This window comes from Protopterus annectens, chromosome 15.part0 (assembly GCF_019279795.1).
Source record: "Protopterus annectens isolate FY-2018-M chromosome 15.part0, PAN1.0, whole genome shotgun sequence".
Taxonomy (NCBI): Eukaryota; Metazoa; Chordata; order Ceratodontiformes; family Protopteridae; genus Protopterus; species Protopterus annectens.
In genome coordinates, this window is record NC_056749.1 from 836,431,565 (window position 1) to 836,575,743 (window position 144,179).

Here is a 144,179-nt window from a genome sequence, read left to right on the forward strand (position 1 = left end):
AAGGAAATGCTTTTAGTAATTAAATGAGCTAAGTAGAGTAATTTTTTACTGTCAGCTGAAACGCAATAGTTGAAGGAAAAATAATTGTTGATGAACATATACAGGTCTCTAATGACAGGGCCCGTTTTGAGGATGATGTCATTCATGTGGAAGGTACAGGGGTGTTGCTTTCCAAAGAGTGCAATATTACTTTTTTATTGCATTAAGCCTATGTCCATGGTCTCGATTGCATAAATTTGTAGGGATAAGGCTGTTTTGCTCCATATGTGTGTAATTTGGAGAGTTGACAGCTGTGAGTTTGCAGACATCAGCAGACTTAATTAGCCCAAGATCCTTATCATCATCTTTGACACCGGTGAAGTATATTTTGCAGAGTAGTGGACCGAGGATATAGCCCCTGGGGACACCACAGCTGACCAGCCTTTTTGAGGGCTGTCTGCCACCAGACCTGATTGTATGGGTTTCATCTCTTAGCCTGTTTTCTGTCTAGTGAGTTACATAAGGGTTTATATTTAGCTCAGTCAGTGTCATTAATTCCCTGGTGTGGGATTGTGCCAAAAGCCTCAGCTAAGTCCAGGTGGGTACTGCATATCCATTTGCCTTTGTCCAATGCTTTTGTGACTTCAAAAAAGTCAACCAGATCTTCCCTTCACAAAGCCAAACTTTTATTTTGAGGGATTGTAACCTACCAATATTTGTATTTACCAATTACACAAAGATTCATTCCATCACTTTACAAATGATTCTGGTAAGGCTAATAAATCTAAAACACCCAGAATGAGTGGTTGGGTCAATCTTCTGGTGTGGGGGGGGGCAATAATAGGTATTCTGCTCATTTCAGATATATAACCAGTGGAGAGGCTGAAATGAAAATGATTTATGAGGAAATTTGTAAGGCAGAGTTTCATGCTAACAAAGAAACATGATGATATGTTTTTGGACCCACAGAGCTACTGTTTTGGTTTTGAAGATTTTTCTTTTGTACTTGTTCAGTGGTTATCACAGGTGGAAATGCTAACTGAATTTAGAAGGTAGGAATTGTGGAAAAAATAAAGGAGAGGAATTAGAGCTTAATATTTCTATTAGTACATTTACGATAAGGTCAGAGTGGCGGTACCATTCGATATCAACTCACTGCTGCACTAGGTATAGCTTTTGAGGTTCTTGGCATAGTTAAAGGAGACTTACACTTATCTATGAATTTGGTGGCAATATCTGATTTTTAGTTAGCTTTGCACATCTTCAATATTTTGCTTTAGGTCCTTAGTTACCTAGTTGCTAGTTTGCTGGATTAAATGTGTATCTTTTAACATGTATCTGTATCAACTTCTTTCTGTATATTGTTGATTTTGTACTGCTGTGTATCTCTAACAACTTTTTTTTTGTATTTTATTTGTATATGATTATCTGTAACAGCTTCTTTTTTGAATATTATTTGTATATGATTATCTGTAACAACTTATTTTTTTGTATATTACTTGTATATGATTATCTGTAACAACTTATTTTTTATATATTATTGATCTTGCATTGTTGGAGCTTTTCTCCCCAGGCCTCTGCTGAAAACAGGTTCTCCTGACCCAGATGGACCATCCCAGTAAACAAATGTAAAAAAAAATAATACAATAAATAAATGTTGAGGTCACTTTTACAGTGAAGGGATTTGGGTTTATTTCTTAGTGCTAAGCAGTTTTTTTGTTGTTGTTATTGAAAATGTTGTTTATTCATAGTCCCAGAAAAAGGATTTGTTTGTGAACATGGCATTTTATTTGTAATGAATGGTGCAGATGCACAAACAGTAAAGTTTGGCTGGGAATATAAATAAGTTTTGTTAGTATCAGGTTTAGCTATGTGATCCTAATGGAGTGGGGGGGAGTCAAAAACTAGCACTAGGAAGTTAGCTTTGGAGAAGCCTAAGAAGGCAGTGGAATTTGAGAGCATCTCAGGCATGGACTTTATAGAGAATACTATGATACAGAGTTCACATTTGTCCAAAGAGGAATGGCTACAGTTGTGGTGCATAATGGTGCCATATAAGAATGAGATTGAGTTGGCTTGAGCACCTAGTAGTGAAGGGCACCAATTGGTCAGAAGACATGGCATTGATGATGCCCAGAAAACAATGAGTATATTTTTTGTGGTATATGTAAGCCATTTTCTGGATAGCTGAAATGACACAGGGTAATCGTATTAGGTCTGATGCTTAGGGATTCTAACCTGATGAGAGAAGTCTCATGGGATGTAATTGTTATGGAGGTGGGCTTTCTTCTTGGCCATGATATGGAAGGTTGACTTACTTGTAGATGCCAGGATATGGAGGGTTCTAATTTGCTAGTTTGCTGGATTAAATGTGAAAAAAAGTTTTTTTAATAAAAACAGAAACAATTGTAAAAGAAACAAAGCTACCCCCAATAGAGGTTCTTAATGGAATAATATCAAGATAAAGAATGAGTGTTGTCATTACATAGAAAGTGCATTTCTGAAGTAACAGAGATGATTTTGTTTTCAAGAAACAGAAGCCTCAAGAACAGCAACTTTTTGCTTTGGTTCCTAGCACTGAGCAACACCACATTAATGTAAGCTTGATTTGAATCTTTTAGGTTGGTAGGTCCTGAAGTCTGACTTTACCTTAAAAGGCACAATATGGGGATGATTGGGATGCACAATTGTATTACTGAACTTACCATTATAGCAGGTGCTCAAACAATCAATGCTGCAGTAGCCTTAACTATATGGGTTGTATTCTGCACAGCAAACAATACCCAGCCAGCTTCGAAAGCTTTTAATGGAACCTTCCACATGCCTGAGTCTGTTGTAAACTTGAGATGAGTTGACCAAAAGACAGGTAGTGCCACCAAGCCCTTCAGAGTTTTCATGCTAAGAGAAGATAAAGCCCTGAAGGACAATGCTAGAAGTATATCAATAAAAAGTCCATAAAGTGGCACAAAAACATACAAATGTAAGGGGGATGGAGAGAGCAGTGATCATTCAAACATCTACTTTTATGATAAATTTACTTACGCAGTTGTACTATGTTCTTCATTTGATCACTACTGCAATAATCTTAGCTATATGGCTAGACCATCATAACTTAAACTATCTGGGAAGAGGAAGAAAGATGGCCCAGGAGCCACTGCAAAATGGTCCTAGCAAAGCTTGTCCTATACTTGGAAAATGTGTCTAGTATACAGTGCTTTCTGAAAGAGTACACTAATGATGAAATTGATGTTGCTAGAATACTTCTAGCATTTTATCTTTCCTAAAAAGCCACATATGAAGCCTTGACCCTCCCTGGAATTATTTTTGTTGTGGTGGTTATAGCAACGAGTAATGAGACACCATTTTAAAATAATCTGTTTTTACATGGATAGTACCTTCTTCTTAGCTTCACAAGATATGAACAACTGATCAGACGTTCTGAAAGATTTTGCTCTGTCAAGATACTACCCAAGTTGTCTGTGGTCATCCAAGGTATGGACTATCCTTTATTTCTCATTTTTAGATTCTAGAAAGAAGTTAATGAGATGGATAGGTTGGCTTAAAGTAAACTCTGATGTAACTTTAGGTATAAATATGAGATTGGTTCTTAAGAAAACTCTATTTTTGTAGAAAATGAGATAAAACTGACCCACCATAAGATCCTGCAACTCAAGATACTCTTTGCAGAGGTCAAAGCAATAAGTAAGACTGTTTTCCATGTCAAGAACCTCAAGTCAGCCTGATGAGCTGGTTCGAACAGAGCAAGAGTTAGACCTTCTAGCACAAAATAAAGAGTGCAAGTTGGAGCCACCTGTTTTCTCAGTGGCTTGTTATGCAGCACCCATTTCAAAACATTTTCTCCTTGCTAAATGAATAGGTTTTACAGAACAAAAACAATGCTTTTCCTCATAAAAAATGAAAGTATTTTTTTTCTCAAATTAACGTATATACCAGCAAAGGGACAGTGTTAGTCGACTATCAATCCTCAAAGGCCACAGAGGAGTGGTCTGTTCAGCAGCAGGAAAGCTGTGAAGGGCTTGTCACCCAAACTTAACTAATTGTCACCTCAGTTCATGGACACTAATGGTTTGGGTGCAGTAAAGGTGCTCTGAAAGCTTTACAAGCAGGCCAGCCCTGGTACACTGTCCAAGATACAACCCATGTAGCTAAGGCTACTGCAGCAGTGAACAAATGATAAAAATCTAGCTCCGTTCTACAGTACTACTTCCAGAATGTTTGGAACCAACAAACTATTCACTAAGTTTTGAACACAGGAAAAGTACAAACAGAATTTTAAAATCTGTATTGAAATAAAGATCTTTGAAGCATTATATAGTTTTCTGTAGTCTTTTACTCAAACACTCATCTTCCTTTTCAGAACGCTTTACTCTGTGTATTTCACAGATTAAGGTTGACAGTGGCTTCTAAGTAACAGCCAACTTGTGACACTTTTCACTGCTTTTACTGGTTGTTCATCAGAGTTTTTAATAGTCATCAGTCTGACTAAATCTTCATAAAATGGTTTAAATGAAATTACTTGCTTTTAATGTTTGCTATTTTTATTAATTTTATGGTTAAGAAAGCAAAGAAAAAAAGATCACCCTTACTTGGCTAAGAAGTATGTAAAAGCTTAAAAAATGGAAAATCACAAAATACACTTTTTATAGAAAAAAAAACCCACATATTATGTAGATAACCAGTAGAAGGCTGTCCTTTTTAACCTTCCTTTACTGGTTTTTATCATCTACAAAACATTTTCTTTATCAGTGTTTTCTGGTTCATTTTAAAGCCCAACAGTTAACTCATTTTAGTTTCTTAAGGCTTTTATTTTTACTAACCTGTGGATGGTTTTATATGTGTTTGTTTACATGTTGTTTTCTAAATGACTGTTGATATATTAAATCAAGTGATTTTGTTTATATATTAAATCAAGTGATTTCTGCAGGCATTTGAACTGTGCCATGGGGAAAGCATTATCATAAAGATTGTTATGTATGTGAGATAAACGAGTTAAATTTATAATTGAAGCTTTTGTTGTTTTTCCTAAAAATGTGTATAGTGTTTTTTTTTTAATTTGTGTTTCATTTTGATGTTGTCAGCCTGCAACTCATTTTATTTTTTCTATTTTATTTTACTTTATTTTATTTTATCGTCTACTTCAGGTTTGAATGCTTTGCTTTAATTAATAATTCAACCATACACAAAACAGCCAACAAAAAATGAAATTAAGCAGACAAATGGAAAGTTGCACTGTTTTGCAACCTGATAAAAGTTTTTACCCAGACCTAGGCTCTCTTCTTTTAAACTTCTTTATACTATTCACATGTTCTTTTTCATACTGTTTATCTTTTTTGAAATGTTTTAACATTTGTAAAAGTTGCATTTTCTTTGATTTATTCTTTAAAATGTTGCCTTTTTCTACAAAAGTCTGTTATGTCATTCTACCAAAGCTTAAAGTTTACATATGCAATGTGCTTCCCTCAATGTGCCATTGTTCAAGGTATTCCCTTTGCATGAGCCTACAGTGTTAGAAACTATTGTATGTACTATTGTATGTGTTATGCGTTTAATTGCTTTTTGTAGGGTATGTATCTTGTGGTGTAGGTCATGGCTGAAAATGGTCCTTAGACTGACCTATCAACCTAATTAAAAAACAGATGAATGAATGAATTAATTAATTATTTAAATATATAAAGAGGTCAGTTTACGTTTTACCCAGATAGTTAGGTCTGAAGGTAAAGAAACATGAAAATTATCTGCTTGGTAGGCAAATTATGCTCGTTGCAGATTCTATACATATTGCTAAAATTTTTCAGTCCCCCTCCAAAAAATAAATAAATAAAAAGAAGAGGGAACTTAACTGAATGGGTGGCATAGTATTCTTAGATAATGAAATAATTATCCTAAAAAATGCAACTAAGTCAGAAACATTTGCTGAGAAACTTTTAGACCATTAGCCACAGGCAAGTCATAAGTAACACAGATACAGGACAATATGCACAACTAACTACTCCACGGCCATTTCAAATGTCAGTTTTATAAATATAAAATGAACTGTCCACACTTCTTGAATGCTGCTTGAAATCTACACAAAGACAATAAATGTGAGCACATACAAAGTGGGCCCCTATAGTGCCTTTTTTAGGCAAAGTTCAAAGGACAAAACCACCACTGTAACAGGGACAAGCATGCAAAATCTGAAGGTAATGCTACTCAATGCTAGAAGTCTAAACCTCAAAATGCACTCTCTCGAGGCACTCCTAAAAATGGAGAACATCAACATCTGTGCAGTAACTAAGACCTGGTTCAAGGTTCCAGAGAGCATCCCTGCAATACCAGGCTACAACTCTTACCACACTTTTCGGCCACCAAAGCAGGACCGAAACACTAAAGGTGGAGGAGTGTCAATATTCACCAAAGATATTCACACCACCAGGCTAGTTGCCCAACACAATGCATCTGAAATTCTCCAGGTGCAGTTAATACTAGGCAAGACTGCAATCCAAATTGTAGCTTGCTACAGATCCCCCACCATACCCCAAGATTCTCACTACACCTTTCTAAACATACTGGAAAATATTAAGATAGAACCAAACACCCTAATACTAGGTGATTTTAACTACCCTGCCATTAAATGGGAAAGCTACTCATGTACCAACACCTTTGCCCAACGGTTCTTGGAACTCATAAATTCCAATGCCCTGGATCAACTAATCCATAGTCCCACCAGGGCCTCCAATATCCTAGACCTAGTCATTACCAACATGGGAAATCGATGCTCCACACCTATGGTCACCCCCTCGTTAGTCAGGTCTGACCATAAGCTAATCACCCTTAACATCCACATCCCACCCCCACCCCCCAGTAAGGAAACCTCCATAAAGAACTTCTCCAAAGCCAACTTCATGCTACTCAAGTCAGAAGTGACAAACTTCATGACACCCATGCAGACAGGAACTGAAAGTTCAACTGCTGAATCCTACACTAAGGCACTGTACCAGCACATCCACTCATGCATGAATCGTGCCATCCCAAACAGAACCAAGATGTTCTCATCCAAAAAAAGGAAGCCAATCTGGTGGTCCACTGCCATAAACAAACTTTACAACAAAAGGAAGAAACTGCTGCAGAAAAGAGGAAAATCCCAGGATGCAAAAAACTTCCTTACCAGCCTCAGTAAGAAACTGAGATCCCTCATAAAATCCTCCAAAGCTAGTTACGAAAATAAAATTGCCAAAGATTCCAAAGACAACCACAAGGCATTCTATAACTATGTCAAGAATCTAAATGGCAATGCTCAGATCTGCTCTGAGCTAAAACAGAATGGCATTAAATATACTGATATCCTGGCAGATCGATTCAGTGCCAACTTCACTCCCCCCCCTCACCCCCTAAATGGCCCATCTCAATACCGGAAGATTGCCAAATTCCGGTAATAATGGCCACACAGGTAAAAAACGCACTCTCGAAAGCTAAGAATACAGCATTCATGGGACCAGATGACATCCCGGGCTGTGTACTACATGAACTACAATATGAATTGGCACCTCACCTAAGTGTCATGTTTAATCATAGCCTCACCTCAGGTTTCGTGCCCACTGAGTGGCGCAGAGCTAAAGTTATCCCACTCCACAAGGGGGGATCCACCTTGGATCCTGGAAATTGCTGTCCCATCAGTCTGACAAGCCTTATCTGCAAGGCCATGGAGCATATTATCATGGAACTTATAAACAAAGACATTGGCAACCTTCAAACACTGGACCCACCCAGTTTGGGTTCGTGAAGGGCCGATCTTGTCTCCTGAACCTGATTGACTTCTTTGAATCAGTCTCCAGAGCCATGGACAAGAGTAAGGTAGTCCACACAACCTATCTAGACCTTGCCAAGGCCTTTGACACCATCCCCCACTCTGGAATCATAGATAAACTTACTAAGCTGGGTATTAATCCCTATGTCACCCAATGGGGTGCTAACTGACTTACTGATAGTACCCACACTGTAAAAGTAGCCGACTCCAAATCCATCTCCAGACAAGTGACAAGTGGAGTACCTCAGGGTTCAGTCCTGGGACCGCTCTTGTTTGGCATCTACTTCTCTGAAGTACAGGCCAACACTAAGGGACTCTGGATAACAAAGTTCGCAGATGACTGCAAACTGGGAGCCATTATTGAATCCCCAAATGATGTGGATACTCTACAAAAGGGCCTTACAGAAACAGATGCTTGGTGCCAGAGCCATGGACTCAAACTCAATGCCAAGAAATGTATAGTTATCCCCTTTGTGAAAAAACATGTATCCATGAATTACCATATAGGTGGCAGTACACTAAACACCAAAAGTGTGATAAGAGACTTAGGGACACAGGTGGACAGTGGTCTCACCTTTGATAACCACATCGCCACAACAGTCAGGAAATACTTCTATGTGGCACACCTCATCACTAAGGGCTTTTCATCCAGAAAAAAGGAGGTCATTGTCCCACTGTACTCATCCCTCATTAGACCCATTATAGAATACAACGCCTCGTTTGGTATGTACTTCTCAAGACATATGCAACAACTGGAAAGGCCACAGAAATACCTCACTAAAAGAAAAACAGGCCTAAAGCAGATGCCCTACACTGACTGCCTTAAAAAACTCCAGCTATACTCTGTCACATATCATCTACTCAGAGGAGATCTCTGCTTAACATACAAGGCCATGTCAAACCCAGCGCTGTTGGACATGCTACACTTAAAGAAATCCCAGTCCCTCAGGGCCACACGCTCCAGGGATCTAAACCTTGTCATCACAATAAACAAAACATGCTAGAGGGATAGTTCCTGACCCAGAGACTCCCCAGACTCTGAAATAGATTGCCCATACATGTCAAGCAGAGTGCCTCTTTGGGCCTCTTCAAAAGGAACCTTGACGATTGGATGGGAGAAAGGAAATTCACCCCGGGGATCATGTCAGTCGCCCTGCTAGACAGGGGTCTGGGGAAGTAAATAGTGTGGGAAGAAATAGCCAGGGAATTGTTATGGCTAGGCTTATAGAGGCCCTGGCTGATAGCCTAGTACCATCCTATGAACCATTGAACCATACTGTTCTAAAAAACAAAACTGAAAAATATATAGTAGTTATCAGACATGCAAATCAGTTAAAAAGCACTCAGCAGCCACATGGTCTAGATCCAACCTTTAGAAAAATAAACTGGGAAATGCGCATTGTACAACAAAGCAAAAGACAAACATTAAAGTGGTATAACGTAATATAAATCCTTTATTTTATCTTGTGAACATCACAGACTCCAGTGCTTCACCAGTCCTTCTAAGTAATGTCATTCCTAGTCAGCATCGCATTTTATATAATCTTTTTTTTTCAGCTAAACGATTAACTAGTCAGTTTTCTTAAAGAAGCAAGGATTCTCAGGTATATGAGCTTGTTGATACTAATTGTAATGAACATTACTAGCCTCAAATCATATATAGATTTAGAAAATATAAATAATATATAACGTGTAAGTAACTCACAGAGACACACTAATTATCCAAGAGATACATTACGATTTCATATAAACAACCTCGGTAATTAAATGGAAAGCACAAAGCATTTAAATATACTTAATGAACACAAGCTGTTATATCTTGTGCAATTTAGTGATAAAAGAATCTCATTTATCTTTCTTTATAATATCTCCATACCCTACTTCAGCATATTAATAATGCACAAACTGCCATATGCTCTGTAACAAATTATGAAAAGGAACTGAACATTTAAGCCAAGAGGTGTCACTGTTTTATAAGAACAATATTGCCTTCTCTTGCATAAATATTCCTCAGTACACCTGATACATGGAAGATGCTTCTGCAGAGAACAAACACTTGAAATATGCTAATAAACCCATATGAACTTCTACAAAATATGTAGCAATACTGCTCTTAAAATCCCTGCTGTAGTCATACCTGCTATGCTCTTCTATGCATATTCTTATAGCCCTGAAGGTCTTACTGATGCAAAATAATTAACACTCTATACGAAGTATGGAATACACAACCCTCTTCACAGTATGGAATACACAACCCTCTTCACAGTATGGAATACACAACCCTCTTCACAGTATGGAATACACAACCCTCTTCACAGTATGGATTACACAACCCTCTTCAGGTTACAGGTAGCAAGTAACTATATATCAGTTTTACCATTTATGGTCCAGTTTATCTTGTCACTGACAAATGCAAAAGTAAATGCACAAATGTAAATGTACAAATATTTCAGCTATCACATTGTAGGAATCATTCTGTATATATTTTTGTATAAGCCTTTTACTGTAATCATGAGAACTGCTATTAAAGTTGTAAAATAAGATTTCAATTACTATATAGAAAGTCAAAAAATATGTTGGAAGGTCCTTCCTTGATATTAGGTCTGTCAATGTAATGTCTTTTGGCTTTTCCCGGTTAGTGGAACTCCGGTCCGCTAATGATTGGCAGTAAGTTTTTATGGTGCCAATAATATGACCCAAAGTGGTTTACCAAAATCAGCTCTGTCTTTGGATACAAAGTAATATTGCACGGTAAAACAATCAGCAGATTGCGCGGTAAAACAATCAGCAATCTTATTTTCTTCCTTTCTGTGTTGCATGCCAATATCATGCGATTCATGTCTATTGTTTTTGAACTAAACATGGCACTTTGTATAACCCTCCTAACACATTTCCTGGTATACCATCCTTTTAATAAGTCAGATGTTACATTTTCAACTTCTTTTAAATACTTGATATTTCCTCACTGTCTGTGTCTCTCTCCATACACATGCAGATATCCACTTATTCATCCATCCATCCACCCATCCATCCATACACCCACAACCCCTTTTCCCGTTTTTGCACATGGGGTCAGGGGGTCACTTCAGCAATGACAATCATCTAAAGCCAATGTTCACACTACTGGACAGCTAAGAGATTTATATATTTATCTATCTATCTATCTATCTATCTATCTATCTATCTATCTATCTATCTATATGTGTGTGCATATATAATATATTTTAACAATTGTTCTCTTGAAAAAGCTGATCAACTGATTTGAGATTGTAAAAAAATCTGTCTGCTTGTTTCTTCATTTTTTACTTACGACCATAATAGTATGACTTAAAAACTGATTTTTAATTTTATTTCTAAAAAAATTATCTTCTTGAAACATTTAAAGCCCAAGAAGACTGTGATTATAATTGTTGTTTAGCTCTTCAACTAAAAAAGCAAGAACAATGTAACAACATTTGTTCCTCAGCTCTTCACCAAATTCTAGAAACAGGATCATGGGGTTACTACACACAATTATGAGGTCATCTATTATTGTGCATATAATTTTGTGCAGTTTCTGTAGAAATCTGCTAGGCATATCATATTCTTTTCAAAATCTTGTCTAATTATATACTGGCATACATAGGGCCAGAACATCCCCATAACCACAGTCCTCCTTTCTAATTATTTTCAAACAAAATAATGTTCCGGTTTAAGCAGAATTTCAAATATTGTAGCACAATGGAAAACCTGCCAACTTACTAGCTATGAGTCTCAAACCATAAACATGATCTGGTCCGTACTTATGTGCCATAAACATGATCTAGTCCATACTTATGTCTGACGATTTAACATCTACTGTTGCCATGACCATTGTGCATCTTGTGTAGAATATCCTTACAATCCATAATGTAAGAATCTCATCTCTGTAAATATTTATCTAACAGATTTCCTATAAAACATGTTGCTGCCAGGTATAAAACTATGACCAAAATTATTAAGAACATCAGGAATATGTAAATACTATTGAATAATGGAATGACTTGATATACAGCAGAAAGATGCTTTGCCTATTTCTGTGGATGCAGCCTCTGCTGACAACTTTTTCTACTAATTATTGTTATTTCTGAACTGATCTGTATGGTCCATTTTAATATTTGATAATGTTTAGTATTGTTTAAAAAATTAAAAAATGTGTTTCTACATTGTGTTTCTGATATTATCAAAGTCCATTATTGCCCCAGTATTCCTCTACAAAACGTGAACGTTTTTCACTGGCTCCCATTTTTTTAATTTAGTTAAATTATATTTTATTTCAACAATTTTCTTAAACTAGAGCTGATCTCCTGAATAACTACTTTTTTTTCCAAACATTGTAATCATATCACATTATACAACTGGACAAAAATCACACTGATATTTCAATATAATGAAAATAGACAACAGTGACATATTAGTATTGACTCCTTTTAAAAAGTTTTTACAATGTACTCATGTACATGAAGCATTATATGTTAGTATTGACTCCTTCTTTTAAAAAGTTTTTACAATGTACTCATGTATATGAATATGTTAGTATTGACTCCTTCTTTTAAAACGTTTTTACAATGTACTCATGTACATGAAGCATTATATGTTAGTATTGACTCCTTTTAAAAAGTTTTTACAATGTACTCATGTACATGAAGTATTATCAATACCACACATCTCAGAAAATTCTGCAATAATTCATTTTAAGAAGTTCTTTCAGTGTTATGTAATGAATAATCAGACATGTTAGTACTTAAAAGATGAACTAGGAAGGTTCACCTGATGACCACAATAATTCCACTGAAGTTGTCACCAATGTCACATGTTTTGGCAGCTAGCATCTGAAGGTGAATCCTAAGACATGGGCAATCAGATCACCTAGGACATATGCATTACTGAACATTACCATAGCCATAGCAAGATGACCGGTATTTCTTATACATAAAACAATAACAGCCCAGGTCATTAAACACAATAATTTCTAGAGGAAAATGGCCAATTCTGTTTACAATCAAAGAAAAAAATGTCAGACCAGATCTTTTACTGAGGAGAAATGAGTGAATGAAATTATTTCTTTGAGATGAGCTAACAGAATGTTAAGGCTGCCAACGTTCAGTCAAGTTAGTTTCACTGTTTCAAGACTAGTTGGGCCACTGAAATGCTATTCCAACTGCATGAGAAGGCCTGCTTTCATGCTATATAGTACACACACACACACACACACACACACACACACACACACACACACACACGTGTGTGTGTGTGTGTGTGTGTGTGTGTGTGTGTGTGTATATATATATATATATGTGTATGTATATATATATATATATATATATATATATATATATATATATATATGTATGTATATATGTATATATAGATAGATAGATATATATATATATACACATGGGAATTGCACCTGTATTTTCCATAAAGGAAGAACATTAATCATGCATATGTGCTTTATTAAAACTTGACATTGTCTGGGGATCAGTGATGTTGGATCAAAAGCTATAAGACCAATATCAGGCAGAAAATGACCATTGTCAATGAAGTAGTATGAACTGCATGATATAAGGTAGATCCTGTGGCTTATGCTTAAACAGGTCACTTTCCACACGTCTAATTGTATAGGGACAAGACTGAAGCATTTGCACTAACTGTATGCATTCGCTGAGTGAGCCAGTCAAGCAAATGAAGACGTGGGTACATTAAATTGTGTAACTGCAATGTGTGGCTGGGCAAAGACCTGTTTCAGCAGAGATCCGGGGGTTTACAAACTAGTATATTAATGAGAGTGATATATTTCAAGTGGGGGATAACTCAGTAGTACTAGGGACAATGATATATTAATTATATCATTATATATTATATAATATATTATTACATAATACATTATATAATATATTAATGCACATACTATATAGCACGGTCTGGCACAAAACCAAACTCATGAACAATTCTTTATGAACCAAGCAAAATGATAACTTCCTCAAAAGTGGACATCTTCTTAAAAGTGATACTTATTGGAAGAGAGAGTATCAACAACACCATATTTCAGATTTCCACTCCCTGCTAAATTATATAACCAGCTGCGAGGATCACACGCAATGAAGCAGAGCGAAGGAGGGCTTATGTCAATTATCACAAAAACTGAAGGCACTTTCAAGGTATACTGTGTGGCAAAGTCAGACAGAAAAAATAGAAGCTTCACTACATAGTGCCCAGAAATATCTGATGCAAGTTCTTGTGACTCCTAAAAATATCTTCATCTCTTTTCACCACATTAGCATTTCACGGTATCAAAACGATTATATTTACAGAACATATTGATTAACACAGTGTTCAGTTTGAAGGTAACATAATAAAATGCAATATCACATGTAATACTAAGCAGAGAGACATGCTGAAAATATACCTCACATTGTAGCTTGCTGATGTCAATGAATATTACAGTTAATAGAACCAAAAGTCATGAAGACAAGAATGTGTGCATTTGTAAGGTAGGTTACAAATGTTAAGAGGCTACCCCGAGGCCCTAATAATGGAAGTTGAAAAAGAGGTGGTGCATGGTAGACAACAAAAATACCACCCAATTTTAGGGATGGATGAACAAATGAAGGAAGTGAGACTATTAGAAGAATTTGATGGTTTAAATAATTTTGTGATGGACTATAATGGTGAAGCAAAATATATTTTTAACCTTATCAAAACAGAATGGCAGAAGTTTGGGGAGCTGTCTGATTTGAATAGCCTTTTTGAAAACCCATTGAAATGTACTTATAGGAAGGGTAAGAATCTGAAAAATTATTTTGAGACAAAGGGCAGAGGGAAAATGAGTAAAAAGAGCAGAATTGGAACATTTAAATGTGGAAGCTGCCCACAATGCCCCTATATATATGCCCGTGATGCAGTCCATATTCAGAGTAGGGACTTCCTGGTTAGGAGCACTGATTACGCAAATTGCCATACAAGTGGTATCATATATTTAAGCATTTGTAAAAAATGCCAAGCTTTTTATGTTGGTAAATCTGAACGTAAATTGAAAAATCGGATTTATGAGCATTATTATGACATTAAAAGAGGTTGTATGAATAATGCTCTGTTTCGACATAAAATGAAATGCTTGGAAGCAGAGTTTTATTTTTATGTATTAGAAGTAGTTAAGAAGGACATTCGGGGCGGAAATTGGGAAGATACCATTGAATATAAAGAATTGCTATGGCAACTTCAGCTGGAATCGTATAATGAACCAGGTCTCAATAATATAGTTTCCCTAGCCCCAGTATTGAAACTGAGGGCAGCTAAGCTTTGAGCAGTATGTCCCTTCTCAAATCAAATGATAAAGCTACGAAAAAGCTCTTAGTTGATTTTTAGTTTTGTTATTAAGTAGTTCTCTATTTTTGAGTGGCAAAATTTAATTATGTTATTAAGAAACAAAATTATAAGTAAGCAGTTTATGAGGAATTAAGCTAGACAAAATCAATTTGAACTTTTAAAATGTCATAGTAGTGGAAATGTGCAATAGTTCGAAATGAACACTAGAGGGTGTAGGAGGTTAACCCAATTCAGATAGATGAAGGCAGTTATTTAAAAGTATTTAAAAGTTTTTAATAATTATTTTTAACCTTTTAAGATTTTTTAAGTATGTGTTTTAACAATCATTATTGTAGTTCATTGGGAAATGTTTTATTAAACCTTAAAGGTAAAATAAGTAGAGTTATTTAATATAAATTGATCTGTTAGTATTTGCTGTGATAGTAACAAGGAGTTTTCAAAGTTTGGTATCTTGCAAGTCTAGTAAGGCTGAACCTGAATGAAATAGGTGTGGTTAATTAACTGTTTAATTAAATCAATTGAAAGTGTATTTAAATAGAATGTAGTTTTGTATGAGTTGTAGTGCATCTGAAGAAGTGTCCTAAACGAAAACGCAGGTGTGGAGACATAGCGTTTGTGCTTTCAACAGTCTTGGATTTTGTGTGCTGAACAGCTTCTGTATCTATTCTTTGTGTTTGTGTTTTCAACAGTTTGGACTTTGTGTGCTGAATAGCTTCTGGATTTTTTTCTGTGCCAGCCGGAACTGTGGTAATAAAATTCTACATTTTATTCAACAAGGTTGGTGTAGCCTTTCTCCTCTGGTGCTTATTTATCCAGTGCATTTGTAAGGTACCTGTGTGGGAATAGGTCAGGGAATACCCATCACCATTGTTAATTATATCCTTAAGAATGGAACTGAAAAGGAAATAAATTAAATTAAAAAAGCAGGGAGAGTTGTATAAAAACTAATGATAATGGACCACAAGACAAAAATGAACCATTTGGAGTAGATATTGTAAATGAAAGATACAGATCAGAACTTGAACTTAATTAATAAAACCATTCTAATAATAAAATATGAAATATATTACAGTAGTCAAGAATGGTATAAAACAAACTTCTGAGAAAGGATGTTATTTTTGAAAATAAACTAGGAAATGATATGTCTATGACTGTAGTTGCAATATGTGTGCTCTTTGTTGTTATATAATAAAATATATGGAATGAATGAAGGGCAGACACAGCTTAATGAAGCGTCATTATGCAATGGTGTTATGGCATGAAGGGTGGTGGAAAATTAAAGTTAAATGAAGCAGCAGTCTCCAACGTTACTTCTAAATAGTAATTAATGTTCTATAAAATGAAGTAAAACATTTACCAGCTTACCTTAATATTAAATGATACTGTGATTATGAAGCATATTAGATTGGGAATTGTTTGTGTCTTTCGGCTTTTTCCCGGTTAGGGGTCGCCACAGCGGAATTCCGGTCCGCTAATGATTGGCAGTAGAGTTTTACGTGCTGGCTTGCCGGGCCTAACACACAACCTTCAACGAAGGAATGCCCATTCATATGCATGTCGCCACACAGAAGACACTCTAACTGAGGATCGAACAGGCAACGTCTAACTGTGAGGTGACAATGCTACCGCAGCACCACCACCACACTTAGATTGGGAATATACTTTCATTATTCCCTATTTTAATGAAATGTAACACCAAGGACTCTAAGGCTTATGGGCCCTTCAAGCTTTTATGGTTAAATACTGCTTTAAAAGAACATGTCATTTTAGAGGCATTGCCGAATAATCTAGAAAAGGGTATGATACTTCATTGTCATGCAGGATGATTTAAAGGAAATGAGGCTCAAACATTATTCATCATCTGAAAAATATTCCTAGACGTGATTGAGAATTAAATGCCTCTGCTATAATTATGGATTAAAGAAGAATGTTATTTAACACTTATAAGAAAGATAGGTATCATATGATTTTTTTCTATGTGTTTACTGAATTTAACAAGAAGAGAGAGAATAACTAATTATTTGTTGTATATATTGTTTGAATTTTTGTGCAGAGATGATAGAATAAACGTGAACTAAGATAATAGGAAGAATCTTCTTCTTCTGGCTTTTCCTGGTTAGGGGTCACCATAGCGGAACTCCAGTCCGCTAATGATTGGCAGTAGATTTTTACAGTGCCGAGGTGCCAGCTCGATGCCCAACCTTCAACTAAAGCACTCCCATTCTACGCATGTCTTTCGAACACCACTCAACCATGGGGAGGACATGCAGACTCCACACAGAAGGCACTCCAGCCGAGAATCGAACGGGAGAACCTCTTGCTGTGAGGCAACAACGCTACCATTGCACCACCACGGCTTAAGATAATAGGAAGAATAATTTATTTAAATCAAAATTAGTAACTAAATAATATTAGATCTTAACATTAAGGTTTATTTAATACACTAGATTGTGAATTTCCAGAATTTTAAATGCCATATAGTTCTGTTTTCCTCCCACAATCCAAAAATATGTCGAAGGTGGAATGGACACTCTAAATTGGCCATAGGTGTGAGTGTGCATGTGAGTGTGTGGTGTGGAAGAACAGCTAATAAAGGGCTATCCACCCAGTGGTGGGAAACTTGGCTCTAGAGAGTATCGCTGTCAAACTGACACCCCAAACTCCATGTGTAAAAAAATGGGAAAAGGGGTTGTGGATGGATGGATGCATGGATGGGTGGATGGAAGATGGATGGATGGATGGATGGGTGGATGGATGGATGCATGGATGGGTGGATGGAAGATGGATAGATGGATGGATGGATGGGTGGATGGATGGATAATAACTTGAACTTATCTGTATGCAAGTCTACTGCAGATATAATCAGTCAGTGCTGACTTTCATTCAGGGTAAACAATGGATCACTGGACCTTTTGGCAAGAAAGGCAGCACCTTCACCAGCAAATAGTAAGCAATTCCACTTAGTACATGTACATAAAGTATAAATCCATGCCAGTCTGCTAGGGAGATTACAATTCTTGTAATAAATATAAATATTTTTTCTTGTGCTGAAAGCATTGCTTATATGAACTAATAATGAGCCTTGTGTATGCAGTCAGGGACAGCATTATTAAACAACACAAACTGCTTAACACCAACAAGGTCATGTCACACAATAACTGACTTACTTCAGCAGTGATGGGCCAGAAAACATTCAACACTGGCTATTCAAAATTATATGCTTCCCTTTGTGGAGCAGTGCCAGGTCATTTCTGACACTGACCCAAGTTCCTGCTTTTAATTTCCACTAATTTGTGTGAGCAGAAGATGTAAGGAAAAATTGCTAAAGAAATATTTTCCATTAGAGGACTACAGTGATCTGATAAGGACATAAGGGTTTGCAGTGGATCTGTGAGTAAAGCAGTGGATCTGTGAGGGAGGTGTTCAGTTGTGCGCATACATAATTCATTATTTTTTTTGTTGCCAAAGGATTATAATTACTTATACAAGATGTACATGTATTTACTTGACAGTTGCTATTTCTTCAGTCTACTGGAAGAAGTGTTAATGTCTATCAGTAGCCTTGCATATTCCATATAGTACTAAGGATTGAAACTCTACAAAGCAGGTGTGTGACATTATTACTTTGTGCAACACAGACTAATTCTGTCTTTTCACTCAGTAATTCTAGTTTAGCTATCATCTAACCTATCTTTAGAATGCCACACTAAACATTTCATGTATAAATCACCAGGAGCTGCTATATTAAACTCCACCCAACCCATGAACACTACACCCAGTCCTCCACCCTCAACAGTCCACTGTCACCCCATCTGTGGCACATCTGGTGCCAATGTCCCCTATCTGTAGCCCATCTGGTGCCAGTATCCCCCATCTGTGACCCATCTGGTGCCAATGTCACCCATCTGTGGCCCATCTGATACCATTATCTCCATCTGTGGCCTGTCTGGTGCCAATGTAGCAATTGTCTTATGCTTTCTGACTGTTTATTTATTCTACCAATTGATAGTGCAACCTGCATGCCATACTTCTCAACTGTCCAGACTTTCACAGAATGTCCAGATTTTTGTCTCCTATTTTTGGTCTGTTCCTCATAAAATTTGTGTTTTTGTGGCAAATCATTTAGGCTTGACGTCACTAAATAGTTACATACATTTGAGTTTCAGACTTCATAGCCTTCAAAAAATATATGCCAATTGCCAACACAAATCATTTTATTTTAGCAATTCTGTAATTTACCAGAGCACCATGTAGCACACTTCCCAGAGGTACTGGATGCCATAGACTGCACTCATGTGCACATCAAAGCACCCACCTGGTGAGGAGGGTAGAGTCTACATTAACCACAAGGGTATCACTCCATCAACTGCCAGGTCATATGCAATGCCCAGAGCATTATCATTAATGTGTGTGCTGGCAGCCCTGGCATTTTTCATGACTCCCACATCTGGCATGCCTTAGAGTTGCCAACTGTTCAGAATTTTTCTGGACAGTCCAGAATTAAGGGACAATGTCACTGACATTGAAGAATGCAATATAATATTGTACGATAATCCCCTCGAAGGGGGGGTAATGCACACTTCTATTCTGCACACATTTTGCTTTCACGTACATGTCCAGAATTTTCTACATGACAAGTTGGCAACCCTTCTTACAGCTGTACCAGGCATTTGCCAGGGGGAACATCCCGTACAGCCATTTAGTGGGGGATGCTGGTTATGCACTGGAACCATGGATGATGACACCCATTGGAAATGCTCACACACCCACTGAAGAATGCATAATGAGGTACACACACAAGCTAAGAACATCGTAAAGCATGGGTTTGGGCTACTCAAGTCACAGTTCTGCTGCCTTGACATATCTGGTGCAGCCCTGCAGTACTCTCCAGCCACATGTGCACACATGTTCATAGTATCTGCCATGCTACACAATATGATCCTGTGGAAACAGCTGCGGCAGGAACATCACAGGGAATGGAGACACGGGCCCCCACCATTGTCAAACTCCCCACAGGCACAGGTTGACTTGGAGGAGGAACCCCCTGCGCCTGTCCTTGTAGGCAGATGTAGGTATGCCCTGTATGCCCTGACCTTGGCAAAGAGGCAACGCATAGCAAATACACTGACACCCTATGGGCCCAGGGACTGACACCTCACTCCGAGTCACATACACACAGCAAAATGGATGCCACTCACATCACACTACTTATACCTTACTATGTATAGGCCATGTACTGCCTGCATCTGACAGAGTCAGCCCTGAAGCACTGTCCACTCAACTGCTGCTGGCACAAGGTAAGTCACTCTTATTAACAATAAATGAATGGAGTAGTAGACTGTGGTAGCATATGTATGGTATTGCTGCATGTATGCCTGAGAATGTAGTGGGTTACCAGGATAGCAGCAGACAATGGACAGCTATGTGGGACAACAGGAACTCTCTTCCAAACACTGGCTAACCCACAATATGAAATAGGCCCTAAGCCTGCAAAATCTACTGCACTATGTGAGGAACTTACAAACAGTGGGGTCAAAGGACAAATGCATGGACATCAATGTTGGAGTCCAATACATAGCTCTAAACATCTTACAGCAAGAAGTCCATATAAAGCCATAAAGAAATGTGGAGCACAGGCCCAAAAACAGGGATGAGTCTTAAATATTGCTCTTACAGGCATAGAAAGTTGATAGAATAACAGCTGTTGCAGTAGCATGAATTCTCTGAGGGGCAAGAAGTCCAAAACTCAAATGCCTGTCATTACTTTCCAACTTCAGTCTTTAATGATTTCACTATTATTTGTCACACAACCACAATTTTATGAAAAATGGACCCAAGATATGAGCCAAACATCTGCACAGTCTGTAAAGATGTGTACAGTTGAGAGGTATGGCTGTCTCCCCTCAACACACCTGTGTTCAGATAGAACTGCAGTAACATTTATGTCTGTAAGGTGATAGCAGCAGGCCACACAGTAACATTTATGTCTGTAAGGTGATAGCAGCAGGCCACGCATTCCCAGGGCTGTCACAATCAACTTAATAACTTGTTCCATTTCTACAATATGCAGGGGTCAATGTGCTATGTATGTTTGTGGTTAATAGTGTCAGCAGGTAGACAGCAGTGACTGGTGGCTATTGTGGCTTAGTGGTCTAAATGCAGTACTGTAGTTGTCACAGTCCATGATAGAAGACTAGCTGTTGCAACTATTTTGCATGTCAGCTACACCAATAGTAGGAGTTGTTCACACAGGGCAGAACTCAATATTTGTTACTGCAGGAAAGCTGGACAAAGGAGGGACAGGGGGTCACACATATGGACAGTACACAGGTCTGAGTCACCTACATAGTGCCTAGCAAAACAGCAGGTTGTGACACGTCAGTTGAGTGCCAGGATATAACAGCTGCCATGTCACTGTGTCAGTACTGACTACAAATCAGTGGGCACCATCTATACCCCTGGAATGGCAGAGTGTCACAGAATGTCCACATGTATGCCTCATATATTTGTTCTGCTTGTCATAATGTTGCATTTGCCTGCTAAACTATTGACAAACCAATAAAAGTTGATGTGAAAACATCAATGAAAGACAGTTGAGATGCAGATATCATACCCATAAGTAAATTCAAGCTAATACAATACTATTCTACCAACTGTGTACATTTGGAAGAGCAATATTAAAAGCCTGTCCACATGTCTGGGCCTGTGTCTGACTGTTATATATGGGCCTGCCCAGATATCCGTCTGTAAGAGTTTGAGAGCTATGGCCAACCTGTAGCTGTATAATAACAGTGAAACACAAACTGTCTGAGGATCACAGCAGATGCATGGGGCACAATGCTGGCCAACCTGCTAAACAGCTACAATCAGAGATGAGATGTCCATAACCCTTTGTGTGATGTTCATAGGTTCATAGGTTCATACTAGGCTATCTGCCCTAGGGCATTTATAAGCCTAGCCAGAGTGTGTTTGGCTTTCGCCACCCATTTTAAATTAATTTTGCTATGCCCTTTTTTGAGGTTAGTATACTGTGCCTCTGTCTAACAGTGACACAGAAGTGATACCCGGGGTAAACCTACGATCTCCCATCCACTCATCAAGATTCCTCTTGAAGAGAGTCAATGAGGGACTCTGCCTAACCTGGACTGGGATTTTATTCCAGAGTGAAGGGAGCCTCTGGGTTATGAATCTGTCCCTTCAGCATGTCCTATTTATTTCAGTGCTGAGGTTCAAGTCTCTCGAGCTCGTGGCTTGATGGGATTTGGATTTTCTGAGGTGCAGCATGTCCATTAATTCCGGGTTGGACATTGCTTTATACGTCAGGCACAGATTGCCTCTGAGCAGGCGGTATGCCACTGAGTAGAGCTGGAATTTCTTTAACCAGGCAGCATATGGCATCTGTTTGAGCCCTTTGATCCTCTTGGTGAGGTACTTTTGGGGTCTTTCCAGTTGCTGCAGGTGTCTGGTAAGGTACATCCCAAAAGGGGCATTGTACTCAATTATGGGCCTGATGAGGGATGGGTAAAGAGGCACAATGACCTCCCCTGATCTAGATGTGAATCCCTTCATGATTAGGTGGGCTATATAAAATGTTTTTTCTAACCACTTTGGCCATGTGGTTGTCAAATGAGAGATCGCTATCAACTTCTGTCCCCAGGTCCCTAATTACTTCTTCTGTACTTAATGGATTAAAACCTATGTGGTAATTTGTGGGCACTTTGTTTTTGCCAAAGGGGATGACTATACACTTTTTGGCATTTAGCTTGAGGCCATGGCTCTGGCACCAGTTGTCTGTTTCTATGAGGCCCTTTTGGAGGATGCTTGTGTTGGCTGGAGAGTCGATTATGGCACCCAGTTTGCAGTCATCTGCGAACTTGGTCAGCCACAGTCCTTCCATGTTGGCCTGTACCTCCGAGAAATATATACCGAACAAGAGAGGTCCCAGGACTGAGCCTTGTGGGACGCCACTTGTAACTGGTTTGGAGTCTGACATGGCTCCAGCAATTCTAACCATGTGGGTTCTGTCCTTGAGCCAGTTTGCAACCCATCTAGTGACATAGGGGTTTATATTTAAGCTGGTGAGCTTATCTATAATGCCCGAGTGGGGTATTGTATCGAAGGCTTTTGCGAGGTCCAGGTAGGCTGTGTGGACCACCTTCCCCTCGTCAATGGCCTTGGTGATGGTTTCAAAGAAATTGACCAGGTTTAAGAGGCAGGATCTGCCCTTAACAATGCCGAACTGGGTAGGATCCAGTGTCTGTAGGTCCCCAATATCTTTATTTATGAGGTCCATGATGATCCTTTCCATAGCTTTGCAGACCAAGCTAGTCAGGCTTATGGGGCGATAGTTTCCAGGATACGTTGAGGCACCACCTTTGTGGAGAGGGACCACTGTTGCTGTACGCCACTCTTTGGGTACATATCCTGTAGTAAGACTGAGATTGTACAGTAGTTTTATGTTTGGGTTTAGCTCTTCTTGGAGTTCATGTAGGATGCAGCCTGGGACACCGTCTGGTCCCATTGATGCTGTGTTTTTGCTTTGGAGAGGGCGGCTCTTACCTGAGTATCTGAGATGTCAGGGGGGCAGTACTCTGCTGGGATAGATATTTGCCCTTTTGGTGGGGAGGGGGGGAGAAGTTTGAGCTGAACCTGTCAGCTAGGATGTTGGCAACGTCTGTGGGTTCGGTGTATTTTTTGTCATTTTGGACTAATTCTGAGCATATCTGGGAATTCCCACCCAGGTTTCTAACATAACTAAAGAAAGCCTTGTGATTATCCTTAGTGTCCTGTGCAATTTTTCTCTTGAAGCTGGCCTTAGACGACTTTATGAGTGCCCGTAGTTTTTTGCTAATACTGATCAGAGATGCCTTCCCTTTTTGGGATTTTGCTCTATCATGTAGTAGCTTCCTCCTTCTATTGTATAGTTTGTTTATGGCTGGGGTCCACCAGACAGGACGTCTGCCTTTGGAGGATTGGGTCTTGGTTTTATTTGGGATTGCATGATCTATGCATTCCTGAAGGTGTTCATAGAATGCGTTTATAAAGGATTCTGCGGTCTGGGCTGTATTTTCCACAGGCCCGGGGTCTTTGAAGGATTCCACCTCGGTTTTGAGGAGTGTGAAATTTGCTTTAGAGAAATTTTTCACTGTGGTTTTCTGGGCAGGGGTGGGGTCGGGATGTGAATATCCAGTGAGATTAGTTTATGGTCTGATCTTACCAGTGAGGGATACACTTCTGGTCTGGAGCATAGAGTCCTCATGTTGGTGATGATCAGGTCCAGTATATTTTCCCCTCTTGTGGGAGTGGTAACAAGTTGTTCCATAGCATTTGAGTTTATAAATTCTAGGAACCTTTGGGCTAGGGTGTTGGAGCTAGAGTAATGCTCCCAGTCTATGTTTGGGTAGTTGAAGTCACCCAATATAATGGTGTTTGGAGAGACCTTCATATTTTCTCAGGAAGGCCGAGTGGGGTTCCTGGGTTTGGGAGGGTGGTCTGTAGCAGGCTATAAACTGGAAGGCAGTTTTACCCACTGTTAGTTGCACATGGATAGTCTCTGATGCTTCATGCTGTGCCACCAACCTGGAGGTGTGGGTATCTTTGATGAATATTGATACCCCCCCCTCCTTTTGTGTTACGACTTCTACCCCAGTCACACCATAACTATAAATACATAACAGCAGCAACTGTGGACAAAGGCTGTGACTGGACTACAGAAGAACAAAGAGACACATATAAGGGGAAGGGGAACAACTGGCCAGACAAATATAGAATGTGCACACCAGAGCAATTTGTGATGTAATATAGTTCCCTGCAGTGTATGGGGTCAGTAAACAAATGTCTGTAAGTGGTCCCTCAAATTACTCTATACTGATCTGCCACTCACATACCAGGAAATCACAGTGCTATGTAGAATATACCACTCATATTATGGAATACACAATGCACTCTGTACCCACACCAGGATATGACTCAGTTAATAAGGACAACACAAAGCCAGGAGATTCCTCTCACAGTATATCACTGAGGTGCTGGACTGTTTACACAGGTTCATCAGCCAACCGGCTATAGCACACAAAATCCTGGACTGGAGTACAGCTAGCTCTGGAATGGAGTCAAACTCTTACTACTGAAGGTCATACTGGGCATGCTCCAACATTTAGAGAATTACAGTCCATATCAAAATCCACATCTGACTATGCAACTCTGTTGTCCAGATATGTCCTTGCATAAACCTTAACTGTCTCTCCCCACCCCCATCAGACAGGATTACCTGCAGTTATCTGGAGGTAGCACATATGTGATATATCTGCATCTGTTTAGTGTGATAGACATACATATCTATATATATATATATATATATATATATATATATAGGTAACATATACAAATATATCAATTATAGACAGGCAGAGACAGGGGGAGGGAGAAACAGAGAGAGAGAGAGAGAGAGAGAGAGACAGGCAGGCAAAGAGAGAGAGAGGGAGAGGCATATAGAGAGAGGGACACCCTAAAAGGCATAGAGTGATGTCCTGATGCAGACATTTGCACACCAATTGTAGCCACTGGCACGTGTCAGTATGAGGTAGGCATTGTAATCTCACATCACCTGCCTTGTGTGTGTGTGTGTGTGTGTGTGTGTGTGTGTGTGTGTGTGTGTGTGTGTGTGTGTGTGTGTGTGAGTTTATGTGTGTGTGTGTGCGTGTGTGTGTCCAGGTTAAAGCATTTTGAGGTATTTCCACCCAGGAAAACCTCCCACTACCCTATTTTGGAAGGCTTGCTGATGTCATTCACCTTAGAAGTGCCTTTGGACACTCTTCAGCTATATAAGCTCTGTGGTGCATATGATAAGTACATAGCACTATAGTACTTACAGCTAGAGTGGTAAGGGTTCTAATTTCAGCACTGGCGACTATGTTTTATGTGTTTCTAGATGAAAGCATTTTGAGGCTTATTCCACTTGGTAAACTCCTACTGCCCTACTTTACAAGGCCTGCTGATGTCATTCACCTTAGAAGTACCTTTGGACACTCTTCAACCCTATAAATTCAGGTAGGAGTTCTAATCTCAATACTGGTGTGTGTGTGTGTGTGTGTGTGTGTGTGTGTGTGTGTGTGTGTGTGTGTGTGTGTGTGTGTGTGTGTGTGTGTGTGTGTGTGTGTGTGTGTGTGTGTGTGTGTGTGTGTGTGTGTGTGTGTGTGTGTGTGTGTGTGTGTGTGTGTGTGTGCGCATGCGTGTGTGTCCAGGTTAAAGCGTTTTGAGGTATTTCCACCCAGGAAAACCTCCCACTACCCTACTTTGCAAGGCTTGCTGATGTCATTCACCTTAGAAGTGCCTTTGGACACTCTTCAGCTATATAAGCTCTGTGGTGCATGTGATAAGTACATAGCACTATAGTACTTACAGCTAGAGTGGTAGGGGTTCTAATTTCAGCACTGGCAACTATGTTTTATGTGTTTCTAGATGAAAGCATTTTGAGTCTTATTCCACTTGGTAAACTCCCATTGCCCTACTTTACAAGGCCTGCTGATGTCATTCACCTTAGAAGTACCTTTGGACACTCTTCAACCCTATAAACTCAGGTAGGAGTTCTAATCTTCAACCCTATAAACTCAGGTAGGAGTTCTAATCTCAATACTGGTGTGTGTGTGTGTGTGTGTGTGTGTGTGTGTGTGTGTGTGTGTGTGTGTGTGTGTGTGTGTGTGTGTGAGTGTGTGTGTGTGTGTGCGTGTGTGTGTGTATGTGTGTGAGCATTCTCAGGCCTGTTCCACCCTGGTGACACCCCCATTGCATTACTTTACAGGGCCTGTTCATGTCATCCACCTTAGATCCACTGTTGGACACATTATAAGGCATATAAGCTCTGTGGCTCATGTGACAAGTGGACAGCCTATAGTGCAAACAACTAGGTAAGTAGGGGTTTGAATCTCAATACAGCCAACTATACTACTGTTTGTGTGTAACACGTGTCCCCTTGTGTGTTGGTTATAACATTTTAAGGCCTGTTGACCCCCTCCCCATGGCATTACTTTAAAGTGCCTGTTGATGTTATCCAGCTTAGATGCACCATGTTAAACTCTGAAGGCCATACCAGTCATCTGTACAGATGTATGCAAAATGTCCAGATGTTTGCAACACATATGTGGTCCATGTCTCATATCGATGGGGTTTTATGACATATCATTGGCAAATACATGATAGTTGCCATAGTGACAATCGTCAGCTTCAGATGTCATACCCATCTGAAACTTCATGCTGTTGCAAAATCTGTAACACTATCACTTGTCTAAGTTTGTAAGAGCAATAAGTGAGAACAGTCCCTATTTTGGGTGGTTTATCCCACCTTTCATGAAGGCATTCCCAAGATTAATTAGTGTAAGAGGTTGTGAGTTATGTCCTTGGCATATAATATCCATGACGCATGCAATATGTACATAGCAGTATAGTACATAAAAGTAGATAGGTAGGTGTTTTACTCTGACTATTGCCAACTGTGTAAGTGTATGTGTTTCTGTATGCATATCTCCAGTGTGTATGAAATGGTTATACCATTTTGTTTGCCTGTTCCACCCTGTTATCTCCCCCATTGCCAAACTAGTCAGGGCCTCTACATATGTCATCCATCTTAGAAGCACAGTTACACATTTTCTAACACAAAGGCTCTGTGGTGCATGCGATAGTCATGTCAGTCTGTATTGTACATAACAAGATAGGTAGGTGTTCTAATTGGAAAAGTGTCAACTCTGTGTGCATGTGTGTTTCAATGCATGTCACCATGCAGCAGTGTGTGTGTGTGTGTGTGTGTGTGTGTGTGTGTGTGTGTGTGTGTGTGTGTGTGTGTGTGTGTGTGTGTGTGTGTGTGTGTGTGTGTGTGTGTGTGTGTGTGTGTGTGTGTGTGTGTGTGTTTGAGATGGCTCTACCATGTTAAGGGCCTGTTAACCCCCCCATTGGCAAGCCTAACAGACTCTGCAATTGTCACCCACCTGAATAGTAGTGTCAGGCACTGCAACACTATAGTAGCTCTGTGGTACTTGTGTTATGTCTATAGCAGTATTGTATGTAAAACTAGGCAGGTAGAGGTTTTACTATCAGCAAGGGCAGGTCATGAGTGTGTGTGTGTGTATGTATATCTCCTTGCAGCAGTTTAACTGTGGTATGGCCACCAGTATACCTCACAACCCCTCACAGAAAGACATCTGGTTAAAGCCATATGGAAAAGTGGGGCAAAGTCCAAACATTGAGCACAATCTTCACATATTGCTGTGGCACGCATGGAAAGTAGATACCAGAACAGGTTGTGCATTTGAATGCACTTTCCAAAGGGTATGCATTGTAACATGACAATATCTGTCATTAATCTGTAATGTTAGTCTGTCATGATTTTCAACAATTTGCCAGAAAACCACAATGTTATGACAAATGGAAAAATAATATGTGGCAAACATGAAGACATTCTGCAGACATATGCAGAGGTTAGAGGTAGGTCACCATCTGTACCACCCTGCAGGTTGCAGTCCATGTTTGGAAAAGTTTGACCTGTGATGACAACTGAAACAATACAGAGGTCCCAAGAGTGTAGGACAACAAACATTTCATAAAGTTGTCTACTAATTACATAGAGCAGTTATTGCACATCAGAAGCACCTAAATGTTATAACAAATAGCATAAGGTAAGGTAATGTCACACAAAGAAGGTGTCATATTAGCAAACCAAAGGAAGTCCTGTGTGTTGCACTTGTAGTGGGTATGGTATGTTCTGCCAGCTGTCAAGTTACTACAAGACGTGTCCCACAGTCCACATTTGATAAGGTGGCAACCACAATCTATGTCACCTATGTGTGTACAATATGTAGACATGTGAAGGCCCTGTGACTACCTGCTGCCCCCGTGACCCAATTGTATATAGGCATGAATGCTAACTGCCAGCATCCACATAGGTAGGTACAGTCTAAGGCTGTGTCAACTGTAAGTATTGTGCAGTCTGTCATTAAGCCACAGACTGTTGTTAACGCACTGCAATGGGCCATACAGTGGGTATGGAATGGTGCCAAGGTTCTGGCCTCAAGCTGAATGCAGACAACAGTGTCAGCATGCCATACTGCATGGACATGGCCCCAGTATTTTCCTCATCAGCACCAACCCCATAAACACACAGGCTGCGATGACAGACCTGGGTACTCAGGATGCCAACAATGTTGCATCTAGTCAACAGGTAGTGGCAGTGGTCAGACAATGCTTGTATGTGGTTCACCACAAAGGTAAAGGGACCACATCCAGACAAATGGTGGGCATTGCCTCTGGATAGTCCTCAACCAGTACAACAATACATTAGCAGCATGGCCAGTCTACTATGCACCTATGCAGACATCTGCAGAAACTGTAAAGGCTATGTTAACACCCACAAAGGTCAGCCATGGACCTCAACACCTGTTTCATGCAGACAACCTGTAATCAGTATTGCCCCACTGGTTATCGGTCAGGTTGTCCACAGGTGTCTGTGGCATGCCTAGATGGCAATGATGTGCTCAGCCCTTCAACAGCTGCCTCATATACAAGAGTATAACTCTGTGCACATTACTGGCACAACAGGCCTGAATTGCATAGGAGATAACAAAAACACATGCTGGAGAGTCAGGTTTGGCTCCCAGTCCCAGAGGCTGCCCTGTGTCAGAACTACACTCCTCAAACATGTCAAACACAGTACCATGCATACCCTCATCAACTGCTTCAAGGTAGAGTGGGCGGGAAAAAAGCCTGCCCCTGGGGTTCAACCCATGTCCAGCAATGTCAGGAGCAACAGGTGCTGATCAATGATTTTGTTGGGGTAATGGCTAGGCTTGTGAGGGACCCAGGGCTAGTACTCTAGTAACCTCCTCTGTATCTATAAACCTGTGATCCTACGGAACACCCAGGTGACATATATGAAGGCTAGCTGGCTGTGTCAAGGGGTATGCATGCAAGGTTATGCTGTCTGCCCCCATTGTCCCTCACACACTCTTGCATGCATACACACCTAGGTAAACATGCACATATACAGCCATATCTTGGTGATGAAATTGTCTCTGTGTTTTCACTCTGCCATACTCAGCTTTGGCAGTGGCAGCAGCTCCTCAGGACATTCACACACAGACAGCTGGAACTGAAACAGAATAAGGTCTGTGAGACAACAGTCAGTCAGCAATACTTACAGCAATAAAGCATCATGGCACAAAGGTACATACGCTTTGATGTGTACCCATGACAATTGTCAGCAGACAGCACTTTACATGGCATAACAGTAGTGCACTACACACTGGCATTACCTGTACTATATTCACCCTCTGCATCAGACACATATTAGCCTGTCCTTGCATCAATGGTATGGATAACAGAGATGTGGCACAGGTATCATCACATGCAGAGGGTGTGGTGTGGGGTTGCCAAAGGCCTAGGCTGGGCCATACAGTTGACATCATGTGCATGTGTGTCTGGAGGGGTGGTGTTCAGCTGGGCCATAGAGAGGAGCTGTGTTTGTCAGGTGGTGACCTGCATGTGATAGTGATGTGTGAGTGTGTGTATGCACATATTGAAGCCATATGCTAGCCCTACAAGAGGGTATGTTGGCTAGCTGTGGACCGTACATGGCAGGATGTACAGTTCACCATCTCTGGCCATGGACACAGGAACTGGTTCTGCCAGGAGTGTCACTGGCACCACCATGCTTAAGGCCAGATACGGTACTCCTTCCTGATGGTGACTGCTATCTGCTGGGTCCGTGTCCCACAGGGGATCAGCCAGGACCACATGCCCATGGCTTGCTATGTTGTGATGTGGACAGCACCCTCCCTTTGGTAGTGCTGGTGGTACTGCCACTACGGGAGTGTGAATGTGCACAGCCACGTGGGCTCTCAGATGATGTTGTTGCTGACCTAAGTCCACATGTCTGATGCCCTATTCCCACCACATGTTCAAGCACAGATGTTGCACAGTTAAGGAGTGACAATGTCTCATGACACTGTCTATCCACGACATCAGCGAAATGACGTATGGTGTCACCAATGCCATGGAGAGTGTCACACATGCCAGGAAGTGTGACATCCATGACCATAAGCGGCCTTCTGGTGTACCATTCACAATGTGCCTGTGCCTCCATGATGGACCGAAACATGCATCAGGTGACACATGCTGTGACACATCTGACAGGGGCTGGATGGGCAGCAGTCCTCCTTTGAGCACCCCTGTCAATCTGCCTGTCTTGGGACCTCACCAGCTCTCTGGTTATGGCTAGTGTCTACAGTCACAGATGCCATAGTCACCACACTACCCTGTTTGATGCCACCACCCTCTGACTGTCCAATATCTGTGGCTGCTGGGGACTGGGTATGTGTAGGCATACTGACCGTGTGCGGGGACATTGTCGGTGGAAGAGGGATGTCAACCAATGGTACAGATTTAGCACCCCACAACCCCATCTGTGCCTCACTATGGCCACCATCATCATCAGAGTCCGATGAGAAGCTGACATTAGGCTGTGAAAGTGAGAGACCCCAACCTCCATGTTCACCTGTGAGGGGTATACAACATACGTAAATTACTTCCTGCACTATATTGTTTGCTGATACACACACACACACACACACACACACACACACACACACACACACACACACACACACACACAGGTGAGGTGCCACAAAGACATTATACAGACCATACTTTCTGACTGATGGCATACACAACACACAATCAGACCACAACAGACACTCTGGACAGGCCTTCAACAACATGCAGTACAGCTACGTTGAGTTAATACTGCTACTACTATACACCTGTGAGATACGTGAGAAGTGGGAGTATGTGATGGTCCTTCACCTAACACACAGTGCACCAGTGTACACAATACTAATGAACCCCTGCATAGCACAGTGGCTACACCTACACAAATGTACATGCCAATATGTTACAGTACCTGTGAATAGGCTCCTGTGATGACCAATGTGATGCACTGCAGGGAATCCCAACACAAGTGAACATGCACATATTGCAATATGACTAAACTTAGTTGTGTGCATGGATAATTAGCTGCCCTTAACATGCCTAGGGTATTGGTGAGCCACAACATGACTGTTCCACACTCACCGGCTATAGGTTGATGTTCCCTAGCCACACGAGAGGTACCTATGTAGTCGTGGGGTAGAGGTACTGTCAGCACACACACATGTGACATTGGTACAGGATAATATGTGCATTTATGAACACGTACACTACAAGCTGTGATACTACCCAAATTGCTGACATTCACAATATGTTTGTACATGTGTGCATTACAAAACCCCACCCACAAATGCAAACTGACATGACATATGCATACAGACATGCAAAGGCTGCCACTATAAATGCTGCAGTATTAACGTGATGCCCACTGGGGCCTTACCTGGATGCTCTTTGGCTGTGGATTCTGTGCCACCCACCTCCACAACATATGTAGTCATGGCTCCCGGGAGGTGGTGGCTGAACCAAGGTTTGCAAGGAACTCCTCAGTGGCTGAGAGTGGTGCTTGAGTAGCAGGCCCTCCACCTGCACCAGCACGGTCCCTGGCCAAAGCTGCAGCCCTTAGCCATGCATTGTGTATGAGGTCTACGGCACAGTGTCAGACCTGTTTGTAGCTCCTGTCCCAGTGGCCCACATTATTGACTGTTGCTACCAGTTCTGCCCACAGAGTAGTGCGTTCTTGCAGGTTTTGGCAGCTCCATCCCAACAGTACTAGGCCATGGAGTCTGAGGGCATCAATGACTGCAGTGGTCTCAGCTTCTGAGAATGGTAGGTTCCATCTTCTGCACATCCCACCTGAAAGACATGAACAGGGTAACATATCACAGGACTGCATACATTGGTCACCATTATGTACAGACCCTGCACATCCACTTCTGACAGCACTATCCACCGCTAACACCCACATCATACCCCTGCCATCTATCAGCACATTATGTGTGTGGGTATCGACAACATATTGGCATTACAGCATGCGTTGCCCACTGATCCTGATGTTTGATGTTCCCCCAATGAGGACCATTAATGTGCATAAGTCTCTGTTTGTCATTCACATCACACAGTGCATGCAGCAGCTGAAGACATTACAGAAGTTCCCCACCAGGGACTATCAGGCCATCAAACATCTACCATACACCTATAGGCTATAAGACCAACCCTCTACCTGGTTTCATACATACTCCTCAGGAGTGACCTCACTGTGGCATGCAAGGCAATCACGGACTCCACATTGCTCGGACTGCTTCACTAGTGCAAGTCATGCTCCACTGTGTTAATACACACACACACACACACACACACACACACACACACACACACACACACCCTCAACCTGATGAGTAACCTGGACTAGCCTTGTTGGCAGCTCGCATGTGTGTCCCACACAATCACCCTGTGGTGGAATGAGCATCCTGTCCACATCAGGCAGGGTAGCTACCTATACCTTTGCAGGTGTAACCTAGTCAACTGGATGGTTAATAGCACATACACCCTTAGGATACCACCTGTGCCCCTGTTGGAAGGGGACATCAGCTGCTGCCTTGCATACACATGGGCTAACATGTGGCCTAGGCATATGGCTGCTCATGGCCCATATGGTACCAGGAATACCAGAAATGGCCTGACTGCTGTGACAGACTGTGTTGTTATGTGTCCACACACATATCACTGCCATCAACTGCTGGGTATCCCCTATGGGCAACATTACAGTACCATGTCATTAAGCCTACATTCGACAAATAGGTGAGTGCTACTACAGGTGCATGTGGACATTCCAGGAACATCTGAAGTACACAATAACAGAGAGCAGTGCATATGTGGTGTAAGGTGACTTCCTCACAGGAGTCTGACATCTGCAGTACCCAGATGTTTGCAGAATGTGTACATGTGTCTGATAGATGTTGACCCCCCTGCCAGATAAATGTGTATTTCTGCACACCAGTTGGGCAATATGTGATGGTTGTCCACAGAGTTTTGGGATTGTGTCTGTGACATGCCAGACCAGGGGACCTCTAATGTTACATGAATATGTGTTATTGTATCCATTCCCTTACATTGTATGCTTTTTTAAATTTCTCCAAGACATTTGGGTTTCTAACACCCATGACTGGAATGGACCCCATTCCTAATTCAAGGTATGATTAAAGTTCATGAAATTAGTATTGTTTCAATCTTTGATGTCAGCCAGTAGTTCTCTTCGCAGCACCTGCAATGTGCCCAGTAATGACTCCTTCTGCAGTTCATATGAAGTTACATGTACTGGTAACATATCTAAATATGACTATAAATTCTTTTTTATAAGACCAATTGCTCCTATTATTATTGGGACTATCTGGGTATCTTTCTTCCATATTGCTCTTGTTTCTGCCTGCAGATCCTGATACTTTATGACTTTGTGTCTCTCTGTATGCAAGGCACTGTAGTCACTGGGTGTGGCAATTTCAATGATCAATGCTACTCTTGTCTTCTTTTCTTGGACCTCTATATCTGGTTTTCTAGCATCTATCTTCTGAACTGTTGGTAATGGATGATTCACAAGTGATATAGATTTACTCATTTTCTATGATGCTTTTTGGCTCATGTTTTCAGTGTTTTTCGGCCACTTCAATACCATAATATTTGTACAATCCCCAGTGCAACAGTCTTGCCACATTATTATGCCTTTCAGTATACAGTCCTTCTGCCATTAGTATGTTGCAACCAGCAATGAGGTGTGTAACTGTTTCCAATTCATACATTTGCCTGTTTCTCCTACATGTTCAATGGACTTTATAAACCAACATGTACACAGCCCAATATCTTGGGACGCCAATATTAACCTTTCATCTCTTTTTGAATTTGCCTCTCCTTAATCATTTTTGTGTTCATTTCTGATCAACATGAGGTACTTCCAAAAGTTTTATATACTTGCAAAGATATTTATACTTTTTCCACATTGCTTGCCTTCTCATCTGATCCTTCACCTTATATCCTTTATTTTGTTTTTTGGCACATTCAGTTGATTTCTGATTTTTATCTACTTCTGGTTTGATTTCCATTCCTGCTTGACACTGATAAGCTTCTGCTAGATTAAGCACAGAAGTCATCTTAGATTTATTCTCTTCATGTTTCAAAACTTTCACTATATTTGGGTCTTGTGAGGTCAGCAGATATGTGTGGAGTCCCATATTTGCAGATCTGTACGCATAATCAATTTCAAGGAGACCCATCCCTCCTTCAGAATGGGGAATATATAATCTTGGTATGCACTGATTTTTATAAATCATTTGGTGAGCATGAAGCATCCTTCTTGTTTTCCTATCTAATCTATCCAACATGTTTTGGGGCCAGTCAATCACTCCAAAATTGTAAGTTAGGAAAGGAAGAGCAAGTTGGTTTATAGCATGGATTTTGTTCCTAGATGTCAGTGGTGTTTTCAGGATTAATTTAAGTCTTCTGAAGTATTCCTTACTAAGTTTTATTTGCATTTGTTCTTGTTTTATTGTTGATCCTTCGTCATTTCCCAAATATTTATACACTCCTTGCTCAGGTTCTTTTATATCACATTCTTGTCCCAAACTGATGTTTTCCTGGTGTTACAGTTTTCCTGCTTTAAAGGTTGCTTTTGCACATTTATCAAGACCAAATGACATTCTTATATCATCTGAAAAAGTTCTGACAACTTGCAGTTGTGCTTTCAGTTCCTCATCTGATGAGCTATACAGTTTTAAATCATCGACAAAGAGAAAGTGAGAAGTCTTTACACGTTGTTGTTTTCTAGGAGCCAGATTATAGCCATGGCCTGTGCTGTTGAGTAAATAGCTTAATGAATTAAGGGCAGGGCTGAATAGTAACAGTGACATAGAGTCACCATGGAATACCCCCTTTGAATCTTTATCCCTGGGATAACAATTTATACTTTATCATGGCTTAATTGCAAAGTGGTCTGCCACTGTTTCATGGTCACTGTAATGTAATCAGTCAGTATGGGGTATATCTTATACATTTTTAAGCACTCTTTTATCCATGAATGAGGGATGCTATCATAGGTTCATAGGTGTGTACTAAGCTAATGGCCCTGGAGCCTTTACAAGCCTAGCCCATAGAAGGGACCTAGCATTGTGCTGCCCGACGTTAGTTCCCAGTGTTGGGATTTCTTTAGATGTAGCATTTCTAACAGAGCTGGGTCAGACATGGCTTTGCAAGTCAAGCAGAGATCGCCTCTTAGTAGACGATATGAGACAGAGTATAGCTGGATTTTTTTTGAGTCTGTCTATGTAGGATATGTGTTTAAGGCCTAGGATCCTCTTCGTTTGGTACTTTTGTGGTCTTTCCAGCAAAATGTTGTGTTACCACCATGCATTTCACTACATTCTCCAAATTCTTTTTTGTAGTCAATCCATGCCATACTTAGATTCTTACCCTTTTTACAGTTCTCCACTATGACTTTATTTAACAACAAATGATCCTTTGTTCCATATGACTTTGTTTTATTGCCCTTTTGTTCTTTTGTATTGAATTTTCTTCTAAATGACTACAAACTCTGTTGGCATCAATTCCCGTGTATAGTTTATACATAGTTGGAAGACAATTATAGGTCTATAATTTTTAGGGTAGCTTGCAGGTTCACTTTTAAGTGAGAGCATTGATTTTCCTGTTGTTAGCCAGTTTGGTGTCTGCTCTGGGTGTGCATATAAATAGTTCTTACTCATGGCTAAATCTTCATGCACAGATGTTAATATTTTTAACCAGAAGTTAGGTACTGCATCTGGGACTGGGGTTTTCCAATTAGAGGATTTTTTTTAACTTTGTTTCAATCTCTCTAGCTGTTACATCATCTCATTTCATATCATGTACCTTTAAACTTCTTATTCTTTCTTTTACTTCTTCTATCCATTTTGCATCTCTGTTATGTTCCACGGGATCTTCATAGATGCTTCTCCAAAGTGTATCTATTTCTTCTTTTTTTGGTGGTCTTTCAATTCCTTTTGTCTTATTTCCCACTTCTCTATAAAACCTTTTTGGGTCCTCAATAAATTGCTTATTTTGCACTTTTCCTTTATATTTATCTTTATATCTTCTAAGTTTTTCCACATGTGCTGAAATTTTTAGTTTGTTATTTGTGATAGTGCATGATAGATCCTGGTCTGTTCTAATATTGGGCATTGCTTTTATCACATCTATCTTTCTTAGTATTTTTGTTGATCTGTTCCCTCTTCTATAGTCTTCTAACAGTGACACTTCTTGTCTTTAATTGCTTTATAGTTTTCTCTATTCGATATTTCCATGATGGTATTCCATTTCTCCCTTTCCTTTCCCTCACTATCCTATGTTCTTGTTGTAGAACTTTATCAGTTATTAATTTAGCTGGACAGTAATATATCCTGTTTACTTCTGTTATATCTCATGAATCTCTATGAACAGTCCTAATTACTGTGTTCATTTGTTTTATCAAACTTCTGACTTTTTGGGTTTTATTAACCTTCTGCAGTCTATTTCTTTCATTGATCTTGGTATATTTGTCCATGTCTATTAAATCAAGCAACTCTTCTTTTAGCTCATTTTTTCCCAAACTGAGGGCAAATTTCTTGTTTTCCATTTCCTGTGGGAATTATATAGAAGGTCCTATAGCATTTTCCTGTGACATATTCTCATCAATTTCATCCTGTGCCCTCCATTGCTCTATCATATGGGAACTCACTGGCCTATCACTCCTCAACATTGACTGCATCACAGTTTCCTGTTCCTTCCCCTGCTGTCTACCTTCAAGTGAACATTTATACTGGTTGTTTTTCTTTCCCATGTCCATATTTCTTCTTCAGATGTTTCCTTATCTTCCTGTTTCTCCCTGCTTTGGGGGCTTATTGCTCAGTATGTACACACTGCTGCTGAGCCAGAGCCAGCATCCCCTCACTACTAGTACCAATAATCTGCTGTCCTGCTGCAGGGGCTCACCAGGTATGCTAGCCATAGGTGTCAGGCACTCAGATACAGGTGTGCAGTACACACTCACCTAGTCAGAGTATGTCAGGAATGATCAGAGAGACCTGGACAATCTGTGAAATAATCCTCTATGACATCGGCAGATTGAGAGGGGCTCAATAACAGTACATGATGTGATTTGCCAGCTGTATCCACCAATACGTACAGTCATTGTGATGCCCCTGCACTGGCCCAGAAATCAAGGGGCCTCAATCCTCACCACTAGCACAAATGAGGGCCGTACACAATGGGAGGATGACAAGTACACACACAGTAAAGTACAATTACCCTTCAGAGCACACAGAGATAACAGTCAGTCTGGGGATGGTTTCTTCCTCTCTCTCCAGATCACCTATAAGACTCCCCACTGGCACAGCTATACGGTTAACATCTCAGCAGAAGGGTCAAGCCAAAACCTCTATCACCCTCTCTGTCTGACCAGTGATTCAGGTCCCTGCCCAAGTAGTTGACACACATACTTTGAGATTTGATTTATAAATCAAACACACACACACACCACACACACACACACACACACACACACACACACACACACACACACACACACACACACACACACACACACACTGATGGGAAAGGCTGGCACAAGTTTACTAGCTATAGCCCCTTCTTTACAGACTAAAAGGTAGTTATGACTGCCACAATCGAGATCTTTATCAGCTACTGTAAGGCCGTTACCAAAGGGTGACATATGCTACTGTGCGATGTGCCTATTATCCAAATGGTTAGTGTGACCAAGACCAAGGCTATTGGAGTGAGCTATACAGTGTCACCAAATACATATGCAAGTACTTTAAGAGCTTACTTATCTCTAAACAGACCAGCCACAATTACAAGGTTCAACTATATTTAATAATATTTAATAATAACTAATTAAGGAACAAGACTATACTCAGTCAATACAGTAATTACAGAGTTCAGAATCACAGGAAATATTTTAAGACAACATTGCAGTATAGTCCCAAATAAATACAGAGAACATCTAATGTAATCTTTACTATATTCCCATCTATATGTAAACAAAATTACTTCTTTCTAGTTCTTTACTACTAGCAAGGCAAATCCAGATGAGTGGATGTTGTCAGATACAAAGACAAATACAAAATGCAAAGGTCTTTCTCTAAGACAGATCTGAAATTAATAATCAACATTACTGCTGAGTTAGCTCAGATTACATCACTCTTTGTCATCTGCCTGCAGTTCCCAGGCTAACAGCAACTAACATACATTTTAACATCTCTGCATCAGAAGTACATACCTCTCAGATGTTTGTCTAGAACTGGAATTCATAACACAGTTAAACACTTTTACATTTTCAACCTCGTAATTACTTAAGTTTTAAGACAATACAAAAACCTCTAGCTGTAGACATTTATGTCTGCTTGCTGCACTGAAACTGATATAACACATTTGTAAGTACAGCTTATTTTCTTGAAGTTTTGTAAGTTATCTCTGCATTTTGAAGGCTTCCAGCTTCTACTATTAATACATACATTTGCACAGGTAATAGTTTATATACATTTCTGTTCTTTTCCAGTATGGTACACTGTGGTTGCATTCTTGAAGCTCAGTAATACCGCTCAACCTCTTAGAGCAAGACATCTGGACAAAGGCACAAATAAAGGGTGACAAAGGCCCAAAAATAATGACACTTTTTAAATATTGCTCTTACAAACTTAGAAAGTTGATAGAATAACAGGTTTTGCATTCACATGATTTTTCTGAAGGATATGATTTCTGACATTCAAATGTGTGCTATTATTTTATGACTTCAGTCTTTAGTGATTTGCCAGTGATTTGCCATAAAAGAAAAAATATATGAGAAACTGTCTAAAAATATGAGGCAAAAATGTGGACATTCTTCAGAAATCTGGACAGTTGAGAGGTATGAGCTCAGTACATAACATACAGTTCAACACACACTTCTGCACCAGTAGTTTAATATCCACATAACATACAGCTCTCTTACATTTGTAAGACAAGCATATGAATCATATTAATTTTCACAAATGACATATGATTATTTACAAAATTCCAGTTAGCTGGTCTGGCAGTTATCACAGTCAGTATTGTATAACAGACAATCCAGTAGTAGTCATATGTGAGCTGACTTGCTGGGGTGACTCAGGGGTCAGAGCTGTGATCTATGTCACTGCAGACAGAGCCATCAAGGATAGCAGTAGGTGCTGGACAGCAGATTAACAGCAACATGTCAGTCCAGAAAGTGTTGTTGAGACCTACTGTTTCAATTCCTATTTCCCTTGACTGCATTCCCCATCTGCATTCCATTACATGCTTAATTGTATGACATAACTGGTATAGTGCTGAACTCCTTTTTCAGAATAAATCCACTTGTAGTGTTTTAAAGAATTGTGGTTTGTCTTCATGAAGAAAGTGTCAGACCTGTTTACCATAGGCAGCAGCTTACCTTTTGTAGGTAATGCTCATGAACAGATGATGGCCTGTGCACCAGTCTGTGGCTCCCACTTGATAATTGTATCCAGAACAGCTGGCTTGCCTTTCAATTAGCCAATGGCATGGCAACACAGTGCCATAATTAAGGCCTTTATGTGGGCCTTGCCCCTTTTCCTGGCCTGTGAGGAGGACATTATTGAGGTGTAGGAGCTACAGCATCACAGAGGGTAGATGGAATAGTGTCCACTGTTTGGAATGATGTGTTATGTCCACAGTTTTGCATGCTATGTCTGACCATCATTAACAGACTTTCATATTCTGTAGCAGTGTACTGTATAAATGTGTGTTGGGCTGAGTAAGGAGACAGGCAGATGTGAGTGTCATACATCCTTTTCTATCTGACTGTGCATGCTGCTAAAGTTGATGCTGGTCTATCGGCTGTGTATGTTTGTAGGGGGAGACTGTGACACATGTCTCTTAAAGCCTCAACACCCCCCCACAACCCTTATGTTTGTCTGTTGTGTGGATGCCCTGCTCTAGGTGTTTGGGAGCAATGTTAGGTCTGTAGCAGTAGCTGGACATACTACTGCATGTATAGCAGGTCACAGCTGCTGCATTCTGGCCAGGAGTCAGACTAGGGATTGTGAAGACATTGGGGGAGAGCAAGGTGTTACTGTCAGTGAGGGTGCACTGTCAGCTGTTATGTCACAGCATGACCTGGTTGAGGGTACCCATAACAGTCCAGGTGAGGCATGTGCCTGTGGTGCATATGTTATGTAATAGTGCCATCCAGAGAGTGGTAGGCAACATTTAGTACACATATTCATAACTGTTATGTGTCCCACCCTGCAGGCCTTTAACGTGCTTTTGTGGGTGGCAGTGACTATGGTAGGAGCAACCAGTTTTGCTGGACATAGCAGGGCTCAGTTTTTCCTATATTGTATTGACATGCATATATTTGTTGTGGCACAGACTGGGCTGTAGGCCAGGACTGTGGGTGTCTAGATGTGGCAGATGCTAGAAATGTAACAGACAGAGCTACTGAGTCATTATTGTGGCAGGTGTATTTGTAAGACATATGTGCATACAAACAGTATGAAACACAGGAGTAGCATGGACATGTGTTCTGATGGGTATGACGTGTAACACTGAGCTGTCTGTCATGATTTTGTAACCCCAATCTGCTCTGCCTTGCCAGTATGTTGGCACACAGTGTAGGTTTTATGATGACCATGCCATAAATAGAGGGCATAACTGTGGATATTCAGCAACAGTCTGTGCACCTGTCAGCTCTACCTGATATTGTAGACCTCCTGTACATCCAGCAGCATTTATTTGTCTGTGTACTGATTCTTTGTCTGCATCAGAGGCCCAAGTACACTGTGATATGGGCCACTATATATAGGAGTAGTGTGTGACTGGCAATCAGGATATGTTTGTAAAAACAGTTGCTATATTCCAGAAGTCAGTTGGCTTACTGGTATGTTGCTCTGACTGTAGTTCAAATGATTCTGGGTTCAAAATTTGGCAGTGATGTCTTTTTTCCCTAAAGTTACATCCCTGTAGTGCATGCTATATTAACAAATGCATCAGTAATTCCCCAGAGCTGATTTGGGGCAGTGATATGTTGCTGTGACTTTAGTTTAGAAGGTCCTGGGTCCAATACTTGGCAACTTTCTCTTTTTTTTCCTAATGTTACATGACTGCACTGCATGATATATTTAAAACAGTAGTACTAACTCCTTACAGCTGATTTGGCTTAGTGGTGCATTGCGCTGAAGTTAGTGCACAGGGTTATGGGTTAAAGACTTGACAGTATCTTTTTTCCCTAATGTTACATGACTATAATGCATGATATATTTACAAAAGCATTACCAATTTCCACAGCAGATTTGATGTAGTAGTGCATTGCTCTGACTCTAGTGCATAGGTTTCTGGGTTCAAGACTTGCCAGGACTGGTAATTTTGGTAATGGCAGAACAGTGGCGGAATGAGATACAGTGATTAAAGTGGTTTTAAGCAGTTTTAAGCAGGTTTGTGTGGTTTTAAGTGATGCGCCGCAATGCCAAGAGGTGTTTAGGTCTGCTTAGCTTCACTTAGCAGTGCTTATTCCTGCTTAAACCTGCGCTAGTTTCAAAAAAAGAAAAGAAAAGAAGGGTGATAGGAAAGTGGTGAAATGGGGGCAAGCAGGTGGAAAAACATCATGAAAGGCAGCTAGGGACATGCAGGATAGATGTAGGAAAGGACCATAGCTCTCCATTTCTTGTGCAGCGACAGCTGTGAATGATGTGGAAAATTTGGAATTTAGAGCCTCACACCCCATAGGGAGGGGTGTGGGAAACATACATTTGTTGAGTAATTCAAGGGTAAACTGATTGACATCAGTGTACGTGGGGGCAAAATGGAGAGCTATGTATGGGACAAGATTTTTTTTGTGGGGACAGATGTCCCCCTTTTTGTTTAAGGTGAGAGTAGGATGTTGGGGAAGGGATGTAGGTATGTTTGGACAGGTACGGTGGGTAGGAGAGGTTGCTTATGCAGACAGACAAGGCAGACAAGACAGCAGACAGGGGAGTTGTATGACACACGAGGGAGGTAAACACCTTAGACGGGGAGGTTGGTTGGGAATCAGAGGAGCACGTGCCCCCAGATGGTAACAGTGGGACTGAGGTCTCCGCCCATGGGCAGTCCACCATTGCCCCTTCATGGCCCCAAAGGTGGCTGTGCTGGGGGTTGGATGACAGAGCCAGCCTGCCCCTCAAGGTGCACCAGTCTGCCCTCGATCTGGCACAAGAGGTCATCCAAGTCCTGCTGAATGACCCTGTGCACCATACCTCTGAACTTGTGTTGGGTAACAGGGTCCTCTCCATGCTCACACCTGTGGGGGGACAGGCCCCATCCCCTGAGGTGGTTCCACCTCAGTGTTGTGCAGGACCAGCGGAGGAGGCAGCTTGATGTCAGGTCCCAGACTTGCTGGGACCCAGTGCAGTGGCCAGATGAGGCAGGACAGGCGGATCCACTGAGATCTGCCTACCCATATGTGCTATGGTGTTGATGTTTGTCAAAGTTTATTGATTAGTCATGAACAAAACATTTCAACATTCGTTATAACAGCATGCATGGGTGTTCCAATTAATGCAGAACAATAGAAATGGATAAACTGCATAGCAAACAGAACACATGCATAAATGGAATATCAGTTATTATTATAACAGCATGCCAGTAACAGTTATGGCAACAGGCCACCAACAATGGAATATGAACAAGGTATGTTAGTATGCAACCTTTGAAATATATGAACAATAATAGAACACAAGTCCCAACATTAGCTTTTGAGAACAACATACCCGTAGTATATGAATAATAACTATTGATGCAGATAAGAGGTGGGGGGAGAGAAAAACAGTCCATTACCAACTTGTCTTGTTAAATGCCACTGTCTTTCTAGTTGCCTGCCTCTTATGTTAATCTGACCATATATCTCATTTCCTCTCTACTTTCACTGGCTTGTGAGAGTAATCACAAAATCATAATTTTTGAAATCCCTCCCCTTCAACTATTTAAATTCATTGGCCATCCTACTGTATTCCATAGTACCAGAATACAAAAGTGACCACCCCTTTCAACCCATCTTGCTGTTTTAAAAATAGTAACTCTCCACTAAACCTTAACTTTTTAAACAGGTAAAACTTAAGTTACCTACTTTCACATCTAACTTCTCTAGTGCACACTGCAGTGTGCATTTTTTTTCATCTTACCTTTAAGCATCCCTGTGACTAGCACTTTCTCTAATACCTGCTGGAAAGCACTAGGAAGCCTTAAACTGATACAAACACTCAACTCTCCTTCTTAATAAGGAGAAATTAATAGTAGGCACTAAACAGCCTATAATTGCAAAGTACCTTGCTAAGGTAGGGGAAAACAGCTCCTGTACTTTACAAAAAAAAAAGGCACCAAACCAGGCATGTCCAAGGGTCAGCTTCCGGTGATTTCTCCTTGTCCACCTGGTGAATCTGGGCATACTAGGGCACTGCAGCAATTGCCTCATGTACACAGACAACCCTCTCCTCCTACCACCCAACACTACAACCTGTGAGAGATGCACTTACATAGCCAAAATGGAAGCAAAGCTCTCTCCACCTAAGATTGTGCTAGACAGTCAAGAAGAGAAGGTTAACAACCACACTACACCTCAAGCAACACATAGCCTTTCTAAACCCACACCACCAACACCCACATATAGCAACACTAAATCCACATATGCAGAGGCCCTTAACTGTAACCTGCCCAAGCAACAAGGACATCTGAAGCTGAAATGCAAACAAACACCAATCACAACCAAAGTGTCACATAGTTCACAACACCAGTGTGCTACCCAGCAACAGCCCCTAAGGCAAGACAATGTACCTAACACTTTAGTCATAGGTGACTCTATAGTCCGGCACACTGAAGTCCCTCTCACCAGGTTGAACAAGGAGAAAATTACAGTCAGCTGCCTGTCGGGTGCTAGGATCCGCCACATAATGCATGCACTCAAGTCACTCCACAACAAGTACAAATATGACTCTGTCATTGTCCATGTTGAAGTGAATAACTTGAGACATACCTCCATGAACTACATGAAAAAAGAGACATGGAAGAGCTCTCGGATCATGTGGCCCAGGCAGGTATGACCCTAGCCCTGAGTAGCATCCTGCCTTAGACCAAAATGATACCACAATATCAGGACAAAATGATTGACTTCAACATTTGGCTACATTTCTGGTGTCATTCAAAGGGGATCCAGTATCTGTCTGCCTGGGATGACATGATTGACAGACCATGATGCTTTGCCAGAGATGGTCTGCACCTGTCGCACCTGGGATTTAGGTTACTGGCTAAGGCTCTTGCCACCCCTATAGTGTCTTTTTTAGGCAAAGTTCAAAGGACAAAACCACCACCGTAACAGGTACAAGCATGCAAAATCTGAAGGTAATACTACTCAATGCTAGAAGTCTAAACCTCAAAAAGCACTCTTGAGAGACACTCCTAAAAATGGAGAACATTGATATCTGTGTAGTAACTGAGACCTGGTTCAAGGCTCCAGAGAGCACTCCTGCAATACCAGGCTACAGCTCTTACCACACTTTTCGGCCACCAAACCAGGACTGAAACACTAAAGGTGGAGGAGTGTCAATATTCACCAAGAATATTCACACCACCAGGCTAGTTGCCCAACACAATGCGTCTGAAATTCTCCAGGTGCAACTAACACTAGGTAAGACTGCAATCCAAATTGTAGCTTGCTACAGATCTCCCACCATACCCCAAGATTCTCACTACACCTTTCTAAACATACTGGAAAATATTAAGATAGAACCAAGCACCTTAATACTGGGTGATTTTAACTACCCTGCCATTAACTGGGAAAACTACTCCTGTACCAACACCTTTGCCCAACGGTTCTTGGAATTCATAAATTCCAACGCCCTGGATCAACTAATCCATAGTCCCACCAGGGGCTCCAATATCCTAGACCTGGTCATTACCAACATGGGAAATCAATTCTCCACACCTATGGTCACCCCCTCGTTAGTCAGGTCTGACCATAAGCTAATCACCCTTAACATCCACATCCCACACCCACCCCCCAGTAAGGAAACCTCCATAAAAAACTTCTCCAAAGCCAACTTCATGCTACTCAAGTCAGAAGTGACAAACCTCATGACACCCATGCAGACTGGAACTGAAAGTTCAACTGCTGAATTCTACACTAAGGCACTGTACGAGCAGATCCACTCATGCATGAATTGTGCCATCCCAAATAAAAACAAGATGCTCCCATCCAAAAAAAGGAAGCCAATCTGGTGGTCCCCTGCCATAAACAAACTTTACAACAAAAGGAAGAAACTGTTGCAGAAAAGGAAAAAATATAGCTGAAATGCAAAGGTTAACACAAGACAATGCTGCAGGAAAACACTATAATACATTACACATTACTATTCAAGGTTCATAGTGCAGAACATATATTAATTTTCATTGTATCTTATTTTACAGCTCCACATCTACAGTTTGGCATAACAGCTGGTTATCAGACAAACCTCAGTGAATTCATGCTCTCATAGCCATATTTGCTGTGCAGCACCTGTACACTTGTATTTTTTTCAACAACAGACCAGATTAAACACAACAGTTTGTGGGAAAAAGCTTTATTTAGTGTGACATGACACAGTGGTTTATTACATTGAAAATTCTAAATTCAGTTGTACTGCATTTCCTGTAGATGATGAATGAATGTTATGTATTACTTTCACAGTAGTAATCACAGTGTACTTTATTAACAGATTCATTCCTACACAGTATTACTACAGTATTGGCTTTCTTTCATCAATAGTAGCTTGTTTGTTGCCTTCATATGTATTACACAGTACCTGGCATTAGTCACTTATATCACTTATATCAATGTGCGTCTAACAACACATTTATTCAGTACACTCAGAACACTCTATACCTAAAGGCAGTAAACAATATATATATATATATATATATATACATATATATATATATTATATTATATATATTGCAAGTTATATCTGTACTCACCACACTGTCAGCGCAGCCTCAGCAGTCATCCTGCATGGGCCTCAATGTTACGAGCCCTCTCCTCTGCAGCTGTGGGAGGAAAACACATCATTATGCATACCTGTCTATCAGATATTCATACTGCAATTTGATAAATCACCAGTTGATATACTTACAAACTTCTGGGGCATTCTGGGCCTGAGCACCTTGGATTGATTGGGCCTAGAGCACCCCATTCCTCCATCTCAGGTCATCATAATGATGAAGGACCTGCTCACCAGTGAGGGGATGCCAGTAGCATTGGTGAGTTCAGGTGCCAGATGGTCCCAGGCCTCAGACGTGTATTCTGAGCCCTGGTACTGGCCCTGCAGCAGTCTGTCATCATGGTTCTTAATGAGGATCCCAGCCATGACCATGGACTCTAACATGCCCAAGTTCTGCACCTGAAAGTGCGATCCCTCTCCTGCATCTGCCATAGTTCCTACAGGGATCAAACTCTAACAGGTTCTGCCTGTATGGTTTAAATAAGGCCATATTCCTGCCCTTTGCCATCATTGGACCATTTTCAAAAATGCTAAGCACAGCTCAGCAGTGCGCAAATCCACTAAGCTGAGTTGAGCAGTGCTTAATGTGGCAAATGCTTAGCAGTGCTTAGCAGTGCACAAATCCACTCAACTGAGCTGAGGAGTGCTTAGAATGGGACTGCTTAGCAATGCTCAAACCAGCTAAGCAGAGCTAAGTTCTGCTAAGTTTTGCTCAGACAGGTCCTATTTAAGCATTACTTAACTTGGCTTAGCAGTGCATAGCAAAACTGAGCTAAGGGCAAACAAACTGTTCATTTAAAAAAATAAGAATTGGATATTAATTACTCACTATTGATGCATTATTATTAAGTGTATGTATTTTACTTTACATGACCTCCCCCCTATGTGCTTTCATTACATTACTTTGGGGTGTGACTGTACTGTATTGGACACCTGTTTAAATGGTGGTTTTCACCTCATATCTCAACTGACACTGGGATTTTGGACCAACTACATTATCCTGGTTAATAAATATCACTAACTACAAAAATAAAAATTAATATAAAATGCTTTCCTATGTAAAAGCTGAATGCCCTGGCTTGGTATTCGTACCATGCACCTACTGCACACAATGCCATGACACTAACCACTCAGCTAACTTGGCTGTGAAGATTTCAGATATATATTTCTAAATAGCTTCTTAATATGTTTAAGCACTGCTGTGAAAAGCACTGAGCTGAGCAAACCTGCTCAGCTATGATTAAACTTTAAAGAAAAAGAAAACAATTAACCATTAATTAAAAATTAAACAATATACTTTAATATATTAAATAAGTGTTTGAGAACACTTTTTTTATTATTTTAGTGCCATGCAGCAATTTCACATTGCTGGGGGTGTGTTATAGATACTGTAACACACCCCCTACATGACATTCACTTCACATTCATCACGTAGGTGTTCAAGGACACTTTCTTCATTGTTTGAGTGCCTTACGGCACTTTCACAATGCAGGGGCTGTGTTACAGATACTGTACACACCCCCTACATGACATTCACTTCACATTCTTCATGTAAGTGTCTGAGGACACTTTCTTAATTTTTTAGTGCAATATTGTAATACACCCCCATGTGATATTCACGTGACATTATTCATTTAAGTGTCTGAGGGCACTTTCTTTATTGAGAGCACAGGGGGCATGTTACAGATCTGTGAGCACTGTAACACACCCCCTAGCACTGATTCAGTATCTGTGTACAAGGCTCCCCCTCAGTAGTGTACCTTCATTAATATGCAAGGTGCGCTGGTGAGAGGGAGATGCAGATACAGACACCATTCAATCCATGTAGGAATAACACTATTCCTACATGGAGTTTATTAAATCCGGGGGAATATCTTTTAAAGTGCACATTTTGTGTATTTTCAATATCATTTAATAAAAGATCATTTTCTGCTTCTGAAAGAGATACATCAACAGAAGTAGAAATGTCTCTATTGTCTTTATTTTAATAGCAAAACTCTCAAAATGCAGTTATTTAAGAAGCCTTATCTAACAAGTGTATTTTTGTTGTAAACTTTTGATTTCTTCCTTTTCAAAGTTTTATCAGTATATAGTTTAATTTCTTTGTCTGCTCTGAATTTATGTAATCTGGGGGAAAAACATGACTCTGTATATGTTTTTCATATTTCAGAATGTCACCTTTCATACTTAGCTGACACTGTTCCTGAATAATCAGTCTTATCAAGTCCATAGAAGCCCTAAAATAACATCTTTTTGTTAAAAAATTATCTTTATCTAAACTAAAAGTTAGTCCTTTTAACTCATGAAGACCACAAGGTACTCCAATACTTTGCAACTTGGCTGACATGAAAGGATGTTGCCAATGATGCTGTTTCTCTTTACTTAAAGATTTTCCAAATGAAAGAATCAGTACAAATGTTCCAGTTTACTTCTGTACTAGAGGCACCATTATAAAATGCATTGATAACAGTACTGCTACTTTCAGGTCTGAGCTGGTCAGCAGCTTCTTACAGAAGCTGTGTTCTGGGCCTCCATTTTGAATGCAGTCTTCACTGACCCATCACTGTCTTGGTGTCTCAACCACTACATCTGAAAATACGGGCACATACAAATCCAGCTGCTGAAACATAATCTAGCCATTCAATGAAGTACGAAAGCAAAACTTATCAACAGGAAACACACTCAGCTGCCTGAGGTAAATCAGGTGCCGATAATTGAAGAGCAAAGTTCCAAATCACAAACTCAGCACACTGAAAGCTGCATTAAAGTAAATAATGCAAGTTGTGTCCCTGTGATTTTTGAATAGAAGCAATATCCTCCTCTGAAAATGAGCTCCTACCTGGCCCAAATTTCTCAGTAATCAACTGTTAAATTATGTACTTGCATAAACATATACATATGTAAAAGACTAAATCCCAAAATACTGAAAATTCAAAATACTGAAGGATGGAATTTGCCCCTTCTCCACTGTTGTGTGATCTTGTAGTTGGTATATATAATTAGCAGGGGATGTGGGGGGGGTGCAATAAAAATGTTTTCAGTATTTTGAGTTTTCAGTATTTTGGGATTCAGTCTTTTGGTTTGTCAGTGTTCTGAAGTAGACATATATATATATATATATATATATATATATATATATATATATATATATATATATATATATACATATATATACAAATATAGATATAGATATATACATGTATATTTATATATTTATGCACGCACACACACACACACACACACACACACACACACACACACACACACACACACACACACACACACACACACACACACACACACACACACACACACACACACACACACACACACGGTCATTTACTGGGAGATGTAGGTTATACACTGGCACCATGGCTGATAAGGCCCATCAGAAAGGCACACACACCCAATGAAGAATGCCATAATGAGGCACGTGCTCAAACCAGAAATATCATAGAGTGTGTGTTTGGGCTGCTGAAGTTGCAGTTCCAGTGCATAAATACATCTGGGGGAGCCCTGCATTACAATCCACGTACATGTACTGAAATATTCACCTTCTCTGCCATGCTACAAAACATCATCTTGAGAAAGCATCTTCAGCAGGAACAACAAGTGGAAGGGGCACACATCCCACCACCAATGCCAAGGTCACCAGAGCCACTCACAGGTGAGGAGTCAGACGGGGAAGCAACAGCTGCTGTAGGTGTAGGCAGATGTAGGCATACTCATTATGCCCTCACATTGGCTAAGAGGCAATGCATAGCACACTCACTCACCACCTATGGGGTAAAACTTTCCTCCTACGCAGATACATATAGTAACATTGATGCCAGGAAACTCACAACCTTTACCTTCCCATGTAATGGCTGTGTACTGCTTGCATCAGACAGAGTCAGCCCTGAACTAAATCTGTTTCAGCTGCTGGATTTATAAGGTGAGTGTTGAACCTGGAGTGTTAAAACAGAATTGTGTAATAATATGAATGAATGGCATATACTTACATACTTTTACTTGGTAATGTAAGTAATTAAAAGATGGGGGATTTGTATAGCAATGACTTTAGCATGTGACAACAGAGACTTATATGAATACATGTCCTCTATCAAATATTAGGCGTCAGACATCAGAGATTCATACATTCATACCTTATAAAAGTACTGATGGTCACCGAATGTCCTTAATTTGGCCTCATACATTTGGACTGGAAAATCATTAAAGAGAGGAGTTACAAAATAATGAGACACATTTTGGTTTCAGACTTTACAACCCTCAGAAGATTAATAAAAATATTGATGCAAAAAAGTTTTGATTCTATCAACTGTCTAACTTTCTAAGACCAAAATATGTCAAAAGTACAATTAGCAAAACAACATCACAAACTCAGCTATATTAAGCACTAAGTCAGCTATGCACCCTGAGCATCAGACGCAAACCTTATGTATCCCTGAATCCAAAAGATAGAAAACAGGGATATGGCATAGGTATCATTACTTGCACAGGGTGTTGTATGTGTGTTTGTGTGTTGGGGGGGGGGGGCAGGTAGCCTAGGCTGACACAAAATGTAAGTGAGTGCATGTGAGTAAGAAAGAGAAGCGGGCAGATATTTGGATAAAGTAAAAAATGGCCAGTGAGACAGAATTAACTTTAATCTTCATGGATGAACCATGTAACTGTTGTGTGTGTGTGTCTGTATGGGCCGTGCAAGTGAAATTGGTGTGTGAGTGTCTGCAGAAATACAACCATGCTCTCTGCTAGCTCTACATCTTGGTATGTCAGACAAGTGTGAGCTATGCATAGTTGAGGTGGAAGTTCACATTGTTTTACCTGACCATGAGAACTGGCTCTGCCAGGAGTTGCACTGGGATGCCCATGCCCATGGTCAGATGCACTGCTGCTACTTGAATGTGACTGATGTCTGCTGGATGAGCTCCCTCATGAGGAGCCCAGGACCATGACCCCATGGCCTGCCATGTCTGGGTGTGGACAGCGCACCCACTGATGGAGCAGTAGAAGTACTGCCCTCTATGGGACCATGATCGGGCACAGCCATGTTGGCTAACATCAGATTATGTGACTGACCTATGCACATATAGTTGCTGTCCCTCTACCAGCAGGCATTCCATCAGAGACATTGCCCATTCCAATATGTCATTCATCCAATCCCTTGAATCGGTGACACAGTGGAGGCAGTCACGCATGTCAGCCTGTGCTACATCTACGACTCTAAGCATTTGTCTGGAGGACCTATTAGAATGTGCCTTCACTTCCATGATGGCCATAAACAAATGTCGAGTAGCATGGGAAGACACAACTGCATCAGTTAGAGGATGGACAGCAGGCCTACTCTGAGCACCCTCAACAACCCTCCTGCATGGCACCTCGCCCACATTTTGGCTACATAGTCAACAGGAACTGAAGCCACAGTAACCACACTGCCTTGATCAAGTGCCTCACCCTGCACCTGCCCAATATCTGAGGGCTCACTGGAATGGGTTGGCATAGGGGTACTGGCTGCATCCAATGGAATTACAGGGGAAAGCTGAATGTTAACCTCAGTATCAGATTCAACTTCTGCACCCCGACTGTGCTACTGTTTAGTCGCCACCATCATCAGTCTGCTGATACTCTGACATCAGGTTGTAGGAGTCCCACACTTCCATTGTTAGGATCTCCTGTGATGATAAGCAACAAATACAGGAAGTAATTATTACTTACAGCACTATAGTCCAATATATGCTAAAAAATTAACAGTGGTTCCACTATTACAGACAGTACAGCAATAAACACAACAATCCTGACACCAACATCACAAACTAAATATTTATTTGAATTGCTCATCGCTACTGATATAAAATGTTTGTCTTACCATGTGCAGATGATTGTAAGCTCTCCATGCTGGATGGTCCTGGAAGAGGTTAAGCAAAATGTAAGGACACCATCATCAGAATGAACAGTAACACGGGTTAAAACTTTTTGCCCTTTATATGTACATTAACAATACTTTTAGCAAGAGCTTCTACAATTATTCCTCTCCCAAATACATTTAATGTTAAAAAGAACTTAAGTATTGCTGTCAGTATTTTACCATACAATACGTTTTTAACCATTGAGATAGGTAAGCCTGCCTGGAAGCTCCTCCTGGGACATACTTGTCCTCCATGAAACAGCAGCACCAACACCAATTACATGCTGTTGTGCACTTTCCAGTAAGTTGTCTGGATCCCTGACAGTGGACAGGAACTCTTCATTTAGTGTCAGTGGTGGCTGTGTAGCAGCCCCCTGGTAGCCATCCATTCGTGGGCCACTGCAGCTGCTCCTCTCCAGGCTGAAGAAATCATGTCAGTGGCCCTATTTTACACCTGATCATATGTCCTACTTTGGCCACTTACTGCATTCACATTGGTAACTATCTTCTGCTATATTTGCATTCTGCCAGGCATACCCCCCCCCCCCCCACCCAGGCAGAAGGGCCTCATGTTGCCTAAATGCTTCTATAATTACTTAATTCTCAGAGTCACTGAAGGGGATTTGTGGGGAATGGGATGCCTGGGTACCATAGTCTTAGGTGAGATAAAACACAAAAGAAGGATAGTACACGTATGTATCTCATAAATAAAAGTCCTGTTTAGGTATAACATATAAAGGGTAGCATTTCACTATTACCCACTGAAGAAACATAAAGCAGGTAAGATATTCAAATATAAAAAAAAAGAATTGTGTGGTTGTAACATTACAATCACACACAAAGTAAGGTTAGCTATCAAACTAGGAGAGTAGAAATAGCAAAATCTTGTTTGTGCCAAAACAGAAATGCAACTTTGCTTCCCCACCCAAAAACAACAGGCAAATTACCCATTTTATTAAGAAACCATCAGTGAAATGCTAGAAGTGCTATCAAATAAACTATCTCTGAAACATGATTACAGATTTGACACAGAACATTCCATTTAAAGCAAATGCCAGTCATGTCTACCTGTGGCTAGCACTCCCATAGAGGTGTGTATGGTCCATCCTAGAATGCTAACACCCCTGTGTCATTGATAATATAGGACATTCACATCTTACAGAAAAAAACAAGAGTGTACAGAAAAAAACAATTGTAACATTAACACTTGTGATGACAGTTAATAAGGCTGTGCATCTGAGAAAGTAAAATACCCTGTCAAACATGCCTATGCCATCAGTACACTTCTAAGAAATGCATACAGATAAAATTAGCATTTGCTAATGCATATCTATCTATCTATAGCTATATCTATCTATCTATCTATCTATCTATCTATGGATCTACTTTTCAATACTGAACTCTCGGAAAATCAAAAACCACAATAAAGAAATCAGAAAGCTGAAACCTAAAAATACTGAAAGTGCAAAACACCGAAGCCTAAAATACCAAACTCAAATGCGCAAACTGCACATACAAGCCACTACACCAATTGGTACTATACAAAACAAAAAAACAACACTATATACAAAAACCCTTTACAACATTAAATAACTTCCCCCAGCAAACTGGACTAACTAAAGCTAATCTAAGTGGGTGCCTATGCCACCCACACCCCCTAAAATGGGAAGCTGTGTCCCCACACCCCTCTAACTCTATATACCAACTCCAGGATCATACTGCAGTGGAGAAGAGGGCATATACCTTTTTCTTACCTTATTGTATGGCACACACATCTACTAATGCCAGTAGTGTATGAAACATCCACCATATTTTCTCACATACTTCCTAAACAAATTTAAAGTGACATACCACATTTATAAACATGAACTAAGGCTTTCCTAAGTCATTATCGTATTACAATATTGGCACTTTAAATTTCAGTCTTCTAACACTCAGTGTTCTGAATTTCAATAGTTTGACCTTCGATCTTTTGCACTTTCAGTATTTTCAGTTTTCAGCTTTCCAGTCTTGGTATTGTGGTCTTTGATCTTCTGAGAGTTTAGTATATGAAGGTAGACTTATATCTATATATATATATATATATATATATATATATATATATATATATATACATATATATATATTTATCAATGTAGATATCTTCTTCTTCTTTTGGCTGCTCCCATTTGGGGTCACCACAGCAGATTATCTGTTTCCATTTCTTCCTGTCCTCTGCATCTTGCTCTGTCACACCAACCACCTGCATGTCCTCTCTCACCACATCCATAAACCTTATCTTAGGCCTTCTTCTTTTCCTGTTACCTGGCAGCTTCATCCTTAGCATCTTTTTCCCAATATACTCTGCATCGCTCCTCAGCATATGTCCAAACCAATGTAATCATGCCTCTCTGGCTTTGTCTCCAAACCTTCTAACCTGGGCTGACCCACTAATATACTTATTCCTAATTCTGCCCACCCTCGTCACACCCAGTGCAAATCTTAACATCTTTAACTCTGCCATGTCCAGCTCTGACTCCTGCCTTTTTGTCAGTGCCACTGTCTACAACGCATATAACATAGCTGGTCTCACTATCCTCTTGTAGACATTCCCTTTCACTCTTGCTGGTACTCGTCTGCCACAAATCACTCCTGACACTCTTCTCCACCCACTCCATCCTGTTTGTACTCTCTTCTTCACCTCTCTTCCACACTCACCATTACTCTGAACTGCTGATCCCAAGTATTTAAACTCATCCACCTTCGCCACCTCTACTCCCTGCATCCTCACCATTCCTCTAGCCTCCCTCTCATTCACACACATATATTCTGTCTTAGTCCTGCTGACCTTCATTCCTCCTCTCTAGATCATATCTCCACCTCTCCAGGGTCTCCTCCACCTGTTCCCTACTCTCACTACTGACCGCAATGCCATCTTCAAACATCAATGTATATCTATATATATATATATATATATATATATATATATATATATATATATATATAAACAGATTGTTCTTGCTAACGTTTCAGTATATGCAGTATATATCTAATAAATGCAAGCATACCTTATTAAGATTAGTAGTCTTCTGTGTGGATAAATCTCAAAATAATATCTTCTTCTGTGTTATCCACATAAACAAGTCTCATCACCTTCAGGTTCCCTAGCTACATGGTTCCCTTTTTATAGTGCAGATTCAGGGCTGTGAGCACAGTGAAGTTAAAAATGAGGTGTGAACTCATTATAATTGCTTAATCCCAAACTATTGGCTCCATTTAGCAGATGTAAAGATAGTGCAGGCACTCAGTCAGTGTTTGTTGCTAATGGATTGCAGCTGTAAATGATTAGTGGTTGGGAAAAGAAAAACACAACAGCAATTCAGACTCCTTTACCTCCAGTGGGTGTGTCAGCCAGGTTACACTTACAAAGTGTAGAGAAATGTATCAGGGTTTTAAATGTAAGTAAGCAGTACACATTTCACAGCTTCTGTTTAGTAACATTCAACCCCCTTCATTTCTTTACAACTGTATATTATTGCCATTTAGTATGTTCACACATTTTCAGGACAATGATACAGAATGTCTTACAGACTGCATGCCTCAGATTACTGGTCTGATAAGACAAGAATGAGCAATAAACACAGAGAGATCCAGACCTGTGTAAAAGTGTGGAGAAACACAATTAATGTACTTATCTCATTTGTGTGACACTTGACAGTGTGCAAACATGGACTAGTGGCCCACGCAGGAAGAAGACAGAACACCTGCAGACAGAGCTTAGACAGTGTAAAGGTAAAAAAGAATACATTATTGCAGTTTTGGCTTTCATTGCGCAACACTGCTAAGCAAAGTTGTGTGGTGATTAGGAAGCTTCCCCAATACCTGCAGCCATCAAACACATGCAGACAGGATGCAGACAGTAAGTGATTTAAACTGGAATCATTCTTTTAATTCTGTTGGGCACCTCACAAACATGCTAAGTGGCATTGAGCAGTGGTTAACACACAGAGCTTATGAATGAACAGGGAATGATGCAGCTGTCATTTAACTATTCTTGTGGCAGCAGGCATAAGTGCAGGGCTGTAATACAGATGGTCCTGGGTTCTAATACAGGAAGTGCAACATATTTTTACTGTTGTGACAGTCCAGTTTATATTAATGAACAGGGAAATATGCAAGTGTTATTTCAGCATTCTTGTGGCAACAGGTATAAATGTAGGGCTGTCATACACATGGTCCTGGGTTCTAATACAGAAAATTGCAGATGTTTTTACAGCTGCTCCATTTCACAATATATTCAGTCTCACTTATAACACTTTAGACATAATCATAAATAGTTGAGCTGATATGAATTATATGTATGAGGAGAGGGATAAGACACCCTTACTGTGTTTTGAAGGTTCAGATGTATGACTGAGGGTATACTGTCTTCTGTGTTTCTGTAAGTATAATTCTGCTATCTGGACTTGGACACCCTTATATACAAGGACCTTTTCAGGTCACACACATACATGGTTAACACCTCAAACTGTGATCTATATTTATGAATGATTTATAACTATGCCTGAGAAGCACTTATTCTGTGGCAAAGATAAAAGCTACCTCTGTGGAAATGTTTTGTCCATTATGCATAGGTTTGAATCCCATACTGTAAAGATCAATTTTAGCAGTGTATAAAGCCAAACAAGCATGTGTCAAGTCAGGACATTCGTGCCCCCAGTGCATGTCAGCAAAGTTAAATTATGTTGAAATTACAGCAGCAGACACCTGTCAAACTAATGTCAAGTGTCAGATTAACCTTCCAATTTCAAAAATTGCGTTCCTCTCTGTTTGACACTGTTGATCTCTGCTTAATATCATGCAAACATGGTTGGTATTGTTGCTCGGGTTTGTGCACTACCATTAAACAGGATAACAGAAATTGGCAGGAAATGATTATTTGTCATTGCTGTACTTTTGGGATTAGACAAGTCTGGCAATTGAGGGAAAGGTGTCCAGTTTAGGATACAGAGGTGGGGTCTTCAGGAGTCCAGAATGTTTAGCTTCTGCAGGGAGACTATTCTGGCTCCCAGTACAAGTTTGAGGGTTTGGATAGTCTGGCCAAGGCTGTTTCTGGTATGACTGGCAACCCACACACTGGAGAACAGTGTAGGCACCACCTCAATGACCTAATAAGGCACAAGAGTGATATACTCAACCACTGGTTGGATAAGTTTCAGACTAGTGACATCCCAAAGTTGTGTAAGTATGCTAATAAAGATAATTTATCATACATAGAAAGCAAAATATAGGCAAGATTAGTATGCATTATGCTCTGATGTTCTTTTCTTTTCACAGCTAATCCTAAAATTTGGGTGGCCACAGTGGTGCAGCGGTTAGCATTGCCGCCTCACAGCAAGAGGTTATCCGGTTCAATTCTCGGCTGGGGTGCCTTCTGTGTGGTCTGCATGTCCTCCCTGTAGTTGCGTGGGTTTCCTCTGGGTGCTCCGGTTTCCTCTCACATCTCAAAGACATGCAGTAGGTGAATTGGACACTCTAAAATTGGCCCTAGGTGCATCTGTGTGCTTTCTGTGGAAGGTTGGGTGCCAGGCTGGCAACTCAATACCGTAAAACTCCACTGCCAATCATGAGCAGACAGATGATCCGCTGTGGCGACCCCTTACCAGGAAAAAGCCAAAAGAAGAACAAGAAGAAGCTAATCCTAAAATTGACTTGAATAGGCAGGCTCATGCTGATTGTTTGGAGAGACTGAAGGAAGCAAATGATATGTATGCAACACAAAAGAAGTATTATTGCAGCTTTAAAAGTTAAAGACAGATGTTTTTGTCTTCTATACAGTAGAAGTGAGCATGCATATCCTAACTGTAAAAGCAAGTATGCATGCATAAGTCTGTAGCACAAACCAAATTTAGGAGTCAAGTGGAAGATTATAGTCAGGGACTGTGGGTTCAAATACCATGAGTAACAACTGTACAATGCTGCATTTCATGAATATTATATAAAATAAACTATTTACAAGCAGATTAAATGCCCTGCTGTTAACTATAATTTGTATAACTGGACCCAACATATATGCACATTGCAAGGATTACTTTGAGCAATCTCTAATTATAGTTTCTAGTTTTTAGGCCATATATATGTAAATATAATAGTTCAGTTAAAATAGTTGTAGAATTGTGATAATGCATTGTATGCCACATATGATGGCACTAATTTTATATATTTTTTCTCTCACCCCAATCCTTATCTCTTTTTTATTTTCTATTATGTGTCATCAAAATGTCTCCATGTCATTCATTTGTAACAAATCACTAAATGCTTCACAACACAGAGAGGTAGGCCAACCCCAGTGGGTCAGCCTCTCGCAGCTCCAACTGCTCAAGCACCAAAGCCTAGCACATCTGGGGACCTAACCTGGTAATACTGCCTCTGGTGTTCCTGTACTACCTGCACCCTTAGGTAGCACTACCCTCATAGTTGGTGCTGTGGTACCTTCCAGGAGTACTGGCAGTGGTGGGATTCCATCATCCCCCAGGAGTTGCCAGGATTAGCGCATAGGTTTGTGCACAGTACCATTGGTGTACACCTATGCTGGATGGAGAGGCTGTTCACTCCAATGGTCCATAGGAAGAGAAGATGTCAAGCACTTCAGCAGCCAGCGGATTAAGGGGACAGTGATGACAGTCCTGCAGGTGAGGACTAGATTCTCACTGTCCCCATGTTTGATGGGCATGAGCTTGCTTTGCCCTCTCCCTCACCCCAGTCATGGTGACACTTTTGTGTTCTTCAACATCCCTTTGTCTTGTCCTGTTTGTCCTGTTTGTTTGCATTTGCTTCCTCACCTACCCAACTTACCTGACCCAGAAATACCAATGTCCCTTCCCCAGCATTCCTGTCTTACTCGAATAAAAGAAAAATGGGCACCTGTCCCACAAAAAATATCATCCCATACATAGCTCACCATTTTGCACATGTGCCTTCTTGACACACTTGATTTGATCCAATTGGCTATACAACATGATTGCATTGTTGTCACCCCTCTTTGTGGAGCTGGCAGATCCAAATTCAGCTAATATTCTGTACATATTTTCAGTTTACACTGATAAAGAAATTGATAATTATGGTTCTTTCATACATCCCTCCTGCACATTCCTATATTGCTTTCCCCGTGTTCTTTCCCCATTTGCTCCCCATTTCACCACTGTCCTATCCACCCCATTTTAATACCTATAATCGGGTCAAAATTAGAATCACACACAACACACATAAGTACCAAAAAAGCAATGGAGCCATTCACTTTTTGGCCTATATGTTTGAGTGGAGTTTGGCATCACACCCCATTGCCAAGCAACAGTGAATGTCTGCTTCTTGGTGCAGTTACTTTCTCGGAATGCTGCTTAAACATGCTATGCTATGTCAACACACAGTAACACATGGTGAAGGTAGTGTAAAATATAATTTCATTGTATTATCGCTACTTATTTAAAAGTATTATATACGCCTAGATTAGAATCCTATATCATCTGGGCTCAAAAGCAAATGTGTCAATGCATTTACTCTTTCTGACACAGTCAGCAAGTGTGTTTCATACACAAATTACTAACTCTCATAATTTTAGAAATGTGCCTTCATTTGCACACTGGTTTACTATGCAGAAACAGGGAAAGCAGTAGAAATGTTTATCTCACATGTGCAAACACTTTGCCAGCCATTGCACAAACGTGCTGCTTGCTGTTGACTATGCAAAGTAAATAATAGCATGAATTACTTTTGTTTACTGTCCATTTAGTCTTCATGCCACAAAACTACAAGTGGAAACATAAAAAAATAAAAGTCCTATCTAAGAAAATGTTACATATTTGCAATGCAGCCATCTGTTACCTCTCCCATATACTGCAACCCTGGTCGTACAATACTTGCTCACAAATCTATCAACTACTCTACATAAATTAATAACAAACGTTGTGTTATATATCATGCACATTTAGAATGACAATGCACATTCAGATTTTTAAATGTTTGCAGTAATGTGCACACCTGTTTCCATATAGTTTATAAAGCTGTCTCTTAAAGTATGGCTGCGCATTGGAACACAACCGCCACATTCCACACATTGCACGTTCATCTGTCTCGTAGCATGCAGAACTTGAAATATCTTGACTGTTGACCATGCCTAAACATCCATTTCATGCAGACCTCCAAACATCTTCTCTCCAACATCCAGTGCTGATGTCATCCACCAAACGTCTTGCAGCCTTGTAAAAGTCAGACTTGTGCCATGGTGCTTGAGTAAAGTACTAAGTTCTTTAGTCTGTGTACTTAGATAGGTAGGGGTTCTGGTCTCACTGCAGTCTACTTGGAGGCGTGTGTGTGTGTGTGTGTGTGTGTGTGTGTGTGTGTGTGTGTGTGTGTGTGTGTGTGTGTGTGTGTGTGTCTGTCTGTCTAGTCAAAGAACCATATAGAAGTGTGCATCTGACAGCTACCACTTCAATCCTATGGACTGATAATATTTTGACATTTGCACATGCCTACACTTCCATTTCATGCAGTCCTCCCAACATCTTCTCTCCAAATATCCAGTGCTGATGTCATCCACCATAAGTTGTCTTGCAGCCTTGTAAAAGTCAGACCTGTGCTATGGTGCTTGTGCAAAGTACTAAATTCTCTAGTCTGTGTAGTCAACTGGGTGGTGTGTGTTTGTGTGAATGTTTGCATGTGTGTGGCTATCTAGACAGAGGAGCATAAGTGTGAATCTGACAGTTATCATATCAATTCCATGCATTGACAATATTTTGACACTTGTACATGCCTACATGTACATTTCATGCAGTCCTCCCAACATCTTCCCTCCAAATATCCAGTGCTGATGTCATTCACCATAAGTTGTTCTGCAGCCTTGTAAAAGTCAGACTTGTGCCATGGCAAGTGCCTTAATTACAGAGTTCTATAGTCAGTGTACTTAGGTAGGGATTCTGTTCTCACTGCAGTCAAATGGGCTGTGTGTGCTTATGCACTTGCTTGACATTACAGAGATGATTTTCCACCAGCATGTGGGAAACTGCTATTAGCATTTTCTCCTCACCAGACACTGCTTATGTCATCACCTATAAACTGTTGGCTGACACTCTCTAAGTCAGACTTGAGCTGTGGTTCTTGCCTTAAATACAGTGTTCTTTAGATTGTGTACTTAGACAGGTAAGGGTTCTGTTCTAACTGCAGTCAACTTGTGTGTGTGTGTGTGTGTGTGTGTGTGTGTGTGTGTGTGTGTGTGTGTATGAGAGAGAGAGACAGAGAGAGAGAGTGTGTGCGCACTTGCTTGACATTACAGAGAGCATTTTCCACCAGCATGTGGGAGACTGCTATAAGTATTTTCTCCTCACCAGACACTACTGATGTTATCAGCTATCCCTGATTTGCAGATGTGCAGTATTCCCATCAGGGCAGGGTCAGAGACTGGCCTGAAGGCCAGGCACAAATCAACTCATTCTATATGATGCAGAATACAGTGACAGGCCTTTCAGTCTATCCACATATGTCATGGCATGGTTTGCAGGCCTGTATTTTCTTAGTGAGAAATCATGGACCTTTACTATATGGACACTAGTAATAACCTGGCTGTGTGCAACAGACAAGTGTGAGCTGTTAATAATACATCCATGTCTATTACATCTGTTAGATGTGCTGAAAGAGGTAATTGAGGGCATGTATAATAACAACACTATCATCTTGTGAAACTTGACCAGGCTATGGCATTTGACACAAATCCACACTGAGATATTCACTCAACACTGTCAGATGTGTCCATAAACACCTATATCATCAACTGTGTAGACCACTAGATCACATATGTGGCATCTAAATATGTTGAAATGTGTGAAGTGATGTATATCTCTGGTCCAGTGATCAGATATGTACATCAGGGCTATCTGCTAGGCTCTTTCCTGTCCATTATTTAAGTTACAAAGGTAAAGAATGACATACACATACTGTGTCCAAATAGCTGTTTGGAGGATTACAGATTGTGAGCAATCATTGACTCTAAATGTGATATTAATATAATACAGACAGCATCAACACATACACGCCAAAGACTGCAGCCACAGCCAAGACAACACATGATATGAAACAAAAACATGGGGAGATTTGTTACATTATGAAAATAAATGCACAAAGCAAGGATAATGTAGACATCACACCCTATAAGCAGACCAATTGGTATGTGCACTGTGTCCTGGGGTAGATGGTATGTGGAACATCAACCAGTATGTGGCCACAGTGGTGAGTACTCCCTTGTATGTAACACAACAACTGAGTGTGTGCAGGACATCTACATTAAAGGCTATAATACCTCCATGGTTTAGAGTGTTCATCATACCAATAACTGAGTAAAATGCACCCTTCTTCATGTACATTACAGTGAGCTGTCACATATCTTATTGGCCATACCTAGGTATTCTCTCTGGTACATAAACATTACTGTCTGATGGTGCAGAACACCCATCCAGTTGTTATACCTGTTCCGGTGATACACACAGTACATACATAGCTGTTTGACAACATTGATGGCTTGGGTTACATTTATGACAGTGTAGACTGTACCATACATATGTGTGTGAGTGTGTGTGTGTGTGTGTGTGTGTGTGTGTGTGTGTGTGTGTGTGTGTGTGTGTGTGTGTGTGCGTGTGTGCATATATATATATATATATATATATATATATATATATATATATATATATATATATATATATATATACATATATATATGTGTGTGTTTGTGTATATGCCATGCACACCAGTCAACTAGCCTGAATTGATAATAATGTCAAATACAGGTATAGCAGTGCCCCTCCTAACACCTCCAGCAGATGTTACAGTGTCAGGACAGTCTGCTTGATTACCTTCACAGATTGCTGACATGTCATAATAGTTGTACAAGTGTGTTCATGCAGAACAATTTATGATTACTCAGAATCACATATGTTGTGTCAGAAAAATGGGATTACTAGTGGTATTATTCTGATATTGTCCATGATTGTGCAAGTTTCTTTTATTGTTGTCAATGAGCCTGTAACTGTATTCCAATTGTTGGAGAGCACTGCTGACATTACACTCATATTCAGACAAATGAGTCTGCACAGCTTCACAATATGCACCCAACACTAATTGTATATAACATCCCTATAGATGTCCTCTCCATTGTTCATGTCAGGATGCTTATTTCACAAAAACGTCTTTTCCATTGTTATGTCACCTCATCTGACATTCACATAATATACATTTTCACTTTGACGTCCATATTGCACCATGCTATGTGGTTAGTGCTCCTGCTATAACTGTCTTCCATTTATATGCCCTCATCTGCTGTACATTATGTTTCACCTGTGCTTTTACCTGTGTTCATTCCTACAATTCATCTGTGTGTCCCTATTCAATACTCTCACTTCCCCTGATTGTTTATTTTAAATGACAGTCCATGTACCCTTATAGATGATTTACACAACTTTTGTACAGAATGCATGGAATGGGATTTCACAACACTCTGCACTCTATACACTGTCCTGTACTGTATTTGGGCCATACACATTACTGTATAATATACCCTGGTAATCATTGTAGCATTCCGTGCAATCCAGCTAACCTAGTTTGCTCTACAGTAAACAGGTTTTCTATTTATGTTATTTTACATGATTTCCTGGCTGTCAACACTGTTGCCAGCCAGGAAACTGTGCCCATGCTTGTTTACATCTAAATGTGGTGCATGGCATGAATAGGTAATTAGCACTGCTGTTCACCATGCAAACACATGAACTCTGTGTAGGCTTCACTTGAAGCCTACAAGGAGTTTAATGAATTCCATTGATTATCTTACTTTGGCAAACTGCATTATTATTGTGAATTTTAAAACTTGTTCAAGGAGCTAATACTTGACCAGGTTAATGGAAATAGTGTTTGGCATTGTCCCCTCATTTTTTATAACTGTTACAAGAATTTTAATTCTTCTGTCAGTTTTAGTGCTTGGCTTTTCTTACACAACATCCAAGTCAGTGAATTCCTGTAATTTCTACATCACTGTTATATAGATTGAAAAGAAAAAGTAGATTTTTAAACAGAAATAATAGTTCCCTAGATGGTTAAGTGTGAGTGTTATGTGTGAGTATTTGGTATGTCTATATTAGAGCTTTTTGGGGAAATAGACTCTTAGACACTTTAACATAAAGAGCAGAAAGCCATTTCTTCATAAGAAAAGAACACCCAGGTTGGTTATGAGATGTTTGTAGCTGCTGTAAAGACCCAGGCTTTATAAACAATGTGTGCTGTCATCATGAAGAAACAAAGAGCTGTTCAAGAGTTAAAAATATTATTTCAGAATAGTATTTTATGTTTTTCTGCATTCAAACACATACTCTGGGATTCAATAAACAAATGTTCCCATGCAGGAATAGTGCAGCAGCTCCTGTACGGAATATGGTCGCCGAGCGATCCGGTAAACAAGGCTAGGTGAGTGCACTATTTTGGCACGGACACCACTAGATAATGCTAATTACCTCATTTGCTGGTGAAAAACATGCAAATGAGATGAATTAGTGATTCAGTAAACAAACAGGCATCTGTGCCAGAACAGTGTGAGGTGCAGAAATGTATTCGGTTACTAACCAAGTACATTTCTGCAAAAATCAAAATGGAGGCATGACAGCTCAAAGTAAAGCATGTAGTATAAGCATTAGGCATACCAATGGCCAAAAATAAGGCCATTGGCAAGGAAAAGTGTTGCCAAAATATGAAAATCAAAGGTTTTTATTTTGGCTGATTTCAGCCGTTTAAGCATAGGGCAGCGGCTCACAAATGGGATTGTGCCGAAAATATAAAAAAAAAATGTGAAAAAACAATTTTTAAGTGAAATCTGCATTTTTGCCATTATAGAGTATGGTATGCAAAATCAAAACAATAACAGGTAACACTGGTTGCTAAGGAGGAAGGCTCTGGTGTAGTGGTGCAACAAGGGACTAAGACAGTGGGATATGCAAATGAGCAAAGTTTACTGAATCACTAAATGGGAGACCATTCTCTGGCTGCACCTAATCATATAGGAGCTATAAGGCAGTGGTGTAAGCAGAAGAAGCACCTGGCATGATAAGGGTGTGTGTCATGCTTGGTGTAAGCACATTGGAGCTCCACAGCTCCCATCTGAGCTTAGCTAAGCACAGCTAAGCAAGGGGGTGTGTCTGAGCCTGTATAGACGTATTCCATGAAATGAAGAGCGTGTTTGTGTCCAGGGGACAGCCATTTCTGCTTCAAAGTGTTTACTTTAGCTAAATGGTTTGTGCCGCGCACACCGGATCTAAAACAAACAAACACCCCTCCCCGTCGGAAATAGCAGAACTGTTTGCATTTGGGCAGTGGGTTTGAGCAGTGTGCCTCGGGGCTTAAAAGGGGTGGAAATAGGAAGGAAAAAAGGGGAAATAGCAGAATAAAAGCAATCAAGTACAAATATTGTAGCAGGCAGGTGGAATGTATCATAGCCAACCAACCATACAGGCAGCATCTGCAGCGCAACAGTATAAACTGTGAAAACACATTTCAGTCTGTTTTTTTTTCCCACAAACTCTGCACCACTGGTGTACACACTTGCGAGAATTTTAACCAACAAAATGTTAGGGGCTGCTATCACTTTGATACATCAGTATGTGCTAGAGGCTGAGGACATTGAGGAGGATAATGCTGGCAACTGCCCCAGACTGAGGAGGGGGAGGAGGAGAAGAGTGTTCAGACCCAGGGTAACCTACCAGGGGCTACATGATCTGGAGATATTAGAGCACTACAGCGTGGACAGGGCCATACTTCAGCAACTCAATGAGCTGTGCCGGCCTCACCTCAGACCCAGAGCCAACAGAGGGGAACCCATCCCAGTGGATACTATGGTATATGTAGCCTTAAGAATACTAGTTACAGGTACTTTTCAAAGACCTACTGGAGACATCATGGGAGTCTCACAGGCATCTGCATCAAGGGTACTCCACCAGTTCCTGGATGCCATGCTACCACATGCTGGTGAGCAAATTTACTTCCCCAGCACCTGTGAGGAGAGGACGAGCAATATGTGCCTCTTCTACCATGTAGCAGACTACCTGGAGGTACTGGGTGCCATAGACTGCATGCGCATCCACATCAAAGCACCACCCAGTGAACAGGGTAGGGCCTACCTAAACAGCAAGGGCTTTCACTCCATCAACTGCCAGGTAATGTGCAATGCCCAGGGCATTATCATTAATGTGTGTGCTGGCAGCCATGGAAGCTATCATGACTCCCACATCTGGCATTTCTCACAGCTGTATCAGGGATTTGCCAGGGGGAGCATCCCGTATGGGCATTTGGTGGGGGATGCTGGCTATACACTGGAGCCATTGATGATAACACCCATCAGAAATGCACACACACCCACTCAAAAATGCCATAATGAGGCACACCCACAAACCAGGATAATTATAGAGCATGTGTTTGAGATGCTCAAGTCATGATTCAGCTGCCTTGAAATATCTGGTGGAGCCTTGCAGTACTCTCCAACCACATGTGCACACATGTTCATAGTATGCGCCATGCTACACAATATGATCCTGTGGAAACAGCTACAGCAGGAACAGCACGGGGAAAGGCCACACAGCCCCCCACTATTGCCAAGGTCCCCACAGGCATAGAGGGACTCAGAGGAGGAACCCCCTGAGCCAGCCCATGTAGGCAGATGGAGATGTGCCCAGTATTGCCTGGCCTTGGCAAAAAGACACTGTAGGGACCCAGGGATTGACACCTCTTTCTGACTCGTACACACAGTAAAATAGATGACACACACACATCACACTACTTGTAACTTACCATGTATAGGCAGTGTATTGCATGCATCTGACATAGGCAGTCCTCAAGCACTGTCCTCACAACTGCTGCAGGCACAAGGTAAGTCAGTCTTCTTAACAATAATTTAATGGATTAGTATGTTCTTGTAGCATATCTATGGTATCACTGCATGCATGCAAGGGAATGGGGTGGCCTACTGGGATAGCACCAGAAAACTGACAGCTATGTGGGACACCAGGAAATGTTTGCACAATACTGGCTTCCCCAAATTATGCAGTAGTACCCAAGGTGACAAATCCCACTGCAGTATATGTGCGGGGCCAACAAACTGGGGGGGGGGGTCATAGGTCACAGGCATGGATGTCAGTGTGGGGGTCCCATACTCACCCCTTAGCCCCACCCAGCAAGTCAGCTGTAGAAAACCATAAAGAAATGTCTGGCAAAGGCCCACAAATGGTGACAATGAATACCGCCTACACACTTACACAGTGATAACACAGCAGATTTTGCAGTTGCAGTAAGGTTCTGAAGGGTAACACATCTGAAACTCAAATTATGCCATTACAATCTGATCTGTAATCCTTAGTGATATGCCTCTAGTCTCCAAGACAGGCCACAATACTACGCTAAATGGAACCAAAATGTAAAGCAAATATCAGCACAGACTGTGCAAATGTGTACAGTTGACAGGTGTGCCCCCCCCTATTTCCCATAGAAATACAGTAACATGTACGTTTGCAGGGAAATAGCAGCAGAGCATACATTATCAAGGCTTTCCCAATCAACATGATAACTTATTGCATTTCCACAACATGCAAGGGTCAATGAGCTATTTATGTGTGTGGTTAATACTGTCAGGATGTGGCCAGCACTTACTCCCAGCAGTTGTGTCTTAGTGGTCTAGGTACAGTACTGTGGTTGACACGGCCATGTTCCAAGAACTGCAGTGCCAACTATTTTGCATGTCAGTTACACCTATGGTAGGAGTTGTACACACTGTCCAGATGTCAATATCTGTTACTGCTGTAAAGCTGGACAGGTCATGGACAGGGGGCCACACATATGGACAGTACACAGGCCAGAGTAACCTACACAGTGCCTAGCATACCTCTCAACTGTGCAGACCTGTTGCATAATGTCCAGAGGTCTGCATCATATTTTTGGTCTCTTCATCATGGAATAGTGGTTGTCTGGCAAATCACTGGCAAATCATGAAAGACTAAAGTCAGAAAAAAAATTACAGATTGTAGTGCCTCAGACATCATACCTTATAGGAAAATGCATGCTAATACAAAATCTGTTATTGTATCACCTTTCTAGGTTTGTAAGGCCAGTAGTTAAAATGGTCTCAATATTTAGGCCTTTGTCCCCCAGTTACTTATGGCTTTGTCCAGATGTCTGGTCCTCCATAGTTGAGAGGTATGGTGCCTAGTAGTACAGCAGGTACCTGAAGGTCTGTGTACTGCCAGGTCATAAAAGGCTGCCACCCTTCTGTGTCAGCACTGATAAAACATGTCACTGGCCAACAGCCATACCCCTGGAATGGCAGGTTTTCACAGAAGGAGCACAAGTATGCCTTGTATATCTGTTCTGCTTGTCCTAACATTGCATTCACATGCCAACTATTTGCAAAACAAGAAAAGGTCATGTCAAAACATCAATGGCAGACAGTGGAGAAGCAGATATCACACTCATGACAGAAAGCAAGCAAATAGCAAACTGGTCCTCCAACTGTTCTATGTGTGGCAGAACAGTATCAATACCCTGTACCCATGTGTAGGCCTTCATCTGACTGTCATATATGGGTCTGTCCAGATGTCAAAGTCAGTAATAGTCTGACAGCTAGGCCAGCATGTAGCTGCATTATAACATAGTAACATAAAATATCTGAGGACCACAGCAAATGTAGTGGTGCAATGATGGACAACCTGCCAAATAGGTAGGCTCAGAGGTGTGAAGTCCATAACCTTGTGTGTGATGTCATGGCATTTACCCTGCTCACACCAGAATTACAAATACATAACAGCAGCCACTGTGGGGAAAGCCTGTGACAGGAATACAGAAGGATAAAGAGACACACATAAGGGGGAGTGGAACCACTGGCCAGACAAATGGAGAATGTGCATACCAAAACACATTTTGGTGTAAAATATGTGCCCTGCAGTGTGTGGAGGCAGTAAACATCACCTGCAAATACACAACACACACCCCAAGCAAAGGACACCTCAGAGGCAAAAACACACGAAAACTGCTCAAGCATACACACCACAGACCATGCATACTGCACACACAAGGGTCTTGCAAACACTAACCACAGACCATGCATACTGCACACACAAGGGTCTTGCAAACACTAAGGCCTTACCATACACGCAACATATTACTCATGGAAGACTTAACTGTGAGACACACAGATGTGCCACACACCAGGCAGGATAAGGAGAAAGTCACGGTTACTTGTTTGTCAGGTGCCATAATCTGCCATATCACACAGGCACTCAAGTCACCCTACAACAGGTACAGGTATCACTCTGGCCTGGTCCATGGTGGTATGAACGATGTCAGATCTACCTCCCAGACTATAGTAAGACAGACCTGATTCAGTCTGCTGAATATGTGTACCATGCAGGTATGTCCCTAGCTGTAAGCAGCATTCTGCTGTCACTTAGAATGATGGCTCAATACAAACAGAAAGTGATTGTCAGTAACACTTTGCTCACTTGCTTGTGTCATCCCAGGGGGACCCACTGCCTGTCAGCCTGGGAACATATGATCGACAGAAAGCACTGCCGTGCCACAAATGGTCTACATCTCTCTCACCTGACCTACAGACCTCTGGCAAAGGCCCATGCCTCACCCATAGTGCCTTTGTAGGGAATGTCATGGGGTCCATACTACCAACATAACACAGTCAACAAAATGCAAATGAAAGGCCATGCCAAAAAATGCTAGGAGCATACCTCTCAAACCCATAGAGCAAGACATCTGGACAAAGTCATAAATAATGGGGAGATAAAGGCCCAAATATAGGGACACTTTTTAGGTAGTGCTCTTATAATGTTAGAAAGTTGATAAAATAAAATAAAACTAAAAGGGTTTGTATTAGCGGGATTGTCTGAAGGGTATGAAGTCTGAAACTCAAATGTCTTTGTCAGTATTTCCTGATTCCAACCCTGAGTGATTTGGAATAAATGTGCTTGAAAACCACAATTTTATGGGAAACTGACCAGATATATGAGGCATGAATCTGGACATTCTGTGAAAATCTGTAGAGCTGAGAAGTATGTCCAGGAGTCTAAACATGAGAATGTACTCATTGCAGGCAGTCGTAACCCTGGAAGATGGTGACATGTCTGCACTCACAGAAACCTGGCCCACAGCCATGGAGAGAAACACATCCTTACCTGATCACTCATCCTATCACACAGCCAGACCCCAAAATATGGGCAGCAAAGCCAAAGGAGGTGGGGTATAAATATATCTTAGACAGTCACACACCTCCAGGCTGGTCAAACAGTCTGACACACATGAAACACACCGTGTGCAATCAACTGTTGACAAGACCCATATTCAAATCACAGGTAGCTACAGGCCAACATATCTGACTCAGGACACCCACCCCTCATATATGGCCCTCTACAAATCTATCAGGATTCCACCCATCACCCTGATCCTGGCTGACTTATATTACCCAGCCATGGATTTGAAATCCAACCATGCTAGAACAGGAATGCACAGAAATTCCCCCATCTTAGCAATGCTACATCCTTAGGACAACCACTTGATACCCCACAAGATGTGATACCTATGTCAGACTTGGCAGTAACCACCATGATCAAACACTGCAGCACCCCTATGGTATCATCCTCCCTGGCAAGATTCGAAAGAAAAGTGGTCACATGTCATAGCACCATCACCCTGACCCCCCTCTAGCCATGGTAAAAGGAAGATGTTCCACAAGCTGATTACATCCCCCAGTTGGATGGTATAAATAGCTGAATAGCCCCCTACCCCACTAGAGAAACAGGCACCAACTTACAAATGTACACAAAACAACTATGCCCGCATATATAGAGAGATGCATGAAATCAGGAACACCTGACAGGACAACATCACCATCTGCAAGGGAGAGTAAACCTGCCAACGAACATCTGCAATAAAGGAACTATATAACACAAGGATAACATTGCTGAACAGGACCAAGAAGGAGCAGGTGCACAATTGGAACAAACAAAGAAGAGCACCAGTCAAATCCACTAAAGCAAATCTGAGTCCAAATTGCCCACATCTAAGACAAACAATCGTAAGGCCTTCCTCACATATGTCTGCATTCCCAAAGGAAGTTCCCAGATCTGTGCAGAACTGGTGGTCAAGGACACCACATACACAAATGCCATAGATATAGCCAATCCACTGGTGGACAGATGCAGTGGAAATGTCTTACCTTTGCCCCCCATCATGGAAGCAGGACATCCCCAGTAACTGAACACCTAACCCTTAGCACTAGGGAAGAGGGCAGCAATACCCTCTCAAAGTCAAGAAGACAGCCCCATGGGACCTGAAGACAGCCCAGGTTTCAACCTACAGGAACCAAGGCATGAACTAGCAGCATCATTATGACCATACACACCCAAACCATGAGTATTGTCTTTGTCACAGCTGAGTGGCAGACACTGACATCCCTTCACACCAAGGTGGATTGTTCACTGATCCAGGAAATGAAAGAGACATCAGCCTAACTAGCTTGATCTGCAAGGCCATGCAAAGGATTATCATGGAGCTCATTAACAGAGACATATGCAAAATCCAAATACATTACTCTACATAGTCTGCCATTCTCAGGGTCATTATGTCAGTAACTCCGGAGGACATTCCTGAGGCAGACAACAAAGGCATGGATAAGGGATAGATGGTGCACCCTGGCCACCTTGACCTGGCCAAAACCTTACACACTATACCCCATATGTCAACTAGGCAGCAATCCGTATTTTACCAGATGGGTAGCAAATTGATTCATTGATAGAACCCACATATTCATAATAGGGGTAGCTCACTGAAACAGTACACCCGTGCTGTGTGGCATACCCCAGGGATTGGTCCGGGGTCCTCTAGTATATGGGATATACTTCCCTGAGGTGCAGGCCATAAACACTGGCCTATGGCTGACCAAGTAGGCAGATGACTGCAAGCTGGGAACAGACATCAATACCCAAAGGGATTGTTTGTTTGTCTTTTGGCTTTTCCCGGTTAGGGGTCGCCACAGTGGAACTCCAGTCCGCTAATGTTTGGCAGTAGATTTTCATGAACACTCAATGTCCAACCTTCAATGTTTTTCGAATGCCACCCAACCATGGGGAGGACATGCAGACTCCACACAGAAGACACTCTCTGCACTCCAGCCAAGAATCGAACAGGAGAACATCTTGCTGTGAGGCAACAATGCTACTGCTGCACTACTGCAGCTGTACCAATACCCAAAGTGATGTGGATGTCATATAACAGGGCCCCACCAAAACAAATAACTGATGCCAGAAACATTGCCACAAGCTGAATGCCTGCAGATGCATCATCATCCCCTTCAGGGAGACCGATGCCCCCACATAATATCACAGTAACAACAATGTCCTACATACACAATCAGTAGTGAGACATTTGGCCATCCAGGTTGATAGCAACCTGAAGTCTGAGCACCATGTTGCTTTTGTTGTACAGAAAGCTTCAAGTAAGGGTATCTCATCCAGAGACAAAGAGGTCATAAGAACCATGTATGGTCACCTTATTAGGCCAGTCATTTTGTTCAATGCCCCCTTCGGCATGTACCTCACAAAGCACATGCAGCAGCTGAAGAGACCACAGAGGTTCCTCACTGGGAGAATGCAGGACCACAAACACCTACCCTAACACATAGGCTAACAGCACTGTCCCTCTATTCAGTTCCATACAGACTCCACAGAGGTGACCTCTCTCTGGCATACAAAGCAATCTGGACCCTGCCTTGATGGAACTGTTGAACATCTGGAAGTTAAGGCCCACTCAATCTACCTGTAGACACAGCATCAACCTGGTCTGTGATATCAATAGGGCTTGTTGATGTGACAGATATGTGTCCCACACACTCCCCCATCTGTGGAATACACTCCCTGTCCACACCAAGTCAAATGACTCAATACCCCTATTGAAGTGCCCCCTGTATAAGTGCATGGGAAACAGAACATACAGTTCTGTGACCCCGCCTGTGTCCCTACTGGATAGGGGCTCTGTGTGCTGACATGTCTTAACATGGGCTATACTCATGTTTGTGAGGGCTATAAGGGTGTCAGGGCCAATAGGCTACTAACCTCATATAATCCTATCAACCTATACATAGATGTCTGCCAGTGGTTCACCACAGTACTTTGCACTGATCTGCCACTGACATATCTGGAAATCACAGTGCTATATGGAATATACCACACATATAATGGAGATCTGTGCCAGTAGAATGCACTCCGTACCCACACCCAAAACTCTCAACCTCTTACAAAGCGTCCAATGATAGTCTTGTGGTTTAAATATTGCCCTTACAAACATTGTAAGTTGGTAGTATAACAGGTTTTGCATTAGCATGAATTGGCTGAAGGTTATGAGGTCTGAAACACAAATTTTCTGTCATTATTTATGACACATGGACAAAACATAGACAGACATCTGGACAATTTGGAAAAACCTGTACAGTCAAGAGGTATTCCCACACCAGGATATGACCTTTCAGGTAAGAAGAATACCACACAAGCAGGAGATCCCCAGCCAGTATATCACCAAGGTGCTGGACTCTTCATGCAGCTGCATCACTCAATTGGTTGTAGCCACACCTCTCAACTAGCCAAACTGAGCAAGAATGTCTAGCGTTTGGCTTATTATATTGGCCTGTGCATCATCCATCTTGTATTTCTCTGTTAAATCACTGTGATGATCTGAGGATTTCTGTCAGTAGGTAATGACACAATACACTACAGTGTCAAATGCCATATATATCAGAAAATACCTGCTAAAACAAACCCTGCAATCCTAGCAAATCATACATTAATAAGAGCAATAGTTACAGTATCTCCCTATGTTTGGGCCATTGTCTCCCCATTTTGGCAGGCTATCTCCAGATATCTTGCACTAACAGGTTGGGAAGTATGGCTGTAGCACACAAAACCCTGGACTGGAGTACAACTATCTCTGGAATGGAGTCCCACACTCACTATAGAAGGTTATATTGGGCATGTTCCTACACTTAGAGAAGTAAAGCCCATGTCGGAAAACCATATCAGACTTATATATCTGTATTGTGCAAAGCCTTTGCATACACACAGCTATGTACACCTTAACTGTCTCCACACACACCCCCAGCAGACAGGATTACCTACAGCCAGCTGTTGGTGGTCCATATGTGGTATATCTGCATCTTTTGCATGTGATACACACTCACATATATGGGCAACATTTTACAATATGTCAAGCATATACACACACACACACACACACACACACACACACACACACACACACACACACACACACACATGGGGGGGTGGAGCCTAGATGGCAAACAGATAAGCAGCATTTTTAGAGTTCCACAAAACAGTACTAGAAAACAGGGGGACAATGATTTTCATTAACCAGAAATAGAAAAAAAATATTAAGGAACTTAAGAACTATAACTCTACCAAATTCCATGAAACATTATTGAGTTTTTCCTGTCAAAATATTATGGAGAACAACACAGCTATTTGGTAATGGCCAGTTTAAAGAATTCTCACTCAGAAACCACTCTGAAGAAGGAGATACAACTGATGTTTTCCACATTACATGAACTGTCATTGAAAATGGATAGATACACTGACAATTTGGAAAGTCTCAAGGAAAACTGCCAAAAGCAAACAGATGTACTAAAAGAAATATTGCAACAACAACAAAGTAAATTACTTGATATGGAGACATCACTAAATAACATAGATGGAAGACTCAAAGAAGAGGAAAATCAGACAGAATTCTTACTTCACCAAAATAACTGGCTACTTAATAAAGTGGATGATTTACAGAATAGGGAGAGGAGAACTAATATAAGAATATTTGGCTTTCCAAAAAAAACTGAGGGAGAAGACATCATCACCTTTTTGAATTCCTGGCTTCTTGAAGTGCTTGATTTAAAAAAGGGATTATCAAATGAAATAAAAAGAGCTCACAGAGCCATAGGAAAATCTATACCCTCTTCACCTAATGCACCACCAAGATCAATTGTGGTAAAGTTCCTGTCCTTCTTGGATAAAGAGCTCATTTTAAAAACAGCCTGGAGAAAAAGTCCCATAACATATAAACAGGGAGAGATCAGATTTGGCAATGATTATTCTGCAAAAGTGTTAGAAACAAGGAAAACAACTTGGCCATTAGTGAAACTTCTCAAACAAAATAAAATAAAAGTGCAGATGGTATATCCTGCTAGAATCAGAATTTTCTGTTCAAATGACTTGAGAACCTTTAACAATATTGAAGAAGCTTATACCTTCATCAAGAATAATAATATCATCACAATTCCTGAAGAAATGACATGGACTGTTTCCATCAACTTGAAAAGATCTCCAGAAAAAATATTTGGTCTGATGTAAGGAAAAAGAAACGAAGAACTGATTCTAAAACTACACAGTCTTCCAAATCTCTCAAAGAATCAACAAAGATATAAACTTCTGGACTTCACCTCAAAATGTATGTATTTTATCTATTATATTGCCTATTATACTCTGAGACATTTATACTTTTTCTTAAACTTATACTTTATGCAACATACTCATCACAAGTCTAGTGGTTGTGTCTGATAATGTTAAATGGTTTTATAACTTAGAGTGACCTCTAGAAACATAGTTACATTTCATTCATAGGCAGTGAGGAAAACCAGATTCAAATGTTATCTTTCACTTTAGTATAATTTGTTGTATGTAAAGGAAGAACAGAGACAACATATGCACAAATGCTTTTTCTCATCTTCCTTTTTATTAATAGTATATTTAGTTCACCTCATTGTTGCATAATAGGAATTGAAAATTTTTAATCATAGTTTCTGTGGCTTACTGACTTCACTACACTTCAAATTCCCATTTTAAAAGTAACATAGATATCCATATTTTTAAATGTGGAAAAAACAGTTAGAGTCACAATAAACAGAGTTCCGTTACTGGGTTCTGACAAGGCTGTTATTTGAAACATTCTCCTGCACTAGTTAGAGCTTCCTTTGTCTGCTATGAAAGATTTAAGGTGGAAATAGTCAGTTAAGGAATCCCCTGCTTGTCTGTTGTTAAGGTAGCGCTTGTAGTGTGATATCAGTTGCACAAGCATTATATTTTAAGCTCATTTAACATGGTCTTTGTATTATTAAAATCTAAAAACCCTGATTTCTTTTAAATAAATAAAAAGAATAGGTGTGAAATCAGTGATAGAGTAGCTGTTTTTCATGTAGGTAACGCAAAAAAGAAGAATTTATAGTAACATTGAATAACATCCAATTGAAAACATAATAGAAACATTACAGACTACATTGTTACATTTGAAGTAAACACAGTCCTTTCTTACTTCTGAATTATTCCTACTTAGGCTGTAAGATTCACAATGCTTTGGTGATCCAGTAAAATGACATGTCTGATAGTTTTGTAAGCATCTGTTACAACGTTGCAAGTGTAAATAGGAAAATATGTATGTGAGATGCACACATCAGCTGCAGTTGTGGCATACTTCTGTGCACATAAGTAAAATTAAGACAGGTTTTAGACATATACTGAATACTTCATTAACTTGGTAACAGAAATCATCTAATTTCAGAAGCCACAAAGGGATTTATTACTTTGTACTTATAACTCCTGCTTATTTGAATATAATGTGCACACTGCTTTATTAGATAACATAGTAAACCCTGCACTGAGCAGTGTTGTTATTTTCCTCTGCTCACACTGCCTAGACATGTTCAATTGAATTGATCAAGTAGTAACCAAATAAATAGCGAATACAGTAAATTACTGATTACTCTCCTCACCCTTTAGTGCTTTCTAGTCTTTGGTAAGTGGGGTTCAACTTTCAGTAAAGTGGCAAAGATGCTGGTAATTAGCCACAATTCTTACACCAACATGCAAGTAGTTGTTTAACTGCACTACTAAATTGTGTGGGCATGTGTACTTATTTTCTATGATGAACAGTTGATTTATTCCCAGCAAAACTTTAAGCCATGGTTCTATAACTCATAAAATTGGCATCTCAGACAGTCTTGTGAGTGCCTCTTGATGTATTGTGGGAGTTGCCTTGATGACGGAGAAGTACTGGGAAACCTATAGTAAAATCGCACATAAATTAGCATAATAAAGTAGTTTAGATGTCATTCATTTTACCAAGAATTATTTGAATTACACATTTACATACATGGGTTCCTAAAAAACGCAAATCCTAAATGATATTCTGTATGCTACACATCTGGTTAAGGCAGAGATAACATAAACTACCTTTAATCCTTCAGACATTAGTTGTATAGCTGACTATTATGCAGCTGATATTTTTACTGAATACTGACAACTGTTTAAATAATAAGGTTATCAGTTTCTTAGTGAGATGGTTGGTAAAATGAGTTCACCTTGGAATTTCATCTTTATTTCTTTAAAGTAAAGGGTCCATGAGAAAATGTCTTCATGGTCTGATTTTGCTACTGCTTCAGGTAGTAAAATAAGACAGATTTGTAAATTATAATTCTTGATGAGAAATTCAAGTAGAACACTAATTAAATAGAAAGGAGATAGATTTCTTTAGGCACTGTTCAGTTTAATAGGTTTTGTATTTTTTTAGAGTGTCATTACTTTTAACAATTTAATAACAAAGAAGGAAGTCTGCCTACCCTTGCATCTTGCTGCATGACACAGTCTTTGATAAACACTCTATTATAAAGATTCTAAGGAACTGTGGCTGTGCAGAACAGCTTCAGTAATGCTCTGTCATGACTAGCATTTTGTTCACTATTCTGTAATGATATTCTCATAATATGAATTGATATTATAGCTATGCATTAGTATTATGTTTATAAATTGCTCACCCATATGGCCACTTATCAGGGCAAATTGCTTCTGTTTCATCATCAATAAGTGATCACTATGGTCTAATGTTGTCTTTCTTCATTTTTTCTTTTAATTTGTCACAACCACATTCATGTGTGGACATCAAATAAACTGAATCTGGTTATGCTTTCATTTGTCTCTAATTGAAAGCATGTGAGTAATATGTAGAGATTTATGACATGTATTGTTCACTCAAACATATTTACATTATCATCTCTAGTGAACACAACTCTAAGGGTTCATTCTATGGACTACATAGTTTTTGTAGTATGATTCAAGTGTTCTGAATAGACTTGTCCGTATTTATCTTCACTTATTGATACATTTCTAAATCTACTTCACTCAGTTATAATATATTTTTAGTATGTAGGAGAGTGTTTATCTGACATAATCATTAGTATATTGGTCATGTCAGAATATTGGAGACTATTACTATGTATATATACTACTCTCAGGCTAAAGAGAACTAATGTTAAGCAACATTTACTGTGTTATAAATAAGATTTTACTTTATGAATGTTTAAGTAGTGCATGATAGGATGATTATATTCTGAAAAAGAAGTCTAATCTAATCTAAAATTAAATTGTATTACCAAATCAATACTCATTTCCATACATTATGTTAATTCATTATTAATAGTTATATAGGGAAAATAATAACTAATATTGTTAAATCTCCAAGATAAGAGAAAAGGTGTACTGGAGCTCGAAAAGGGTTAGTTTTTTTCTTTCTTTTTTCATGAGGGAAGTTATGGTAGGCAATTTGTTAGATTTCTTCTCATCTAGCAGATTGGAAGTGTATTTCACTTCATGTACATTAGAGGATTTACAAAAATACCTATATACTTGTTGTTATATAAGTAATTTTGGCATTTTTATTTTTTTTTTATTGGCCTGAGCTAAACTCTATTTTAAGTTATTTGACCAAAATTAAAATATTGACTACAATGAGAATTATTAACACAGTAGTTACATATTTTACATTTGGTATGGTATTACAAAATATAATACAAAACAAATATGATGTAAGGTTAAATACTGAGAATGGACTTGATGCTTTTATCCTTAAACACTAACGGTTTAAACAATCCAAGGAAAAGATCTAATCTATTAAGATATATGAAATTAAAGTACAAGTAGTATTTCTTCAAGAGATTCACTTCAAAACAAATAATACCTTTAGCCAGAATCCTAATGAATATATGATCTTATCTCACTCTTCATATAAGAAAAGGACTAGGGTAACTTTAATTTTATGGAAAAAAATGTCACTATGCTTCAAATCATTTACAGATATGAAGATAAAGAAGGACTCCTAGCCATAGTAATAGTAAAATATAACAATAGACTCTGGACATTAGTAAATATATATTGGTTTCCAGGTATTGGGGTTGGGACAATAAGAAAACACATGGATCTAATAACTAGAGTATATAAAGGAAATTTGATTTTGGGAGGTGACTTTAATTGTATATTGGATAAATCAGAGACCACAAGCAAAAGAAATGTATGTGTAAGTTCTATAGGGAAGCTATTTAAGAAATGGGAAGAAAGTTTAAATCTAATTGATACATTTAGCTATAAGGGGAACAATTCATTATTAATTTCACACAAAGACCACAGATTTGGGACACATACAAGAATTGATAAAATCTTCATATCTCAAGAGCTAAATTCAAAAATAATAGAATTTTCCATAATCCCTTGTCCCTTTTCAGACCATAATTCATTAATTCTCAAAATACATACAGATTATAAGAAATTAATTTTTATGTCAAGAATTCCATCTTACATTACAAAATTAAAACAATTTAAATCTTGGTTAGATTCAGAAGTACAATTCTTTTTAGATATAAACTACACTACTGAAACAAATATAATTAATCTTTGGGATACCTTGAAAGCCTATCTAAATGGAAGTATTCTTTCATGGTATAAAAACAAGCTAAAAGAGTGGGAATCAGAATTATGTAACATCCAAAAACAAATTACAGATCTCACTATTAATTCATCTGCGGTGGTGGTGCTGCGGTAGCGTTGTCGCCTCACAGTAAGACATCGTCCTGTTCAATTCTCAGCTAAAGCGTCTTCTGTGTGGAGACATGCGTGAATTGGCGTACCTTCGTTGAAGGTTGTGCTTCAGAGCCGGCAACACGGTACATAAAAATCTACTGCAAATCATTAGCGGACCCGAGTTCCGCTGTGGCGACCCCTAACTGGGAAAAGCCGAAAGATACAACAACAACAACAACTATTAATTCATCTACTTACACACAAAATAATCATAAAAAAGCATTGGAAGACTTAAACAAAAGATATAATGAAATCCTAACTCACAAAACTAATATAGCTATAGAAAGGTTAAAACTTAGTTCCTATGCAGTATCACCCAAACATATGAAGAATTTAGCAATAAGATTAAAAGAATATTCGATTGAAAATAATATTACAAGTATACATGAAGGAAGGAAAAAAACAAAAAGGTTTCGGATATAAATGATATACTATATGCATTTAAACATTATTTCTCTGACCATTATAATGATACTTCACATAGAACTAATACATCAAACTTAGACCTGAAATTAGTAAAGGTAAAAATGATACCAGAAAAGTTAAAGTTAGACATTCAAAAACAAATATCTCTAAAAGAAATTACTCAAAAAAATCAAGGAAAGTAAAAGTAATAAAATACCAGGAATTGATGGAATAATTCATGAATTGTATAAGATATTTCAATCTTCAGTAATGTTATTGTTTCACAAAACTTTGAATGAAATTCTAGCACAAAACACAACTCCAATTTCATGGAGATACTCCTTAACTACACCAGTTATAAAAGAAAACAAAGACCCTTTACAGTGTAAATCTTATAGGTCAATATCTTTACTTAACAATGATTATAAAATCTTCATGTCAATATTAGAATTAAAAAATCATTGACACACATAATAAATGAGAATCAAACAGGATTCATTTATAAAAGACACACACATGACAATATACAAAGAATTCTAACACTCATAGATTTTCTAAACAGAAACAGCCAAGAAGCTGATGATGTTTTACTCACGTTATCTGTCTCAGAGAAATAGTAACTGCAGTGGTGGTGCTGCGGTAGCGTTGTCGCCTCACAGTAAGACATTGTCCTGTTCGATTCTCAGCTAAAGTGTCTTCTGTGTGGAGACATGCGTGAATGGGCGTACCTTTGTTGAAGGTTGTGTGTCAGGGCTGGCAACTCGGTATGTTAAAATCTACTGCCAATCATTAGCGGACCGGAGTTCCGCTGTGGCGACCCCTAACCGGGAAAAGCCAAAAGATACAACAACATCTGTCTCAGAGAAATCAGTACAAAAACTAGATGAAATAGTGGAAAGGTTTTATTATATTTCCAGCCTTAGATTTAACAAGGGAAAATCCAATTATATACATTTGAATAAAGAGAGAATTTACCTTAACTACAAATTGTGTGATAGGAAAATAAGTTCCCATAATAAAATATTTAGGAATAACACTATGTGATAATTTGGAATCTATGTTAGCCACACATTGTACAACATAATTAATAAAATAAAAATGTTAATATTAAGCTGGAATAAAATGTTAAGACAGATTACAAATACTAAACATGACAATACTTCCTAAAATTAATTACATTGCAGAAGATATTCCTATAGTACCTAACAAGAAAATCTTGAAAGAAATAAATAAAATTCTATTAAACTTTCTTTGGTATCCAAAAAGAAATAGAATAGCCTATACACATCTTATTAGATCTTGGGAAATGAGTGGAATTAAACTTACAGATCTTGAATCATACATAAAAGCTTCCATATTAAGAACTATCATTAATTGGATAGATCCTAATTATTCTTCAACATGGAAAACATTGCACAATATTATTTTTCTAAATGAAAATAAAATAATTAAAAATTGTATATTAAGTGAACAAAATAATAGGATGTGGCACATATTGACTGTTAATATTCAATATAATAAAAAACACTTAAATTATATAAATAATATTTCCAATTTATTCAGAAAATTTATATATACTAACACGGATATTAAGATTTGTCTAGACTTGATAATAACCTTTAGCTCTACAAAGAATGTCTTCAATAAAATTCATAATGTTATCTTTACTAGATGGGAGGGGAAAAACTTCACTTGGCAACATTGTATAGAGAATCAAGTAGTATTAGACATTCAACAAATTCAGAATAAATATGACATTCCATCAGCAGATTCGTTGATACTACAAAGCATATTATCATATGTTAAGGATCTTAATAGTAAAATTATTAATTCTCCTTATAAAACTAGTCCAAATGTGATAAGTCTAATATCTGAAGTTATTTACGACAATTATAATTGGACGAATCTAATTTCAAAATTATACAAAATATTGATAGCATATAAAACTAACCCCAATGCAAGATATTGGAATTTCATAGCAAAAGGATGTCACACTAATCTATCAATTGAGAGTAAAACAAGTCTTTTATGTTCTGTTAACTTAACATTTAATTTACACGTATGGGAAATATTTACATTGAAATATACTCACAGGGCATTTATTACACCTGATAAACTAGCCAAATTCAATTCATTTGATAAATCCATTTGTTGGAGATGCTCTTTAAACTGTAAAGCTGATTGGTCTCATATATTTTTGATTGCATTAATATAAAAAAATTCTGGGAAGAAATTACTATTTTTCTCCAAGCTATATTCAGATACCTTTGTTTTAACTAAATCTTTAGTCCTCTTAAATGTTAATGATACTATTGGAATGAATAAAAAAGATCTCTACCTACGTTGGTCCATACTAGCTGTGGCAAGGAAATGTATAACTAGAAAGTGGAAGTCTTCACAAGGCCTTACTCTGGAAGAAATCTTGAGATTGATGAAAGAAACAGCGACATTAGAAATCAAGGTGAAGGAATCGAGAATTTCACCTAAAACATGGACAAACAATCCTTTGAAAAAAATGTTAGCTCTTATTGAGACATTAAAATTGAACCCTAAATAATTAATGTGTAACTTTATACTTTATTAATTGAATATTATAAATTTTTGTTACTAATTTCATATATTTTATTAATTATTTTCCCTCCTTTGTTCAGGTCAATTATACATAGTGTATATAAAAGTTTATAATACTTGTTTATTGATGATTGTATTGTTAAACATTATATTATTTGGAAAATAAAAAAATATTTGAAAAAAGAAAAAAAAGCATACACACACATAGACATGGGGAAGAGAGAGATACAGGGAGACACACACTCACAGAGTGAGTCATACACAGGGATACCTGAATGGCATAGAGTGATGTCCTGCTACAAACAGTTGCATACCAGTTGTAACCAGTCGCACATGCCAGCATGAAGGTAAGATCCATTGTATGATAGTACTGAGGTGGGGTTGTAATATCACATCACCTTCCTGTGTGTGTGTGTGTGTGTGTGTGTGTGTGTGTGTGTGTGTGTGTGTGTGTGTGTGTGTGTGTGTCTGTCTGTAGGTTTCAGTATTAAGAGGCCTTTCCCACCCAGTAAACTTCCCATCGCCCTACTTTACAAGAGCTGCTGATGTCATTCACCTTAGAAGTACCTTTGTACTGACCTCAGTCCTATAAGCTGTATAGCGCATTTGATAAGTGTGTAACACTATAGTACAAATAACTAGATAGATAGCAGTTCTAATCTCAATCCATGTCTGTGTGTGTGTGTGTGTGTGTGTGTGTGTGTGTGTGTGTGTGTGTGTGTGTGTGTGTGTGTGTGTGTGCACATGCATGTATGAATAAGTGTTTTAGGCCTTTCCCACCCACTACACTTCCAATAGCCCTACTTTACAAGATCTGCAGATGTCATACACCTTAGAAGTGCCTTTGGACTGGCAGCCCTGGCAAATGTAAAAGTGTTTGTGTGTGTGTGTTTGTAGTTTAAAGATTTTGAGGCCATTCACACCCAGTACATGTCACATTGGCCTACTTTAGCTGTCCAGCTGATGTCAGTCACCTTAGAAGTAGCTTTGGACTGGCCTCAGCACTATAAGCTCTGTGATGCATGCGATAACTGCAGATTACTATAGTACCAATAACTAGATAGGTAGGGGTTCTAATCTCAGTCCTGACAAATGTAAAAGTGTGTGTGTGTAGGTTAAAGATTTTGAGGCCATTTACACCCAGTAGATTTCACATTGGCCTACTTTAGCTGTCCTGCTGATGTCAGTCACCTTAGCAGTATCTTTGGACTGGCTTCAGCCCTATAAGCTCTATGGCCCATGCAATAACTGCAGGATACTATAGTACCAATAATTAGATAGGTAGGGGTTCTAATCTCAGTCCTGGCAAATGTAAGTGTGTGTGTATTCATGTTTTTAAGTGTGTATATTTGTAGGTTGTATTTTGAGGCCTTTCTCACCCAGTACACCTCACATTCCCTTACTTTACAAAGGCTGGTGATGTTATTCACCTTAGAAGTACCTCAGGATACTCTTTACCCTATAAACACAGTAGTACATGTAATACCTGTATAACACTGTAGTACTGATAACTAGATAGATAGGGGTTCCAAACTCAATACTGGCAAATGTGTGTGTGTGTGTGTGTGTGTGTGTGTGTGTGTGTGTGTGTGTGTGTGTGTGTGTGTGTGTGTGTGTGTCTGTGTGTGTGTGTGTGTGTGTGTGTGTGTGTGTGTGTGTGTGTGTGTGTGTGTGTGTCTGCAAGAACTGTAACATGTGTGTGTGCTTGTGTGTGTGTGTGTGTTTGGGTGAGAACCATAGCCACTGGGGGATGGGTTTTACAATTTTTAGGCATGTTCCATCCAGGACATGTCCCATTAGCTGCTATCCAGTGCACATCCCATTGACCACCTTACAAGGCCCATTGATGTCATCCACTGTAGAAGTACCTGTAGACACTCATTAGCCATATAAGCTTCGTGGCACATGCAATAACTATGTAACAGTATGGAATACATAACAAGATAGACAGGGGTACTACTCTCAGTTCTGGCAAATGTGTGCATGTCTGTGTGTGTGTGTGTGTGTGTGTGTGTGTGTGTGTGTGTGTGTGTGTGTGTGTGTGTGTGTGTGTGTGTGTGTGTGTGTGTGTGTGTGTGTGTGTGTGTGTGTGTGTATTAGTGTGTGTATAAGTGTGTGTATTCATATTTGTAAGTGAGTATACTCATAGGTGAAAGTGTTTTCAGGCCTTACTCACCCAGTACATCTCCCATTGCCATACTTTACAAGGGCTGGTGATGTTATTCAATTTACAGGTACCCTGGGACACTCTTCACCCTATAAGCTCTGTGGTGCATGTGATAACTGCATAACACCATAGTACCAATAACTAGATAGGTAGGGGTTCTAATCTCAGTCCTGGGAAATGTGAGTGTGTATACATGTGGGTGTTAAGTGTTTGTAAGTGTGTGTATTTGTAGGATACAGTATTTTTGAGGCCTTACCCTCCCAGTAGACTGCACATTGCCATACTTTACAAGGGCTGCTGATGTTATTCACCTTAGAAGTACCTTGGGGCACTCTTCATCCTATAAGCTTCATGGCACATGCGATAACAGCATAACACCATAATAACAATAACTAGGTAGAGAGGGGTTCTAAACCCAATACTGGCAACTGCGATACTTTGTCTGTGTGTGTGTGTGTGTGTGTGTGTGTGTGTGTGTGTGTGTGTGTGTGTGTGTATGAGAAGCATATTCCCTGTGTCTGTTGTGTGCATTGGTTATACCATTTTAAGGCCTGTTGACTTCCTCACCATGGCATCACCTTGCAGAGCCACTTAATGGCATCTTCTGTACATGCAACATGTTAAACTGTACAGACCATATCAGCCATATGTACTTATGTATATGGAATATCCAGATGTTTGCAATCAATATGGTGTCTATGACCCTTAACAATGAGCATTTATGAGACACATTGCCAAAATGTCACAGTCACAGTAGTGACAGACATGGCAGCAGCAGACATCATACCTGTCTGAAACATAATGCTGATAGACAGTCTGTAAATCTATCACTGTATCACATCACCTTGTAGCAGTCTACAGACAAACATCAGGTGAACTCCATATGTGAGGCTGGGGCAAACAGCAAACATTGGTCACACCTGTCACATATTGCTGTGATACACATGGGAAATGGATAGTGGAACAGCTCATGCAATTGGATGCACCTTCTGAAGGGTATGTGTTGTTACATGACAACAGCTGTCATTAGTATACAATGCCAGTCTGCCATGATTTTACCAGATGTAGGCCAGACAACCATGTGTACATGACTGATGTGAATAAATCATGTGTCAGAGATCAGGACAATCTGCACACATATGCAGAGGTCAGAGGTATGGCCACCATCTATACCCATACCTCCCAAGCAGTGGGAGCAAGGACTGACTACAAAGCTATATATAATGGGGTGACAATGGACACGTAATAGGGACAGCGGTCAAATAGTGCTCCTACAAACATATGATGGTGATAGCATAACAGAGTTTGCATTAGCATAGATGGTCTGAATGGTATGAAGTGTGTAACTCATAATGTCTGTCATTATGCTATGACTGCAGCCCCCAATGGTTTGAAAACAATTTGACAGTCAGACACAGTTGTTTGAGGAAATGAACCACTGATATGTGCCATACATCAGGACAGTCTGCATAAACTGTACAGTTGAGAGGTATGTCTGAACCACCCTGCAGGTTGCAGTCCATGTTTGGCAAGGTGTAACCTGTGCTGATAACTGACACAGTTAAAAGAGGTCCCAGAACTGTGAGACAAGACACATGTCATACAGTTCTGTGCTGATTGCATAGAGAAGTGATTGCACATCAGAAACACCTTAATTTCATGAGGAATACTTTAAGCAAAGGTATTGTCACACAAAGAAAGTGTCATACTAGCATACCAGAGGGCATCCTGTGTGTTGCACTTGCTGTGGGCATGCTATGTGCTGCCAACTGTCACATTACCACAACGTATGTCCCACACTCCACAACTGGCAATGTCACACACACATTGCGTGTTGCCTGTGTGTGTGAAATATGTAGACATGAAAAGGCCCTGTGACTACTGTTTTCCCACATGATAGATGGATTTGTTGGGGTTAAGGTCATGGCCAGGCTTGTGAAGCATCTAGTGCCAGTACTCCAGTAACCTCCTCTGCATGTATGAGGTTGTGGTACTACACAACACTGAGGTGACATGTATGAAGGCTAGCTGTGTGTGACAAGGGGTATGTATGCAAGGTCACACTGTCTGCCAAAAGTGTCCTTCACACACTGTTGCATGCATACACACCTGGTAAACATGTACATATACAGCTGTATCTTGGCTATGAAACAGTCAGTGTATTGCCACTCTGCCATACTCCACATTAGTAATGTCTGCAGGGCCATAGCCTGCAGATACACAGACACCTGGAACACAAACAGAATATAGCATGTCAGATTGCATTCAGTCAGTGGTACTAACACCAATAATGCATCATGGCTAATAAGGTACATATACTTTGATATGTACCCAGAACAAATGCAAGCAGATAACACCTAACACAGCATTACAGAGCTACAATGTATCATATTCAACCTGTACATCAGACCCAAATTAGCATGTCCCTGCATCGATGGTATGGGTGACAGGGATGTGGCACAGGTATCATCATATGCAGAGGGTGTGGTGTGGGTTTGCCAGAGGCCTAGGCTGGGCCATACGGTTGATATCATATGTGTCTGTTTGGAGGGGTATTCTATAAATGGGCCATACAGAGGTGTTGTGTGTGTCTGGAGGTGATTATGATAGTGATGTGTGTGTGTATTTGTATGCACACAGTCATGTCATGTGGCCACCCAACACAGGGGTATGTTGGACAGCTGTGGACTGTACATGGCGGGGTGTACAGTTCACAATCTCCGGTCACGGACATGGGAACTGGTCCTGCCAGGGGTCTCACTGGCACCACCAGGCCCAAGGCCAGATGCAGTGCTACTCCCTGATGGTGACTGCTGTCTGCTGGATCCATGTCCTTGATGGGAACAGCCAGGACCACATTCAGCTGGCCTGCTGCTTTGTGGTGTGGACAGCACTCCCCCCTTTGGTAGTGCTGGAGGTACTGCCACTATAGGAGCGTGAAAATGCATGGCCTCACAGACCTTCAGCTGATTGTGGTGATAGCCTACGTCCACATGGCTGCCACCCATCTCCCACCTCATGGTCCAGCACAGACATTCCACGGTTGAGGATTGCCAAGGTCTCATCCCACTGTCTACTCATAACCTCATTATTGTCACGTATGTCCTCAACAAGGTCATGTATTTCACCAAGGACACCAGGAAGATGTGCATCCAAGACCCTGAGTATTTGTCTGGTGTTGTGATCAGTACATGCATGTGCCTCCATGATGGCCCAAAACATGCATCTGATGACACCTGCTGTGGCACTTGTGACAGGGGCTTGATGGGCAGCAGCCCTCCTTCAAACACCCCTGTCCATCCACCTGTGTGGGACCTGGTCTGCAATCTGGCTATGGATAGTGTCTACACTCACACTTGCCATAGTCACCACACTAGACTGTTCCATGCCACCACCCACTGACTGTCCAATATTTGTGGCAACTAGGGATGGGGTATGTGTGGGCACTGTGACTGTGTTAGGGGACCTTGTGGTCAACAGTGGGATGCCAACTGATGGCACACATTCAGCCCCTGACAACCTCACCTGTGCCTCACTATGACCACCATCATCATTAGAGTCCACAGAGACACTGAAATCAGGATCTGAGCGTGATGGACCATGAACCCCCATCACCACCTGTGAGGGGAAGACAACATATGTAAATTAATACCTGCACTGTAAGATTGGCTGGTACATACAGACACACACACACACACACACACACACACACACACACACACACACACACACACACACAGGTGAGGTGGCACAAAGGCATTACACGGACCTCACAATATTCAAATGGTGACATGCATAACACACAGTCAGACCACAACATACACACTCTGGACAGGCCCTCAACATCATGCAGTGCAGCCATTTCACTCCATGTTACTACTAATATACACCTCTGGAAGACGTGAGTAGTGTCAGTAGGTGATGGGCCTTCACCTAGCATACACTGCACCCATGTGCATATTATTGCTGTTCACCTGTATAGCACAGTGGCAACTCCTACAGAACATACCTCACAACCGTACAGATTTTTGCTGAATGTCTAGATGTGTGGCTCATGTTTTTGCTCTGTTCCTCATAAATCCTGTGTTTGTCTGACACATTACTGGGATGATCTGAGGATTGACGTCACTAATTAATGACATACATTTGAGTTTCAGACTTCAAAACCTGCAGTAAATGTATTTTAAAACAAATCCTGTTACGCCAACAACCTTCTAAGCTTACCATGGATATAATAAGTGTACAAACCCCTGTTAACATGCCAGGTTTTTGTAATATATAAAATAAGACCACAATAAATAATTGCAAAACATTACCCACCTTTAATGTGACATATAACGTGTGCAATCCCAATTGATAAACAAATGTGTTAGGTCTAAAATATAATAAATAAAATATGTACAATAGGCTGGTTGCATAAATGCGCACACCCTTAAACTGATACTTTGTTGAAGCTCCTTTTTATTTAATTACAGCATTCAGTCTTTTTGTGAAGGAGTCTATCAGCATGGCACATCTTGACTTGGCAATGTTTGCAAACTTTTCCTTGCAAAGGCCCTCCAACTCTGTCAGATTGCAAAGGCATCTCTTTTGCACAGCCCTCTTCAGGTCACACCATAGATTTTCTATTGGAGTTAGGTCTGGGCCAATCCATAACCTCGATTGTGTTCTGGTGAAACCATTCTTTTGTTGATTTGGATGTATACTTCGGGTCATTGTTGTGTTGAAAGGGGAAAATCCTCTTTATTTTCAGCATTCTGGCAGATGCCTGAAGGTTTTGGGCCAAAAGTGACTGGTATTTGGAACTGTTAATAATTCCCTCTACCTTGACTAAAGCTTCAGTTCCAGCTTATGAACAGTATCCCCAAAGAAGGACACTGCCAACACAATGCTTCACCATGGGGATGGTGTTCTTTTGGTGATGTGAAGTGTTGTTTGTGCACCAAAAAGTTCAACCTTGGTGTCATTACACCATAACACATTTTCCAACATGCTTTTGGGAGACTTGATGTATTGTTTTGCAAATTGTAGCCAGGACTATATGTTTTTCTGTGTGAGAAAATGCTTCCTCTTCCAACCCTACCTCATAGACCAGACATATGGAGAATATGGGAGATTGTTATCACATGTAGTACACAACCAGTACTTACCAGAGATTCCTGCAACTCCTTCAGTGTTACTGTAGGTCTCCTGGCAGCCTCTCTGACCAGTTTTGTCATATCTTTTCATCAGTTTTGGAGGGACATCCAGTTCTTTGCAATGTCACTGTTGCCCATATTTTCTCCACCTTTTGATGACTGTCTTCACTATGTTCCATGGTATATGCAATGCTGTCATAATGTTTTTGTACCCTTCTCCTGACTGATACCTTTCAACAATGAGATCCCTTTGATGCTTTGTAAGCTCTCTGCGAACCATGGCTTTTTCTGTACCAGGCAAATGAGTAAATGTTAGTAAAGCCCTACTAGGACAGATGACTGTTATTTGGTGTTACTCCGAGTCTCTTTAATTGATGGCAGGTGTGTACCCAAGCAGACTGAATGCTGTAATTAAATCAAAGGATGCTTCAACAAAGTATTAGTTTAAGGGTGTGCACACTTATGCATCCAGCTTATTGTAAGTTTTTATTCTTAATATTTGGTCCCTTAACAGATTTGTTTGTTTTCCAATTGAATTGTACAGGTTATAGGTCACATTAGAGGTGGGAAAATGTTTGGAATGATTTATTGTGGTCTCATTTTGTTTATATCACAAACACCTGGCATCTTAACAGGGGTGCATACACTTTTTATATCCACTGTATAAGATTAATATTTACAATATGTCCCTATGTTTGGGCCTTTGTCCCCTCATTTTGTCAGTCTCTGTCCAGATTTCTTGCACTGATAGGTTGTGAGGTATGCTGCAGAAATGTTACATCTCCTGAAAATAGACCCTGGTGGTGACCACTGTGATGTAATGCAGTTAAGTTAACCCCACCACAAGTAAACATGAACATATCAAGAAGTACATCATACCAGCAAACAAAGAAGTAAACAGAGACATTCATAAAACAGCAAAACCTCTTGTGTAGTTCCACAGAGTCAAGTTGAATTCATGCTTCCAAATTGAAAACTTTAAATCCAGATCATTTGAACAGCTGAGTTTATTGACTAAATTACAAAAAAATAAAAAGACTGTTAAGCACTTTCGTCCCTCAACAACAAGCAAGGGGACTTCATCAGAACAGCCATTACACTTCAGAACTTCCTTTTATACTGAATCAACTAACTGGTTGTTACACCCATAACATTTAAATTGACCAGTGCTTTTAACAAGAAACATTGCACACAAATTTAAATGCACACAGTAAAAAAACACTTAAAAGTATGTTACTATAAAATTTTACTAAAAACCTAATAAAAGAAGTATATGCTGTTGAGATATAAAAATAAAATGTTAACACAATGTTGAAATGTATAATATATTGATAAAATATGTTATAAAATATATTATATTATAAAATATACTAAAAACAGCCATAGTAGATGGGTGACATACTTTCTGTTCAAATGATATGGATTTAAAGTTTTGCATTTTGGAAGCATGCACTCAACATGACTCTGTGGAACATGCACATATCACAATATAGCTAGGAGTGACAGTTGTGTGGATGGTAAAATGCATGCCCTTAACATGCCTGAGGTATTGGGTGAACCACAACGGGATAATTCCATAGTCACCAGCTTCAGGCTGCTGTCCCACATCTGACCAAATGGACCTATGTAGTTGTGGGAGAGAGGTATTGTCAGCAGACTCACATGTGGCATTGGCACAAGATAAATGCAGCTTTTCTGCACATTTACAGTACAAGCTCCAATACTACACAATTTGGTGTCCTTCACTATAGATGTGCACTTCTGTACATTACAAAAACCCACCCACAACTTAATTTTGACCTGACATATGCATCTAGATACCCTACTGATGCCAGTATGACTGCTACACTAGTCGATTGATGTCCACTGGGGCCTTACCTGCATTCTCCTTGCCTCTTGTCTGGGTGCCACCCACCTCCATAATGTGGGTGTCTTCACTTTGATGTTGGTGTGTGGTGGGTGCCCCAAAGTTGGCAAGGAGCTCATTGGTGGGTGTAAGTGAGGCCTGCATGGCAGGACCCCCACCTGTGGCTGTGCAGTCCCTGGCCACAGCAGCAGCCCTTCACCAGGCATAGTGGATTAAGTTGGTCACATGATGCCTGACCTGCTCATGCAGGCCGACATTGTTTACCCTGTGGACGAAGTCATCCCACCGGGCGGTCTGCTCCCACAGATGTTGTTGGCTACGGCCAAACGTGACCCCATAGTGCTGGATTATGCTGTCGATGATCAGAGCAGCTTCAGCCTCTGTGTATCCCAGGTGTCTGGCATGATGCATTGCACCTGGAAGACATAAACAGGGAAACACATCACAGGACCTCATACATTTTTCAACACTGTTTACAGAACCTGCACAGCAACATTGACTAGCACTAGCCAGCACTTATGACCACATCATACCCCTGTCAGCTATCAGCACAGTATGAGCTTGCATTGCACTCCTGGTCCTGATGTGTCATGTTCCCCCCAGTGAGGGCCAGTAAATTGCATAATCCTCCTTTCATCACTCAATTCTGTGTAGAGGGTCTACAGTGGCCATCTTCCATGCAGATGGGGTGTGGATGGTGCTCAGGCTTTGTTTGACTACAGTGTATAATAGAGCTGGGAGCACACACCTGAGTTCATGTAGGATGCAGACAGGGATGTAATCAGGTCCCATGAGGACTTCAGTTTGTTGCTTTTGAGTAGGCATTATGGACCTGCTCCCTGATGATGAGGGAAGGGGTGCGGGTGCTGTGCATATCCACCTATACTGATGGGGGACGGGGGGGTGATTTTTTCACTTAGCCTGTCTGCAGCGGGATGGCTATAGCTATGGCATGTGTGTATGTGGTGTGATTGACCACTAGTACAGGGTGGGTTGTGTTGTTGCCTCTGAGATTGAAGACATATGTGAAGATGGCCTTGTGATTGGCCTCGGTGGAGTGGATGTGTCCAAATTGTACTCATACATAGCCTTACAGTGATTCACCTGTGACCTTATATGTTTGTTCAGACAAAGGTGGACATGCTTCTAGGTTGGTGCCTGCTTCTACTTGGCCCTGTACAGCCAATATAGCAGCCTATTATGTGGTTTGCGTATTGCTGCTGTCCACCAAAGGGGATTACGCTACCTTGGTGGAGGCGAGTTTTACAAGTCAGGTATTGCTGAGTCCATACAGCTGTGTAGGTGCTCATATAACTGTTTGTAGTAGGCATGGACTCGAGGTCATAACACAGTTGGTCACTTCTCCAATTTTGACCTGATAATCATGCTTATTCTAGTACCCATTTCTGTGTCAGGGCAATGCAACAACCTGTAGCTGTAGACATTTCTGTCTGTTGGATGCACTGTAACTCAGATTATACACATGTACAACATGTACAGCTTATTTACCTGACTACTTGCAACTCATGTCTGTTGTTTTGAGGCTTCCAGCTACACCTACTCATACATACATGTGCACAGGTGATACATGATAAACATTGCTGTTCTATGTCAGTATGGCACACTGTATTTACACTCTTGCTGCTCAGTCATACCTTCCAACTTGTTAGAGTAGGACATCTGGATGACGGCACACATAAGGGGGGGAAAGGCCCAAAAATAGTGACACTTTATTAATATTGCTGTAACATACTTAAGTCAGTTGATAGCACAGTAGGCTTTGCATTCACAGAAATACCCTGCAGGATGTCTGACATTCATAAGTATGCTATTATGTTCTGATGTCAGTGTTCACAGATTTGCCAATGATTTGCCAGACATAACACAACTCTATGTGCAAATGACTACAAATATTAGGCACACATGTGGTTAGTATGCAGAACACTGGACAGTTGGATGTAATATGCAGTTCAACACACACTTCTGCGACAGAAATTTACTATGCACATACCCTGTATAGGTCTCTTAGATTTGCAAGACAAACATGTGTATCATAGTTGTATTCACATATAACATATAGATATTTACAATATCCTAGTAGCTGACCTAGTAGTGTCACATTCAGTATTGTTCAACAACAGACACTACAGTAGTAGTATTATGTGAGCTGTCCTTTTCTGGGGTGATTCAGGGGCTTGAGCTGTGATCTATGTCACGCAGACAGAGTCAGATGCTTTGGCCGTAGGTGCTGATCAGCAATATATCAGTACAGCAAGTCTTGTTGAGACATATTTGTTTAACTTCCTATTTCCCATTATTACATAGCCCCTACTGCATTCCATTACATGCTTACTTGTTTCACATACCTGTTCTTTTTTTTCCAAGTTGTCTTGAATAGTTAGTTTGTTGGTTTGCTTGGTTTGTTTGGTTGTTTCTCTCTCTCTCTCTGTTTACTTACATAGAGGTATAGACCTGTTTTGCATAGGGAGCTGCTTGCCTTTTGTAGGTAATGCTCATAAGCAGGTGAGAGGCCTGTGCACCAACTGGTGTCCCCCACTTGCTAATTACATGCAGAACAACTGTGTTGTGATTCCAATAGCCAATGGCATGGCAACACACTCCTATAATTAAGTGCTTCATGTGGGCATTGCTTCTTTTCCTTGCCTGTGAGGAGGACATCAAGGAGGTGTGTGAGCTAGAGCATCACAGAGGGTATGTGGGAATACCTCTTACTTATACAGTTGGAATAATGCTAGTTTAACAGGGTTTGTCTGGACATGTATTTTCTGCATGATTTTAAGTCTGACAGTGTTATGTGGATGACATAGCTCTCAACTGTAGGGCTATCTGCAGAATGGCCAGAGGTTTACCTGTTATATTTGGTCGGTTCTGCAGATGGTTTTTGTCCTTGGCAAATCAGTAGGATACTCTGGGGATTGCAGTCAGTAAATGCTAACATCCATTTGTGTTTCTGACTTCATATTCCTTAAAAAAGATATGTTACAACAAACCCTGTAACACCAGCAGCTTTCTCAGTTTATAACAGCAATATTTCCAATATCCCCCTGTTTTTGGGCCACTGTCCCCCAATGATTTCAGGCTTTGTCCAGATGTCATCCACTAAGAGGTTGATAGATATGGTATAACATTATTTACTGCCTTCATTCCTGATATAATCCCAGTGGTGTAGCAGAGTCCTGGACATGTTATGAGGAAGAGACCATATATATGAGGCCAAAGCCTGGACATTCTGTGGGAATCTGAACATATGTCTGGCCATTGTTATCAGACTGTCAGGATTATGTAGCAGTGGAGTGTGTAAATGTTAGTTGGGCTGTGTAGGGAGGGGGGGTACATGTAAGTGTCATGGGCCCTTTCTATCTGACTGTTCCTGCTGCTCCAGTTTCTGGTGGTCTACCGGCTGTATATGTTTGTAGGGGCAGACTGAGACATGTCCAGTACCACCTCAGGATTCCTACTACACTGTGACTTGGGGCAGTATATGTAGTGGTAGAGTCTGAGTTGCAAACAGGATATTTTTGTTCACACAGTCATACTCTAGTATTCAGTAGGCTTACTGGTATGCCACTGTGACTGTAGTGCAACTGGTTGTGGGTATGCACTTTCACATTGGTGTCTGTTTTTCACTACTGTTACATCCCTGTAGTGCCTGATATATTTGCAAATGCATGTGTAAGTCCCCAGTGCTGACTTGGGGCAGTGTTGTATCAGTCTGACTGTAGTTTGGATGGTGCTTGGTGACATGCTTGGCAGCTCAGTGTAGTTTCCCTAATGTTATGTTATAGATTCATAGGTTCGTACATTACTACTAGGCTAACTGCCCTTGTGGGTCATTTTAAGCCTAGCCAGTTACCTCATGTGAGAATCAAACCCTGCACCTTGTGTCTGTAAGGTAAACACCTTAACCATTATGCCATCCTCCCACTGTCCAGATATTCATAGGCTGTCCAGTCGTGTGGCTCGTATCTTTGGTCTGGTCCCCATAACTGTTATGTAGTTCTGACAAATCAGTTGGATGATGTGAGGATTGAGGTCACTAACTAATGAGAAGCAATTGAGTCTCGGACTTGTGATATTTCAGTCAATATATGTTAGAACAGCTGGTGTTACTGCAGCAACTCTCTCAGCTTATCTACTCACGTATTTTAGATATGTCCCTATCATCATGCCTTTTTCCCCCAACTTTGTTGGGCTTGGTCCAGATTCATTGCACTAAGGGGCTCTGAGCATACCTCTCAACTGCCAGGATTTTCACAGAATGTCCAGATGTTTGGCTCATATTTTCGGTCTGTTCCACAAATTATTTGTATTTGTCTGGTAAACCACTGTGATGACCTGATGATTTATGTCAGCAAATAATGACAAACATTTCAGTTTCAGACCTCATATCCTTCAGAAAATGTATGCTGAAACAAAACCTTTTACTGTAGCAAACTTTCTAAGTTTATAAGAGTGATATTTAAAATACATCCCTATTTTTGGCCCATTGTCCCCCACATTTAGACAGCCTTTGTTCAGATTTCTTGCACTAAGAGGTTGAGAGGTATGATTCTGAGGTATGACTGCAATGCATGTCTTATATTATATATATATATATATATATATATATATATATATATATATATATATATATATTATTTATATACTTTTTTATTCCATGGACCCCGGGAACTACTGTCCCATTAGCCTGACAAGCCTGGTCTGCAAGGCCATTGAATGTATCATCATGGAACTTCTAAACAAAGACATTGGTAATCTCCAAACTCTGGACCCCACCCAGTTTGGGTTTGTAAAAGGCAGATCATGTCTCCTAAACCTGATAGACTTCTTTGAAGCAGTCACCAAAGCCATAGACAAGGGTAAGGTGGTTCACACAGCCTATCTAGAGCTTGCCAAGGCTTTCGACACCATCCCCCACTCTGGAATTATAGATAAACTCACTAATCTAGGAATAAATCCCTATGTCACAAGATGGGTTGCCAACTGTCTCACTGACAGAACTCACACTGTGAAAGTAGCAGACTCTAAATCTGACTTCAGACCAGTGACAAGTGGAGTACCACAGGGTTCAGTCCTGTGTCTTCTCCTGTTTGGTATCTACTTCTCTGAAGTACAGGCTAACACAGAAGGTCTTTGGCTAATGAAGTTCGCAGATGACTGAAAACTAGGAGCCATATTCGAAACTCCTAACGATGTGGACATCCTACAAAAGGGCCTCAGTGAGACAGATGCCTGGTGTCAAAGCCATGGCCTCAAGCTCAATGCCAAAAAGTGCATTGTCATCCCCTTTGGTACAAACTCTGTACCCATGAACTACAACATAGGCGGTAGTATACTTAACACCAAAAGTGTGATAAGAGACCTTGGGACACAGGTGGACAGTAGTCTCTCCTTTGATAATCACATCACCACAGTAGTCAGGAAATCCTTCTACGTGGCACACCTCATCACAAAAGGTTTCTCATCCAGAAAAAAAGAGGTCATTGCTCCCCTCTACTCATAACTCATTAGACCCATTATAGAGTAAAACCCCCTTTTGGTATGTACCTCACAAGACATCTACAACAACTGGAAAGGCTGCAGAAATACCTCACAAAGAGGATTAGTGGCCTCAAACAGATGCCCTACGCAGACCGTCTAAAAAACTCCAGCTTTACTCCGTCGCATATCTCCCACTCAGAGGTGATCTCTGCCTAACATACAAAGCTATGTCAAACCCAGAGCTGTTGCACATGCTTCACTTAAAGAAATCCCAATCCCTCCGAGCTACACGCTCTAGGGACCTAACCCTTGTCACCACAATAAGCAGAACATGCCGGGGGGTTAGATTCCTATCCCAGAGACTTCCCATACTCTGGAATAAACTACCTATCTATATCAAACAAAGCTCCTCATTAGCACTCTTTAAGAAAAATCTTGATGATTGGATGGGAAATAGGAAATTCACCCTGGGGATCACCTCGGTGGCTCTGCTCAACAGTGGCACATGAAAATAATTTTCTTGGGTGGCAAATGCCAGGGTACTAAACACACAACCGCTGCCCAATGACAATGAAGGTTGTCCTCCTCTGTATAGATCAAACAAGCTTCCACAACGATGAATGGTGAACCTTTTATTTACAATAAGACATACCAAATAAATACATAAATACTCCTTAGATTTAATGCACTTTCATCTCATATCCTGAGACTTCATCAGAATCATCTGTGAAAACTCACCAAACGCATTTAAATAACATTACATTCATTTTATTGGTTGTCATTAATTCTTAGCACTATTACATCACTGTCCTACTAAAAACATCAACATTGCTGATAATTAATTCAGTCCAAAACTAAAATGAAAATTAAAAATGATTGTGGTATAAATTACTCAAAGTAGTTGCATATAACTTAATATATGTATAATAAATATAGTGTAAGTAAATACATATTAAATACAAACATTCTTTCACATTTATAACCTGGTAGTATTATACTGTTAAAACATTTAGTGATTCTAAAAACATCACCTAAAATGTCCACTGGAGACTACTCAAATGCATATAAGTTATTTAATATTCATATGAATATTACAGTAAAATATAAAAAAATGTATAAAATATACTGTATAAAATGTATAAAATATACTGTAATCAGCTTGATCCTTATAAATTCACACTAAATATAAATAATTAATAATAATTAATAATAATAATTATTATGTGTAATATAATATTTAATAATATTTAATAATGTGTATCCTAGCGAACCACAAATAATTATTCATGGTATACCTATATGTATCTTCTAACTTGTTTTCTCAAAAATAAATTGGTATACTGTATAAGTTAATATGTTCTTAAAAAATACATAAACACAAACTATCAATTCCATAAACAAGAACTCTCATATTCTCATATTCTCTTAGGATTCAGTGACAGTAATTTTAGAGCTGGCTTGATAGAAATATGATCATTCATTCCAGGGTGGGTGCACGAGTCCAATCTTATTTGCCATATCATTTCTCGAAATTCCAAAAAAGCTTCCCAATCACCACCTCTCTCTCTCTGTTTAACCTCTTCCAATACCCAAAACTTTATGTCCATATTGGTACATTTTATTGAATGTCTACAAAGGGCATTGTTTTCGTTCTTCTTGTTAATATCCCTAGTATGTTCATATATTCGGGTTCTCAAGCTCCTTTTGGCTTTTCCTACATAATGTGCCCCACATTTTTTACAATATGATAAATAAACAACCCCTTTGGTATAACAGCTACTGTAGCTGTAACTCTTCAATTTTATTCCCATACCAGGAATGTTTAGTTCTTTCTCACCCAATATGAAGGGACATTGGGCGCACCTACCACACTTATGTGTGCCCACCTTAGAATGTGCTCCCTCCATATGTATAACTTTTTTCCTCTCTAAAATATTTTTCAAATTCATATTTCTCCTGAGACTGTACTTTAAGGGGTATTGGAAAATATGTAACCTGGTAGGCATTCTACTAAACATATTCCATACCCCATTAATACATCTCTTTAACCATCCAATATCAGAATAGTAGGTTAAACAACACGTGGTAATTCCAACTCACGTTTCTCACAATTACTCACTGTATTACCAGTTAATTCATTACTTTGACTTGTATTACTTGTCACACTGCCCGTACTTGTTCTTGGGCTATAATTTTCTTTCTCTTCTTTTAATAAGGGGCCAAAATGTGTATCTCGCTTTTTCAAAATTTCTTTTCTAATATTGTATATCATCTTGTCAGGATAACCCCGTTACATATGTTGTATTTTATTCACTTCTCTAATGAAGTCATCATAGTCAGATGTCATTCTAGATACTCTAATCATCTGGCCCTTTATAATATTTCTTTTCAAGTTGTGGGGGTGATCACTCTGGTAATATAAATATGAATTGGAATGACATTCTTTCCTCTAAATATTGGATCTATAATTCTTTTTTCCATAATCTTTATCTGTCCTTACATCCAAATAATGCATTCCATCTTTGTTCCACTCAAAAGTAAAGTGTAAAAATTCTGTACTACTATTCAAGAACTCCATAAATTCATTAATATTTTTATGGGTACCTTCCCATACAATAAACATGTCGTCCGAAAACCTATAGTATCTCACTATATTTTGTTGGAACCTTGATTTAAGGACATATTTCAATTCCCAGTATAGCATTATGATGTTAGCGTAAATTGGGGCACATGTGGACCCCATTGCCACCCCATCCAACTGGTGGTATATATCTCCCTGGAAGAAAATGAAATTATATTTCAAAACTAGCTCCATACTCTCCAAAACCAATCTGAATTCATTAGGATTTAACATTTGAAATTCAACCAGCATTTCCTCAAACCATTTTAAACCCACACTATGTGGAATAACAGAAAACAAATCTTTTACCAGGGTACCTTTTTGGCTGGGCTAGTATAGGCCCCAGGGCCGATAGCCTAGTACCTACCTATGAACATATATATATATATATATATATATATATATATATATATATATATGGGTCTACTGCTTTACATTGAAAATACACTTCTTCGAAATAGAGCAGTAGACCCTACACTTCAGCGAAAGTCCACTTAAACGAAAGTGCACTTTCACTGAAGTCTAGTTCCCCAGGCTACCGAGAAAAAAAAAACACTAAAACATGTTTTTGCAGGGGGGGTCAAGCACCCCTGCACCCCCCATGTGGGGGGCTATGCCCCCACACCTCCCTACTTAAATATACCAACTCCGAGATCGCACTACAAAAATGGGGAAAAGGGAATATTCTCATTCTACACTGTAGTGTGACTGCCAAAGTCAATGTTTGAAGTTTCACTACTTCAAACAAGTGGACTTGGTGAAGTGGGGTTCGAAGTAGTGAAACTTCGAACATATTGATGAATCCCATATATATATATATATATATATATATATATATATATATATGTATTATATATACAAAACATGACTGATTCCACAGAGTTTTTTCCCTATTGTTGAATGCCTCCACTGCATGATATGTTTGAAAAAGCATCAGAAATTCCTACAGCTCAAATAATGTAGTGGTACATTGCTCTTGCTATAGTGTACAGAGTCCTGGGTTTGAGAGCTGTCTATTTTGTTGCTGGCAGAACAGGGCTGATGAAGACAGAGTGATTAAAGCAGTTTTAAGAGGCTTTAAGTGAGTTTGCACAGTTTTGCGCGGAGCTAAATGATGCTAACAGACAGTTACATCCTCTAAGCTCTGCTTACACCTGCACTAATTTTAAATAAAGAAAAAAAAAAATGGGGTGATAGGAAAGTGGTGAAAAAGGGGCACGCAGATGGAAAACAATATGAAAGGTAGCTAGGGATGTACAGGCTGGGTGTAGGAAAGGGCCATAGCAATCTACATTTCTTCTGCAGCAACACCTGTGAATAATGTGTAGAATTTGGAATTTATAGCCAAACACCCCACAGGGAGGGGCGTTGGCAACAGATATTTTTAGAATAATTGGTGGGTCAATTGATTAATTTCATGGCACATATGGGTGAAATGTAGAGCTATGTATGGGGCAATGATTTTTTTTTGTGGGACAGATGCCTTTTTTTTTAGGTGAGAGTGGGATATTGGGGAAGGGCTGTAGATATGTTTTGGGAGGTATGTTTGGCAGGATAGGTAGCATTTGCAGACAGACAAGACACACAAGACAGCAGACAGGGGTGGTATATGATACATGAGGGGGTAAACACCTTGGACGGAGAGAGAGGCCCATGAGCTCCCGAATGGATACAGTGGGACTGAGGTCCCCACCCATGGGCAGTCACCACTGCACCTTCACGGCCCCAAAGGTGGCTGTGCTGGGGGCTGGACAATAGGGGCAGCCTACCCCTTGAGGTGTGCCAGGCATCGCTCCATCTGGCACAGCTGCCCACCCAATTTGGAGAGGATGACACTGCGCACCATATCCAAGAACATTCTGCAGGTGACAGGCTCCTCTCCATACCTGCACCCAGGGGGGACAGGCCTCGTTCACTGAGGTGGTGCCACCTGAAGGTGGTGCAGGATCAGCAGAGGAGGATGTTCCAGTTTGGGTCTCAGACATGCTAGAGCCCGGTGCCATGGCCAGATGGGTGGGACAGGTGGATCCAAGGGGATCTGCCTTCCCAAACGTGCTATGGTGTTGAGGCTTTCCCAGATATATTGATTAGTCATGAACAAAACATTTCACAATTAATTTTAACAGCATGCATGGGTGTTCCAATTAACCAAAAACAACAGATTTGAAACAGTTGCAAAGCAAACAGAAGGCATGCATAAATGGAACAACAGTAAGCACTGTAAAAGCATGCCAGTAACAGTGACGGCAACAGACCACCAACAATGGTATTTATGTAAGATATGTTAACATACAACCAATTAATTATATGAACAATAATGAAATACATGTCCCAACAATCAGTTTTGAGAAAAACATACCCATAGTATATGAGTAATAGTTAGTGATACAAATGAGGGGTGGGTGGGAGAGAAGAAAAGTCCATTAACTACCGCATAGCCTTCTATTTTTCACAACAGTACTGCTCAATACTCCAGAGGTCTGGCCTCACTTTACATCTACCTATGGCCCATAGCTTGTGTAGCACATAAATACATGTTAAATTGTCAACCTGTAATAGTATGGGGCAGACTGTGACAACTATGGGTACATTACCAGAGGCAGCTTATACATGTCAGGGTTACATATCTGACACAGAAGGGGTACCCTGCACTGTTGTTGTGTGTGTCTGCTACTGGTATACTTCCCTGGATTCCTATCTGTATCCAAGGTTATTGGCAGCAGTGACCACTAGCCGTAACACTTGAGCGACATATATCGGGGAGAGGGCAAGATGTATGTACCTATCCTGCTGTCATTTGCAGGCATATGGGGTTGGACAGTGGAACAGTTGTACACAGTGTATTAGTATACTCTTCATACAGCTATTACACACATATCTTTACCTGTAAGACCTGTAGAGAAAATATCTGTGAACACTTTTTGAATGTTTCTACAAATATTCATGTGTATTAGTGTACCCTTCATACAGCTACTACACACATTTCTTTACCTGTGAGACCTGTGGGGGAAATATCTGTTAACATTTTCTGAATGTTTCTACACATATTTGGGTGTTTTAGTATACCCTTCATACAGCTACTACACACATTTCTTTACCTATGAGACCTGCAGGGGAAATATCTGTTAACACTTTCTGATTGTTTCTACAAATATTCAGGCTTTCTATTGTGTATATATACACACACCTCAGTACCACTCCCTGGATTCGAACCATGTCTGGGTGTGCTAAAATAAATAACAATACTATTTTCCATCACACTGAGTTACTGGGGAGCTGCTGTTTCTTGCTTGACTGATTTTTCACTAATACTCTCTGGGTTGGACAGTCTGACCTTGTAATCCTGAAATTCATGCATGGCAGATAGTTATTGTACTGTGTATTACTCCTTTGAAATAATACAATCTGGAAAGCAAAGGTTAATACAAGACTGCAGTGCATACTAGGTGTTTCCCAGAACAGCCTCAGTTATTTCATCCTGTCAATGCCATATTTGCTGTAAAGAGCCTATACACATTCTATTTCTACAACAACATACCAGAGTAAACGCAACAGTTTGTTGTATATTTTTACTACAGTGAAATGACACTTTTATTAATGGACATCCTGTGGATAAGAATTAGTGTGGCAAATGTGATTTATTCATTAGACACAGTACACAATATGCCTACTGGCAGTAAACAATGTTCTCCTTCTACTTTATGGCACTATATACTGCAAGATAGATCTGTACTCACCAGCCTGTTGGTGCATCCTTGTCAGTCTGTCAGCATGGGCCTCAATGTTCATAGCCCTATCTTCTGCAGCTGTAGGGGGGAGAAAAAAACATTATGCATACCTGTCTATCACATACTCAGGCTAGAATTTGGTACATCTATATCTGGGGTATTTGCAAACTGCTGGAACATGCTAGTCCCAAGCATCTTGGATCCACTGAGCCAAGAGCTCCATCTTCCTATGATTTAGGTCAGCATAATGATGCTGTACCTGCTCACCAGTTCAGGAGATTCCAGTGGCACTGGTGAGATTGCATGCCAGATGATCCCAGGCCTCTACTTTGTACTGATAGCCCTGGTACTGGCCCTGCAGCAGTCTGTCTTTGTGGTGTTTTATAAGGAGTCCAGCCATGACCCTGGACTCCAGGATGCCCCAGCACTGCACCCAAAAGTGCGCTCCCTCTCCAACGGCAGACATGTTCTTGTAGAGATCAAACTACAACAGGTCATTGCTGTATTCCCACCTGCACGGTTTAAATAAGGCCATATTCCCACCCTTTGCCATCATTGGACCATTTTGAAATGCTGGAACCTGTGTTCTGAGAGACTGCCTTCCAATTTATCTGCAAATATACGGTTTGGTCTAATATTGCTACATACTCAATTGTGCTAGCTTGCACTGCATGTGAATTGTTTTTACTACTGTTTTAGCTACCTTTCTGTACTTTTTTGTAAAAAAAAAAAAACTGTAAGCCTGTTTCCTACCTTTCCTGTAACTAGTGTTCCAGATACAGATTTGTTGTATCCAGGACTGTATGTAAGCTTCTGAGCCCCCCAAGCCTTTCTGTGTTGGAGGGAAGCCTTCTAGCTTATCAGTGAGAGTGGTAAGCACTAGGTAACCTGTCTACCACATAAGGAGTGGTTCTGGCCCAGAAATTGTAGTTATTGGCCATTTGGATAATCTTTTCCATCTCGCTCAACTTTCTGATTTGAAAGCCTGCATTTAAATTTGTTTCTGTCCTGTAACTCATCTAGTGCAGATACAGATTTTTAGTTTTAGCACTTAAATTTGCTTATTCATGCTAAGCACTTGGTCAGATGCTGTAAGCACTAAATAAGCTACTCATTACTATAGCACTCAACCTTCCTCATTACCTAGAGGAAAACAGTTTTTGTACTTACTTTTCTCACTTGCTTAGAGAAAAACAGCTCTTGTACTCACTTTCTTCACTTATCTAGAGGAAAATATTTTTTTATTCTGGCATGTCCTAGGGTCAGCTCCCAGTGTTCTCTCCTGTCTATCTGATGAATCTGGGCATCTTGAGGCAATGTAGAAATTGTCTCATGTACACAAACAACCCTCTCCTCCTACCACCCAACACTACAACCTGTGAGAGATGCATTTATCTAGACAAATTGGAGGTAAAGCTCTCTCCAACCAAGAGTAAACTTGACAGTCATGAGGAGAAGGTAAACATTTGCACCACACCACACTCATCACATACGCTCACTAAATCTACACCACCAAAATCCATACATAGTAACACAAAAACATTTGCGGAGGCTCTCAATAATAATCTGTCTAAGCAACAGAGACCTCCAAAGCAGAAACGCAAGTAACCTCCATCCCCCAACACAACCCAAATGATACATAGCCCACAGACTCAGTGTGCCACTCAACCACAGCCAATAAGGCAAAACAACATACCCAACACACTAGCAAATGCAAAAGACAAGAACAACTGGAATCCAAAAACGTACCACGGAGCCCTTGTACCAGCAACAACAAGTAGGTAGTCTTAACGAATTTATTTATCACAAACGTTTTCGCCGCACAAAGGTGTAGCTTCCTCAGAGAAAACAAATTAACCACCACCTTTGTGCGGCGAAAACGTTTGTGATAAATAAATTCGTTAAGACTACCTACTTGTTGTTGCTGGTACAAGGGCTCCGTGGTACGTTTTTGGATACCCAACACACTAGTCATAGGTGACTCTATAGTCAGGCACACTGATGTCCCACTCACCAGGCTAAACAAGGAGAAGGTTACTGTCAGCTGCCTGTTGGGTGCCAGGATCCGCCACATAACCCACGCACTCAGGTCACTCCACAACAAGTACAAATATGACTGCGTTATTGTCCATGTTGGGGTGAATGACCTGAGACATACCTCCCTGGACTACATGAAAAGAGACATGGAAGAGCTCTCCAATCTTGTAGCCAAGGCAGGTATGACCCTAGCCCTGAGTAGCATTCTGCCATTGCCCAGAATGATGCTGCAGTACAAGGACAAAATTATTGACTTCAACAATTGGCTAAGCTTCTGGTGTCATTCTAAGGGGATCCATTATCTGTCTGTTGGGGTGACATGTTTGACAGACTACAATGCTTTGCCACAGATGGCCTGCACCTGCCGCCCCTGGGATTCCGGATACTGGCTAAGGCTCTTGCTGCCCCCATAGTGCCTTTTTTAGGCTAGGTTCAAATGACAAATTCACCACTGTAGCAGGAACAGGCAAGCAAAAACTGAGGGTAATGCTACTCTATGCTAGAAGTCTAAATCTCAAAATGCACTCACTCGAGGCACTCCTTAAAATGGAGAACATCGATATCTGTGCAGTGACTGAGATCTGGTTCAAGGCTCCAGAGAGCACCCCTGCACTACCAGGCTATAACTCATACCTGGACCTGGACCGAAACACCACAGGTGGAGGTGTGTCCATATTCATTAAGGATATCCACACCTCCAGGCTAGTTGCTCAGCATAATGCATCCAAGGTTATCCAAGTGCAACTAACTCTGGGAAAAACTGCAATCCAAATTGTAGCTTGCTACAGATCCCCCACCATGCCCCAGGATTCCCACTCCTCTTTTCTTGATGTACTGGAAAATATTAGGGTTTAACCAAACACCTTAATAATGGGCGACTTCAACTACCCCACCATTAACTGGGAAAACTACTTGTGTACCAACTCCTTAGCTCAACGCTTTCTGGAATTCATAAACTCCAATGCCCTGGATCAACTTATCCACACCCCCACCAGGGGCAACAATATCCTAGACCTAGTCATTTCCAACATGAGTGACCGGTGTTCCACACCTGAAGTCAATTCCTCGTTGGTCCGATCTGACCATAAGCTAATCATTCTTGATATGCACATCCCGCCCCACCCCCCATTAAGGAACCATGGTAAAAAATTTCTCCAAAGCCAACTTCATGCTTCTTAAGACAGAAGTGGTGAACTTTATGACACCCATTCAGATGGACAATACAGTTACGACTGCTGAATCCTACACAAATGCACTCTATAAGCACTTACATGAGTGCATGGATCGTGCTATCCCAAACTGAACCAAGATGCTATCCTCCAAAAAAAGGAAGCCAATCTGGTGGTCCCCTGCCATAAACAAACTGTACAACAGAAGGAAGAAACTGTTGCAAAAGAGAGTAAAATCCCATGAGTGGAGGAGCTGTCTGATCAGCCTCAGTAAGAAGCTGAGATCCCTTATAAGATCCTCCAAAGCTAGCTATGAAAACAAAATTGCCACTAATTCTAAGGACAACCACAAAGCATTCTATAGCTATGTCAAGAATCTTGATGGCAGCACCTAGATCTGCTCTAAGTTACAGCACAATGGCACAAAAATTACAGAACCAACTGATATTGCCAACATCCTGGCAGATAGGTTCAGTGCTAACTTTACCCCCCCAACCCCTAAAGGGCACATATCTATACAGGAAGAATGTAGAGTCCCTGTAATCACAGCTACACAGGTAAAAGCTGCACTTTCTAAAGCCAAAAACACAGCATCCATGGGACCGGACAATGTCCCAGGCTGCGTTTTACATGAACTTCAGAATGATCTGGCTCCCCACTTAAGCACCATGTTCAATAATAGCCTCGCATCAGGCTTTGTGCCCACTGAATGGTGCACCGCAACAGTTATCCCACTCCCAAAGGGGGAGCCACCACTGATCCCAGGAACTATCGACTTATTAGCCTGACGAGCCTGGTCTGCAAGGCCATGGGACGTATCATCATGGAACTAATTAACAAAGACATTGGTAACCTCTCAACTCTGGATCCCATCCAGTTCAGGTTTGTGAAAGGCAGATCATGCCTCCTGAACCTAATCAACTTATTTGAGGCAGTCGCCAAAGCCATAGAGGATGGTAAGGTGGTTCACACAGCCTATCTTGACCTTGCCAAGGCTTTCAACACCATCTCCCATTCTGGCATTATAGCTAAACTCTCTAAACTAGGTATAAATCCCTACATCACAAGATGGGTTGCCAACTGGCTCACTGACAGAACCGACACTGTAAAAGTTGCAGACTCCAAATCTGACCTCAAAGCAGTGACAATTGGAGTACCACAGGGTTCCATCCTGGGCCCTCTCCTGTCTGGTATCTACTTCTCTGAAGTACCGGCTAACACAGAAGGCCTCTGGCTAATGAAGTTCGCAGATGACTGCAAACTAGGAGCCATAGTCAAGTCCCCAAATGATGTGGACATCCTACAGAAGGGCCTCACTGAGACAGATGCCTGATGTCAGAATCATGGCCTCAAGCTCAATGCCAAAAAGTGCAGTGTCATCCCCTTTGGTAAAAACTCTGTACCCATGAACTACCACATAGGCAGCAATCTACTTAACACTGAATGTGTGATAAGAGACCTTGGGACCCAGGTGGACAGTAGTCTCTCCTTTGATAGTCACATCACCACAGTAGTCAGGAAGTCCTTCTATGTGTCACACCTCATCATAAAAGGGTTCTCATCCAGGAAAAAAGAGGTCATTGTTCCTCTCTACTTGACACTCATTAGACCCATTATAGAGTACAACACCCCTTTTGGAATGTACCTCACAAGACATCTGCAGCAGCTGGAAAGGCCACATAAGTACCTCACAAAGAGGATTACTGGCCTCAAACAAATGCCCTACACTGACCGTCTCAAAAAACTCCAGCTTTAGTCCGAGGTGATCTGTGCCTAACATATAAAGCTATGTCAAACCCAGAGCTGTTGGACATGCTACACCTAAAGAAATCCCAATCCCTCCAAGCTACATAGTCTAGGGACCTAAATCTTGTCACCACAATACACAGGACATGCTGGAGGGATAGATTCTTGCCTCAGAGACCTCTCATATTCTGGAACAGGCTACCCATCTATGTCAAGCAAAGTTCTTCATTAGCACTCTTCAAGAAAAATCTTGATGAGAAATTGGGAAATAGGAAATACACCCCGGGGATCACTTCTGTGTCTCTGCTCAACAGTGGCACAGGAAAATAACATTCTTGGGTGGCGTAAGCCAGGGAACCTTGTTGGCTAGGCTTACATAGGCCCTTGGGCCGATAGCCTAGTACCTACCTATGAACCTATGAACCTATGAGCAATGTGCATACCTGCTAAGTGGAGTTAAGCTGTGCTTAAAGGACTAGATGCTGAGCAGTGCTTAGAGGTGCGCAATTCTGCTTAGCTGAGCTGACCACTACTTAGAATTCATGTCTAAACAATGCTTAATCTGGCTAAGAAGAGCTAAGCACTGCTGACCACTGCTTAGAATTCATGTCTAAGCAATGCTTAATCTGGCTAAGCAGAGCTGAGCACTCCTTACCATTGCTCAGTTTTTATTTTAATAAAATATCAGGATTGTAGATTAATTCATCATTACAGACATATTATTAAGGGTATATGATTTACTTTACAAGACATCCCCCTATATGCTTTCATTACATTACCTTGGGGTGTGACTATACTGTATGGGACACTTGTGTATACATGGGTGATTTCACATGTTATATGCACTCACACTTCCATTTGGACCTACTACACTACCCTGGGTGAAAAATATTGATTACTAAATAATTTAACATTAAAAAAATAATTTTAACAATGCCTTCCCATGTAAAAATAAAGTGCCTGCCTTGGTACTCAAACCATGAACACCTGCATGTGAAGCCGGGACTCTAACCACTACACTATCTCATTGTTATGATTTTAGCTATATATTTTTATTTATCTCCTATGGAATGTTTAAGCAATGATGAGCAGAAGGTCCTAACATGCAAACCCACTCAGCTACGCTTAAACATATCTTAGAATGTAAAATAAAAATTAGAGTAATATACCCAATTTATTTAAATGTATCTATACTCCATGTCAATCACAGTAAGGGAAAGTGTAAGGGGACACATAGGGACAAATCACTGGCAGACCACTCAGGGTTTATGTTAGGGGATAATGAAAGACATTTGTGTTTCAGACTTCATACCCTTCAGAAAATCTGTGCACATGCTAAACCTGTTATTATATCATCTTTCCAAGTATGTATGTGCAATATTTAAGAGGTGTCCCTATTTGTGAGCCTTTGTCTCCCCATTATTTATGGTGTTGTACAGCTTTCTGGCTCTAGGAAGTTGAGAATTATGTGAGGCAGGCATCTGGGCATTCTACGGAAACCTGTACAGTGGAGGGGTATGGCCATATGGCACTTGTACAATGGCAGACAGTTGGATTTCAGTCTTCATACCCTTCAGGAAGTCTGTGCTAATGCAAACCTTTTATTCTATCAACTTTCTGGGTTTGTAAATGCAAAATTTAAAAACTGTCCCTATTTTTGTGCCTTTGTCCACCCATTATTTGTGGCTTTGAACAGCTTTCTGGCTCTAGGAGGTTGAGAGATATGTGAAGCAGGGATCTGGGCATTCTACGGAAATCTGTGCAGTGGAGGGGTATGGATGTATGGCAATTTTACAATGCAGGGGGTGTGTGTGATGGAACCTGTCACACACCCCCTCCATTGATTTCTTGCTCCCCTATACATTTCAGTGTCTGCAAACACTGAAATACTCATTTTATTTGATTTTAGTGTCCATGGACACTGAAATGCTTTTCAAAAGTACAGCACTTTCTGAGTGCAGGAGGTGTGTTAGATGTGCGTGCACTACTTAAACACACCCCTGCACTCAGTAGTGTTTGAGTCCACTTAGCCTTAGCAGCAGCACACCTTCATGAATATTCAAGGCACACTTGCTGTTAAAGCTAAGGGTAAACATACATGGCTCACTCCATGCAGGAATAGCACTATTCCTGTACAGAGTTTATTGAATCCAGGGGATAATTTAGCTGAAGTTCATGTGTACTGTACTTTTTATCAAGATTATTAATTACATGTTTCCCAGAAATAGATATTTTGATAAATCTGAAAGATTAAACATATTTATCATTTTATTCCATGTCACTAAAAAGCAATATATCTCTTTACATCTCCTCAGAGCTGTAATCCAGTTTGGTTGTTAAAATTCGATTAGACAATAGGCAGATACTAGGCTATCAGTCTGCAGACTATTACAAATATAGCCAATAACCAAAGGTCAGAATCAAACCCTGTATTTTGCATCTTTGAGGTTAACGCCAATCCCTCCCCCATGGTACTCTTATTAACAGTAATCAGCATAATGGGAAGTGTTACCATGAAAGTGACAATATATCAAATGGTCATTGAATAGTAAACTATAAATCCATTAATAAAATAAATCATACAGGGTTAAATTATGAAAGAAGTATAGACAGATATTATAAACAATTAACTTACTAAGTTGTTTGGGCTATCACATATCAAGGAGTGGACTCTGTTCCATGTTGATAAGAAAAGAAGGAGAATATGGCCCTGTGCACTCTCTGGGAAGTGGGCTCATTCTACATATGTAGGTCTGCCCCTAGAAAGTGTTGAGTATTTCCTTAATTCCATACATAACCTTAGCAGAGAAAGAAAAGATGGTGTTTTGTATTCAGGGAGTATGCATGACAACTCAAATTTGTAAGCTTCTGGGCATGATTTAAATGGTGCTTCAGGAGAATGTTTCCTAATATCCATATTTCTGCTGTGACAGGAATCTTGGCTTTTAACACTTCATTAACTAAGTTAACAGTAGTTTTCCATAAACATTTAACCTAACAAAATTCCTAGAACTCATGAGTTTCATCTACCAGAGACCCCAGACATTTTGAACAGCTCCATGATGCTTGATCTCATTTCTCTCACATACTTGCAAGGATTCAGTAACCCTGATAGAGGAGTTTTAACTGATGCAGTAGTAATCTAGGGGTAACTGTCATATGCAGCCATGGATGGTATGTGTATAATTTCCTAAGGTCTTTAGTAGCTATAGGCAAGGTATATCAAAATGTGAGGGTGGCTTCTACTTATAACATAAGAACCCCATGTATGGATTCCCTCAAATTATCGATGGTATGATCCCAGTTATTCTTATTAGGAGTGATATATAATTACTGACCATGGGATGGGTAAGGCTAGTCTAACACCAAATAGGATAGGTTATTTTAAGCACAAAAAGGGAAATTAGCTAAGCATAAAATGCCCCACAGGGGCAGCTAGGCTAATGCATATCTATGAACCTATGAGCCTATTAAATAGCTTCATGTGATGAGCTGTAGAACAGGGCATACACTATTTAACCCATAGAGAAGGAGGGGAGGGCAAAGTGGAGAGGTTAACATGGCAACTCACAGCTTCAGCCAAATGGCAAACATCAGGAAGTCTCACCCTCCACATCTTCTTGATAAGTAAAGAAGACATATAGGAATACATTGGCACTTCCCATTCCATACAAATTGCAACATTAAGTGCCTGATACTTTGTAAGCATTTGCTGGTAGCTGAACAGGCATATGTTATAAGATGTATACTATATTAGGACAAAACATCATTTGCAGTGCTGATATTCTCTCCCAGCAAGAGAGCTGAAGTTTTCTCATGAATGACCTGAACAGTGACTCCTAGAGGGGGCATAGATTCCATGTTATCATTTGCAGAATGTCTTGGCACAGTATTAAACACAAATATTTTGGCAAACATTTGCACTATTTTATATGAAGCAGTTAGACTGCTGAAGTGAAAGGTTGCTTCCATCATTTGGGAATAGCTCAGTTTTTGTCAATATTAATTTTCAATCCGGAGTAAGAGTGAAAAAAGAAAATGATGTTTGAAGCCAAGGAATATCCCGATTATGACTTTTTGTTAATAACAGGTAGTCGTCTGCAAACAAGAAGATTCAGGATTCTATTCTAAGTAGTTTCCAGCTGCTTAAACTGGTGCTGTTTCTGATTAGAGTGGTTAATGATTCAATAACCAGAAGGTAGAGGGAAGAGGACTGGGGCATTTTTGATGTGTGTTCCTTTACCTAAACAAAAAGGGGAAGAGATTGTCCAGTTTGTGCAAATGGAGAAGTGAACAGAGCTTGTATTCCTCAGGTGAACCCAGGAGGTAGCCCACATCTTATCTGCATGGATGAAAGATATTCCCAGCAGACAGAATCAAAGGCTTTTTCAAAATCAACCAGAATGGCTACAACTAGCTGAACAAACAGCTTAATTGCCTGGAAATAGAGAAGTGAATATAATCTGTGCAAGATTTGGTTTGCACAAAACCAGCCAGGGTAGGAGTTATTAGGGAACCTATGATCTTGTTTTGCATAACTGCTAGGACTTTGAAGTATAATTTGATGTCAATATTGATTAATGAAATTGGCATGAAAGGTAGGTCCCCTGACTATGTAATGGTATTATCAAGTAATATTTAATTAATTCTGTCTTTATGACCAGAGCCAATGTTAAGTTTTTTTCTTTCCACAGTTCTTATAGACCCAATTTTTGTTTTAGCCCTCCTTTGTTTGAGCTTATAGACCAGCGACTTCTCTTGTTGCTCTGTGCACTGTAAATACAAGGATGATCTGCCAGAAAAGTGCTCATTCAGTTGTCTGTTAGGAGCTTTATATCACTGTAATTAAACTATTTTTTGTCTTTGAGTTTAGAGCTTTCATTTGCTCAAACATCCCAGAAACTTGTGATTATAAATCAGCAATATGTTTATCTAAATTCCCTTATTAACTCAACTTTGCAGCAGCACATATTTCCTTAAGTTTAAGTTTGAATGATTCTCACCACATAAAGGAGACAATAAAGTGACTGGAGTATAAAACATAAAAGCATTCACCTCTTGATGTACTATCTCTTCTGAGGCCTGATCTGATAAAAAAGGCAGATGCAATCATCAAATCATATCAGAGATTGGTTTGCAAGTCTAAAGTAAGCTATGCACCTAAGTGGTTAGAGAAAGGGCAAAGGAGAATATTCCTAGATATATTAGAGATAACATCATGAGATATGAAGAAAATATATATTCTAAGTGACTGTTATCTCCTCTAGTACAGGCGGTAAAGATGTATCCTAGGTCTTGTGGATAAAGAATTCTGTAAGTGTCCTGCAGCTTAAACTCAATTAAGCAGTTTGATACCAGTTTTTGAGCTTGTATATACCTCTTTGCTCTAGGATTAGAGCAATCAATAACTGAATTCAAGACAACATTAAAATCTCCACTTAAATTATGGGGCGGTGCTGGTGATTAAAATGTTCTGAAGAGACAGATACGAATGCAAAGAAGAAATATCAGTCATTATTGGGGTTGTATACTGAACTCAGAATTGTTTGCTCTCCTGGTATTTTCACTCTAGTAATGATGCATTGCCCTTCACAATCAGATACATTGTCCATTACTTGCCAAATAACCTCGGATGTACTAAAACTGCTAAACTTTATTTAGCAGCAGTAAATGGATTAAAACATCACTTGGACCCAAAATGTAACCCAAACAACATTTGTGCCTTTTCCTTGGATTCACTTCTTAAATGAGCAAGTGTTAGTAACACAATAGGTGGCACACTTGCCTTTGGCGTAGAAGGCTGAGGATCTAATCCTACACTAAGCAGATTAATAGCTGGTACTGCAGTGCAGTGTAAGGAGGAGTGGGGGGCCATACTCCTGAGTATGCCATCCTTTGAATGAGATGTTAAACCAATACCCCATCTGCTTGAGATGGTGATAGCTCAGGTGGATATGAAAGAACCCATGGCACCTATTGATGAGTAGAATTCATTTATTTATATAGAAAAATAACTCTTATTTACAAATTATTTACATATTTACAAATATATAGATATACTAATCTGTTTACACATATTCATAATTTCCTTTACAATCATACTAAATTTTCATACCTATTAGACCCCCACTCCTTTTCCATAAACACTAAATGATTTAACTCAGTATTATCCATCCATCCTTTACCCTTTTTTCCCATTTTGCACCATAAAACATAATTTCATTTATTCATTCGTTCCATATATGGCCCATATAACATAAAGTAACTGTTTATCTACAGTATTCTTTTAACATATTCTTTACTTCTGTTCTTATAATATCCTTATTTAATCATATCCATGTTTATTTTATCCACTTGTTTTATATCTTCAAAAACATCTTCTTTACATAGTTTTCCCCATAACTTTTTACTCTTTTACATTTCAAAAACACATTTTCAGTTTCTTCTTCTTGACAGATAAACATATTCTATCACATTTATTTTTATTTGGCATATTTCCTTTTACTGGCAATTTATCTGTTACCAGTCCCCACAAAAAATCTTGACATTCCACTTTCTGATTACACCATTTGTTTCTTATTTTTCTAGCTTTATTTTTTTTTTCATCTGTTAGATTTTCCTGTAGTTTTATATAGTAATGTTTTGTCATTATCTTCTTATACCATACTTTTCTTTTTCTATATCATCAATTTTTATTTTCCACAAAAAATATTTTTTCTTGATAACATTTTATTTCTTAATTTATATACCCTTTTTCCCTTTTACTCATTTTATCATACCCCGTCAATTATCATATTTATATTTATACAATTTTACTACTAATCTCTCATCTTTTTTTCATTTAACCACTTTAACACTTTGTACACATTTAATGAAACAGCATATACCACTGGGTTAATTAATACTAAACCTCCTTCTTTACTGATATACAAAACTTTCCTTTTTACTGGGTTTAATCTAGAATGAACCCCATATAAATGAAAAAAAATATTTGCAATAATTCCTTTTCAAATACTGTTGGCAACATAAATACACTAGCTAAGTATGCTATTTTCCTATAAATACTGAATTTATCAAATAAGCCTTTTTTTGAATGATACTGATATGTTCTCTAGAAAAGACAGGTTTGTTTTATTTTGTCATTGTTTTCTCCACTGAGTTCTACTTACATCTTTATTCCTAAATTATATAACTAACACAGAAATTTCATTCATTGTAAAATATATACCACCTATCTTTAATATGTCAGCAAAACCTTTTACTTTTCTCTTTATTTAAAGCCATCCCTATCACCTCTAGACACTGATTTCTGCAAATTATTGCTTCTTTATTCCAAATGTTTTTTTTTTTAATTATTATAATGCCATCTGCATATGTCAACAGAACTGGAATTCTTAACAGTCAGGTGTTATACCCCCAGCCTCCTCCATTTTGTGATTTATTTCACATATATGTAAGGCAAAAATCTGAACATTCTGTGAAAATCTGGAAAGTTGAGAGCTATGCATGTTAGTAAATTTCCTCAGGTTTAAACCCTGTACCTCGGTTATAGGAAACAAGTGCCTGAATCCTCTGCCCCAACTACCAAACTAGTAAAAAATAATAATAATTTTGGGTAATTTTCAATTAACTGAGTTTCAGTGCTTTTGCAAGGAATTGTAAGCTTCAATGCGTTTTCAAGGAATTGTAAGCTTTAGTGTACATTCAAGAAATTTTGAGCTTCACAGGAAGAGAGGTTACTGCTGCCCATGTTAAATCTGTTTTCAGTGTGCATCTGCTTTGTTTAGCAAATGGTCATAGCATAACAGGTAGTATACTTGCTCTTGATGCAGAAGGTTGTGGGTTCTACTCCCACAGCATGTTGATGAATAGCTGATACTGTGTTGTACTTTAATGGGGAGGAGTTTAGGGGTGTTGCAGTCCTGAGTGTATCCTCCTTTGGATGAAATGCCTAGCAGCAACTATGAACCTGTTGTTAGTTTGCCATCTGTTCCTCATTGGAATATTACCAGCTTACCATTTTTAATGTAACATGAGCAATTTATTTTTCAATGGTAGCAGGCACTGAATTTATAGATCAAACACTGACATATAAAACTGATTGCTAGGAACAACATCTTCATTAGTTATATATTTCTTTAATGTGAATTATACAGATGACTTTTACTTCTGCAGAGATTGTGTATATTCATTGGTATTGCTGGATTGTAATGGTAGATGTTTGAGTAGCCTTTTATGGTTGAAATGTTCTGAAATGTGCAGTTTTGTCATTATTGGGTCATAAATTTTGTTGCATTGCTTAATGGAAAAATGTTCAAAACTACAAATTTAAAACATACTCTAGCAAGTGGTGCTGTATTAAACAAGGAATATAATTTAATACAATCAGGAAGGTTAATCAAAGAACACACACATTTATGCATGGCCCTGAAAATGTATACAGTGGGCCTATGGTTTGAAAATGGCCCAAAGGTAAACTTTATCTGCCACTGGACAGATGCATTTTCTTTGAATGTGGGTTTTAAAACTGTTTCAAGGAATGTGAGGTTCAAGAGCAGAGAAGTTTACTGTTAAAACTAAGTCTGTTTTCATTGTGGCACTGTATTGTTTTGTTTAGCAAATGCCTATCAGTGTTTTTGCTATAACATTTGAAATAAAAGTTTTAAATTAAATCTAAATAACTGCAATCATTGTAGATGTAAAGATGAAAATAGTATGCATGCTGTGAGGTATGAACAGTGTTTATGGTAACTGTGGAGATGTGGTAATATCATAGTCAATGAAGGTTTACTTTGGTGTGATTATTGTTATTGAATAGCTAAGTAATGGGACACTGGAATAACTGTGGAGGGGGTGTGCTGTGTGTGTGTGTGTGTGTGTGTGTGTGTGTGTGTGTGTGTGTGTGTGTGTGTGTGTGTGTGTGTGTGTGTGTGAGGAGGGCCTGATCCATTACCCTTCCTAGAGCTCCATTTGACCATGATCCAGCTCTGAAGCAAACTCTTTGTTTCTTCCTCTTGCATGAATCTGTGTCCATGTGTCCATGTGTGGAAAATGTGGTACAAGATTGGAGGAAACTCAGAAGGGCGTGCAGGCAAGACTGGAAAGAACCATGGTTATTTTTTAAATTAACAGCAGCCTTCTAGTTGTAGAGTAGTACAATGCAATAGAAAGTTTAGCAGGGGAATATTTTTTTTTTGTTTGTTAAATTGAACCTGGCGAACTGGATTAATCACAGCAAGTGAATCAGCCAGGGCACTGTGGACTACTGGCCTGAGGCAAAGCAATTTTTTTAATGTGAATATAACCAGCTTTTCTTTCTTATTGTTAAAGAGGGGGGAGGTGGGATGGAGGCTAGGTGTATGTGTGTGTTTGTGTGTGTGTGTGTGTGTGTGTGTGTGTGTGTGTGTGTGTGTGTGTGTGTGTGTGTGTGTGTGTGTGCGCGCATGTGCATGCACGCGTGCGTGTGTGTGTGTGTGTGTGTGTGTGTGTGTGTGTGTGTGTGTGTGTGTTATTTGTTTAAATATTTTGAAATTGGATATTTATGTTCTTTTTTTTTTCATTGTACTGTTCTGCTCTCTTTTTTGTTTTGGTGGAGTGAGGGATAGCCAGCTAGGCTGTGGGTTAAAGTAACTTGCCCTTTCATTTGCTCAAGTTTAAATTTTGCCATTAAGGCTGGCAAGTGAATATTTGTGTTAATAAATTGGAATATTTTTATTCTTTTTTTTGGGGGGGGTCAGCTGTGCTGTGGATAAACGTAACTTGCCCTTTTCACTTGGTAATTTTTTCCACTCTTGAGATGCATTTGTGTGAATAAGTCTGAATATTTATGTTTTTTTTTGGGGAGGGTGGCAGTAGCTGGTGGCTAGCTGCACTATGGGAACTTAGTCTGTTCATTTGCTCAACTTAAAGACTGGCATTAAGGGCTGGCTAGTGCACATTTGTGTGAAATAAATTGGAATGTTTATGCTTCTTTTCTTGGTAAGGGGTGGCTAGCTGTATTTTTGATGAAATTACTGCTGCTCATTTTAAAGTTGGGCATTGCCAACTAGTGTGCATTTGTATGAAATAAACTGGAATATTGTATGAAACACACTTGAAACGGTCTCCAGTTTTAAAGAATGTTCTTTTATTTGCTTAATATGTTTGGTCTGCAACTTATTTGCTTATAATATCCTTCATTCTTTACTCTCTCTCTCTATCTGGGTGCTATATTTGTAAAACTAAGTTGACACTGTTCCTGATTTTGCAGAAAGTCCCCAAGTTTGCTTCATCTTGATCTGTTCCTTATAGAATTTGGAGTTAACTGTCCACATAAGTTGCAAGATCCCAAACATCTCGGTCAGTTCTTAGGGGTATGTTGTCAATGCCATACTCAACTTTCCGAAGGAGATGATAATTCCTTTTTGACATTTAGCTTTAATCCATGATTCTGGCACTAGTTATTTGTTTGGGACAAGCTTTCCTGTAAAATGGCTGAGTCTTTTGGGGATTTGACCATTGCTCCTTGCTCCTTTCTGGCCATTATTTTGCTTCATTTCATGATTATTACAGAAAAACAAATTGTCACAGAGGACAAGGTTTTGGAAAAAATTCTCTGGGTGGAGGGTTAAACCATTTCTGCCCCTGGTGTTGAATATGCTAGGTATGCCACAAATATAATATTTTCTTTTGTCATAACACTTAATAAATCTCCTTCTTTTCCACAAAAAAAATTTTATGGATTGTCCCCCCGTATTTTACGACATCCTATTCCCCTCCACATTTATCATGCTTGGTATTTGTATAATTTTTCTCTTTCTTTTTTAACACAGTATTACAATCTCAGCCACAAGCCCATAACCCCCTTTAGTAATAAACATTTGCAATGTCCAGTACTTCTTTACATAAAGTTTTCAAATGTCACTTCAAAGTCTCTCTTTCTACTTCTGTTTGAAATTGTACATGGATTTTCTTTTTAGCTTCCCTGTTAAATGCTTTTATCACATAAGAATTCCAGGGGTTACAATTTTTTTCTTTTTTTCATGTTCTCCAAGAAATGTTTCCATTGAAAAAAAAGACTCAAATAATGCCACAGAATGTCTTTTTTTAATAAGAGTAAATGCTCTTACCACATGTCCTTTTACACCCAAAGGCGCTATTTAATTGTTCCATACTTCATACTTGTCCATTTCTATGTCTTCTTTACTGTGAATGCTTACTACATACATCTGTTTTTCATTTTCTTCTGTCTTCTTTTCTGCTACTCCACTTTTGCCATCTTTTACTTTCTCTGCTTATGTTTTCTTTTCCATCTCACCACCATTCTTCAGGATTGTCCCTACATCCTCCTTTTGTATTTTCTCCATAATGTACCCCAAAAAACATCTCCTTCATTTTCTGGCTCACTCTGCACCACCATTTCTTTAAGTAAATCATCCCACAATCCTCCTGACTAGAAGGTTGTAATTATACATCTATCATTTGCTGACTCATCTAAATCAAACATATTTCTTTGAAACATTTCCTCAGAATCCTGCGCACATTCCCCGGTCTTAATATTTGCTTTCTCCTCCAGTTATACAACCATTCCATCATCACCTTCTCTCTCCATCTGCCTTCCTGTTTTGCTAAGCTGCGTCTGCACCTGAAATGGAAATAGCAAGTGCTCCTTCAAATCGGGTCCCACTCACAACAATGACGAGTAGGGAAGGTTCCCAGATGACCTGACCAAATTTTTCATAGCAAACTAAATGCCACCATGGGTCTCCCCTGAAAAGATGCTATTAGCTAAGTAGGACTAACAGTGAACAAAAGGAAAAAAAAATATTTAATTTTATTTTCTTAAACTGATGTCTGCAGCTCTTTCTTTTATATAAGTATATATAATAATAGCCCACTTGTGATGTGATACACTCTTTTACTCGTAATAAGTGGAAAAAGCCACCAGAACAATCACAATTAACTGTTGCAATTTCACCCAGTAGCAGCCCTCACCCTATAAAGTAATGAAAAATTGCAATGTGAACACATGGGTAAGTTGGGCCAAGCTCTGAGCTGACTGACAAATTTCATTGAAAATAGCCAACATTATAAGTAATGAGATATGTCCAAGTTTTGGAATTTTTGTATTTAGGTTTATATGATTTCCTTGAAGCATTGTCTCCACCTTATGAAGATGGCTCCCCGAGGTTGCCCAAAATAACTGATGGACAGGGTTATCCTGTTCTGGATCAAATAAGGCCCTACACCTACAAGTTTACTGAGAATTTTGTCACTGTTTAATAGCCTGCAATCACTACATCTGACCTCACTATTGCAGAAGCTCTGCCATAAAACCCTATACCTACAAGTTTACTGAGAATTTTGTCACTGTTTAATAGCCTGCTGTGACAGCAGTATTGCAGAAGCTCTGCCATTAGGCCCTATATCTACAAGTCTACTGAGAACTTTGTCACTGTTTAATGTAAGCATATTTATCATGAAGAACCTTACTGTGTATTAACATTAATCAGTTAAATACATGCCTGCTCTGTATTTGCAATTCTCAGTTAAATAGTCCTCGCACTCTAAGGACCTCTTACTAAGTTGGCCACGGTCCCCTTTTGGTTGACCAGTAGACTGCACTGCATACGCCAGTTATTTAGTCTCAGGAAATGACCGACAACCTGTTTTACTTGAAGTTTTTTTGTTAATTGCTTTGTTCTAGCTATAAACCAATTGATGTCAGTTACAAATTGACCTGGGTGGGAAATTAGTTCAGTACAATTTTTCTAAATATCCTAAATAGCCTTATACCTCCTAGAAGGATGAGAATGAAAACAAATAATGCAATTTGGCTATCCAAAAAGAGTAGAATGCTAATTCAGGATATAGAAAAGGCATGGAAAGAATGGGAAAAATATCCGCAGTAAAAACCAAACAGTGCTGGCAGGAGTTACCTCCAACAACAATAAAACGAACAGAAAAAAACAAAGCAGGAGGTAGCAACCACGGCTATGTAGAATAACAGCTTTATTAGTAAAAGAGGTGAGCGCTTTCGTGGCACCAGCCACTTCATCAGATGATCTGAAGTGGCTGGTGCCACGAAAGCGCTCACCTCTTTTACTAATAAAGTTGTTATTCTACATAGCCATGGTTGCTACCTCCTGCTTTGTTTTTTAATGGTAAAGATATAAAACAAATCAATATCTTGAAAACTTCAGAATACTTCACAATCATACTAAAAAGCAAATAAATGAATCAATATATATACTATAATAACTTTCAGAATAATACTAAACACAATCCTAAAAAAAATTTGGACCTCTATCAACAAAATCTTACATCCCAGCCAAAAATTCAACCCAAACCCTTATCCTGATGACTCACCACTTGAAACTGCAATACAGCTCGTCTTATTTTATAGATCGTATAACATCTCTAACCAATGCTTCCTCAACATATAATTCCAACCTGCCCAACAGTCACATATCACCACATCCTCTTTCACCTTCAAATCTGTGCTCACAGCCTATATAAAACTACTCTTAAACAAACTTAAACTGTGCTGTTCTTCAGCTGATGACCTTCCATGTGGGTACCTGAAAATAGCAGCCAGTAGCATTGCCTATCCTGTCTCAATCCTTATAAATAGGTCAATCTAGGAATCCTACAGTTCCCCTCTCTGGAAAAAGTCACACAGTATCCCTCTGCACAAAGGAGGAAATTCAACAGACATTAATAACTTTAGACTTATATCAGTCTTATCTCCTGTTGCCAAAGTACTTGAAAAATGTATTCAAAAACAATTGCTAGACTATCTCTTGCAGGAAGAATTCCTATCCCCTACACAACATGACTTCTGTCCTTACTATAGTACTATCACTGTCCTTCTGACCTATATAGATATTGTTAATTAAGCTAGAAATAATGGCAAACTAGCCTCTTCCTTATTTCCACACTTGTCTAAAGTCTTTGAGACAATTTGTCATAACAAACTTCTACTTGAAATGTCCTTACTAGCTCTCTCTCAGCCCAGCCTTCTGTGGTTGAAAAGCTACCTGTCCAATAAGTATCAGTCAGTAAAATGGCAATTCATGCTCTCTGCTTACCTCCCAGTCACCACTGGTGTACCACAAGTCTGTATCCTTGGTTTCCTCCTCTTTAACATTTTCACCAACACCCTCTATGCTTCCACACAATAGTTCACCCTAATACAATACACAGATGGTTCCACTCCCATATGCACACCTGACAACATGGTGCACCTCCAAAAAATTACTCATGAAGGTTTAGCATTCACTGAAACATGGCTCCGTAACTCACAACTTATGCTCAACACAAAAAAGACCAAGCTTCTTTTTATTTAATCAACTCTCTCTCTCTCTCTCTCATGAAAAAAACATTTAAAGCCCTCTCTCTTGATAATACAACCACTGAAGTGACTTCTCATGCAAACTGTTGGGGATGATAGTGGATGACAATCTTACATTTGACCTGCATATACAAAATTGCATAAGAAAAACACATCAAAAACTAGGGATGATTTACAGAGCCAAAAACGTTCTCACTGATGCAACTAAAGCTACACTTGCCACGACTTATCTCCTCCCCGCTCTTCTTTGTAGTGCTGTCACCCTTACTGACGTCCAAGCTTCACAAAAATTAAAACCTGAACAGTTATAACAAAGTTGCTAAATTTACAGCACATACCCCTTTCAGAACCCACCACTGTATAGCACTGTAAATCCTAAATTGGTTAGAACTGCCACATCAACTAACATACACACAACTTCTTACCACCTATAAAATTATCTAGCATTCATCTGCCTATTCAACACTAAAAAATTTGTTACACAGCTATGTTCCCAGTTGGTCACTTTGATCCAGGGACCAAAAACTCATGTCTCTCTACAAACCTAGTAAATCTGCTGGGCATTGTCAGTATTCATACATGGTTGCTAAGGCCTAGAACTCCTTAAATCTATACATCAGGTCTATACCCTCCCTCCCCATCTTTTAAAACCACTCTGAAAGACTTCTTAGGTAAAATCTGTCTTTGTTCTTGTTCAAAACCAGGATAAACTATATCCCTAAATGTGAACAAGTACCTTTTCATTCCTTACACCTCCTTACTCTCCCTTCTTCACTTACTTCCTTACTGCTATCTAATTCACTTCCCTGACTTGCTCTCTAAATATACCATAAGCCTGTTTTTCCCTCACTTCATATTGTAATTTCTGTTTGTGTTAGACTAACATACCTTTACTTTCTTTTTTCTACAAAGTGTCTAAAGTTTCTCTAAATATTAAATGATTGTCATATACATTGTATTGATTTGTAACCAATGGTTTTACATTGTCTAATTTGTTTTAATTATTCAAACTGCAAATATTTTTTGTTTTATTCTTGAAGACAAAGAAAATTATTGTTCTTAAAATGTTTTATAATAATTTGGAGCTTTTCTCCCCAGGCCTCTGCTGAAAATGGGCATCTACCCAGTTGGACATTCCCAATAATCAAATGTCAATAAATATAAATAAGCCATAGAGGTGCAAATCCTCATTGATTGCTGAGAAGGATATAATTCCTCTATTACTTTAATTCCATTGTCATCGTCCATTGGAGGGGAGTTAAATTTATTATCAGTAGGGACAGAAAAATGATGCCTTGACATTTCTTTGTACACGAGTTTATCTGGAAAGTTGGTTTCTCTGGGAATTACACATATGTCTGGCATTATAAAGACAGTCATCGATTGGCCTGGATGGATGATTAATTTAGATCAGTGAAGTATATCTTGGAAGGAGGAGATTGGCTGTGTAGTGTCCACAGTGGCTGAATCAGTTTCCAGTGCATCACAATGGCCTTGTATCGAGTTTAGTAGGGCTATCATAGGAATATTCCTTTGTCTAGAAATGGAGATGTCAGATATACATGCAGAAGGGCTTGCTGCACTGCAAAAAGTCTAACTTTAAAGGATAATGACTGTTAACATTCTCTGCTCTCCTTAATTTTACTTTTTTTTAATTTAATTTAGAGACTTGAAATTATAGATTTTTACTTTAATGGGGACTTGAAATTACAGATTTTGGAATCAGAATAGAGAGCCAAAAATCCATGACATGGTTAGCACAAATCTGAAGATAACTGAGTTTATGCCACACATTACGGTTATGATATTATACATTATATATTGTGTGTGTGTGTGTGTGTGTGTGTGTGTGTGTGTGTGTGTGTGTGTGTGTGTGTGTGTGTTTGTGTGTGTGTGTGGCTTCTTAAAAGACTGCAAGTGTTTTGTGATTGACAGTCATAAGTGCAATCGCAAAACATTGCATACATTCATTTGCAATTAACAGTCATGGTAAAGAAAAAAAACACTAAACTGTCCCAGCTTCTCATATATAGCAACTCCAACATAAGGAGTAATTGTCGGGAAGTAATACCTGAAGTACCACCATTTTGATCTTTTAGGACACACCCCGGAATTCACACATACATAAGAGTGCCAGTCACTAATGCATTAAACTCAAGCCTGTTGTCCATCTGTTTGTCTGAATGTCTGTTTAGCAATGCCTCTTTCTCTCTCTATATATAAAATTGGATGCAGTGTAGAGGGCATAGCCCAGTTACAGGTAGCTGTACTCATGCAGTATGAATTCCTTCTATAAAGTTAAACTGAATGTTTTATGGAGGCCAGTAGGTCAGCTAAAATTCACTTGGGACCACTATTTCATTTGCCATTATTTTGTTTTGTTTGAAACTTAATAAGCAAAGTTTCACTGTTCATCAGAAGTGTAGCTAGGTATTTTGGGCCCTGGTGCAGTCCCCAGTCTAGTGCTCCTAACCTCTAAGTAAGGTGAAGTTTAAAAAAAAAATGTCCTCTGCTTCCGCAGGTTAGAAGTCACAGAAAAAAAACTTTTCTTTTAAACTGTAACAACTGCATGCTAGTTGTTACAAGTAGCTGCTACAGTGTTTATAACTCACACAAAGCATTAAGCACTTCAGATCTGACCAAGCATGTGGCTGATGGTACCACCTAACACTTTGCACCAAGGGTGAATACCCACTTTGACCATCCCTAGCTACAATACTGCTATTCCAGAAATGTGACTGGTGGTACCACCTGACACTTTGTACTGAGGGTGGTTGCCCCCTTTGACCATCCCTAGCTATAGGACTGCTATTCCACAAATGTGACTGATGGCACCACCTGACACTTTGCACCGAGGGTGGCTGCCCCCTTTGACCATCCCTAGCTACAAGAGTGCTATTCAGGGAGTTTAACATTGCAGGACCACAGCAGTGGTGCTGTGTATTGCTATGTCATTGCCTGAATATTGATAGCCAAGAGAACATTCACATGTAGATTTCTGGAGCATTTCATGATGTCAAGAAATATGATCATGAATGCTCTATTATTATAAATTTTTAAGTCGTCATAATTCAGACTTTAGTGTTATTGCAGATTGCATGCAACATTAGGAAATATAACACATTATATCAGTTTTAAACTCTTTAGAATTTATCTGAAGTGTTACAAAATAAATTAACTTAGCTTATTTAATAACAGCAGTTTATCACAGACTGCACAATGCTAATTGTTATTGAGTATCTGTCTGGATCCTAATGAAACTTTTCACTGCTAGTTTGCACTTCCAGTCTTTTCAAAACTTCTCTCAAATTTTGGTTATCCTAGCATCACGTCATACAATGTTTAATCACTTTTAATGTTTCATTCTAAACCACTGCTCATTAAGCTGTATCTTATTGTTCAAATATGTTGACTTCTATACTTTCCAAAGTGCTTTTACTACTATCTCCACCATTTCTTATTTACTAATTTATTTTATTTTTATTATAAATTAAATAATGCTAAGCAATCTAGCCATCATTATATTACATTTAACAGTTACATTTATGCTGCTATATCTTCCTTCAAAAGGTCCCAACTATTATTAACCTAGTACACACTTGTGAACTTATGAACCTATGAAAGAATTTCTTTCTCTCTGGGGGCAAACATAAACACCCCCCATGAGTAGGTCTTTATATATTCAAGTCTGATGCTGATTCAGTCTCTAGAGAAAGGGTAAACCTAGTATCAGCAGCCTCTTTGGGTAAATGCATATTTTGGCCAAATCCCTATTATGGAGCAAAAAGTCATCCCCCCTCACACAAATAGTAAGGTATCACCTGTACTGGTTTACTGCTTTACTACGAGCCCCGATTTCCCCATTATCTTCTGACGTCCCATGCTCTCTGTTCCTTTCTTGTTCCATAGTTTTATAATAGCTATGTAATTCATTTATAATACTGATACTGATCATTTCCATATCCAATTTATTCACTTCTCCACTGTAGTGCAAAACTAAGCTTATAATCCTTAACTGGCCTCATATGGTTTGTGTCGTATTGCTTTCTGTTTCTTCCATCACCCATAACATATCACATCACCTTACCTCCAACCAGATTCTACTCTTTTCAGTCAATAGATGTCAGTCTTTGAACCCCATATTTTTTGAAACTTCAAATAATATTATTATTTTACATTTTTCTAATAACTTAGGACTACTTCCATACAGCCCTCATCCTTTCTATAATTATTGTTGCAGGAAACCAGTCCTTTCAGTATAACATCTTCAGCATCAATGGCATCTAATTCCTTTACCCTGGATCTCCTGATCTATAGCCCCATCTTCTGCAAATACACACACACGCACACACATGTGCACACACACACACACACACACACACACACACACACAAACACACACACACAAACAGCATTTCTGTTGCTCATTTCAGTATGTTGTCAACAGATGGATGCATTAACAATAAAATAATTTTGGAAGACCCATATTACTTCCTCTAAATTAGCACTGCCTGATAAGAAACCTGCCAATTTACTCTATTCAGACCCCCCCACATACACTTACATATTTTTTTTTCATTCAACTATGTAAACCAGCAGACAAAAACCTTATCTTATGGGTAACCTGGGCCATTGACTGATTAAGTTAGTTACTCATAGTCATACAACAAGTAAATGAAAGGTGAGAGGGAAAAGACCCTGGAGTACAAGATACAGCTTACAGGGACTTGTAGTAAACTGCCAGATAATATTTCCAAAATGACTGTTTTCTTTTATTGGTTCGCTCAGGGTGTTAAACAATTACTAATTTTCCTACAGTCACCCCTACCTGACCTGGCCAAGCACCACTCTCACCTGCTGTATTTCTATGGTTACACTTTCGCCTACATTTCCCTCCAGGCTCTATTGGGGGCCAGCCACACCACAGCAAGACTCTGCCCAATGGTGCCGATCTCCAGCCCCCATAATGAAAACAGCTGTTCAAACGTTCATGATATATTTTATTTAAAAAAGTAATAAAAATGTGCATGGGTGCAGTTCTAACTTCTATGCTGTAACAGAATTTAGTGTGTGTAGTAGAGTATTGCCAGTTATTTATATCAGATTGTACTCATACTCACTGCTAGCCATGCAGTAATATAGACAAGCCCCATTCCATTTAACCCCACCCATTTAGTTGCTTATGCACTGCCCCACTTTCTTGCTTTCAAGTCACCAGCCTAATTTATCACAAAATAGCTACCATTATATAAGTTATTTTGTTTAATGAGATCTGATTGCTGCACATCTTTATCTGTTTACCATCTGTTCTAATATTAAATTAATTTTAGGATGCTGTATCATCATTTCCTTATAGCTACCTGGCAGTTTCAAGCTTTTCATTAGTTTCATGAATCAAAACTACAAAGCAGCTTTTACACTTCACTCTGTTCCTGCTTCATAGACTTTCTTCCATTATTAAAGCCCCTAAATCATACTGTGGCATCTGACAACCCCCTACAGTTACTCTTCTTAATAAGACCCATCTCACTAGTCCCACTCACACATCACAGCACCCACCCAACTCCCTGCTCATATTCACCACACTGACCTCCTAGTTCTGCATCTTTCCTAATCTCGGCTTTGTCTGTACCCCGTGAATGACACCTCCTTCCTTCCTGCTCTCTGCCAGCTTATTGCACATTGCTGAGCAGCATATATAATTCTGCCTTCTGCTTTTTATTCTTTCATGTCTCCTGATAATCTGCACAGATTATAATTCCCTTAGAACATTAAAATATGCTTTATTACCCATTATTTCTACTCCCTGGTCTTTCTCCATCCTTTCATTCCTCCTTCACCTCTTCTTGCATGCTGTCTTTCATTTGTGATCCTTGTCCCATCAGTTTTGTTATTATCAAAGTTTAGACCTTACTTGCCCAGCATAGTGAGCTTTCGTTTTATTTACCTTTGTTTCTTAAGGTTTCCTTGCCTCCCTGATGGAAATCACTTTAGAATATAACTTTGTTACCAGTGCAGTTCCATTGCCATGTCTATGAATTTCCCCACTACATTTGCCTCACTTACCTGTACACTCATCATAAATACCTGGCATAGTAATTATTTCATGCCAGAGTTCTCACATGCTCTTTATTTTACCTTGCATTTGCACTCATTGACTATTCCTTGCCATTAAGACCATATACAGTGATGTTGACTCCAGTGTATTTCCTGTTTCTTCACTTTGTTCATTACTTTTAGGCATTCCTCCAATCTTCCAATTATCATTTTCTTCTGCATCTTCTCTGCCATCCCTTCACCAACTCATTGCAATTGTATCATCACTGCAGATATACCTGAGTCATCTTGACCTGCACTCCTGGTTGTAACTTTGATATTGTTGGATCTCTAGCCTTCCTGACATTAGTTTGAAGTTTTTCCTTTGGCTTCCTTCTTGCACTTTTACCTCCAGCAGTAAAACAAACTTGCTGTGTTAGCAGTCATGGCTCAATCAGTGTTACCTCTTCACCTCTTCTATATTTTGTGAGGGGAGATGTTATCATGGATACATAGCTCACTATGTTTCTTCTGTCTCATTTACCTTAACAATGGACGTAAATCTTTCCCCTTCTCAGCCTTCAGAGACTGATATACAATACCCTGATAAAACAGAGTTTTTTCAACATTTCCATTGGTGCAGATTTCCAATTCTATCCATGCTACTGCAACAAAAGTTCAGCCAGGCATGACATCCATGAGAGTACTTTTCTTTCTTGGTCATGAACTTAAACTATGTTGTGTATATGATTGCCTTCTTTTATATGAATAAGTGTTAACCTCGCTAAGTGTCTATTCTCTTCCTGTTGCCCTACTTTCAGTTCTTCATTCTACATGAATAATGAGAACAATACATTTCTGTAGCTAGTCATTTTGCGGCATCTAGCTAGTCCGTAAATCTAGTCAAATTCTAAATTCTATTTTTTTGTATAAATGTACATTTGCCTATGTCTCATGTGATGATTCAATAAAAGTGTTTAATAAAATTATAAATCCCGTTTCTCTGGAATATTCAGGGACTGCAACAATTCCTTATGAACTAAGCTACTCCAAGACTCACTCATTTATTGTTTCATGAAATGCTCTCAGTTGTTTTGTAAGAAGCTGTCCTCTTAATATAATGTTTGTTTTAGAATTTCAGTTTTATCCATCCTTTAATTGATCGATCCTTCCTTCTTGTTACCCAAAACAATTTCGCTCCATCATACTCTTTAATCTCTTTCTTAAGCTCTGGTCTGTAAGTTAATTGATTTCTAAATGGTTCCTTTCACTAATATCAATAATGGATCCATTTTCATCATTATCTTTGTGCTAATGCTTAAAATGTATGCCACCATCACTACTGATGTGTGATTTCTTTAATCATTTGGTACTGGTGTTCTTGTTAAAAAAAAAAAATTACTAAGCCAAGCTGCTATGTATCTCAAGGGTCATTTGTGCTCTCAGAGGATGTTTCCAATATGATTTTCTTCATTTGAAATAATATGTTGATGTCTTAAAAATGTAAAAAGGTGTAAGACCATGAGGCAGATTTCCAAAGATCAAGTGTGTCATGAGCAAAAAGGAACAACAAAAGGAGCGTTTGATGTCGGAGAGAATTCTGTGTATGGTATTAAGTTTTTAATTGACTCCCTACAGAAATTAGAGTTAGACTATAGTTGAATATACAGAATTGTATACTACTGTGAAAGAAAACTTGTAGCACAGAGCAAATGCACACATAGTTATAAACACGTGTGCATGCGTGCGTGCACACACACACACACACACACACACACACACACACACACACACACACAGAGTCAGTTGCTGTACATACATTCACTGTTAGTGAATAGCAATCTCAGTCCTGTTCATAATTATTAAAAAGGTGGAAAATCAATTTCTTGGTGGAGTTATACTCTTTCAAGTCCTTCTTTGTCATGGCCGTCGACCTAAAGAAGACTTTTGGAATGGTAGCACTAGAAATGTGCATTACAAGCAGGGTCAATAACCCAATATATGCACAGCCTATACTGCAACAGTACTTGCCACAGGTGCTTTATTCAGTGTGTCACATTCTAATTGCAACCTCATAAAAAGAAAAAAAGTTTGTTATTATTAAAATACAATAGTACAAACAAGAGTGGAAAAGAGAAGTAAATGCACCAGTAACTGTATGACGATAATGTTTCCTTGCCATTTACTTACTCACTTTAAGATTCTCTGACAATTGTGTTGTTACTTTAAATGGCTTATTGCATTTTCTTCTATGTAATTAATAGATGACCTTAAGACTACAAGACTAAAGACTCAGCTCTAACGTGAGAAATTGCAAGTGCATGTTTTTAATAACGCAGCAAAAATGCCCAGTCACTATTGCACTTCCAAAATGCTTTTTTTTCTTCCTTAACATATTCTATCCACCACTAATACTCATAACTTCAAACAGACCCTAAAACAATACTTTTCAGCTCATTGGATATGCTTCTGCTCTCCCCCAGACTAACCTGTTCTCACCTTTCCATCTCTCTTCTTGCCCTCACATAGCCTTTTGTCCTTGACACTGCCACATTTAATTTGATCATTCAGTTTTTCTCTTTCTTGTACTTCATATGCAAAAAAAATAGTTTTTGTTTAATACTGTCTGTCCTGGTCTAACCACCTGAATGTGCCCTACTGAAAGTCCATGATAAGAACCCACAAACAAGGAAAATAGAAACAAAAACTAACATCCCATCTGCTCCCTGAGAGTCACTCCCAGCAAGGAATTTCAGTGAAACTTGTGTTCCTGCCTGTCCTGCTCTAACTACCCGAATGTGCCCTACTGAAAGTCCATGATAAGAACCCACAAACAAGGAAAATAGAAACAAAAACTAAAATCCCATCTGCTCCCTGAGAGTCACTCCCAGCAAGGAATTTCAGTGAAAGTATGTGCACTGCTTTAACCATTTTGTAACAATTAAGGTAGTACATAATTTCTACTAGGTCGCAGCATGCTTCACTGCCAGGTTAGCCAGCAGCCAAACTCCCTTTTTCTCACTTAAATAACCCCTACTCTCCCTATTATATCATACCCCCTATCCTGAACTATGATAGCTCCCTCCTTCCCCTAAACCTGATATCCCCCTCAGGAGACTTTATTGCAACAAATTGACTGCCCACTAGGTGGCGCTCCTCTACCATCTTGCTGTCTCTATTACTTTACCCACTCTTTCCCTTATCTCCCCTACACAGTTCCTAGACATCTCTTTTACTGTTCACTTCCTCACTATTGTCCCAGGATTATCTATTCACATTCACTCTACTAACACCCCATCTCGATCTTCTACTGTTTTTCATCTATATATCTACCTTCTACTCTATTTCTGTGTAAGTCTCTTACCTTCCTATAAATCACTGCAAACTTACCTTCAGGCTTTCACACTCTGCTGATTGTTTTCCTCACATTCTCCTTCCTTTGGCTCAACCCGCTCCGTTTGCCCTGTGGTCTCACTTCGCTGCCCTACCCTGCCCCCCAAATTCCACCTGCCTCCAGCACCTCTGCATTTATTCTTCACATACTCCTCCCACCCATATCAATTAACGAATCATAGTCCTCTCCTTATTACCCCCTCCCACTCTTACTCCTCCTACTCCACTACCCTATACCCCTCTCTTCTCTTAGTCTCCTCCTCTCCTCCAGTAAATTAATATAACCTCATCTGCTTCTATACCTCTCCTCCTCAATAAGCCAGTTCACTTCCACTATAATACTCCCTTCAATACCCCCCATTCTAAACATGCCCTCCCCAATGCTCTATACTGTCCGTCTCTCTTGCTCTCTTCTTGTACTACTAATTCATCTTTATTATGCTACTTCGTACTCTTCTAAAGTACCCCCATGCCTATCTTCATCTCAAACTATCCGTTACACTAACCTGCAACCTCCTTTATGCACTCACTTCCACTCCATATCCTCCTCTCTTATTCCGCCTAACCCACTGTACCTATTCCATCCCAAACACTTCTCCACCACAACAAACTCTTTTACTCATAAACTCCTGCTAGCCCCAAACAGCTCCCTACTGTACAAACCCAAAAGGCTAAAAGTTACTTCCTGTAATGTCCTAGCCTTATCTGGAGATATCCATCCCAACCCTGGTCCTAGTCTCATTACAAACAACTCCTTCTCCCCTCCCCCAGCTTCTCCCACTACATTTAACCCTTTCCCCCCTTCCCCTTCTTCCGCTGCCTTCTCACTCAACACTCTTAAATTCTTCACTATCAATGCCCAGAGCCTTAATAACAAAGTACAAGCTTGAATTAACCACAACCAACCTGATATCTTAGCCATCTCTGAAACCTGGCTAAAACTCCATATTGCGGACTCTGAAATCTTACCTCCTGGTTTCCAGATCCACAGAAGTGACCGATTAAATAAAAAAGGTGGAGGCTCTGCTCTTATCTACTCTAACCTTCTTTCCTTAATACCTCTTCAAATCCCAACTCCACAATTCAAAAATTCTGAACTAACAGCAAGTCTCCTACGATTGAATAAACATAAGAATATCTGCATTATTTCCCTATATATCTCCCCAGGCGACAACATCTCTACCCTTGAAAATATTCTTTATTGGGCCTCAACTGAAATAAAATATGAAACTTACATACTAGGCGACATTAATATTGATTGGAATAAAATCAACGCGCCTACTCCCTCCCTATCCATTAACCTCTACAACTTCACCCAAGTAATCCACTCAACCACCCGTCCTAATAAAAATCACACCCCAGGATCCATCATAGACTCGATCCTAGTCTCCCATCCAAACAAAATAATTCTCTCTGGCACTATCCCAGATACCTTTAGTGACCATCTCCCTGCTTTCATTCACCGCTCAGCTAACTCCACCCGATATCAACACCTTTACATTCCCACTCGTAATCTTTGCAACTTCAACCCCACTACTTTCTCAAACATTTTTAAACAAATTAATTGGCAAATCCTAAATGCTCTTCCCTTGACAAAGCTGTAGAACATTTCAACTATGTCTTCCTAAATACACTTAACCCACTAGACCCTCTAAGAAACAAACGAATCAAAGCTAATTCTGCTCCTTGGCTGTCCAAAGAAACAAAACAAATCATGCACCATAGGGACAAATCCTGGAAGCTTTACCAGAAAAATAAAATGCCTACTACCTTGCTCCAATACACCCAACTCCTTAACCATGTAAAAAAAATAATCACCATGGACAAGAAAAACTACTACAATAAGCTTCAGTCCAACAATAATAAGAACCCAAAACAATTCTGGAAATCAGTTAATTCCCTTCTCCATCCGGGGTCCAGGAATAATCCCTGCCCTGACCCAAGTATAACTGACACTGAACTGAGCTCTCATTTCAACTCTTTCTTTACAGAATCCATAGCTAACCTAACCAAACTTTCCCAAACAACAATCCACTCAACTCTCATTCTTCAACACTCAACAATCCTAATAACTGTCCCCTTAATTTCCAGCTCAAACCAGTTTCAGCCATTATTATAAAAAGGCTCATATCCAAATTCAAGTCATGCTCTAATGCCCCTGACAACATACCCTCCTCCTTCCTCAAATGTGCTGCTGATGGTATTGCACTCCCAGTCAGTATCCTAATTAACAGATCCTTAAGAGTGTCATATGTACCCAAAGTCTGGCATTCAGCCTACATTTTTCCTCTTCACAAAGGAGGCAAAAACACCAATATTTCCAATTTCTACCCCATTGCCCTACTCTCTCCAATATTGAAAATTCTAGAAAAATGTGTCCACCACCAACTTATGCCTTTTTTAATCCAGAATTAACTTGTAACACCCACCCATCAAGGCGTCCGCCCCGGCCACAGCACCATAACTGCCTTACTATCCTTCCTAGAAACAGTCAATTGAGCCTGAGATTCTGGACTACTAGCATCCACAGTACTCCTAGACCTCTCTAAAGCATTTGATACCATTTCCCATAAACACCTTCTCTTTCATCTCGCCAACCTTGATCTCTCCCCTAATACCCTATCCTGGTTCTCCAGTTACCTATCAGACAGATCTCAAGCTGTCAGATGGAAGAACTCTACCTCCTCCTTCTTGCCAACGCCCACCGGTGTTCCCCAGGGGTACATCCACGGACCCATGCTTTTCAACATCTTCATTAATAACCTTCACACTGTCATCCCTGACACAACAGTATCCAATATGCTGATGACTCAACTTTAGTCTGTGCTGCCTTTAACCTTCCTGAACTACTTACTAAAACCCAAATAGCATTTTCTACTACTGAGAACTGGATGCACCAAAACCATCTCTCTCTCAACTCAAATAAATCTAAAATACTACTTTTACCTCCTGCCAGGGCTTTCTCTTACGACAAAAATGCTTTCAAATTCCTAAGCCAAACAAACACTGCTATAGAAGTGGTCCCTTCTGCAAAATGTCTTGGCATTACCATAAATGAACACCTTAAATTTGATATTCACATACAACAAAACATAAAGAAAACCCACCAAAAGTTAGGTATGCTCTATAGGAATAACCTCTTCCTCTCCAAATCCTCTAGGCATACCTTGGCAACTACCTACCTTCTACCCTCTTTACTATATGAAGCCCCTCTTCTAACTAATCTGTCTTCTTTCAACACCTCAAAACTTGAAATTTGTAATAATAAGATCTCTAAATTTGCAACTAAATCCAAAACCTCTACTCACCACTGCCTTACCCTACAATCACCCAACTGGCTAGAACTCTCTAACCACCTAGACTATCTTCAACTAACCACTGCTCACAAATTAATATTCTACCCAGATAAATGCCCAGCCTTAACAAACATCCTCCCCCCATACATCCCAAACAGATCTCTGAGATCTGAACACCAAAATTTAATCTCTATCCACAAACCCATACATCCTGCTTCCCAGCTTCTACTCTCTTTCTCTCTTGGTAAGAAATGGAACTATCTCCCTCCTTTACTTAGGACTATACCAAACTCTGGAACCTTCAGGACCCAACTTTTCTCATTCCTGTCATCCAAACAGAAATGTTCCTACTTACAATCTACCTAAATTCAAGCGAATTTCCCCTATGAGCTCTCCATACTCCTTGCTCCACTCTACCCTCGAACTATTATTTCTATTCTCCTAAAATAGACTTAAGCTGACAGTCACTGATTAAACAACTTCTCTCACATGACTCCAAGTATGTAAATATTGTAAATATCACAGTACTTCTATTGTCTGCACAGTAAGTTTTTTACCTTATTTAACTAAAACATAATTGCGGTGGTGGTGCTGCGTTAGCGCTGTCGCCTGACAGTAAGACATTGTCCCGTTCAATTCTCAGCTAGAGCGTCTTCTGTCTGGAGACATGCGTGAATGGGCGTACCTTTGTTGAAGGTTGTACGTCAGGGCTGGCAACTCGGCACATAAAAATCTACTGCCAATCTTTAGCAGACCGGAGTTCTGCTGTGGCAACCCCTAACTGGGAAAAGCCGAAAGACACAACAACATATGCATGCTAACTGCCCTCCCTGCTAATGTAAAAACACAAGAAACCTCAGATCTTTTTATTTGACAGTTGATCATGCTGCTCTGAATGGAAATACCTGTAAACTGTGTTCTCTATTATCTGTTAACTGAGTTTTTATGATGTACATTTTATGCATTTTGCATTTCCTGACTGTATGAATACATGTATTCTACTTTTAACATTATGTAACCTTTATTGTATTGTATTTGCTTACGGAGCTTTTCTCCCCGGGCCTCCACTGAAAATGGGCACGTTCTGGCCCAGTGGACTTCCCCGGTAATCAAACTGAAATAAATAAATAAATAAATAAATAAATAATATTGTCTTGTTCTGAATTCACTGATATAATGATGTTCTGTTTATTAACCCTGATTGTTAATGATGTGTCATATGTAACCATATGGTTCTCCCTCATACATTATATTTTATGGCTTATGTATGACTATGTTATTTCTCTGGAGCTGTTCTCCCCACGTCTCCATTGAAAACAGGTTAATTGCCCAGTCGGACATTACCTGGTAAACAAATATAAATAAATAAATAAATACATACATTTTCTTGCATGAGGGGGCATGCCTCCCCCTACTATACATCCTTAAAACCTATCTTTGCTATTTTTCTTAGTCTAAATTTGAGGCTGGTGTACTTTGGAGTAAAGGAAATTCTGTGAGATATTGCAATTTCAGAATTAGTGTATATGAAATAATCTCACATCTTAGTGTGTCAAACATATGTGCCCCAATGTGCTGTTTTGTACTCATCCTTTAACTTATACATGTCTGCAATTCAGAGACCGTTGTTAGATAACGCTGCTAGCAACCTCATTCACCTGCTGCTATTACTTTGGGAGAAAAAATATCTTGAAAAGTATGAAGGTCAAAGCACTGGTATATTGATTGGCAATGATTTTACAAAGATACAAACTGTTTCTCCATCCAAGTTTTATACAGTTCCACTGTGAAGCTTTTCCTTTTAATGTTGAGAACTATTTTCTTGGAATCCATAATTGCATCTTCTATCTGATGTACAGAAAGCTATCATGTCTAAGTTATATATCAAACTACTCAGACAAGTCTATTTATTAACTTGAAATTACCAGCAGTACAAAACCACTCTCAAAAAATAACTGAATAGCTATTACAGGAAAAGGGCTCATTTTTATGTTTAGAATTACATAGTGTTTGTGGAATGAGAATCATGCTTTTTAAGGCTACTTATAGATTATGTGATCTAATTACTTTATTTCAATTATAACTAAGGCGGTGTAACAGTGCCAGATTTTTCTCATGTAATTGTTTCTCATCAGGAACCTGCAGTGTAACTGGTTTTAATAACAATCATTTTAGTACATTCAATCATTTCCCAAGAGACTGCTAACAATTTACCTGGTCTTGTTAACAAATTTGTGAAACTGAACAAATATACTGCTTGCTGGGAAGTAATTGGCAACTGACTACCCTTGTAGAAGACAGCGTGCCAAGTCCTAAACACTTTGGCTGATATTCACAAGCATTTAGTGCAGTGTTCTGTACAATGCAACTCAGAAAGCTGAGCTGTGTAAGGAAGAGGCATATCAAAACCACAAGTATCATAGGAACATTACAGTAAACATAGTATGGTATATAGAGTATGCACACAACCGAATAATAATAACATAGAAATGAGCTCCCTGATGCAGCTGAGTGGGGAAATGAATATGCAAATGATGCCATCAAGCATGGTGGAATCATTTAGTAATATATAAAGGAGGAATGTTTTGCCACTGAATTTACCTTTTCTGAACACCAGAAACTGCAGGTGTACAGGACAGCAGACTGTTTGCAATAGCAATAGCTGTAGCAGTGTGCTATGTATCACAGGCAACTCTGAGGATAGCAGAATGTTTGAGATAGGAATAGCTGTGGCAGGGTGCTATGTATCCGTGGCCACTCTGAGGACACCAGACTGTTTGCAATAGCAATAGCTGTAGCAGGGTGCTATGTATCTGTGTCCACTGTCATTGCCACTGCCTGTAATGTGGTACACCACACCTGCTATACCAATGCAGTAGTTACCGTTAGTGCCTAACCTACCACCATGTGGCTGACAGAAGGTCATGGACTCTTTCTGTGTGGCTAAGGATATCATACGGGAGCTTGCCAAATTATGTCACCCACATGTGGAATCAAAGGGATACCTGCACAGCCTATTCCAGTGGGCACTAATGTATGTGTATCATTTAAAAATCCTAGATACAGAGACCTTTCAGTGAATTACAGGAGATATGCTAGAAAGTTTGCAAGAGTTAGCCTTGCATATCATAAACCAGTTCTTTGCAAATCTGTCAACTTCTTTTCTGAGGATTCAGGGATAAAACCAAAAATATCAATGGACAAATGCCAAAATCAAGGGCAATTTTTAAATATCACTCAAATTCTCTTAAAAAATGTTAACGGAACAAAACATTTGCATTGCCATGCATTGTTAAAAAACTCACGAAATATGAAACTCGAATGGCGTCCACTACTGACCTGACTGTAGTCCTCAATGATTTTTCAGAAAACAAAAAAATTTAGGGAAAAAATGAGAGGTAAAACTAAGAATGTTCTGCAAAACTCAAGGACAGTTGACTTGTATGGTTCCACATTATGTTACAGCATATAGAGGCGCATATATGGTTCTCAAGGGCTGTAGAGGAGACAGATATCGCTACATGCATGTTTTGCAGCATTGCTCATTTCCCTGAGGTCCTGGGAGCCATTTCCATCAGGACTTCACCTGGACAACAAATAGCCAGATGCAGCAATACGAAGGGCTTCCACTTCACAAATGCCAGGCAGTTTGCAACATCCACAATATCGTCTGAAAGTTTTCCATGCACCAGTGGGATAGTTCCCATGATTCTGTTATTTGTCTCATGTCTGACCTAAAGCCTTTCATGTGGTGTTACTTTCCACAGAGGGATATACCTAGGAGGTTCACAAGTAAACAGGTATAGATACTGTACTTCACCACGAACTGGAAACAAAACAGCTCACCACCACACAAGGAAAGAAGCCAGTGATTCCCTTTATATTTTATTAAAATTACAGTCCAGTCAAGTAGTAGATCCACAATGTAGTCCCACAAAACAGGTAAAATAAGCACACGCACTGGATCCGATAAAATCTGGTTAGCAGTAAATACAAAGCATAAAATGCAAATTCCTCAGTCTGGTTAGAGCAAATGCAAAGTATAAAATGTAGACTCCTCAAGTGCCTTGGCTCTTCAGCCTTTACCGAGTATATAGGTATAGATACTGTTATCATGTGAACAGGTACAGTCCACAAACAGTAGTATCACCATTGTATGGTGCAAGGGATGCCAGATATGCATTGAAACTATTGATGATGACCCCATACACAATCCCCTGATCATGGCAGCAATGGTATAGAATACAGCACACGGAACATGTTGGAATGTGTTGTTTGCCAACTCAAGAAGTGTTTCCACTACCTTAATACATCTTCTGGGGTACTGTAATACTTACCTCAGACCACCAGCCAACTGTTTGTAGTGTGTACCATGTTATATAACATGGCTGTGCAGAAACAGCTACAGCAACAGAGAAATATCCTGGCAGGTCAGCCATAGCTGTATGAGCATCAGAAAAGGAGCAAGAGAACCACTCAGAGGAGGAATAGGTGGTAACAGGGCCACATATGTGGCAGAAGTGGGTGAAATATAGCACAGCATTGGCAAAGCATGCTGTCTTGTCCACAATAATGGGCTACGATACAGGTAATACAGAATAGAACAATGCACACATTGTCAAACACAAAGTATGTGATACAGTTTTATGGACTTGCCATACTGTGCATCAGACATTACCTACACACATTACTGAGTAGACAGGGCACAGTCATCATCCTTTACACAGGTGGGGGAGACACAATGGCAGGTGATAACTACTGCTTATCAAATGGGCCATAGTTATGGAGGAGGATGTGGTAACTACACAGCCTGATATCAGACTGTGAACAGTCATGGATCACACTGTCCAGTTACAGAGTGGAACTGCCATGTCACATATATTGGAAATTTGACTTTGGTGTCCTGCTGTATTAGTGTTTGATGGGATCCATGGCAGAGATCCTGTAGAACAATAGAAGCATGTACCCTGATGGGATGTCCCATATTAGAAGCCAATGGATGTATGGCCTCCATGACCCAGATAATGGCCTCAAGTAGGCATGGCACTCATCTGCCCATGGGGTATATCGATGGTGTAAAAGTACAGAGGTGAGAGCATGCAGCCTTGTGAAGTGTCTGAGGGATGGAGTCTGCAGAGTGTCAGGAAACATGTATATGATACTGGACATAACTAGATGTGATAGGTTTTGTGCCCAAAGTTTATAGTGATGCAGTCTCAGGAATAGTCTGTTTCATTTGGGTATGATGTCCTGTGACTGAACACCTCACATTAGGGCCCTACCACACCCAATGACAGCAGGGCCTGGAGAGAGAAAGACAGACTGGTGAATAATTGCCATCTGCATTAATGGTGACCAGTGACCTAAGCAGCACTGTCCATTCTCTGTTCCTATAGTCCATGTGACTTTGCAGGAGATGGATGTCATAATGCAGGTAAAGCAGGTGGTTCTTGCTCTGCAAGTCACACAGCACATTCACCATCTCTACGTCTGCAAACCTCTCAATCTGCAGACACCGAAAATATGAAAACAGGCCCTTGAAAAGTAGGTACATCTAGCTAAAATATGGACATTTAATTAGCATAAAATTTGAATACCAAATAGCATGCAAATCTTCCTGCTTCCAGTATGAATGTGGAATACTATTCAGGCACACAAATTTAAAAAACACAGAGTGACAAAAATGATGAAAAAAACACAAGCATATCTAAGAGACAGTATAACATCTGTAGACTTTAATGAACTGCATTGCAAAATTCTACTAAACAATCTCATTTTTTTCTTTCAGAAAGAGGGGAGATGTAAGATAGATGTCCTCTTTCTTTAAATTATTGATGCTACTAATATGTTGGTTTTCTGTGTGTTAGTCAACTTCAAAAATCACATGGAGTGAGGGGATTCAGAAAATTGTGTCAAGGAGAAAATCAAACCTAAAATGGGGACACAACTGTTGTGCAGGAGTAAATGAGACATGAAAATATATATGTCCCTCCAAGATAGAGACAGTTGAGAGGTCTATTGGGTAGTAGCTGTCTGTGCCTACATTACTGGCCTGCACGTGTGCTGATTAATACTAAGTGCTGCACTCTCATGATAGACTGACTGGAAGTGATGATGGTACCATAAACCACCAAATTTTCCTCTTTGGGGTGCCTGAACACATCAGTGTCCATAAGGCTCAAAAATTGTGTTTGGACTGGGGACTCCTGTGCAGGATGATGGGGGGGGGTCTCACAGTTACAGAATATCATCTAGAGATGTGGTAAAGTTGTAGCTTTGTCCTTTCCCTCCACAGCTGAGATATATGACCCTCTGATATTAGTGCTGCTGACAATGTCCCTGTGTCATCAGACTGTGCCATATTCACTTTGCCATCATTGTCAGTAACAATTAACTTGCTCCCATTATGCTGCATCCTTTCACTAGCAGAACCTATGAAAGTATAAAAGGAAGAGAGCTGTGGTAGTGATGATATAAATGTCTAAGCTCCCACCCTACTTAGGTAGGCATACTAGTAGATGGCACAATCTGTATATACAATATAGATATCTACATAGCTTGTTTTGCAGAGTGTTGCAACTGCAAATCACATGTACCACAAGAACAGAATTGCAGATAACAATTTCTTAAATAAGTCCTGCCTCACATGCAGTGCACTGTATAATATGGCAGTGTAACAGCTAATATTTATCTGGGACATTGCCTGCAGACACTTATGCAGTTATAATCAGGCCAGGTCCCATATCCTAATTACCATCTGGCTTGAAGGTACGCTTCCTATCCCTAAACAGGGACACCAGGAATTCCACATCTGTATACCAGGCTGCTTCTGTGTTGATGATCCATCTCCTATGGTGGATATGTACCTGTCAATGCACCGTGCCTTGTCTTAGCATGTGATATCATATCAATTATTCTTCGCCGAACATGATGCAGAATTCTGTTATGACCACTGAGAGCACTGAGGTCTTGTACTACTCCCTGAGATACTTGCCACTGAAAAGCTTTGTCTCCATTAGCTTTTATCAAGCTGCACATGCCATGCATACAGGTCCTGTTGTAGAACCTCACCCTTCTGAGTGTGAACTCTTCCAGTT